Consider the following 104,875-nt stretch of genomic DNA (forward strand, 5'->3'; position numbering starts at 1 on the left):
ATTACGCATCCAGGCAGGCAGAAACTCCGAAAGCTGGCCCCCTATCCGCACAAGGGCATTCGGCATCCTGGCGTCATTGTGTCTTTCTGGACTGGTGTGCAGGACGAGCGACAGAAGGTTGGGAATGCCTATAGCCTGCATACTGACCACGGAAGCTCTGGGAAAATCTCTGTGATATGGAATGTGCATACTGTTTGGAGCATCTGGAGTCCTGAAAATTACAATGTCCAGAACCCCTGGAGGAGCTGGGTCTACTATCAGGCAGGATCTGTGGCGACGGTCCAATACCTAAACCATGAGGACATCCAGGCATTTGCCAAACAATAACTGCCCCTTAAAAGACAGCCTTGCTAAGGTTGCCTTGGAAGTGGAATCACCAGCACACTGCTTAACCCAGAGCACTCAGCAAGCCGAAATGGAGTATACTGACACTTTTCCCAGCCCTTTCAACAGGCAATAAAAGGCATCCACTATAAAATCTATTCAGCCATCAGCAGTTGAGGAGGCTCCACCGCATCAGTCTCTAGCATGCGTAGCTGAGACAGGTGCGTGCAACAAAAGACATCGCCACAGCAGCTTTGATGCCCAAATTAGCTGTTTCAAAAAGTTTCCTGAGGACAACAGCCACATGGCAGTCCTGCATATCTTTCAACACAACTCAACCATCACTGGGAAGAGAGGTACACTTAGTCACTTGTGCCACCAAGTAATCCACCTTGGGCTGCCCCAAAAGCTGCTGACACTCCTGCGCCAGTGGATACAAGCAGAACATAGCTCTAGTACTCTTCAAAGTACCTTCTAGAGAGTCAAACTGCTCAGAGACCATAAAACTCATTTCTGGATGCTAGGTAATGGTCGCAGAGTGCGAGCGCCTTCTACAAAGCCAGGGGAAAGAAGAAGTTGGTGGAGCCGGCTGAGTCAGTAAGTTCAAGTCCTGCAAAGGTTCAGTGGGAAGATAAGGCAGAGCTGCAAACTTAATTAAGCGCAGGACAGTAGGATCATCACACAAGCCCGGACCCCCTGATCCGGGAAGAGCTGCACTGTCAAACAATGGATCAGAGGTCAGAATCAGCACTCGGATCCCCGAAATCATGAGCTGGATCAGGTGGAGGCAAGGACATGCCCGAAGGCACCACACCACCCAAAACGTCCTGGGGGCAAAGGAGACTGCTCAGAAAATGCTTTTTCCTTTTTTTAAAAAAAACTCTTTGACTACAAAACCTCATGATTTTAGAGAAGGTATCCGGCTCCTGGGACATAGGCTCACCCTTAGATGAGTTAAATTTGCGTGTCTTAGGCTGTGGAGGGTTTGCAGCCAGGCTGACCAAAGAACCAGTTGTGCCGAGCCCCAAAAGTGATGGAGGCTGCCCCGCCGGACTGGCTGAACATCTGATTACCTGTAGGAGGAAAGCTTAGCCGGTCACTATAGCCCCCCCAGCTGCACCATGCAACACATGGCACAAGGAAGGAAGCTCTAAAAGTGCTAAATTTGCGCAATCCTGGCATGAATTCATAAGAAGACCCCAAGGACTTCATTCCAGCAGTTTTCCAGGCAAAAATCAAAGTTTTGAAGAAGCAGGGAGAAGAAGAAAAAAAGATTGCTAAAAATCCAAGATGGCTGCCGGCACCAAATTCATGCCAAAAATGTGATTTTTTTTTTCACACTTCCCAAAGTCCAAAAATGGCTCAGAAAATCCCACTTTTTAAACTTTCCCCGACGTCTCTCACAAGCTGTCAGTTCCTTGAACTCATTGTGAGTGACCTGATACACTGGACTCCACGTGCCACAGCTCTTTCTCAGTAGCTGTAGAAGAATTCACTGCCACAATGCTCCCATCTGGTCCTATAGCTTTGTTCACCTTCAATTTTTCAAGTTGTTCATAAACACTTTCTTCTGTGAACGGTGAGGTACCCAACCAATTCTCAGATGCAGCTTTTCTAACCAATTGCAGTCCCTCTCCAGGTTTTTCTTCCAGGAACACCGAACAGAAGTATTTATTTAGCACATTAATTTTTCCCTCATCACTCTCCACATAGTGGTTCATACCTTCTTTCAGTTTCGGAATTTCATTTTTTGTCTTCCTCCTTTCACTAATATACCTGAAAAAAATTTTGTCTTCCTTTTTTATATTACTAGCTATTTGCTCTTCCACCAGATGAATTTCTCTCTTGACTTCTTTCAGTTTCATCCAATATTCCTTTCTGTACTCTTCTTGGTTTTAAAAAATATTTCACGAACACAATTTCTTTTGCCTTTATTTTTTCCACCACTAGTTTGGCAGAAACCAGTTTTTTTTTCAGATTCCCCCCAGATTTTGCTCATAGGCTGTTAACAGCCTTCCTGCGCCATGTGCTCTGAAGGTGCTGCAGCCTGCCTCATCTCTAACGTGTAGCTGAATCTGCCAATCCTTAATCAGCCAATCCTCCTAATGCCGAGTTCTTTGGGATGCTAGTTGGACCAAAGTTGGACTGATCCACAACCCCTGTGGAATTGCACGCATAAACGTGTGTGTGTGTGTGTGGGGGGGGGGGGGAATTGCATCCGGCGCGCTGAAGAGCCCACTGCAGATGCCTAACAGCCTGCACTCAAGCCCTGCAAATCAGTAGGTGAGCTAAGCAACAAGGGATACTGACCCCAAGCTCCACAAAATTTTCTGCAGGCTGGCCACACAGATCCTCAAGGTATTAACCTGCCGACTGCAGAACCAAGCCTGCTTCTTCTCAAGGCAAACAAACAAAAATGGGGCAAGAACCCCTCTAAAAAGTCGAGAGTAGAGTGATAATATGGATGACAAAAACAATATGATATAATCACTCAATTGTAGATGATCACTTGCTTCTGAATTGTATACAACTGTTAGTTAATTTATATGCTCAGAGAAATGGAGGTGATAACGGACACGGTATGAGGAGGCAGTTAAACAAGCCGATATGTTTGAAGTAATTTGTAGGTTTGAGTTTTACTGCGCCCACACGCTTTGAATTCTTGCAAACTCTTTCGGTTCCCTGAGGCAGGAACGAAACGTGTCACGTCGGAACCCGCAAGCTAAAGATAAGTTTGCTGTTTCAGACCAATAACATAATGTTTATTATTTTTGCAACAATGTAGCTCTTAGCACCAATGCAAACATTCATAATAGTGACAAGCTTCACAACTAGTTTTCTGAATTATGCCATGATTGGGCGGTGAGGTGGTAGTGTTGGGGTTTCCCTTCTATCACCTCCATTTCTCTGAGCATATAAATTCACTAACAGTTTTATACAATTTAGAAGCAAGTGATCATCTACGATTGAGTGATTATATCATATTGTTTTTGTCTTCTCAAGGCAGGCAGAGCTTTCTCCCACACTGAGGAGTTCTGATGCACCAAAAGATGAGAAAAACACCAAAATTAATAAATATACAAAGATCAGAAAGACACCTTCCAGCTTACATGCAAAAGGAAAAAAAAAATTGAAGGGGGCAGTAGAACCCTCTGAAGGAGGTGAAAATCTGGAGTGGATCCCTTCTGCATGGCACAGAGAACATAACAATTGCCACTGCTAGGTCAGACCAGTGGTCCATCGCGCCCAACAGTCCGCTCACGTGGCGGCCCCCAGGTCATAGACCAGTGCCCTAACCAAGACTTGGGGAGAATACACTACTGCTATTTATCGACCCAAGATTCCAGGTGTGCTACGAGACGCCGGGTAGGAGAGGAGGCGCCAGCTGATTGCCTATGGACATGTCTCTCGCAGCCAACTGGAGTCAACTGGCAGTGCCTCTCTTCTTCCCTTCCAGCACCCCTCACTGGCGGCTCAGGGCCCTAACTGGAGAGCCTTAACGCATGTTGGGGTGACATCATCACATCGATGTCCGCGCACTTGCATCTAGTGTGTTATGGTTTTGCAATTTGTGAGACACTGCCATACTGTACAGAATGACATACTTATTGCACTAGAAATGGAGTATGAACAATTAGCAAAAAATGTTTAAACTTTGACAAATAAACTTGCAGAATTCCACAGAGAGTAAACAGTTCTCAGATCACTCATCACAGCACATCTAGCCATATATTGTGTAGCAAGTTTATTCATATTTACTGAAACCCCAACTGACTGGAGGTGTCTGGGTTTGAAAACCCTTGATCTGAAAGAAAATCTTAATATTTCCGACTCTAGCTTTTGCTACTTTAGCATAATTACAGTGACTCATCTCAAATCAATCCTCAGGGATACACAACCAATCAGGTTTTTTTCAGGATACCCACAATGAATATGCATAATATAAATTTTAAAGCACTACCTCCATTGGATGCAAATCAATCTCATGTATATTCGTTGTGGATATCCTGAGGAAAAAAAATCAAACTGGGCTGGTGCATAGTTCTTTGCCGGAACTACCACGATTTTCATCCAGATCAGCCGTGCTTTTTTTTTTTTTTTAACTTACCTCCCGGCGCATTACAGTAGTGTAGTTCTACTTCTATTGTGTATAAAACTAAGATAAAACTATGCACCGGGAGAGGATCACGTTTAGCAGCTGGACGCAGATTTATCATAAAGGCGTAAACACTTTCAACCTTAACTCATTCTCCGGTTTAAAGTAGAGCAAAACAAAATGGAGGTCAATTTACACCCACACACACATCCGCCTATTTCATCCAATTGAAAAATGAAAGGCAAGTCTGCTGCTAGGCAGATTAAGCAACTACCTCCCCCAGAAACTGCCGAGACTTCTTGAAATAGTAATTCCAAACACAAACGTCCGTACGCACAGAAGAGGCGGGTATTCTAAGCTGTCATTTAAAAAAAAAAAAAAAAAGGACTAGAACCAATTGGAAAATTCGTTGGTCAGCGGCCCGCCCAGTCACTACTTAGCCAATGAAAAAAATCAGAATCCAGGGACTAACAGAGCCAATGGTAGGACTGGCTGCTGGGCAGATTACGTCGGTGGACGGCGAGCCACAGGGCTGCTGGGTACGGAACTATAACGGCCATCGTGGGTGGTTTAACGGCAGCGGCGCGCGCGAACCTTCCCCGCCCCTCCAGCATTTGTAAGTTTCGCGCGTGCGCGCGCCCGCACGCGTTGAGGGGGAACCGGCGGTGGCTATGAGCGCGCTGGACGCCCGGAAGCTAAAGGTAGCCGACCTGCGGGCCGAGCTCCAGCGTCGGGGCCTAGACTGCCGCGGGCTGAAGGCCGAGTTGACGCAGCGGCTGCAGGAAGCATTGGACGCTGAATTGTTAGCGGGAGATTCTGGCGAGGAGAAGAAGACGGGACTAGGTGGAGAGCCGATGGACGACGAGAATCACAGCACGGCGGGGGATGAGGATGACGGGGAGCCGGCGCTTCGTCTAGAGGGGGAAGGCCAGAAGCTGGAGCAGATCGCAGTAGAAGCTCTGAAAACAGAAAAGGGCACAGAGGACAGGAAATCAGAGCGGGCCGCAGGGGAGTGTGAGCCAAGTGGAGAGAAGGGAGAGGGGAAACCAAAGGACCGGACGCAATCCTCTGCCAAGCTCAAGGCTCGTCTGACACGACCCCTGGGGCAACGTGATCCGGGCGTGAATGGTGGGCAGGAAACGGAGAACCGGCCCAGAGAGGAGGGGCACAGTGAGGAAGAGGAAGATGCAGAGGAGGCGACTTCCATGGAGGAGCAGAGCACCGGGGAGAAAGGTATGAATCCCTAGCACTACACCAGTTCCCTAACTGCACCCCCCCTCCCACAAAAAAAAAAAAAAGTTAAAATTTTACTTATTTTTGTAGTTTATCTACATTGCTAGAACTAAATTAAGGTTCTATTTGTTCATCTTTTTTTCGCTAGGCTATAACTGAATCCATGCACTCCTAATGATAACCACTGCAGGCCATAATAACCCCCCCAAAAAAACCCCCAAACAAACCATCTCAGTAGTTATGAAAATTTTAAGATTATTTTCCTGACATTCTCTTGGGTATGCCTTTGCTTATCATGTGCATATTAACATATTCCTTTGATAGTTCAATGACTGGTGCTCACTTGTGATTTTCTACTTCACATTAGCAAACAATGACAAATCAGAGGAAGTGAGTTCAGATGGACAGCAAAGAGGGGTAAAGAGACCACGTGAAGAGCAAGGCCGGACATATCATGAGTTTAAGGAGGAGGCCTACTACAGTAGGTAAGGAAAACTCAACTAGCATATCATTGAGGGGCAGGAGAAATGTTTCAGTGGTCCTAAGTTTTGCAGCATGCCCAGTGTCCCGCAAACTTTCTGAAGCTGTGGCTGGAGGGTATCTGAAAATGCGCAGATGTTGATGCGATGATGGCACGTGTGACATCTTGACGTATGCACAGAGCTTGTTATTTCTGTGTTGGAGGAGAGGTGAGGCGCATGCACCTCTGACTGCCTACAGGATGTGCCTCTTGTGGTGGGAGGCACGTCCTGTAAGCAGTTAGACGGTGCTGACGGCACACCAGAAATTGCGCCACAGCACACAGTTTGCAATACACTGCCCTAGCCCAAGTAGCTTGCACCAGCATCAGAGCCCAGGTGTTCTTATTGGTCTTATTCTTTTATGTAGATTTTATTTAAAGTAATTTAAAAATGTTTATTCGATTCATAAGTATGTTTGTCATTGGCATGCTCTTCTGTAATTCTATGCTCATTTCTGTTCTAGAAATTCAGGTTAGAGAGCATTATTGACTCTTGGTTTAATTTCTGAGTGTGCATGTACTTAATTTTCTTGTGTTTTTTCAGGTCCAAGTCTCCAGCTTTAGTGGATGAGGAGAAGGATGAGGTGGATGATTCGCTTGTTGTCCTGGACACATGTGGGTGACATCAGGTTTCATGAATGTCAAAATTTGAGGAAGGGAAATGAGATAGGAAATCCCATGATCAGTCTAGAATTTGTTTTGGTTATGTTTTTTTTGTTGGTTTTTTTTTGGGGGGGAGCATGGGAATCTCTTCTCTACAACCAGTGCTTTCCTTTTAGATACTGTTGTTATGGGTTAGGTTATTTTTTTCTTGACATACAGTCATTACTGCATTGCAAGCCAAATTAGTTCACAAATTAAATTACAAAAAAAAGTAAAAAAGAAATACAATATTTGGTAAAATAAATACAGCACATCAGGAAGAGGGGGGAGGGAGAACATGAGGTACTCATAACTTTGTGCATCTTCTATCTTAAACCCAAGAGTACATGGGATTCAAAGTTTGTCTCAAGCTCAGTTTCCTGCAGGCACTCTTACTGTAGTATGTTTTTGTTTTTAGATACTTGTGATCTCCACTTCAGAATGCATAAGGACCGATATGGAGGACAGCCTCTCTTTGCTGAAAAATTTCCAGCACTCTGGTCTGGGGCACGAAGCACACATGGCGTGACAAAGGGCAGAATCTGCTTTGAGGCCAAGGTGGGCATGTTTGAGCATAAATTTACACCAGTATAAAATAATTACTGCTTAAAATTGGTTTTGGTACACGGACTATTGGAGCCATCTACCAGCTGTTCTTTGCATGAATACATACATACTGCTCCAAACCAGAAAGCAGTGTCAGATGGCCAGGGGAGACTCAAACTTCTTGTACAATCCCTCTAGTCTGAACGGTAGGTTATCAATCCCTTCCAGCCATGAACTGTAGGGAACTCAAACCAAAGTCTGGCCCCCTCCTCCTGTGGTCATCTCCTGGGACACTCCCCTTGAAGATCAGATTCATTTCTTACAGCTATTCTGTAGGGCTTAGCTCTTCTGCTCTTGTTTTATTTTCTTAACTTTTATTGTATTAATTTAATATTTGACATGGGTCTTGCCCTGGTGCTGCAGATTCAGCCTGTGGGGACATCCTTTCGGAAGGAGATTGCAGAGCTTTGTGAAAAAGTCTGCACCTGGGGGGTTCCCTGCCACTGCAGTAAGCCCCCTGGACAGCCTGCATGTCAAATCGGGGCTCCGGGATCGGGAGCTGACTCACCCCGGGTTTGTCAGCGAAGGGGTAGAGCACAAGCTGCACAATTCGTGGAGGTGCAGTTGGGACTGGACTGCGTACCTTCCCTGATTCTTCTGGAGGTTCTCGTAGTCACTGACTGGGGTGACCGGGCTGGTAAGGCAGTCAGAAGATTGGATTTATCAGCTTTCCGAGGTAATTATCTCCTTGCATGCTTGTTTAAGCTTGCCTGCCATTCTTTTCTGTGACAGCATAGAGCTTTGTGAGTAGCTTATGCATGCTGGTTTGGTGATTTTGGGGGTCCTAAAAAGGGGTTTTTGGGTGGTTTCCATGCATCCCCTAACCCCCCCACCCTACACCTCTAAAAATGCAAAATCACCGTTTTCCCAGGTTCCCTGTGTTTTTTCCAGGCTGTTTTAGGGTGAAGTCGGCACCCGCGGTGGCCATCTTGGATTTTCTTAAAACTTTTCAAAAGTATATATTTTTTTTTTCACTTAGGAGCTTCATTTTTGCTCCAAATGTCACAGATGGCCTCCTCAGGACCTGATGGTATGGATTGATGTCTCGTTGATGGCAGATGGCTGTTGAATTTGCAGCCGGTTTCCACGGCCTGCAAGGAGGGAGAGGGGTGCATGGTTTTGGTGCCTTTCACCTCTGGTGCGGTCCTCCTTGGTCTTACTGCTACCAGCGCCGTGAAGTTCGTGCCTGGTGACCCTAAAAAGGATGCGGACGGTGCTCCGACGAAATGCAAGCTCAGTTCCAGGGAAATGCATCATAACTCTTAGGGGCGCTTGAAATTAGATGCGCATAGAGAGCCGCAGAAGATATTTTTCCCCCAATTTTTTGGGAGGATTCTTCTCAGGCATATTACCGATACTCCGGATTTGGTCCGGATTCTTTTCAGAGGTCCAGGATTTCCGGGTGGGTCCCCTGCACTGCGCTCAAGCCATAATGAGGTTTTTCCACATGGCATTGGCATTTTCTTCGCGTTTCTTTCCGCTAACGATAGTTTCGGCAGTGTCTCAGGCCAATAAATGCACTTTACTGCCCTCTGATGGAAGTATAGTCCTGAGAGATTTTCAGGACAGGCGGGTAGATTTTCAGGACAGGCGGGTGGATTTTCTCCTTAAGCGCCTCTTTGCTCTGGCAGTGGCCGGAGTCACAGTGACATGTCCTTGGTTAGAGCAGAATGTTCATGCTCCGCCAATATCCTACTTCTGCAGTTATCCAGATTTTGGAATTCTGGATATCCGGAGTAGTCTAGCTCAGTGGTTCCCAACCCTGTCCTGGAGGACCACTAGCTAGTCAGGTTTTTGGGATAGCCGTAATGAATATGCATGAGAGAGATCTGCATATAATGGAGGAGACAGGCATGCAAATCTGCTCCATGCATATTCATTAGGGTTGGGAACCACTGGTCTAGCTGGCGGTTGCCGTATGCGACATCATGATGGTCTTTGCCAAGCTGGGATTTTTTCTGTCTGGCAGAAGAATGTTTTGGATTCTAAAGTGGTCTGAGGATTCTTTCTCCAAGCCTGTCCTGAGCATATTGCCCTTTATGGGGTTTTCTTGTCAGGTTAGGGTCTTGTTGTCCTCATGGCCAGTATGCAGGACCATAAGCCTAGGGTCATTCCGGGCATTAAGCCCCGCCCCGCCTGGGCAACAGGATGTCTTCATTTTCATCCCTTCAGATGCCTTCTCTAGTATGCTGGGCCTAAGCTCTCAGGTTCAAGATTTGGAGCTGCTTCTAGACCTTGTTTCGGAGGTCCCAACCATCAGTAGTACTTAAACAGGCGTCCTCCTGTCCCCGCTAAAAAGCAGTTCTGACGCCAGACCTTCAGTACCTCTCCCTCGGGTCGGCAGGCACCTCTCGGCCTTCCTGACAAGACGGTGATCTCAGCCTGGGGAGGGGGATCCTAGAGGCCTCACTTTGGAATTTTGCCGAACTCCGTTGGATTTTTTTCTGGCTTCGCCCACAGGGCGACCTAAAACAGCGCTACAGGTGCAGGACACTATTCTCAGGTTGTTGGATCTGGCGGCGATAGAGCCTGTCCCAGAGGATGACTTGGGCTTGACTCGTTCAACTTTATTGTTCCAAAGAAAGGCTCCAATGCTTGGAGATCATTCTGAATTGAAAAGCAGTGAATGCTTGCCTGCGAGTTCCATGTTTCCGGATGGAAACGGTACGCTCAAATGTGGCGCCAGGGGAATTCTTGGCTTCCTTGGATCTCACGGAAGTATACCTCCCCATCCCCATTTTCAAGTGCACAGGAGGCTTTTGCACTCCATGTATTGGGACAACATTTCCAGTTTGCAGCTCCTTAGACATCGTATATCTTGACTTCAGCAAGGCTTTTGACAGTGTCCCATACCGCAGACTGCTGAACAAGATGGAATCGATGGGGTTAGGAGTAACACTAACTGCATGGGTTAAAGATTGGCTAAGTGGCAGACTTCAGAAGGTGATGGATAACGGTACCCTCTCCAAAACGTCTGAAATAACCAGCGGAGTGCCGCAGGGCTCAGTCCTGGGTCCACTCCTCTTCAACATATTCATTAGGGATCTGACTCAAGGGCTTCAAGGTAAGGTAACCTTATTCGCTGATGATGCCAAACTATGCAATATCATAAACGGCTACAATCTGCAGAATACTATGGAACAGGACCTCCGTACTTTAGAAAGTTGGTCCTCTGTCTGGCAGCTGGGCTTCAACGCCAAGAAATGTAAGGTCATGCATCTTGGAAATGGAAATCCATGCAGAACTTACACCTTGAATGGAGAAACTTTGACCAAGACTACAGCAGAACAAGACTTGGGAGTGATCATCAGTGCAGACATGAAGGCTTCATCTAAGGCACGGCAGATGATGGGTTGTATCAAGAGAAGTTTCGTCAACAGGAAGCCTGAGGTCATGATGCCATTATACAGAGCCATGGTGAGACCTCATCTAGAATACTGTGTGCAATTTTGGAGGCCACATTACCGTAAAGATGTGCTCAGAATTGAGTCGGTTCAGCGGATGGCCACCAGGATGGTCTCGGGGCTAAAGGGTCTCTCGTACGAAGAGAGACTGAACAAATTGCAGCTCTATACTCTCGAGGAGCGTAGGGAGAGGGGAGACATGATTGAGACATTTAAGTACATCACGGGACGGGTCGAGGTGGAAGATGATATCTTTCTTCTCAAAGGACCCTCGAACACAAGAGGACATCCGCTCAAACTCAGGGGAGGGAAGTTTCGTGGAGACGTCAGGAAGTACTACTTCACGGAACGAGTGATAGAGCATTGGAACAAGCTTCCAGTACAGGTGATCGAGGCCCGCAGTATCCCAGACTTCAAGAATAAATGGGATACCTATGTGGGATCACTGCGAGAGTCATACCAATGAATAGGGTCGCTAGGATATAGACTTAATAGAGCAGGTCAGTAGAGTTAAGGGGGCCAGTAGACTTAAAAGGGGGTCAATGGTATGGGCAGAGTTGATGGGCTGTAGCCCTTATCTGCCGTCATCTTTCTATGTTTCTATGTTTACTGTTCGGTCTGGCTTCTGCGCCCAGAACCTTCATCAAGTTCAAGGTGGTGGTAGCTGTGCACCTTCACTCTCGGGGTGTCCTGTTCCATCTGTACCTGGACGACTGGCTGACCAGAGCCCCCTCACTGACAGAGAGATGCAGGGCAGTGCAACAGGTAGTTCCGCTGCTGGAGTGTAGTGGCTGGGTGATCAACCTGAAGAAGAGCCACCTAGAGCCGACGCAAGATTTTGGAGTACCTGGGAGTCTGGTTTCACGCGGCCAGGATCCAGGTGTTCTTCCTGGACCCCAGGAATATCAAGATCCGGAAATCCATTCAGGACGTGTTAGCGTTTCTGGCTCCTACAGCCTGGCAATAGTGGCAGGTCCTGGGTCTCATGGTAGCATCAATAGATGTGGTTCCAAGGGCAGGATCAAGGCTCGATCACCTTCAGCAGTCCCTGCTATCTCGGTGGAATCCACAACGGGATTCTCTGACCTTACCGCTGCCTTGGACAGCGGTAGCCCACCGCATCATGCAGTGGTGGTTAATTCCGGTGACTCTGGACAGAGGGCTTCCTCTGAGGGTCTTGGATTGGTTGACTCGTTCCACAGATGTGATTTTCTCGGGGGGGGGGGGCAGTCTGCAGGTCTGCCCTGGTACAGGGCCAATGGTCCACCTCGGAGAGCAGGTAGTCGATCAATCGCCTGGAACTGCGGGCGATCTGTTTGGCCCTGTTGTTCTTTCGGAAGCGTCTCCATTGTCGAGCTGTGCGAGTGTTTGCGGACAATGCGACGGTAGTAGCCTCTCAGCTGACAGTGAGGCACTAAGAGTCCACCTCTGAGCCTGGAAGCTCAGATGCTCTTTTACTGAGCGGAAAAGCTCTGGTGACCCTGTCCGCCGATCACATGGCGGACGTTCAAGCAGACTTTCTCAGTCAGCAGATCCTGGATCTGGGAGAATGGTCCTTGTCCAGGTGAGCGTTCGTGTTCAGAGTCCAGCAGTAGGGCCGTCTAACTTTCGACCTGATAGCGTCTGCCAGGAACAGGAAGGCGGACAGGTTCTTCAGCCGCAGACAAGAGGTCAGAAGCAAAGGGTTGGATGCCCTGGTTCAACCTTGGCCACGGGGAGGCCTTCTCTATGTCTTCCCCCGTTGGCCATGATAGGGCGTGTTCTGTGCCGTGTGGCTTCTCGCGTGAGCCAGGTGATTGCGGAGGCCGTGGTACGCTGACCTGGTTTGGCTGAGCATAGACATGGGTCTGTGACTCCCCTGCCATCCGCGTCTTCTCACTCAAGGTCCCATAGTGCTCCAAGTTCCGAACAGCTTTGGTCTTACGGCTTGGCTCTTGAGCGAGTGGCATTGACAGCCAGGGGCTATTCGACCGTGGTCATCGCTACGTTACTACAAAGTAACAAAAGTCCACTGTGGTGGCCTATGTGAAGGCCTGGAGGTGTTTTCAGGCTTGGTGTGAACGGGCTCAAGTGGATCCCTCGGCTCCTTCAGTGGCACAGGTCCTGGACTTCTTGCAAGCTGGCATTAGGAAGGGATTTGTGGTTTCTTCTTTTTGTGTTCAGATTGCGGACCGTTCGTGCTTAGATTCCACTTCGCTCAGGGGTTCACTGGTGTCCCACCCGTATGTTGTCCGCTTCTTGTGGGGGGCGGGTCGGCTGCGCCCTCCACTGAGGCTGTCTTGTCCAACGTGGAATCTGAACTTGGTTCTCCACTCGCTGACTTGCCTGCCCTATGAGCCCCTGGATCAGGTCTCTGCAAGATCTCACCACGAAGCCTGTATGTCTTATAGCGGTCACTTCTGCGCATAGGGTCTCGGAGATTTAGGCACTTTCGTGCAGAGATCCTTTTCTACAAATCCATGGATTCTACAGTCATCTTGAGGATGGTGCCTTTCTTTCTCCCAAAGGTGGTTTCAGCCTTCCATGCGAATCATGAAGTTCGGCTGCCTGCTTTTGTTCCATTGGGCTCCAAGTCCAAGGACAGGATTTTGCAGTCTCCTTCTGAGATACTTGGTAGCCACTAATTACTTCAGTTGCAACCATCTAAAACTTTGTGATTTATCAAGACCAAATTTATGTTGCAACTGTGAAAACTCAAGCAGCCACTAGATATAACATCATCTAGAACAGTGTTCTTCAACCTTTTTACACCCGTGGACCGGCAGAAATAAAAGAATTATTTTGTGGACCGGCAAACTACTAGGACTAAAATTTAAAAACCCCGTTTACGCCCCATCTCCGCGAGCTCGATCCCCGCAAACCATCTGATCCCATCTGCACAAGCCGCAATTATGATTTTATATTGAACGTATTTTATTAAAGTATAAAAAGAAACAATATCCTGAACAATTGTGATTTTATAAATACAAATATACAGAGCACGGACCAACAAAACCCCTGTCTCCCCTCCCCTTCACATATATCCCCTCTACTATCAAGAAAACTGAACAAGCCAAGTTATTATAGAATTCTACATAGAAATATCATGCTAACAGAATACTGCAGTCCCCAGTTATGTCTCTAGCAGGATATATAATTCAAATCTGATATATTCTAATGACAAAATAGAAATAAAATTATTTTTTTCTACCTTTTGTTGTCTCTGGTTTCTGCTTTCATCTTCTTTTCACTCTTTTCCTTCCAGCATCTGCCCGTTCCATCCAATGTCTGCCCTCTCCCCCTTCCATATGTATCTGACTTCTTTCTATGCTCCTCTTCCTTGTCCATCCTCCTCTCTCCTTTTTACATAATTCATTCCAGCTTCACTGCCTTCTTCATTTTTATCTCTCCTACACCAGATCTAGCATCTTTATCCCTCTCTCATTTCTCTGCTGACCCCCTTTCCAGCATCAATGTCTCTCTACTTTCTCATTCCTCTCTCTCCCCTTTCTCTCATCTGATCTCTCCATTCCACCCTGACCCCCTTCCCCTCCTGTAATCTCCCTGCCAGCTGTTTCCTTCCTTTTTTTCTTTCTCCCTACCCTCCTTCCTTTTTTTCCTTCTCCCTTCCCTCCTCCCTCTATCCAACATTAACTCTCTTCCCATCCCTTTCCCTTCTCCCTTCCCTCCTCCCTCTATCCAACAGTAACTCTCTTCCCATCCCTTTCCCTCCTCCCCTCCCAGCAGCATCTCTCCTTCTTCTCCCTTCCCTCCTCCCTCTATCCAACATTAACTCTCTTCCCATACCTTTCCCTCCTCCCCTCCCAGCAGCATCTCTCCTTCTATAACTCCCTTCAAGTCCAGTAACAGATCTCCCTTTTCCAGACCTTCCCAGCCTCCTACAGTGGCTTCCTCCCCTTCCAGCAGCTCTCGGTACTTGCCTGCAGGAAGTTGCCGTTAAATCACTTCCCTGGCAAATTGGAGAGCTGATGGGAGGGGAGACAGCCACTGTGAAGGCTCCCCAGGATCTTGTTCGCACACGCTGACCATCTCCCTCCACCTGCACCTGAATTTGCAGCTCTCTCCGGTCTAATCGCAACTTCCCCGCGGCCCTCTTCAGCAACTCGGCAGGGGTGGCGATCAAGACACGCTGCCGACGTCGGGACCTTCACTCTCTGAGTCCCGCCTATTTTGTTTCAACTTCCTGTTTCCGAACAGGCGAGACTCAGAGAGGGAAAGCCCCGACGTTGGCAGCCTATCTTGATCGCCTGAGGCTGGGAGAAACATTAGTCGGGAGGAACCGTAGTCGGCAGGAAATTTAACTGCCGACTTGATCTCGCCAGCCCTGCGCGGACCGGCAGAAATTTTCTGCGGATCGGCACCGGTCCGCGGACCGGCGGTTGAAGAACTGTGATCTAGAATATGTATGCCTGCCATCACCCAATGCTTCCAGATGATCTTAAATCCGCCAATTTGAATCTTGGAGTTAAGCCATATAGTTTGATTTGTTGATTTATGTAATGGAATAGGTGTAAGATTATTCACAAATCTTAAGGTTTTCCATGTATCTACTAATATTTTGTTTTCTTTATATATTTGAGGCATCTCGATGCTAAGAACATGGTTTAGTCGCAGAGGAAACATGAGTCGCCATTCCAACCATATCCAATCTGGAATATTTTCAATGGGCTCTGGGTGGACCCAATACATACCTTGGCACATAATATAGGCTTGATGATACCTATAGAAATTTGGAAAATTTACCCCACCCTCCGCAATTGGCTTTTCCAAAGACACTAAAGCAATTCTGGCAATTTTACTCAGCCAAATAAATTTTGTTAGAATACTATTTAATTTTTTATAAAAAGACCCCTGAAAAAAACTAGTATCATACCCATTTGGCAACAAACCACAGGCAATATCAATATAAATTGTTACTTTATAAATCAGCGTCTTATCCTCAATCTCTCTTCCCCATTTCCCTTCAGCATCTTCTCTCCACTTCTCCTGCCCATTTCCCTTTAGCGCCTTCTCCCCATTCTCCACTTCTCTTGCCCATTTCCCTTCAGCAGCGTCAGCTCACTCTCTCCACTTCCCTTCAGTGCACGCACATAAAAGCAAGCAAGCAATTTTATATCATTCATTCATAGAAATTAAAGTCTAAATAATGCCAGTCACATAACAAAACATGATTTTACAAAAATAATTCCTTGCACAGTCAAGCCTACAAGGATTACTGGATGTCTTTCAGCAGCTCCCCTCCTTTCCTCCCCCTTACCTTACCATAGCGATTTTCTTTTTTTTTTGTCTTCCAGCTGCCCGAGCCAGTTTTCATCAAGTCGCATGTGGCTGCCGAAACTTCTCTGGTGCAACTTCCTGTTTCCGGTTGCGTCAGAGGAGAAGTTTCGGCAGCCACATGTGACTTGACGAAAGCCGGCTTGGGCAGCTGGAAGACAAAAACAGAAAATCGCCATTGTAAGGGGGAAGGAGGGAGATGTGGAGGGTGATGTCATTCTCTAGCAGAGCCACATTCAAGTGGCTAAAGAGCAGCATGCGGCTCGCAAGCCGTGGTTTGACGACCACTGCCTTAGGGCATTAACAGTTTTGAAATGCTTTATCATGAGCAGAATTGATAATATAGCAGGGAGTTCCCCATACTCCCTCTCTTTCTTCTTTTGTTTCCTGTTTCTCCTGTAGACCTACCTGGCTTGTGTACTGTCTGATCTTCAAGGGGAATGTCCCATGAGATGACCACAGAAGGAGGGGTTAGAGAATGACACGGGGAAAAATTCTGTCACCGTCCCGTCCCCGGACCACCATCCTCTGCACCACCCCGTCCCCGCTGGTCCTTTCACCGCCCCGTCCCTGTCTTTGCCGTCCCCTTCACTGCCCCGTGACCGTCCCTGCTGTCTCTTTCACCGCCCTGTCACCGTTTTCAGTGTCTTCTCCTCTCCATCCCCCCATACCCAGCACTGTTCTCGCGGTCCAGCAGCTCCCAGCCGTGCATTTCCCTCCCTCCTTCCTTGTCCCTTACCTTTTCTTCTTGAAACTGGCAATTTCTATAAAGCTACGAGCTATATTACAGCCGGAGCCTTGAAGTCGCGTCGGGTTGCCTGCTAGAAAAGTCTCCTCCGATGCAACCGGAAACAGGAAGTTGTGACAGAGGAGACTTTTTCTAGCAGGCAATGCGACGCGACTTCAAGGCTCCGGCTGTAATACAGCTCGTAGCCCTATAGAAATCGCCAGTTTCAAGAAGAAAAGGTAAGGGAAAAGGAGGGAGGGAGATGCATGGACGACCGGCGGGATAGAGTGGGCTGCCGGATCGAACCGCGTTCACCGCGTGTTCATTACTTGTTCACCGCCTCGTACTACCATTCACTGCTCCACGGAGCGGTGAATGGCCTTGTCCCCGAACTCATGGAGACCTTTTTTTTGGTCACTGTTTTGGCGGGTTGCCTGCGGCTAGCCGCGTGTAACAACCACCGTGTCAATCTCTAGGAGGGGTCATACTTTGGTTTGAGTTCCCTACTATTTATGGCTGGAAGGGATTGATAACCCTATCGTTCAGACTACAGAGGAGATTTACAAAAAAGAAGATTAGCAGAGGTAAGAAACCTAATCTTTCGTTGTTATTGTGTTGTCTTAGCTCTCAAGCTGGTCTCTTAAGAGTTTTTTTGAAGGGCAGGACCAGCAGTGACAGGGCTCTGTGTGCAAGCTCGTAGGTTCAGATGAGTGCTTTCCTGTCCTGGTGTGACATGACTTCTTTTCTGTAACCTTTTCTGTGATGATTCTGCATGTGAGCTATTTGTCTTAATTTCTCATTTTTATATGCAGGTGACTAAAAATCTCCCAGTAGAGGAAGGCAGTAGTGAGATTCCTCTCTTTCGTGTTGGATGGTCTGTTGATCACTCATTTACACAGCTAGGTAAAATATTTTAAGTCATGTGGTGGTGAAGATAAGAAGGTTGTAGGAAGTTATGCATGATAATTGTGCTGCTGTATTGCAGGGGAAGATAAATTCTCCTATGGTTTTGATGGGCGAGGGTTGAAGGCGACAGACAGCCATTTTGAGGAGTATGGCCAGGCGTTTGGCCTTAACGATGTTATTGGATGCTTTGCTGTAAGTGGTGCAGAAGAAATATCCAAGGGTGGGGAGGAAATTTTGTATGCATGTTATAACTTGGAAGCTGTCCTGGCATTATGGTTTTTCTCATGCACTACTCTTTCTCACAGAATTTGGAAGGTGAAGAGGTGATACTCTCCTTCTCCAAGAACGGGGAGGACCTGGGCGTGGCATTCCAGGTCAGTAAGGCTGATCTTGCTGACAGGGCACTGCTGCCTCATGTGTTGTGCAGGAACTGTGTCTTTGAGTTAAATTTTGGCCAGAAGGAGGCACCCTTCTTCCCATCTCCTGAGGATTTCACCTTCATCCACAGTGTCCCATTGGAGGATCTAGGGAGGACCCCACTTCCACCCAAGACTACAGAAGAATGTGAGGTATGTGGGAAAAGTTTGAGTCCTGCTCACACACAATAACTGGAAGGTGGTCAGCAGTGTACATTCTTGTACAGTTCCTCTGGAGTCTACACAGTAGGGTTGCCATTCTTTTTCAGCCTTAAACTGTAGGGAACTTAAAACCAAATTCTAGCCCCTCCTCTGGTGGTCATCTCCTGTTACCCTTGGAATTTCAGTTTCATTTCCTACAGCCCAGCTGTAGGGGCATATCTTTTCTGCTCGTGCTTTATTTTTCTGAGTTAATTTAATATTTGGCGCGGGTATTGCCCTGGTGCTGCAGATTCTCCCTGCGGGGACATCTACAGTGGGAGATTGTAGACTTTTCTATATATAAAGTTCTTTAGCACTCTCCAGACCGGTAAAGGTTAATTTGTACAAGTGGGTATATATCACAATCATGACCAGCAGGTGGAGACTGAAAACAAAACGATGGAATAGTACATAAGAGATACCTTCCCCTATTCCTTTCAGTCTTCTTTCAGTCTCCAGCAGGTGTTGAGTGAGGTGTACTCTTCTCCTTTGGTAGGGCTGTTGGAATTTGTTTAGGGGTTTTTAGTTCCTGTTTTTGGCTGGATTGAGCTTGGGTGGGCCCTGTTTGGGGGTCCGTCCGACCTCTGGGGTGTCAAACCTGGCAGGTCTCATGCGGGGTCCCCATTTCCTCCACCTCCCCACATTTTTTTAGAGGAGCCTCAGCAGTAAGCCTTGCCCCCTAAATCAAGCAAGGCAAATTGCTTTGAGAGCCTGTGGAATCTGTTCTGGAAAAAAAAAAAATCCTGAGGTAGTGCCGGTCTGAAGTAATTTCCCTTGTGCCTTCTAAGTCTGCGGTTGTGGGTTCTTTTACCTCAGAATCGTTGATTTTCGTCGTATTTTATTGTTTTTCAAAAAAAAAAAAAAAAATTTTTCCTTCCGTTCGACCGGGCAGGCCACTTTGCCGCAGTCCCGCGGCTTCGACCTAGCGGCAGAGCTTTTTCGGCCTATGTTCCGGCCTATCACCGGTTTTAAGAAGTGTCAAGTGCCAGCGCACGATTTCGCTGACGGACCCTCATCGACGCTGTCTGCAGTGTCTCTGGCCTCAACACCTTCCGAAATCGTGCTGGCCTTGCTCCACACTTACAACACGTGTGTTCAAGCGTCACTGTTTCCTGTGGGAGTCGCTGTTCACTATGGAGGCTTCGTCGGAGCTGACCTCATCGAAGAGCGCCAAGCCTTTGACTTCTGCCTCGATTCTTCCATCTTCCACCTCTGCGGCCCCAAGTCTCCTCAAGCCTGCTTCGTTTGTGCCGGCTTCGACTTCGCCGCCTGCTGCGGGGCCTTCCTCTGCCTCCTCAGGTCAGGTAGCTAAGCAGCCCATTCCCCCTGTGGTGCTCAAGGTGCCCAAGGCTTCTAAGTCCAAGCACCCGGGCGGCAGGGATCCCGATGTCCGTGCAGGAGGTCCCATCTCGGATGCGGATCCCTCCTTGTCGGCGTCGTTCCAGACCTTGCTGGAGAAGCAGTTCATCAAGCTCTTTACTACTATGGGGCCAAAGCTTCTTTCCCAAATCCAGCCTGGGTACGCGGTGGCCTCCCGCGAGGTCGAGCCGCTCCAGTGCCTCCTCGTCGTACACTCGCTGCAGGGAGCCGAGTCTCTGCGAGTGTCTGGTCTGGCATCGATGCATGCATCGCAAGGAGCAGAGTCTTTGCCCATGCCTCCCTTGGAACTGATTCCCTTGATGCAAGGAGCAGAGTCTTTGCGGATGCCCCTGTTGAAACCGATTCCCTCGATGCCGGGAGCCGAGTCTCTGCGAGGGCCTCCTCCAGACCCGATGCCAAGCCTCGAGGCTTGGCGAGTGCCTCGAGGTGTGTCTACTCAGCCTCCTCTGCTTCGATCCACCGCCTCCAGTCCCATTCATTCGCTGGAAGCCTCGTGGGTGCCTCGACGGTCGAGGCCGACTTCCAGGCACAAAACATTCACATCACCAACGCATCCCACCTTATGGTCTGACCATTACAAGTACACCTTCACAATTAACTGGGTGCAGAATAACAACAAACCCACGCCACACACAACAAGCTTCAAATCCAGAAAAAAAAAATCGAACCTACCACATTCTGGGACACAGTAAACCCAGAAATAGACCTAAACAATCCCAAAGGATTCATAAACAGCTGGCGCTCCACAAGCGAATCCGCTTTAAACAAACTAGCACCACTAAAAACAAAAAATAAAATATGCAGACCATCAGACAAATGGTTTGACGCCGAACTCCTACACCTAAAAAGACAATGCAGACAATTAGAAAGGACATGGAAAAAACAGAAACAAGACCACACCAAAACAGAATGGAGACATCAAATCAAACAATACCACATCAAACTGAAGGAAAAAAGAACAGACTACTCCAAACTCATTGGCACCGATAAACAGGAAACAAAAAAACTTTTCAACCTTGTCAGAAATCTCACTGATACCAAACCCCACCTCGCCACCCTAGGAAACCAAACTCCAACAGCCTCCCAACTAGCGGACCATTTCAAACACAAAATCATCACAATCAGATCCACATTCAACAACTCTCGAAACATCTTAGAAGAGATACTAACAAAACCCACAAAAGACGAAGCCACCTCAGCAGATAGGATCTGGACCAACTTCCCAACGACACAATAGTCAGACTTAGACCGGCTGTACAAAAAATACAGCAAATCTTCATGTGATTTGAACAATTGTCCTCCTTATCTACTAGCTACAGCGTCCACTAAATTCACAGCTGGTCTCACGCTATGGCTGCAAACCACCCTAAGGGAAGGTCAGTTCCCTCCAGAACTTGGCGAAATCATAATTACTCCCATACTAAAAGACCCCAAAGGCCCAATAGACAGCCCAACAAATTATAGACCAATCGCTTCTATACCTCTATACGTCAAACTCATAGAGGGTCTAGTAGCACAATATCTCGCCAATTACCTAGAAGACCACCACATCCTACACCCTACTCAATCCGGATTCAGAACCAATCACAGTACTGAAACACTTCTGATTTCCTTACTAGACATAGCCCGTCAGCACCTCAGCAAAGGAAATAAGTTACTAATCATCCAACTCGATCTTTCAGCAGCATTCGACTTAGTTGACCATTCCATACTACTCCAGATACTAGATGCCATAGGAATATCAGGTAATGTTCTCAACTGGTTCCAAGGATTCCTCAAAACAAGATCATACAGAGTCAAGTCAAATGATCTTCTATCCGACTCATGGTCAAACCCCTGCGGAGTTCCACAAGGATCCCCTCTATCGCCCATACTTTTCAACCTCTTCATAGCATCCCTAGGCACGGCCCTAGATGCCCTAAACATTACATCCTTCAGCTACGCGGATGATATAACCATCCTCCTCCCCTTCGACATCCAAGACCCCACCTCCAACGGACGCCTGAAAACAACATTGGAAACTGTAGAAAAATGGATGATGAACCTCATTTACCAAAAATATCCAAACTCCTAAATAAGCATCTCCCTTAGGTATCCATTTAACCTTCTCCTAAATAAGCATCTCCCTTAGGTATCCACTTAACTGATTCCTTCAAAGTTAGGTACCTTTCTTCAGTTGCCTATATTGTTTTCCCCACTGAACCTTGTAACTACTTGAACCCTGTCAAGTTATTCTATCGATAAATCCAGATATCTTATACTTGTATTTCTATACCACAACATGTAATTTACTTAAATCGTTGTAATGTAATTCTCTCGGTAATGTCCTGATCTCTTTTAATTGTAATCAGCTTAGAACCACAAGGCACAGGCGGAATAGAAATCACAAATGTAATGTAATGTAATGTTCGGGTCGTCGCTCGAGGCATTCATCGAGCCGTGACTAGCCTCGACGGAAGCAACCTTTCATCGAATATTTACCTCAGGAGTCTTCACCTCCTCCTATGCCGGAGCTTGAAGACACTTTGGGATCTTTTTCTCCCTGCCGATCCCCAGCCTCGTTGGACCCAGAGGCCTCATCGTCCTCGAGTTCTTCTCGAGGCCCGGCACTGGCTGACCAGCTGTCGTTTTCCTCTTTCCTGCGACAGATGGCTGTAGATTTGGGCATTACCCTGGATACGGGGTCCAAATTTTCTAAGGAATATTTGGAGACAATGCATCTCCCTCAACCGCCTGCGGAGTCCCTCCTGCTTCCTTTGCATAAGCTGCTGGATCAGACCTTTATGCGCTGCTTTGAGACTCCTTACTCCATCCCAGCTGTTCCGGGTAAATTGGATGCCAGGTACCGCACGGTTCACCACAAGGGATTCGATGGGGCTCAGCTCTCTCATCAGTCTCTGATGGTGGAATCTTCCCTGAAGCGGTCTCACCCTTCCCAGGTCTATGCCACCGATCCACCTGGCCGGGAGGGCAAGAGCATGGACAGATTTGGCAGGCGCATCTACCAGAACTCGATGATGGCCTCTCGAGTCCTCAATTACAGTTTTCATTTTGCCACCTACTTCGAGTTTTTCCTCTCCATTCTGCAAAAGTTTCTGCCATATTTGGACTCTCAAGCTCGCTTCGAGTACTCAGAGGTTCTGGCTTCGTTATCCCAACTGAGGCTCCAGATGATGCAGTTTTCTTATGACGCTTTTGAGCTCTTGGCGAGGGCTGCTGCTTGTTCGGTGGCCATGCGACGTCTGGCGTGGCTTCGAACCATCAATATGGACCTGAATCTTCAAGACAGGCTGGCTAACGTCCCATGTGCTGGACCCGACCTCTTCGATGAGTCCATCGAGGCGGCGACCAAGAAGCTGTCGGACCATGAGAAGTCTTTCCAGTCCATTCTCCATCCGAAGCCCAAGCCTGCTCCTCCTCATCCATCACGCCTGCCTATGATCTATCGGCGGCATTACCCACCGAAACAGGCACCTACCATCCGTCAGTCTGTTAAGAGACAGCACACGCCGAAGCAGCAGCAAAAACCTTCCACTTCTGCTGTGCCCAAGGCTCCTCAGCCTTTTTGATTCTCTTCTCGGGAGCATAACCAACACCGTTCTGCTATCCCCTGTCTTTCCAATTGGGGGTCGCCTCCATCATTTTTACCATCGATGGATGGCTATAACCACCAACCTCTGGGTCCTTACCATCATCAGGGAAGGCTATTCTCTTCAGTTCCATCGGGTCCCCCCGGACCATCCTCCAAGAGAGTATCCTTCCAACTTGATCCAGATCGCCCTTCTTCTTCAGGAAGCTCAGGCTTTGCTCCGGCTTCGGGCTGTCGAGCCGGTCCCTTTGGACCAACGAAACAAGGGTTTTTACTCCCGGTACTTTCTTGTTCCGAAGAAGACGGGCGATCTGCGTCCTATTTTGGATTTCAGGGTGCTCAACAAGTTTCTGGTCAAAGAGAAGTTTCGCATGTTGACTCTGGCTTCTCTCTATCCCCTCCTCGAGCAGAATTACTGGTTATGCTCTCTGGATCTCAAGGAGGCTTACACTCATATTCCCATCCATCCGGCCTCCCGTCAATACCTCAGATTTCGGGTGGGACATCTTCAGTACAGAGTGCTTCCTTTCGGCCTGGCTTCGTCTCCCAGAGTCTTCACCAAGTGCCTGGTTGTAGTGGCCGCAGCATTCAGGAACCACGGTCTACAGGTGTTTCCCTACCTCGACGACTGGCTCATCAAGGATTCCACGTCTCAGGGAGTCATCCAGGCGACCCAAAGGACGATCTGGTTCTTGCAGAATCTGGGGTTCGAGATTAACTTCCCAAAATATCATCTGCAACCTTCCCAGACTCTTCCTTTCATTGGAGCGGTTCTGGATACCATTCAACTCAGGGCATTCCTTCCTCCACAACGCCTGGATGCCCTTCTTTGTCTTTGTCACTCAGTGTCCTCTTGCCCGTCCATCTCGGCGAGACACATGATGGTTCTTCTGGGCCACATGGCCTCTACAGTACACGTGACTCCTTTTGCCAGACTTCACCTAAGAATTCCTCAGTGGACCCTGGCATCTCAATGGACGCAGGTGTCCGACCCTCTGACGCGCCACATTCAGGTCACTCCTGCTCTGACACAGTCTCTTCGTTAGTGGATGCTCTCTTTCAATCTCTCCAGAGGTTTGCTGTTTCACATGCCTCCCCATCAAAAGGTTCTCATGACCGACTCCTCGACCTATGCTTGGGGGGCTCATCTGGATGGTCTGCACACTCAGGGCTCTTGGACTAGTGCGGACTGCCTGTGTCACATCAATCTACTGGAACTCCGAGCGATTTTCAATGCTCTAAATGCTTTTTCAGCATCTCCTTCACGACATGATGGTTCTCATTTGCACGGACAACCAAGTCGCCATGTATTATGTCAACAAACAGGGAGGCACGGGATCTGCCTCCCTCTGTCAGGAAGCTCTGAAAGTTTGGGATTGGGCAATTCGCCACAACATCTTCCTCAAAGCTGTCTACATTCAGGGGGCGGACAATGCCTTGGCGGACAACTTGAGTCGTCTTCTGCAGCCTCACAAATGGACTCTCCATTCCACACCCCTTCATCACATCTTCTCCATGTGGGGAACACCTCAGATAGACCTCTTTGCGGCCCCCCACAACTTCAAATTGCCTCAGTTCTGCTCCAGGATCTACACTCCTCACTGCCTCGAGGCAGATGCTTTTCTTCTGGACTGGAGGAATCTCTTTCTGTATGCTTTTCCTCCGTTTCCTCTCATTCAAAAGACTCTGGTCAAGCTCAAGTCCGACCGGGCCACCATGATTCTGATTGCTCCTCGGTGGCCCAGACAACCCTGGTACTCCCTTCTACTTCAACTCAGCAGCAGGGAGCCCTTCCTTCTACCAGTGTTTCATCTCTGCTTACGCAGCATCAAGGATCTCTGCTTCATCCCAACCTGCAGTCGCTACACCTGACAGCTTGGTTCCTCTCAACGTAACAACCCTTCAGTTATCCCAAGCTGTTAGGGATGTTCTAGAAGCTTCACGGAAGCCTGCTACCAGACAATGCTATTCCCAGAAATGGACTAGATTTTCTTCATGGTGTTTTTCTCATCATAAGGAGCCTCAACATGCCTCCTTATCCTCTGTTTTGGCCCATCTTTTGCACTTATCTCATTCTGGCCTCAAGTCTACTTCAATCCGAGTCCATTTAAGTGCGATTGCTGCTTTCCATCAGCCTCTTCGAGGGAAACCTCTCTCTGCTCATCCTGTGGTTTCCAGATTCATGAAAGGACTTTTCCATGTCAATCCTCTCAAACCGCCTCCAGTGGTTTGGGACCTCAATGTTGTTCTTTCTCAGCTTATGAAGCCTCCATTTGAACCTCTTAACAAGGCTCCTCTGAAGTATCTCACTTGAAAGGTGGTGTTTCTCATTGGCCTCACTTCTGCTCGTCGAGTCAGTGAGCTTCATGCTTTGGTTGCGGATCCCACTTTTACAGTGTTTCATCATGACAAGGTAGTTCTTCGCACTCATCCCAAATTCCTCCCCAAAGTGGTGTCGGATTTTCATCTGAATCAATCCATTGTTCTTCCAGTGTTTTCCAAAGCCTCATTCTCACCCTGGAGAATCGGCTCTTCATACTCTGGACTGTAAGCATGCTTTGGCTTTCTACCTGGAATGCACCAAGACACAGAACTGCTCCTCAACTTTTCATCTGATTTGATCCGAACAAGTTGGGACGCCCTATCTCTAAGCGCACCATTTCCAACTGGATGGCGGCTTGTATCTCTTTCTGCTATGCCCAGGCTGTCTGCTATGCCCAGGCTGGATTACCCCTTCACAGTAAAGTCACAGCCCATAAGGTCAGAGCAATGGCAGCCTCTGTAGCCTTCCTCAGATCGACACCGATTGAGGAGATTTGTAAGGCTGCTACTTGGTCCTCGGTTCATACCTTCACTTCTCATTATTGTCTGGATACTTTCTCCAGACGGGATGGACAGTTTGGCCAAACAGTATTACAAAATTTATTCTCCTAAGTTGCCAACTCTCCCACCATCCCATTTGGGTTAGCTTGGAGGTCACCCACTAGTGAGAATACCTGCCTGCTTGTCCTGGGATAAAGCAATGTTACTTACCGTAACAGTTGTTATCCAGGGACAGCAGGCAGCTATTCTCAAGTCCCACCCACCTCCCCTGGTTTGGCTTCTCTGCTAGCTATCTGAACTGAGGAGACACGCCTGGTGCATCGGGCGGGAAGGCACTCGCGCATGCGCGGTGTGGGCGACTCAAAACTTCTAAAGTTTCTACAAGCAAGTATGCTTGTGAGACGTCCGCATCGGGCTCCATCGGATGACGTCACCCACTAGTGAGAATAGCTGCCTGCTGTCCCTGGATAACAACTGTTACGGTAAGTAACATTGCTTTCCCTCCTTGGCCATTAGTGGGCAGAGTTCTTCTCGGCATCATTTGCCATCCGGATCTCGTTCTGGTGGCTCCAGATTGTCCTCGACGTCCGTAGTACACAGATCTGGTGAGGCATCTGGTGGCGGTTCCTCTTCCTCTGTCTCTCTTGGACGACCTTCTGACGCAGGGTCCCATTCCCATGTTCGATCTGGGTCCCTTCTGTCTTATGGCTAGGTAAGAAGGGGTAGTCAGATAAAGTGATCTGAACTCTCTTGGAGTCCTGGAGGCTTTCTACCTCTCGGGCTTATGTGAGGATTTGGCGTCTATTTGAGGAGTGGTGTGATGCTCGTGGAGTGGTCTCTTTTCGCGCTTCCCTGCCTTACATCTTAGGGTTGTTGCAGGATGGCTTGGATAGGGGACTGGCTTGGTCTTCTCTCCGGGTTCAGCTTGCGGCCTTGTCAGCGTTTCGTGGGTTGTTGAAAGGTCAGCGTTTGACTGCCATTCCTGATGTGATTTGCTTCTTGCAGGCGGCCAAATTGTTCAAGCCTCCCATATGACCCTCTGTTCCTCTTGGGATCTGAATCTGGTTCTTTCAGTGCTACTGTGCCCTCCTTTTGAACCGTTGGGTGACTGCTCATTGAAGAACCTTACTCTTAAAGCGGTCTTCTTGGTGACCATTATTTCTGCTAGACGTGTTTCTGAGCTGCAGGCTTTCTCTTGTAGGGCTCCTTTCTTGGAGTTGTCTAGGGAGCGGGTTGTCGTGAGGCCTGTTTCTTCCTTTCTGCCAAAGGTAGTTTCTCCTTTTCATGTCAATCAGGCAATGGTCCTCCCGGTGTTGGGTAGTCGGGAGGATCTTCTGAGCAGAAGCAGTTGTGCAAGTTAGATGTCGGATGGGTTCTTCGCTCATGTGTTGAGGACCCAGGAGATCAGGAAATCGGATCATCTCTTTGTCCTAGCGGGCCCTCGTAAGGGGGATGGCGCTTCTAAGGGTGCTATTGCGAGCTGGATCAAGGAGACTATTGCTTCCTCTTATCTTCTGAGGAAGAAGCCTGTTCCAGAATTTCTCAAGGCTCATTCCACTGAGTCTTCGCTAGTGCCTCCAGTGGACATTTGTAAGGCTGCGATTTGGTCTTCCTTGCATTCATTTGTTCAACACTACCAGATAGATGTTCAGGCGGGTCTGGACGCAGTGTTCGGTGAGCGAGTTCTGGTGTCAGCCCTTCAGGAGTCCCACCCGTGATGGAGACTGCTTTGGTATGTCCCGCTTGTAAGATTAACCTCTACTGGTCTGGAGAGTGCTAAAGGAGAAATTAGGTTCTTGCCTGCTAATTTGCTTTCTTTTAGCTTCTCCAGACCGGTAGAGGTCCCCACCCTGTCTATTTTCATGTTGTTGTGGCTGCTGCACAGGCAGTTTTTGTTTTTTGCTGCAGGTTTTGGTATTTTTCTAGGGCCTTGGAGAATTGAAGAACAGCGGCTGTGGCTCGGCTGGCTTAGCTGGCGAGCTGTGGGGACATTTTCTGTCTGGGATCTCTCCTCTGCATTTTCCCACAGCATTTGGGTTTATTAGTTATAACTCCTGTTCGGAGTATTGTTTGTTTCTGTTTCCAGTTCTTAGTTCTGCTTGGCTATTCGGCAGACTGATAGGAATAGGGGAAGGTACGTCTTATGTACTATTCCAGTTTTGTTTTCAGTCTCCACCTGCTGGTCATGATGAGATATATACCCGCTTGTAAGATTAACTTCTATCAGTCTGGAGAAACTAAAAAAAAAAAAAAAAAAAGTAAATTAGTAGGTAAGAACCTAATTTCTCCTTTTGTCAGCTTCCTGAGGTAATGAGCTCCTTGTATGCTTGTTTAAGCTTGCCTGCCATACTTTTCTATGTCTTCACAGAGCCCTGTGAGTACTTGTATGAATGCTGGTTTGGTGATTTTTGCGGGTCTTTAAAAGGGCTTTTTGGGTGGGTTCCCCAACATACCTCTAAAAACACAAAATCGCCGTTTCCCTGGGTTCCCTCTGTTTTTCCGGGTATGTTTTAGGACAAAATCGGTACCTGCGGTGGCCATCTTGGATTTTCTTTAAACTTTTCAAAAGTTTAATTTTTGTACTTGGGTGCTTCGTTTTTTCTCGAAACTTCACAGATGGCCTTCTCAGGACATGATTGTATGGATTCATGCCTCATTTTTCAGCGGATGGCTGTCAGTTCGCAGCCGGTTTCCATGCACACCCTGGCCTGTGAGGTGGGAAAGGGGGGTGCATGGTTTTAGTGCCTTTCACCTCCGGGGGGTTCCTCTTTTGGCTTTCTGCTATCAGCGCCGTGAAATTCGCGCCTGGTGACCCTTAAACGGGTACGGACGGCACTCCAGGGCAAGTCCCTTAAATCATCTTAGTATTCTAGATTAGATGCATGCAGAACGGTTCTGGCCACCAGAAAATGTTTTTTTCCAGGAATTTAATAAGATGTATTAGGTGTTTCTGGTTTTTAAAAAGGCCATGCCTGTTTCCTCCATTCAGAATCCAGCGCAACAAATGGGATTTGCCCAATCCCTGGATTCCAGCACGTCTCTGTACTCTCTCTGGGACCCTGGAGAGCAGGCGGACGCCATCACTTCTGCTTCGGTCTCTATGCCCCTGCTGTCGCATGTATCCTCGACAGCGTTAGCTGATGTGGTTAATCTCGCGAATCTGCGTGATCCTGATGAGTGGAGCCCATGATCTTGGGGATAACCCAACCGTGAATCTAGCCGCATGACAGATATTATTGCTGAGTCCTTAAAGTGTTGAACCTGAATTCAGATCAACCCGACCAGGCGGAATGTTCCCTGATGAGTGACCAATGTCTGATGTACGCCTTATTTCCGGATAATCTGGATTTGGCTAGGATCCTTTCTGAAGTCTAGGAGTCCCCAGAGGGGTCCCCTCAAATGCACTAGGGCCATGGAGAGGTTATACCCCATGGCCTCAGAGTTTTCCAAACATCTGGCTCCACCAAAAGTGGATTTGGCTGTGGCGCAAGTCACTAAGTGCATTTCCTTGCCCTCTGGAGGTGGGGTAGTCCTGAGAGATGTTCAGGACAGGCAAGTGGAATTCATCCTAAAGTGCCTTTTTTGATTCCGCAGCAGCAGGGGTTAGGGCCACAGCAGCCACATTTTGTTGCCCTTGCTTATCACTCCAAGCTCCGCCATGATCCTGAGGATGTAGACCTCCGGAACCTAGATTTTCTGGTCTCCAGGGTGGATTTTTTGGCAGCTGCGCTATGATATGATGAAGTTTCAAGTTTATTAAAAATTTGTTATCCCGCTGTACCGGGCCATGGTGCGCCCTCACCTGGAGTAGTGCATCCAGCACTGGTTGCCGTACATGAAGAAGGACACAGTACTACTTGAAAAGGTCTAGAGAAGAGCGATTAAAATGGTTAAGGGGCTGGAGGAGTTGCCGTACATTGAGAGATTGAAGAAACTGGACCTCTTTTCCCTTGAAAAGAGGAGACTGAGAGGGGACATGATCGAAACATTCAAAATACTGAAGGGAATAGACTTAGTAGATAGACAGATTGTTCATCCTGGCCAAGGTAGGGAGAACGAGAGGGCACTCTCTAAAGTTGAAAGGATTCCATGCAAACGTAAGGAAGTTCTTCTTTACCCAGAGAGTTGTAGAAAATTGGAATGCTCTTCTGGAGTCAGTTATAGGGGAAAACACCCTTCAGGGATTTAAGACAAAGTTGGACAAGTTCCTGCTAAACTGGAACATACGCAGGTGAGGCTGGACTCATTTAGAGCACTGGTGTTTGACCTGGGGGCCGCCGCGGGAGCGGACTGCTGGGCACGATGGACCAATAGTCTGACCCAGCAGCGGCAATTCTTGTGTTCTTATGTTTTCTGTACTCAAAGCGACTTTACATAATAAAAATTGTAGGGGGCAGGGAACAAATAAACATCAGATACAGTACATCATGGGAACATCGAGAGACTAACTTTCAAGACTAACATGACTAATCCAAACTAAGGTTTGCTAAGCTAGGTGTTTACTCCGTGTCAGCCAGAAGAATGCTTTGGATTCGTCAGTGGTCTGGGGATTTTTCTTCCAAGGCCACCCTGAGACAATTGCACTTTAAGGGCCTGCTTTTGTTTGGCCTTGGTCTGATTTTCCTAATGGCCAGTGTACAGGACTGTAAACCATCGGTCTTCCAGGGCTCTAAGCTTTGCTCTGCAAGGGGCTCTGGATGGCCGAATTTTCGTCCTACAGGCATCCCCACCAATACGCAGGGGCCCCGGCTTTGGGCACAAGATTCGGAGTCTCCTCCTGACCTCGCTTTGGGGGCCCGGCCCGCTGTCAAACCTCCAGCAAGCGTCCGCCTGTACCAGCTAAAAAACAGTTCTGATGCCAGGCCTCTGGCACCTCTCCCTCTGGTCGGGGGACGTCTTTCGGCCTTCCTGATGGAGTGGTAGAGGGTGACTTCGGACCAGTGGGTCCTAGAATTGCTCAAAGACAGCTTCAGATTGGAGTTTTGCAGACCTCTGTTGGATTTCTTTCTTGCTTCGCCCACTGGGCATCCAGAAAGCTCTGTGCAGGCGGACCATGGTTCGCAGGCTGCTAGCTTTGGCAGCTATAGAACCCATCCCAGAAGACGATTTAGTCCCAGGGAGATACTCAATATATTTCTTTGTTCCAAAGAAAAGGCTCAGAAGATTGGAGACCAATTCTGAATCTAAAAGCAGTGAATGCTTTCCTGCGAGTTCCACACTTCAGGATGGAGACGGTGCGCTCCGTGCTAGCGGCAGTGGCGCCAGGGTAATTCTTGGCTTCCCTGGATCTCATAGAAGATTTCCTCCATATCCCCAAAATTCAGGTGCACAGGAGGTTTCTGCAATTCCACGTGCTGGGATGGCACTTCCAATGGGCGGCTCTGCCGTTTGGGCTGGCCTTTGTGCCCAGTACATTCACCAGGTTCATGGTGGTAGTAGCTGCACACCTTCGCTTGCAGGGTGTCCTGGTCCACCCGTATCTGGATGATCAGAGTCCTCTCCCTACTGGAGGGGTGCAGAGCTGGTACAACAAATGGTTTGTCTGCTGGAGCTTCTTGGCTGGGTGATCTACCTGAAGGGGAGTCTCCTCAAGACGATGTAAGACGTGGAGTACCTGGGAGTCAGGTTTCGCACGGCCAGGAACCGGGTGTTCCTTTCGGACCCCAGGAAGCTCAAGTTATGGAGTTCCATGCAGGTCCTGGGACTTATGGTGGCGAACATAGATGTGATTCCGTGGGCCAGAGCGTGGCTCCAGCCTCTTCAGCAGTCTCTTTTGACTCAGTGGAATCCCCAGTGGGATTCGCTGTGTATGCCGCTTCCTTGGACGGCAGCAGCCCGCAGCAGCATGCTGTAGTGGTTGAATCCGGTGACTCTGGACAGAGGGTTTCCTCTGAGAGTCTTGGATTAGGTGACTTTGACAACGGATGCAAGTCTGTCTGGCTGGAGCGCTGTTTACGGATCTGTCCTGGCACAAGGCCGGTCGTCTGCTTTGGAGAGAAGATGGTCAATCAATCGTCTGGAGTTGCGAGCGATCTGGCTGGCCCTATTGCGATTTCAGAAGTGTCTCCGTTGGCAAGCTGTTCGAGTGTTCTCGGACAATGCGCTGGCGGTAGTGTTTGTCAACCTCCAGGGAGGCACAAAGTCCCCTACTGAGCCTGGAAGCTCAGATGCTCTTTTCCTGGGTGGAAGAACACCTGGTGGCTATGTCCGCCGCCCACGTGGCGAGCGTCGACAACGTTCAGGCAGACTTTCTAAGTCAGCAGACTGGATCCGTGGGAATGGTCCCTATCCAGGCTAGCGTTCGATTACATAGTCCGGTAGTAGGGCTGTCCTTCCTTCGATCTGATGGCATCATCCAGGAACGGGAAGGCAGACAAATTTTCTGCCGCCGCTGCCAGATCAGCAGCGAAGGGTTGGGTGCCCTGGTGCAGCCTTGGCCCCAGGGAGAGCTCCTCTATGTCTTTTCTCCGTGGCCCATGATAAGGCACGTTGTGCACCGAGTGGCCTCTTTATGTGGGTCAGGTGATCCTGGTGGCCCAGAAGGCCGTGGTACGCAGACCTGATGCGATTGAGCATAGAGAGGGGTCTGCGACTTCCTTGCCATTCACAATTGCTCAAGCAGAGCCCCATTGCACTCCAAGATCTAAACCGCTTTGGTCTTACGGCTTGGTTCTTGAGCTCATGGCCTTGACGGCTGTTCGTCTGCGATCCTCGCTACGCTCCTACAGAGCGTACATTGTGTCAGCTTATGTGAAAGCCTGGAAGTGCTTTCAGGCTTGGTGAGAAAGGGTTCAAGTGGATCCCTCAGCTCCTTCTGTAGCACAGGTCCTGCACTTCCTGCAAGCTGGAATCAGGAAGGGACTTGCGGTGTCTTCGCTCCGTGTTCATATTGTGGGACTCTCTTGCTTGGGGCCCACTATTCTCAGGGATTCACTGGCGTCTCAACCGGACGTTGCCCGCTTCTTGAGAGGGACGGGGAGGCTGCGGCCTCCTATGCGGTTGCCTTGTCCAATGTGAAATTTGAACCTGGTTCTTCACTGGCTGGCGCGTCCACCCTATGAGCTGCTGTATCAGATCTCTCTGAAGGAGCTCACCATCAAGACTGTTTTCCTTGTGGTGGTCACTTCTGTGCGTGGAGTTTTGGAGCCTCAAGCTCTTTCGTGCAGAGATCCTTTCTTCGCATCATGGATTCTGCGGTCATTTTGAGGACAGTATCTTCTTTTCTTCCGAAAGTGGTCTCAGCATTCCATATTAATCAGGAAGTTAAGCTGCCCGCTTTTGTTCCATCGGGCTCCAAGTCCAAGGACCGTGTTTTGCGGTCTCTGGATGTGCGGCGTCTCCTGAGATACCTGGAGGCCATGAATGACTTCCGTCTTTCAGACCATCTGTTTTTGCTGGTGGGTCCTGCCTGGCAGGGCAGGCCTGCTTCTAAGGCTACCATCTCTTAATGGATTCATACTGCAATTGCCGCTGGCTATGTGTCAGCGGGGAAGAAGCCTCCCCTTGAGGGGGATGTAAGGATTGTTAGTCAGGTCCCCCACAAGGTGAGGTTGGTGGGGGTTACGTGAGAGGCGCCCTTACACACACCAGGTCCCAGGTTCAGTTCCATCACAGAAGATTCATCAGGAGTAGAATCCAATAAGAAACACAGCCAGAGGTGATTGCATAAAGAATATATTATAGAAATAGGCTTACAGAAAAGTAGTATTCATAGGCATTACAATTAAGGAGAGAGCAAAGCAGTTTCCCTGCCTTACAGAGTTCAGAGGAAAAGAGAGACATAGAGTCTGAAGTTCCTGGGAGATCGAGAGAGAGAGAAAGGGGAATGGGGTGATGGTCTAAGTTTCAGGTTCCATAGATAAAGAGAAGGATAGACAGAGAAAGAGAGATCCATGTGTGTTGCAGAGAGGAGGCTTTTATAGCTTGGAAGCTTATTCTAAATATAGAATCTATTGAGCTTCAATAGAAGTTAAATCTCCCCCTCCTTAGTAAACTTGTGCTAGACAGACGAATAATGGGCTGAAGTCATATATGTATTTCCAGTATGTCTCTGACAATAGTTTCTGATTAACTTTAGTTATCTGTGCACTTGGACCCATTGTCCTAAACACCCTCTTAATCAGACATTAACACCTTTTAGCTAATCATGATTTAATCAGAGCTACTTGAAACCATCTCCCTGCCCTCAGGGTCTATCTGCATTCACATGCCAGAGTCAGATTGATATAATTTCCCATAGGCCTTTGCTGACATTAGTTATACCAACTGAAAATGCTGATTGCTAGCAATAGCTATGCTGACGGGGGAAGGCTCACTTTACCAGAGGAATGGCTTCCTCTTGGGCAGAATCCACAGCCGTTTCTCCTGAGGAGATTTGCAGGGCCACTCTACATACCGTGTTTCCCCGAAAATAAAGTCCTAGTATGATTTTCAGGGTAGGTCTTAATATAAGCCCTAGTTGCCGGCAGCTGAGCTTCCCGCCATGCCCCTGCTTCTGAACCTCCGCTGATACTGCCATATCTCCCTCCCATTAGAACGCTGCCAACCGCGAGACCGATATACCTTGCAAACGGCGGTGTCGGCAAAAATCTAATCAGGCTGTTTTGCGGCCTTCTCTTCTCCTTTCCGGGTGTTCCTGTGCTGTGTTGCTGATGACATCATCAGTGATGTGGCAGAGGAATGCCCGAGAGGGAGAAAAGAAGGCCGCGAAGCAGCCTGATTAGATTTTTGCCGACGCTGCTGTTTTCAAGGTATATCAGTCTCGTGGTGGGCAGCATTCTAATGGGAGAGAGAGATGGAAGTGTCAGCGGGGGTTCGGCTATGCTAAGGAGGGGTTAGAAATATGCTGCATGGGGGATATGGGAGGAAGGGAAGGATTGAAGCTGTGCAAGGGTTCTGCACAAGGGATGGGAGGGAGGGAAGACATAAGGGGATGGGTGAGAGGGGAGGAAAGATGCTGCACATGGAGAGGAGAGAAAGAGGAAGAATTGGGGTGGAGGAGAGGAAGGAAGAGATAAGTGTATATGAAAAAAAGAAGACCTACCCCCAAAAAAAGACCTAGTGCGTTTTTTGGGCCCAAAATTAATATGACAGTGTCTTATTTTCGGAGAAACACAGTACCTTTACAAAGTTTTACCGACTTGATGTGATGGCAAAGCAAGATGCAGCTTTTGGGGGTTCAGTCCTGGTGGTGGGCTCATTGGGCCCCCCCTGATCTGCTGGGACTGCTTTGATATGTCCCTACTGTGTAGATTCCAGAGGAATTGTACAAGAACGAAAGATTAGGTTTCTTACCTCTGCTAATCTTTTTTGTAAATATCCTCTGGAGTCTACATACCCGCCCAGTTTTGTCTGTCCGATTCGCAGGTTGCCTGACCAGTAACTGGTAAGCCGGATTTCTGTCTTTGACCAGCCTTACTAAGAATTCCATTCTTGTTCTCTTATGTAAAGTTTTTGGGATTCCCGGGTGGTTGTTCCCTTCTGACCCTCAGGCTGTGTCACCTTTATCCAAATTTATACTGTTTGAAATTTGTTTCCTGTTTCAATTTGATGTTTCTGCAAAGTTTGGCCTTGGGCCTCTAATTGTTATTAGCATTGTTTATCATGAGCAGAATTGATATGTTGCGGGGAGTTCCTGCACCCTCTTTCGCTTATCTTTTGTTTCCTGTTTTTTTAAAAACCTGGCTTGTGTACAACCTGAAATTCCAGGGGTGAGTAACAGGGGATGACCATTATAGGAGGGGCTAGAATTTGGTTTTAAGTTCCCTACAGTTTAAGGCTGAAAGAGAGTGACAACCCTATGTGTAGACTCCTGAGGATATTTACAAGAAAGAAGATTAGCAGAGGTAAGAAACCTAATCTTTCGGTGTAATCTCATTGCTCCATTAATGCCTTTCTGGATTCCTTCCACATGTGCTAAGGATCAGATCATTCTTTATTCCTCCTTTTCTTCTTTCATGTAGGTGATATTAATGGTTGGACTTCCGGGTTCTGGAAAGAGTCATTGGGCTCAGAAGCACAACCTGGAGAATCCAGAAAAAAGATACAATGTTCTGGGGACCGATACTATAATGGAGAAAATGCAGGTAAATGTTTCTTCTTTTCCAATCATCTGGAGGTTGTGAGGTGCAGGGACTTTACCAGCTTGGATGTTTGAGCTTATTAAGAATGGCTAAGACCTCTTTGATTTGTGACAATTCTGCACAGAGTTGGCAGTGATTGCTTTTCTTTCTTGCCACCAGACAAAAGGGCTAGAGACAGAGGAGATGGAACCTCAGCGTCGAGATGTATTAACACAGGAAGCCACCCGTTGTCTTATAAGGCTTGTTCCTGTTGCTTCAAGGACAAAGAGGAACTTCATTCTAGATCAGGTACTGTTGTCCATCACTGCTTCTTGTTAACAATTCATATAATGCTCAGCAGAGAGGACCTGGATCACAGATCACCGCCTGTATATATCATACCCCAGACTCTGTTTCCTCACAGTGTACCGTCTATAATTCTGCCCAACGCCGGAAGCTGCATCCTTTCAAGGGATACTCTCGCAAGGCTGTTGTGTTGGTCCCCAATGAGGAAGAATGGAAAAGAAGGCTCGAAATGAGGAAAGAAGCTGAGGGGGAGGATGTGCCAGAGTCGGTTATGCTAGAAATGAAAGGTATGTATGTGGCTAGACCTTCACTGACTCCACTACTGGTGGTGACATTAATTGTTTTCTTAAATCTGGTAATAATTTTCTTTACTATAGGACAGAGATCAACTTAAATCTCATCTCTTCAAACCTTTTTGGCTTGCTAGTTTGCAAGTAAATATTTTGTGGGTTGTTGTTTTTTTTTTTGTTTAACCCAGACTTCAAGTGTGATTATGTTGGCAGTAGGGATGGGAGAGTGCTCCTGCTAGTTTCATGGAAGCCTGAAGCATAGTGTTATCCAGTTCTGTGGCCATCATTGCACTAAACTGCCTCTGCATGTACTTAAGCTGCTTGAATGGGCTGCAAATTGTTGAGGAGGGGTATAGTGCAGCATTTTGACCTAGTTTCTCAGATGTGCTGTGGGTTTGGGCATACATGTGAAAGAGATGCCATCTTCACCATTTGCTTGACTTACCAATGAGATGGCAGAGTTTAAGAACATCTTTATGTTTAAGAGCATATAAATGTCAAAAGTCTAATAAATGTGTCTGTATTGGCCACCTTTCTTCACAGAGAAGGGTCAAAGGGCTGCAGTGTTCTCAGCAAGTACCTAGAGATTTGAAAATTAGGTTTGATTAGCAAGATCTATAGAGTGGCCTTAATGAATTGGCTTACTTTATCTTTACAATATTTTTTTCTAAGGCTGTTTCCCAGGTCAACCTCTATTGCAGGAATTTGCTGACTGCAGCTAAGGACTGTAGTTACCTTGGCAAGAAGATGAATATCCATAAGGCAGCATACAGTTATGAAATGCTGAAGGTAAGAAAGGCCACTGCTCTGCTCCCCAGGGATGGACTTGGTTACTGGGTTTTTGAAGCACTCTGATTATAGGCTCTTTTTTTTTTTTTTCCCTTTTAAGGACTTACGAACTAGCTCTTGGATACTGTCCTTGAAATAATTCAAGATACTGGCCATACAGCTGCAGGTGGTGATTTTGTTTTCCCCCCCCATACTTGAGTTAATAATTGACTATTGGCTCAAGGAAAGGGGGGAGGTACCAGCTAGGAAAAGAAGCCTTCTGTGAAATTGTTGCTACTTCTGAGCACAACCACAAAGATACCAGCAGACTCTATATTGTGATTTTAATTTGCCTCTGTGGTGGTTAAGATGGGACATCTGGGTTAAGTGGTGATCAGAGCCATAATGTTAGTACTGATTTGGAAAAAGTACAAGGGATTTATTTGAACAACAGTATTATGATATTCGGAAAAGTCAGGATGATTGCAACCAGTACTTGATGACATATCCATTCAGTTTTTTGACAGGACAAGGCATTTAAAAATGGAGGGTCATACTGCTATCCTGTAAGAGATCAGGGCAAGAGGTTCTTCTCTGCTGGAACCTTCTAGATGCAGATCATATTGTAATTAAGGATAATCATAAGTTGATCCAGAGCTCATTTTTTTTCAGACAGATTTTTATGGAAGTCTTTCACTATGTATTTTGGGGTCCAGAGAACATTTGTTCACCAGAGCATCTGTGCAAGCAGGATAGTCTCAGAAGAAGACTTCTAGACCAGATAAATGAGTTGATCCCAGTCTCTGCCAGCAGTTGGAAATAGACTTCGGTGACATCAAAGTACTAAAACAGTCATGCATAGTAGTGCTTGTTTTTATCTAACAGAAGTAGCATCATGTAAGCAATTAGAGATTGAGCTTCTTAAGGCAGGCAGAGGTCATGACTGGATAACACCTATGCAGTGTTGGTTTGACAGAAATCATGAAATGCCACCTGTGAATCTGCAGCCAAGTCAAAATTTGTAAGCATCTCTAACAATGACTAATTTTATTTCTTGTGAAAAATTGTCTGGACTGTAGTCATCCATATCTTGAGAGATGTGGGTGATTTTCAGTATCCCCTCCCCCACCCCTTTATATGGATGGTAAAGGGCATGACCAAAGCACACAAGTTTGTGCCTGCAGTTTATATTAGCGAGTAGGAAAGCAGAGTTAACAGAGCTAATTATACTAAGCAAAAAAAAAATCACATATTCTTTAGCGTCCCTCCAGACCACCACAGATGGATGGGTTTACGCTCCTCTGCTAGCAGGTGGAGACTGAGAACAAACTGAACTGCACCAGTAGTACAAGTAGGCTGTGCAATCCCCTTGAGATCAGTGTGTTCTCAGTCTCTAGCAGGTGGAAAGTGGTAAGCCTGTCCTGTTTAGGCCCTTAGTTAGGAGTTAGTTGAAATCTCTGTTGGAGGCAATAGGCAGTGGCCTTTACTGACTGTTTCTTGGCTGGACAGAGGTAGGGGCCTGCGGGGGTCCCTTCACCTTGGGGGTGCTATACTCGGGTGGCCAAGTCCTTGCCCCCATTCACCCACCTTCCCTTCTTTCGCCTCTGCCTCTGGGCATTGACTACAGCTTAGACTGCCTGTGAGGTCTGCTCTTTTAAATTTTTTTTTTAAAAAAAGTGCCAGTCTGAAGGGAAGCTTTTAATTTGTACTTTACTTCCTGCCAGTTCCTTCGTATTTGAGGCCTACCATGAGGTGGTTCGAAATGAGCACTTCTTATCCTTGGGTGACAATCCTTCTCTCTCAGCACAACGGCCAATTATTTCATCCCAATCTTCGCAGTTTCAGTCTCATGTCCTGGAAATTGAGAGTTCCCTCCTAACCAACCTTCCTCTCTCTGAATCAGAGAAGACAGTTCTGCTTGCAGCAAGACGTCTTTCTACAAGAATATCCTATCAAGCTAAATGGAAGTGCTTTTTCCTTATGGATACATGCTCAAGGTCAAGAACCTCTTCACTGCCCATTGGATCAGATCTTCACCTATCTCTTGCACCTGTCTGATTCTGGCCTCAAGACAAACCCTCTAAGACTTCATTCGTCAGCCATCTCAGCGTACCAAACTAGTTTCACGACATCCTCTCATTTTATTAGAAGTCTTACTAATCTTAGACCTCTGCTCAGAGATCCTATTCCATCCTGGGACCTTAACAGTCTTGGAACAATTGAAGGACCCAATTGAACCACTAGGGTCTGCATCTCTCACTTCCCTTTTCTGGAAAACAGCTTTTCTTATAGCACACACATCAGCTAGAAGAGTTAGTGAGCTTCAAGCCTTAGTCACCTATTATCCTTATTTACAATTTTTTCTAGATAAGGAGCAATTACAAACTCACCCTAAATTTCTTCCTAAGGTGGTTTCGGACTTCCACCTTAACCAGACAATCACTTTACCATCGTTTTTTTCACCTCTGCACTCCTCTGAGGCAGAGGAACGCCTGCATTTCTTAGATTGCAGAAGAGCACTTCTTTTTTACCTCAAGGCCACTTCTCATCTCCGCAAATCAAGTCAACTATTCATTTCCTACAGTTACTTGTGGCCAACCAGCGACAAAAAGAGCCATATCCTCATGGATTACATGTTGCATCCATTTTTGTTACACAAGAGCTCATATACAACCCCCTGGTTCAATTGGGGCACATAGACTGCGAGCTACAGCGGCTTCAATAGCCAACTTGAAGTCCATCCCAATCAGGGATATTTGTAAAGCAGCTACTTGGTCTTCTGTATGTACTTTTTCACCAAACACTACTGCTTAGATCAGGGGTGTCCAACCTGAGGCCCAAGGGCTGCATGCGGCCTCGTGAAGTATTTTGTGTGGCCCCGGTCGAGGGCGATGCAGTGTTTTCCTCTGCTGCCCCCGGGTGTTTACCATCTTGCTGGCTCCCTCCTTTGTTTTACTGCAGCATTTGTGCGGCCCCAGAAACATTTTTTTTGGCCAATGCGGCCCAGGGAAGCCAAAAGGTTGGACACCCCTGGCTTAGATCAAAGTTTAGCTCAAAATGTTCGCTTTGGTCATTCAGTGTTACGTAACCTCTTTGCATTATGGATTGTTTCTACCTCCCATATGCTTTTTCAGCTTGGACTCACCAGCAAGTGTGCCTGCATATTAGAGAATGACACGGTGACGGTTTACCCGTGGCCACCGCATTTAAGCCGCGGGTCACCGCCGAAAACGGGGAAGAAAACTAGCAGTCGCTGCGGTGACGGGGACAAGGCCATTCACCGACCGCGGAAACGGTGAACAGGTTTGTCCCCGCGGGCCAATGTACCCCCTTCTAGGAACCGCTATTTACCGTATTTTCACGCATATAACGCGCTCCCACCCGCACTCGCGATCGGAGCAAGAGGGAGCCCAAGCCCTCTTGCCCGGCCGACTCCCCGACGTCCGATACATCCCCCCCCCCCGGCAGGACCACTCGCACCCCCACCCCGAAGGACCACCGACTTCCCGACAATATCGGGCCAGAAGGGAGCCCAAACCCTCCTGGCCACGGCGACCCCCTAACCCCACCCCGCACTACATTACGGGCAGGAGGGATCCCAGGCCCTCCTGCCCTCGACGCAAACCCCCCTCCCCCCCAACGACCGCCCCCCCCAAGAACCTCCGACCGCCCCCCCAGCCGACCCGCGATCCCCCTGGCGACCCCCACGACCCTCCCACCCCCCTTCCCCGTACCTTTGGTAGTTGGCCGGACAGACGGGAACCAAACCCGCCTGTCCGGCAGGCAGCCAACGAAGGAATGAGGCCGGATTGGCCCATCCATCCTAAAGCTCCGCCTACTGGTGGGGCCTAAGGCGCGTGGGCCAATCAGAATAGGCCCTGGAGCCTTAGGTCCCACCTGGGGGCGCGGCCTGAGGCACATGGGCCCAACCCGACCATGTGCCTCAGGCCGCGCCCCCAGGTGGGACCTAAGGCTCCAGGGCCTATTCTGATTGGCCCACGCGCCTTAGGCCCCACCAGTAGGCGGAGCTTTAGGATGGATGGGCCAATCCGGCCTCATTCCTTCGTTGGCTGCCTGCCGGACAGGCGGGTTTGGCTCCCGTCTGTCCGGCCAACTACCAAAGGTACGGGGTGGGGGGGTCGTGGGGGTCGCCAGGGGGATCGCGGGTCGGCTGGGGGGGGCGGTCGTTGGGGGGAGGGGGGTTTGCGTCGAGGGCAGGAGGGCCTGGGATCCCTCCTGCCCGTAATGTAGTGCGGGGTGGGGTTAGGGGGTCGCCGTGGCCAGGAGGGTTTGGGCTCCCTTCTGGCCCAACTACCAAAGGTACGGGGAAGGGGGGTGGGGGGGTCGTGGGGGTCGCCAGGGGGGTCGCGGGTCGGCTGGGGGGGGCGGTCGTTGGGGGGAGGGGGGTTTGCGTCGAGGGCAGGAGGGCCTGGGATCCCTCCTGCCCGTAATGTAGTGCGGGGTGGGGTTAGGGGGTCGCCGTGGCCAGGAGGATTTGGGCTCCCTCCAGGCCCGATATTGTTGGGGAGTCGGCGGTCCTTCGGGGGGAGGGATGTATCGGGGGGGGGGGCATCAGGCTTTCAGGATGGGGACAGACCTTCAAGGGGGGACAGTGCAGGGAAGTCAGGGAATTTATATTAATTAATTTTTTCTCTGCGTGTTTTGTTTTTGTATAGTTATTAACTAATATTTAACTAAGTTTTAAAGTTTTAAAGAATGTTTCCTTTATACGTAAATAAAGAAAAGTGAATGGGATTGCAGTGGCGGTGACGGGGCGGTGAATGGGGTGGCAGTGGCGGTGACGGGGCAGTGAAGAGGATGGTGAGACGGGGACGAGACGGGGACGGGGCGGTGACGGGGATGGTGGGACGGGGCGGTGACGGGGACCAATTTTTTCACCGTGTCATTCTCTACTGCATATCACCTGTTTGTCTCCAGAGAAAGCAAAGTTGCACACACTTGGCTGGCATCTCTCCGTAGTCTCCGTTGGTCTTGGGCTCCTCAGGAGTGGCTGTTCCCTCAGAGCCTAAGAATGAGCTGTTCCCAGTGAAAAATACACACTATCAAAGCGTTCTTACCCGTAGGCAGCTCTGACCCCCAGCTGCCCGCTTCACCCGCCCCCCTCTCAAGGATCCTGCAGGTCACCGTAGAAGCCCAGATCCTCATCGGGGGAAATGTCTGCCAATAAAGCTTTGTCCTCTCAAGAGAAAAGTTACCACTTAGGTGTGTGTATGTGGGGTGGGGGTGGGGGGATGCGGTGATGGAAAGCACAGTTACCATAACAAGTGTTATCCCAGGACAAGCAGGCAGCATATTCTCACTTGTGGGTGACGTCATCTCTGGAGCCCCAGCACGGACAGCTACTAAAGTGTACCAGCACCTTTAGAACTTAAGAAAGTTCTTGTCTGACTGCACTGCGCATGCGCGAATGCCTTCCCGCCTGACGTATGCTTGCAGCTCCTCAGTTCAGTAAGGCAGCTAAGGAGCCAACCAGGGGATATGGGAAGGTTTTGAGAATATCTGCCTGCTGTCCCTGGATAAACACCTGTTATGGTAAGTAACTGTGCTTTATCCCAGAACAGGCAGCATATTCTCACATGTGGGTGACCTCCAAGCTAACTAGAATGGGATGAAGGGAGTGTTGACCTTTTATGAGAATAAATTTTGTAATATTGACTGGCTGAAGTGCCCATCCCGTCTGGAATAAGATGAGAGGTGAAAGTATGAACCGAGGACCAGGTGGCAGCTTTGCAGATTTCATCTATAGGAGTAGAGCGAAGAAAAGCTGCAGAAGCTGCCAACGCTCGGACTTTGTGGGCTGTGACCCAACTCTCCAGATGCAGCCCAGCTTGAGCATAACAGAACGAGATGCAAGCAACCAACTAATTGGAAATCGTTCTTTTTGAAATTGGATGTCCCAATTTATTAGGATCAAATGAGATAAAAAGTTGAGATGTTCTGTGCAGCTTTGTTCTAGTAAATTAATAGACCAATGCTCGCTTACAGTCTAGAGTGTGAAGAGTCGCTTCTCTAGGATGAGAATGTGGCTTCAGGAAAAACACTGGTGAAACGATTGATTGAGATGAAATTCAGTGACTACTTTTGGAAGGAACTTGGGATGAGTACAAAGCACAACCTTGTCATGATGGAACACTGTGAATGATGGATCTGACACAAGTGCTTGAAGCTCACTCGCTCTGCGAGCAGATGTCAGAGAAATGTGAAAGATCTCTTTCCAAGTGAGCTATTTGAGATGAGCTGTAGACATGGGTTCAAATGTTGGCTTCATCAGTCTAGTTAGAACTACATTAAGATTCCAAACCATGGAAGGTGGCTTAAGAGATGGTTTGACATTGAAGAGACCTTTCATGAATCTAGAAACTAAAGGATGAGAAGTGAGAGGTTTTCCATCCACTGGTTGATGAAAACCAGAAATTGCACTGAGATGAACTCTAATAGAAGTAGATTTGAGGCCAGAGTCAGATAGATGCAAAAGATAATCCAAAACTGAAGAAGCAGAGGTGGATTTTGTTGGTGAAGTAGACACCAAGCAGAAAATCAGGTCCACTTTTGTTTATAACATTGTTGAGTAGCCGGTTTTCTGGAAGTTTCCAATATGTATTTGACAGTTTGAGAAAGATATCAATCAGATGAGCGAAGCCCGAGATGTCAAGCTGTCAGATTGAAGGTTGGAATGTAGAAGAGAACCTTGACTCTGCATGAAAAGAGATGGAACTATTGGAAGAGTTATTGGTTCCTTGATATTTAATTGAACCAGAAGGGAGAACCAATGCTGCCTGGGCCACCGAGGAGCTATGAGAATCATAGTGACTGACTCCTGTTTGAGCTTGGAGCTTGACAAGTGTTTTGAGAATTAAAGGAATTGGAGGAAATACATAAAGGAACTTGTGTGTCCAATCTAGAAGAAAAACATCTGGTTCCAGATGATGAGGAGAATACAGTCTGGAGCAAAAGAGGGGAACTTGTAATTGAGGGGAGATGCAAACAGATCTATTTGTGGAGTTCCCCATTGATCAAAGATGAGATGGAGAGTTGCAGAGTTGAGCATCCATTCGTGAGGTTGAAGAATTTTGCTGTTAGTCTACTAAAGAATTCTTTTCTCCTTGAATTTAGATTGCTCTCATGAAAATATTGTGAGCGATTGCCCAACGTCAGATCTTCTGTGCTTCTTCACAGAGGGAGAGAACCCGTTCTTCCCTGTTTGTTTATATAGTACATGGCTATTTGATTGTCCTTGCGTACAAGCAGAACTTGTCCAAAAAGAAGATATTCAAAATCTTTGAGAGCATTGTAAATGGCTCTGAGTTCTAACAGATTTATTTGGTAATGTTCCCTGAGAGACCAGTGACCTTGAGTGCGAAGTCCTTCCATATGTGCTCCCCAAGCGTAGTTTGAGGAATCTGTGGTTAGAACATTTTGATGAGGAAGTATGTGGAACAAAAGACCTCTGGAAAATTTAAAGATTTCATCCACCATTGCAGTGAGCGTTGTACAGACAGTATTACTGAAATGTGTTTTGAAAGTAGATCGTAGGCTTCAGACCACTGTGAAGCTAGAGTCCATTATGGGGTCCAAAGGTGAAGCCTCGTAAGTGGTATTACATGGACAGTAAATGCCATATGTCCTAGAAGTACCATCATATGTCTGGCTGTGATTGATGGTAGTTGAGTAATTTGTTGGAAAATTTGGATTAATTTGTCCAGACAAGGGAGAAAAGCTTAATTGAATGGTGTCGAGCAGAGCCCCTATGAATTGAAGTGTTTGTGATGGCTGAAGTTGTGATTTGAGAAAATTTATTTCGAAACCAATATGTTGAAGAAACGAGTATTGTTTTGTGTGTTGCTATGAGGACATCTTGGGAAGAAGGTTCTTTTATAAACCAATCATCCAGGTAAGGAAAAACTTGAAGACCTTGAGATCTTAAAGTTGCTGCCACTACCACAAGGCATTTGGTAAATACTCTGGGAGATGATGCCAGGCCGAATGGTAAAACCTTGAATTGATCTTATCTAATCTTCCATTTGTGCATCGCTCATACCTTTACAGGCTCAAGGCAACTGTAAAGAGAGGTAAGAGGGGAGAGAGAGGAGGTGGATAGGTAAGACGGAGAGGAAGGGGAGAGAAAAAGAGGGGAAGGAGGAGGGAGGAAGGGAAAGAGAGGGTAAAGGAGATTAAGTATCGAACAGATGGGTTTTCAGTTTTCTTCGAAAGATGATGTGGCAAGGTTCAGTTCTGGTCTTTTTTGTAAGGACATTCCAAGTTTTGACTCCTAGGAAGGTAATCATGGAGTGGAAAACTCGTTTATAGTGAAGATCTTTAGTGGATGGGAAATTTAGTAGCATCCGATTGAAGGTTCTGCGGTAAGTAGACCATGCTATTGAGAAGAGTTGGATGAGTGGGGCCGCAGAGTTTCCATAAAGTATTCGGTGAATGATGCAAGATATTTTGAATGTTATTCATGATGGGATGGGTAGCCAGTATATTTGTTTGATGAAGGTTGTGACTGAGTTGTATTTTCTCAGGTTGAAGATAAGTCTTATGGCAGTGTTTTGGATGAGTTGCAGTTTGTGAATTAGAGCAGTGTTGATTCCCATGTAGATGGAGTTACAGTAGTCCAGTTGTGGTAAGATCATCAGTTGTACGATTAAGACAAAGTGGTATTGGTGAAAGTAAGGTCTGATTAGTCTTAATTGTCTTTGGATGTAGAAGGATTTCTTTCGGAGACTAGATATTTGGGTTTCCTTGGTTAGAGTGGAGTCTAGTATGCAACCTAGGATTTTGGAGGACTCATCTATGGAGAGGATTTCGCCCGATCGAAGGTTGATGCTTGTAGGTGCCGTTTGCTGGGCTGTGTGGAAGTATAGAACTTTGGTTTTAGTTGTATTTAGCTTCAGTTTGTTGGTTGTTGCCCAATTTTGGATTTTTTCTATATTGTGTGAGATTTTGTTGGGTAAGTCTGATTGATTTTTGGTTATGGGAATAAGGAGAAAAACGTCATCTGCGTATGACATGCTTTCGTCTTCGAATTTGATGTTACCTAGAGAGCTCATGAAGAGATTAAATAGGATGGGGGAGAGTGGGGGGCCTTGTGGCACACCACAGAAGGCTTTCCAAGGGTTTTGAGGTCTTTCCGCTCTTACTGACGATATATTCTGTTTTTTAGGAAATCTGAGAACCATTTTAGCACTGTGCCTGTTATGCCAATTTCTGATAGTTTTATTAGTAGCAAATGGTGGTCAACGAGTCGAAGGCTGCTGAAATATCGAATTGGAGGAGTATTGCTTGGTGTCCTGTGCTGAGCAGTTTGTTTTTTGTGATTAAGGTGAGGAGAAGAAACTCTTTGCTATGTTGTTGACGAAATCCGAATTAGGATGGGTGGAGAGTGTTGCTCCATGTAAATTGTGAGTTGTTTACTTATGTGGGTCTCAATGATTTTTGTGAAAATGGGTATGCCTGTGATAGGTCTATAATTTGAAGCCAAAGAGAGATCTGCTTTTGGTATCAGGGTGAGGGCGATCTTTCCCATTATCTTTGGCAAGTGGCCTTGGTTTAGGGAGTTATTGAGTAAGTTGGTGATCCAGGTGGTGATTTGTCCAGGAGTGGCAGTGAGAAGGTAAGAGGGACAGTTGTCTAGGAAGCTGCAGTGCACGGATAGTTTGGATAGTAGTTTTTTTTTTGTGTCAGGGATGGACAGATTGGAGAATGAGGTCCAGATTTGGTCTGCTTTGGTGGGTTCAGGGGTGTGTTGAGATGTACTGAGCATATGTGTCTCGGTTGGGATTAATTTGGCTACTTCTGATTGTACAATTTTGATTTTATTAAGAAAGAAGTCTGCTATATCCCGAGCGCTGATTTTGTTGGGTTGCCCTTTGGGTTCTCGAGCCGGTGGGGTTGTGACATTGCGCCATTTCGGTGAATAGGAATACGAGTGTAAGCTTCTTTGAGATCCAGAGAGCATAGCCAATCGTTGTGATCTAAAAGAGGGTATAAAGTTGCTAGGGATATGTTTTTCCTTGACAAGAAATTTGTTCAGACCTCTGAGATCCAAGATAGGTTGACTTCCTCTTGTCGTTGAGGTGAAGAAGAATAATGTTTTGATGAAGCAGAGTGGTGTCTGGATGAACTGTGCTTCGATGCATGGCTGGATTATGAACGGTGTAAAGATCTATGATGTTGTCTTGAAGCATTGTGACTGGATCGATGATGATGCATTGATGAAGTGATGGTACCAGCATCTCGTTTAGTATGATAATCAGGCTGGGTTGATACCTGCAGAGTCGGTGTCGGGGCAATAATGCCAAAAGCTTTCCTATACTTCACATGGAGAAGAGCATCGAGCTTCTCTCTTAAAGGAGGCACAGGTAACTGTGTCTTACTTGCCGGTACCATTGGTGCCACGACTCGCTCCAGAGAGGATGAGGATGATGACACACCTCTTGTTTTGGAGACAAATCGTAAAAGGGGATTTTTCTTGGTCAGCATGACTGGACTCAATTTCTTTGTGACCTGCAAACCCAGTTTGGAAAGATGGCTTTTTGGTTGGCTTACCAGCTGAAGCAGCGACCTGTGATATCGGTGTCAACAGTGATGCCTCTGAAGGTGTCGGTTCCTTAAATATCGATGCTTTCAGTGGCGATGTCGTTTTGTCTTCCATGTTGACACCAAATAATTTTTCTTGATGAAGAAGGTGACATTTGATTGTGCGCTTCTGAAGAGTTGAGCAGCGTGCACACGTTTCAATGTGATGGTGTAGACCTAGGCACTGCAAGCATCAGCTGTGAAGGTCAGTTAAAGAAATGACTCATTGGCACCTGGCGTACTTCTTAAACCCCGTCAGCGGATGGGACATGGAGGGGAACAGCGTTTCAGCCAAATAGAATTCAATGGCTGAGGTAGGGCAAGAAGTCCCGTTGTTTAATCGTCAGCTGACAAAAAAACGGGGAAAAAAAATTATTTTTTAAAATATTTTTTAAAAACAAGAAAAAAAATGGACAAAAAACCAGAAGAGTATTGCATAATATATTTGGACTTCCAGAAGGCGTTCGACAAAGTTCCACATGAAAGACTTCTCAGGAAACTACAAAGCCATGGTATAGAGGGAGATATACACAGGTGGATAGGCAAATGGCTGGAAAACAGAAAGCAGAGAGTGGGCATAAATGGGAAGTTCTCAGACTGGGAGAAAGTGACTAGTGGTGTGCCCCAGGGCTCGGTTCTTGGGCCGATCCTATTTAATATTTACATCAATGACCTGGAAGAAGGAGTATCCAGTGAGATCATTAAATTTGCAGACGACACAAAGCTATGCCGGGCAATCAGATCGCAGGAGGATAGCGAGGAACTCCAGAGCGACTTGTATCAGTTAGAGAAATGGGCAGAGCAATGGCAGATGAAGTTCAACGTGGAGAAATGCAAAGTAATGCATTTAGGTAGTAAGAATAAGGAACACGAGTATAGAATGTCAGGCGCAACTCTGGGTAAGAGCAAACAAGAAAAGGACTTGGGTGTACTGATAGATAGGACCCTGAAGCCGTCAGCACAATGCGCGGCAGCGGCAAAGAAAGCAAACAGAATGTTGGGCATGATAAAGAAAGGAATCACGAGTAGATCGGAGAAAGTCATAATGCCGCTTTATAGAGCAATGGTCAGACCACACTTGGAATACTGTGTCCAACATTGGTCTCCCAACCTAAAGAAGGATATAAAACTGCTTGAGAGGGTGCAGAGACGAGCAACGAAGCTAATAAGAGGTATGGAGAACTTGGAATATGAGGAACGACTCAAGAAACTGGGACTGTTCTCCCTTGAGAAGAGGAGGCTGCGAGGGGACATGATCGAGACGTTCAAAATGCTGAAAGGCATCGATAAAATAGAGCAGGAAAATAAATTATTTACATTGTCCAACGCGACACGGACAAGAGGACATGGTTTGAAGCTAAGGGGGGACAAGTCCAGGACAAATGCCAGGAAGTTCTGCTTTACACAGCGAGTGGTAGATGCCTGGAATGCTCTCCCAAAGGAGGTTATTAAGGAATCCACTGTGCTAGGATTCAAAGGCAAATTAGATGCACATCTCCTTACGAGAGGCATAGAGGGATATGGGTGACTAAAACTACATCAGGTGTATACCTGACTGGGCCTCCGCGTGTGCGGATCGCCGGACTCAATGGACCATGGGTCTGATCCGGAGATGGCAGTTCTTATGTTCTTATTAGCGAGAAGGCAAGGGCAAATAAACAGTTGAAAAAAACGACATTCTTGCTTTGTGGGGAAAAATGAACTGAGCCACGAGTGTATGTCGGGTGGGAAGGCACTCGTGTATGCGCGGTGCTGTCAGATGAGAACTTTTTTAAGTTCTAAAGGTGTTGGTGCACTTTGGTAGCTGTCCGTACCCAGGGGTCTGTGGATGACGTCACTCACTCACATGTGAGAAGATGCTACCTGCTTGTCCTAGGAAAACACCTGTTACGATAAGTAACTGCTTTCTATCATCGCTCCCCCCTGTCTGGGAGTGGAGGCCTTCGATCTGTTAGTTTGGCCATGGGGTCGGCCAATGATGAATCTCATGGTCACGCGTTTCAGTGCCAAAGTGGAGTGGTTTTTAAGTTGGGGCAGACATTTTCTGGTTGAGGGACTGGATTCTGTGGTGCAGTGTTAGCCGACGAAAGACCTTCTATATGTCTTTCCTTTGTGGCTTCTGGTAGGAAGAGTTCTTTGCATTGCATGGCATGCAGGCCGAGTTATTCTGGTGGCTCCGGATTGGCCGAGGTGTCCATGATACGGGGACTTGGTTTGTCTCCTGGTCACAGAGCCCCTTCCTCTGACCCTGTTGGACCATCTTCTTACTCAGGGTCTCATTCCCATGTTTGATCTGGGTCTCTTAGTAACATAGTAGATGACGGCAGATAAAGACCCGAGTGGTCCATCCAGTCTGCCCAACCTGATTCAATTTAAATTTTTTTTTTTTTTCTTCTTAGCTATTTCTGGGCGAGAATCCAAAGCTTTACCCGGTACTGTGCTTGGGTTCCAACTGCCGAAATCTCTGTTAAGACTTACTCCAGCCCATCTACACCCTCCCAGCCATTGAAGCCCTCCCCTGCCCATCCTCCTCCAAACGGCCATACACAGACACAGACCGTACAAGTCTGCCCAGTAACTGGCCTAGTTCAATCTTTAATATTATTTTCTGATTCTAAATCTTCTGTGTTCATCCCACGCTTCTTTGAACTCAGTCACAGTTTTACTCTCCACCACCTCTCTCGGGAGCGCATTCCAGGCATCCACCACCCTCTCCGTAAAGTAGAATTTCCTAACATTGCCCCTGAATCTACCACCCCTCAACCTCAAATTATGTCCTCTGGTTTTACCATTTTCCTTTCTCTGGAAAAGATTTTGTTCTACGTTAATACCCTTTAAGTATTTGAACGTCTGAATCATATCTCCCCTGTCTCTCCTTTCCTCTAGGGTATACATATTCAGGGCTTCCAGTCTCTCCTCATACGTCTTACAGCTTGGCTCTTGAAAGGGAATGTCTAAACAGAAAAGGATAGTCGGGTAAGGTGATCTCTACTCTGTTAGGTTCGCAAAGGTTTTCGACTTCTGTGCCTATGTACGCATATGGCACTTCGCGCATCCTGGATTTTTTTGCAGGATGGCCTTGAGGGGCCTTGTCTGGTCCTCCTTGCGGGTTCAGGTTTCATCCTTGGCATCCTTTAGAGGTTTAGTGCAAGGACGGTGGTTGTCTTCTCTTCCTGATATCATCACTCCCTTAAGAGCAGTTGAAATTGCTTCAGCTGCCGATACGCCCCTCAGTTATTGATGTTTTTATTTATTTAATTCATTTTCTATCCCGTCCTCCACAAAGAGCTCAGAATGGGTTACAGGTTACCATACATAATATACAGTTTATAAGTTGCAATGTGCCATAGTTACAGTCTGGCCTGGGATCTCAATTTTGTCCTGTTGGTGTTGGTTCATTCTCCGTTTGAGCCCTTGAATTCATGCATGATGAAAGACCTTACTTTGAAGGCAGTGTTTCTTGTAGCCATTACATAGGTGAGACGTGTTGGAGTTGCAAGCCTTTTCTTGTTGAGCTCCTTTCTTGGAATTTTCTAGGTAGTATGTGGTTCTGTGGCCTGTTCTTTCCTTCCTTCTAAAAGTCTTTTCCTCTTTTCATGTGAATCAGATGGCTTCCCTCCCAGCCTTGGGTAGTCGAGAGGGATCTTTGGAGCAGAAGCAGTTGCACAAGTTGGATGTTCGCAGAGTTCGTGTATACATGAAGAGGACTCGAGTTTAGGCAGACGGATTTCCTTTTTGTATTGCTAGCGGGCAGGCCTAATGGTGAAGGTGCTTCTAAGGTTTCTATTGTATGCTGGATTAAGGAAGCTATTGTTGTGGCATATCTTCTTTAGAAGAAGTAGGTCCCTGACTTTCATAAAGCTAATTCCACTCATGGTCAGGTGGCCTCCTGGGCAGAGTTCTTTTGTGCTTCCAGTGGATATTTGTAAGGCTGCATTTGGTCTTCTCTGCATTCCTTTGTGCATCACTACTGGATTGATGTTCAGGCGTGTCGGGATGCTGCCTTTCAGGATTCCCACCAGTGATGGGCACTGCTTTCTTATGTCCCATCTGTCTGTGCTGGTCTGGAAGAATGCTTTCCAAATTCTTTATTCATTTTTCCATCATACATCAAGAACACAATATTACATCATTTAAACCTTATAAACATCACTTGTATTTCTTCTAACATCATCTTAAAAACATAAATTTATACCCTCCCCACCCACCCTTTCCACAAATATTTTATTCAAAAATATCATATAAATATTATATTCTTAATTATTGATCATACCTTTAATATAACTTTATACCCTCCCCCCTATGTATAAGAGTACTTTCAGTGGAAGGTCTGGAGGAATGCTAAAGAAAGAGAAATTAGGTCTTACCTGCTAATTTTCTTTCTTTTAGTCCATCCAGGCCAGCATAGAATCCATCCTGTGTTTAATTTGAAAAGAAACTCTGCAATGAGAGGGCATAGGATGAAGTTAAGAGGTGATAGGCTCCAGAGTAATCTAAGGAAATTCTTTTTTACAGAAAGGGTGGTAGATGCATGATACAGTCTCCCAGAAGAGGTGGTGGAGATAGAGACTGTGTCTGAATTCAAAAGGGCAAGGTGTAGGCACGTGGGATCTCTCGGAGAGAGAAAGAGATAATGGTTACTGTGGATGGGCAAACTAGAGGGGCCATTTGGCCTTTAGCTGCCATCATGTTTCTATGTTTTTCTCAGTGATGGGTTTTTGTATATTCTTAGAAGAGCAGCAGCATCTGGTTCGACTGGTTTAGCTGGTGAACTATAGTTTTCAGTTGGTTACCTGTTCTATTCTTGACAGTTGAAAAAAAACAAAACAAGTCTCTAGTTTTGGTTTGGTAGTGTTCTTGCTTGACTATTCGTAGATTGATCTCAAGGGGATTGCAGAGCCTATTTGTTCTCAGTCTCTACCTAATGGCAGAGGAGTGTAAACCCATCCATCTGTGCCAGTCTGGAGGGACTAAAAGAGAAAATTAGCAGGTAGGATCTAATTTCTCCTTGATACTGCACATTCTGGTGCAAGCATACGAGCTTAGTGGGATGTTGTACGCCAGAGGGGGTGAATCAACTGGCTTTTCTTTAGATCTTCCTTGTGTTGCGTTCTCAAAATGAGACTACTTAGTGTCCTGAAATCAGGAGGAGCGTTTAGTTCTTTGTTAGTAATAAGATAGTTAGAGATGAAGCAGTAATTCAGCAGTAGGGCTTAATATTGAAAATCAGTGTTTGTCAATCTTTTTGTGGCTGTATCCCCATGATCACAGCCAAATAAAATTGTGTGAATGATGCACCTTTGGAAAGCCAACTTAAATTGTGGCCCCAAATGTGACTGTTGTTACCTCAGTTGGGGTGACCCACACTTTGGGAAGCTGTGCTGAAAATACTCATAATGTGGATGTGATTAGAATCACCCCCTTAGTCCTATCTCATAATGCATAGTTCTTTAAACATTATTTTTGTGTTAAATGGATATTCAGCAATTTATACCTGATGGGATCAAAGGTCCATTGAGCACTGTATCTTGTTTTCTAACAGATGCCAATCCAGGTCACAAGTATCTTTTGGGATCCCAAGGAGAATAGATCCATGGGGCTTAAATCCAGGGATTAAGTCTGCCTGAAGCATGTTGCTTAAAACTGATGGTGTGGTGTTTGAAAGATCATTAAGGCAAAAAGTTATTCTAATGAGCTGATCAATATTTTTTGGTCTAATAAGGACTCCACTAGTTTGGTGTAGTATTTGTTGTAGAAGATATGGAGATTGTAAGACATGCTTCATGTAAAATATGTTAAAAAGGAGCAGCTAGATGGGAGTTGAGACATACCCACCGATTCATTTTCCCCTCATATCTGCAAGATTTTTTTCTTATGCGTATGTGTTTAAATCAGACTACTTTCTGCATAGAGTTTAAATTTGGTCTTAATGCAATTGGGACTACATTTCAACTATTTTATGTGTTTTGTTTTTACCGACAATGAACTTGGGACTGAAACTAAGAATTCATGGTTTTGATTTTCTCAAGAAAAGTTGGAGCTAAGAGGCTAAAATAATGTCTTTAGCTCAGACTCTCATATCTCACAGAGCAAATGGCAACAAAAAGAAACATTAATTCTGTTTTTTCTGGATTTTAAGAGCTCTTAAGCAAACCCCACAGGTCAATGTCAGATTTACCCTGTAGTTTATTCACAGCACCCTGGTACTACTGATACTCTAACCCAGTGTGTCGCAAACCTTTTTAGCTCGGCACACTAAATGGAGAAACATTTTTCACGGCACATTATAATTGAAATTATAAAATTGCAAAACCAACAGAAAATTAAAATTGAGAGTTATTTATTTTCTTCTAACAACAGTGAAACTAAAGTAGGTAGAATAGAATTGCTAATCAATGCGATGGATGTGCTTGTTTTTTGAGTGCAAATTAACTGAAAACATGGCTCGATAGTCGACAGCACATTTCATCATCCACCATCTGCAGTTCTCTTTTTTCAATTTAATTTCTGTCAGAGCTGAAAATCCAAGTTCACAAAGATGAGAAGATCCAAACAGTAACAAAGCCTTGATTGCTTTGTTGCTCAACTTAGGATAACTAGGGCATAAAAATAAAACTAAAATTACATGCCTTTAGTTTTCAAGGATCAGTCACATCAAAGAATGATGCTTGTCTCGGCAGTTGTATTCTTACATATACAGATGCTCATAACATTGATAGACTCTTGTGTATGCGATGTACATGTCATCTATTCTAGTGTATATTTATGAAGGGAGTTTTGAAAAATAAATCTGAAGGATTACCTTCAAAAGCTAATCTAACTATGCTCTAGTTAGTCCAGTAAAAAAGGTTATCACTTGGATTCTTTTTGTTTTATCTCTTTATTTCTACATATTATCTTTGAGTGGACTAACATGGCTGCCACACCATTTCTCTAAAGTAAAGTAAAATTCTGGAATCTCATGGCATACCCAGAATCTCGCTGTGGCACACAGTCTAAGAGACACTGTTCTAGCCACCTTTCCCCCCATGCTCATCCCTTCTCCCTGATTCCCTCCTGGAATTGTTCCTTCTCAGCATATTTAATTCACTGCTTTCAGCTCCCTTACCTCTTGCTGATTCACCCTTTTCAAAGTGATGAAATCCACCTTTTAAGGAAATTATTATTTTTTTCTCTAAAGGGTAAATAATTAGGTGAAGTGGCAGTGGTGGTTATGGCTGCCATACTAAATGAATTCAGAAGTAAATTAAGCAGGGTTTTAGAGGAAGAATATATTAGTGGATATGTTAGGTGCTTGCTAGCATTGTTCTTTCAATTGACAAATATTTTGGATTGGGAAGAGATTTATTTCTGCCAAGTTAGTTACAAAAGCAGGTCAATTTATATTCGCTTGTTTTACCAGGAAGAGAGCTGTTGGGCTGTCGGTTTGAATCAGTGGAGCTCAGGTCTTCCAGCCTATGCTTACTCTTTCTCTCTAGCTATCATTTAAAGAGAAGATCTTAAAGATTTGGGTATTTTGATATCCAGTGCACTTGTTCAGACTTCTAGTTCAGTTAAGTAGATGTCTACAAATTCAAGCCACATGGTTTCCTGTCTTTTCAGATATAATAGTTGTCTAGATGGTGAGTGGGACTCAATAATTCTTGTGTTAAATATAACAGACCTGCCCTGAATCATTTAGTGACCTTTCTCAGCATTTTCAGGATTCTTAACTGCATTATTTTAAATAGCAGTATTGTAAAGCTGACAATCTCACCCTAAATAGGGCAGAAGACATTTGATAGTCCTAAGGCAACAAAAACAGTTAACAGTAGGACTCATGAGATGAGATTCAGCTTGATCTCGGCCCTAGAAGAGAACACATTACCCTGCGACCCAAAGTGGTGGAGAGAGTTAAGCCAATATTTGTACAAATGGAGTTGGTTTTTCATCTGTCATCCTTTCCCTTTTTCTGTAGTATTTTATCTGTTTCCTTCTTTTGTGGCTTGTCAGTGAACTTCAGCCTGCCTCAGAAGTGTGAATACCTGGATGAGGTTCTGTATCCAGAGCTAAGCAAAGAAGATGCTGAAAAGCTAGTAGCGGCTTCTAAAGAAGAGGCTCGCAGACTGCGTGCTAACCCAGAAAAACGGATGAATCGGCGCAATAATCGGAACAAGCGCTTCCGGCAGGGCCGAAGCCGTGGCCAAGGATACAGTGGTAAGATTTGATACAACAGAGGCTAGAGTAGCCCTTCAGTCTCAGGATCTGCTTGATGTAAGGGGACTTTATTACACAGTGTCCAACTCCACTATGAGCACTAGAGGACAAGATTATAGGTACACGTACTGGTTTCTGGGAAGATCTGTGGCTTAGATAAGAATTCTCTCTGCAGTAGCTGAATTAGATGGAGATAGGATTAATGGGGTAAGTACCTTGGATATTTGAAAATAAAGATACTTTCTAGTGCAAAGGGCATATGAATCTTGAACCAGTGGGTTATTCTCCTTTAATCGCAGTTGTATAGAAGGCATCTAAAATTTTTAGATCCACCTCCTGCATTCCTGGGTTGTGCTGTAGCATGTCAGTTTTTCCTTTTACACACAAGTTGAAAGGGGTCTTTCTGATCTGATCTGATCTGCTCTGATTTATTATTTTTGGGGTTTTATCTGGATTTTGAGGCTTATCAGTGGTTCAGAGGTCCCCAGTGTTACTGGGGCAACTCTGCCTGGGAGAAGACAGACTCTCTGGGTCAGAAGTCTGTAGTTGGGTTTTTTATTTATTTATTTTATTATTTTTTTTTGCGCCAAAACACTGCTGTGGTGGCCATCCTGGATTTTCCTATTTGATTTTAAAACCCTCTTTCTTTAGCACTCTCCAGACCAGTAGAGGTCAATCTTTACGAATGGGTATATATCCAAGCATGACCAGCAGGTGGAGACTGAAAACAAAACTGTGAGATAGTATATAAGATATCCCCTTCTCTATTCTCATCAGTCTACTTCAGTTTCCATCAAGTGTTGAGTGATCTGTACCCATCTCCCTTGATAGGGCTGTTGGAATTTGTTTAGGGGGTTTCTAGTCCCTGTTTTTGGCCAGACAGAGTTTGGGCGGGCCCTGTTTGGGGGTCTGTCCGATCTCGTGGGTGTCAAACCCAGCGTGTCTCGAGTGGGGTCCCTTCCCCCACTTCCTCCACCTCCCCACATTTTTTTAGAGGAGCCTCAGCAGTAAGCCTTGCCTCCTAAATCAAGCAAAGCATATTGCTTTGAGAGCCTGTGGAGTCTGTTCTAAAAAAAAAAAAAAATCATGAGGTAGTGCTGGTCTGCAGGGTTGCTTCCCTGTCAGTTTACTGTATTTTACTGTATTTTTGCACTAACCGGCACTTTTATTCTTGCTAGGTCACGTATGGAATAATTGTGCCCTTCTCCGGGGGAGTGTGACACAATTTTGTCCAGCCGCGAGGCACTGGCGGCTGTCCTGAACTTGGGCGGTTTGGGCCGGTGAGGTGTGGCGCTCCGTCAGCAGCGGCTGCAGGCGCCCAGAGCTCCCCGTTGATGGTGCCTCTTGAGTCGACTGGGAGCAGTGGGGAAGCCCGATCTTCCCCAACCGCCCACGGAGAGATTCCCCGAACCACCGATGGTCGGGTTGCAAAGGATTCCCTCTCAGCTGATTTTTTGACAGCTGATGCCGACTTGCCTGTTTTAGCGGCTGGGACTGTTCAGGCTTCTCAGCCGCTATAGGCCATGGAGGGAGCATTTTTGGCGGGAACTTCGCCATTTTCTCTGTCTGGCCCCTACATTTTGTCTGCAACCTCAGGTGACCTTCCCCCTATATTGCAAACATAGGGGCAGGTTTCAGCAGGGTCCCCTGCTGGGGCAGGGAGTCCCTGGGGACCTCCGGGGTTTTTTTCCCCCTGATTTAATTTCTTTCTTTGTGCAGACAGTTGGGGATCCCACGTGTGCCCGGGGGGTTCGGGGGTGGTTTTCCTTCCGCACCCCCTTAGGTTTTGCCTCCCTCTTTTTGTTTGGCGTCCCCTCTTCCTCCTCCCTCATCCATGTGCCCGCGGGAGGGCTTGGATTGCGGATTGGTGGTCGGAGGAGCGTTTTGGCATGATTGAGGACCTGGCCGCTTTGGTGGGCTTCCAGGATCCTCTAGAGGGGATGGCCGCTGGCAGCGGGGCGTCGGGTTTCCCATCTTCCAGCGCAGAGGCATCCGTGGTGCGCTTTTTATTTAGAGGGATGCACTTTTAGACCTGATTTAGCAGGTCTCCTCGGTACTGCTTTTTTTTTTTTTTTTTAATTCTTTATTCATTTTAAAACTTTCATCAAGTGTACAGAAATTTATAATAAATAAAATAAATCTAAGCACTTGTGCATCTTATCATTATATCTTATAATTATAAATATAACCCTCCCCCTCCCACCCTCGAATCCCTCTATTTATTATATTTTCATATAATGGAAACCCACCCCCCCACCCAACCCTAAATCTTACATAACTAATAGAAAAATATTAGAAAAATGGCATCAATCATGACAAAGGACGTTAATGGCTCCCAAATTTTAATAAAATTTTTATAATTTCCATTCTGTACCACTATTGATCTTTCCATTCTATATATGTGACATACTGAATTCCACCAAAACTTAAAATTGAGCCTACTATGATCTTTCCAGTTATTAGTAATATGTTGGATGGCAACTCCAGTCAAAATCAATAAGTTTGTTATTACATATTGATATCTGACTCTCTTTTCTCATAGACATACCAAAAAGCTTTTTTGACAATGCGCCACCGGAGACCCCGTGTATGGGGGCCCCTCTGCTTCAAGGGGTCTGTCCTGTTTTCCCACTCTTTTCCTGTGGATCAGGATTTTTCAGGATATCGTGTTGGCGCAGTGAATTTCGTCGGGGCACCGTTTCGGTTTGCGTGCACCCTGGCTCGTTGGGATCCCATCCCGGAGGGAGATCGGGCTACCTTATTTTCGCCAGTGGTGGTCGCTGTGGTCTTGGTGATTGGTAAGCGGCAGTTTCTGCCCTTAGGGTCTCTGAGGAGCGTACTTTAGAGATACTTAAGCAGAATCTTGATGTCTCTGCCTTGGGGGTCCAGGTTGCTATTTGTGTGGGGCTGGTGGCTCACGCCGTGTTTCGGTGGTCTAAGCGTGTCCTGGATCGTAAGTCTGATATCTGGTCCTTTGTGGATCAGAAGGTGGCGAAGATTGAGATGGCTGCCTCGTTCCTCTCGGATGCTCTTTCTGACTTGGTGTGGCCTGCGGCTAAGTCTGGGGCTTTTGGTGGCCGCGTGCCGTACCTTGTGGCTTCGTGCTTGGTCATCGGTTGCCACGTCCAAAATTTAATTTCCAAAACTTTCCCTTTCGGGGGTCGTTTTTGTTGGAGAGGACTTAGATAAGTTGGTTCAGGGCAACTCTGACGGACTCTGAGATGCCTCCTGAGATGCCCCATCTGCCTGAGGACCGTGCCCACCCGGCGTCTCGGGGTGGCACTGCCCGGGGGTGTCTGTGGATATTTTGCAAGTTTCGCCGTGGGCGTCGGACTGCTTCTTTTCAGGCTTCCGGTTTTTCCCCGTGGTCAGTTGGCTCAGCGCATGCAGTCCTTTTAGGGGACCCGTTGGCTGGCTGGGAGTTCCCCCGCCGGTTTCCCCGCTGCCTGTCCTGCCCGATGGCTGGCGCCCCTTTGGGTGCCTGGCTGCGCTACTTGTTTCCCAAGTGGGCCAATCAGTGGGTCCTGGGGGGTGCTGCGGGACGGTTATGCTCTGGAGTTTGCCGTTCTCGGCCAGATCATATCTTGCCTCTCTGTGTCAGGCGGCAAGGGAGACGCTAGCCTTTCGCCATACCCTTCAGTACTTGTTAGATCTCAAAGCAGTTGTTACATTGTCCCCTCAGGAGTACGGCACCAGCTGGTACGCCATTTCCTTTGTGGTGCCTAAGAAGGAGGGGAACTTTCGGCCCCTCCTCGATTTAAACAGGGATCATCAGGGCTCTCAGAATTCCCTCTTTTCGCATGGACAAACTGCAGTCAGTCCTTCTGGCGGTTCAGCCGGGGGAGTTCCTGACTTCTCTCGCTGTGACAGAGGCCTACTTGCGTGTTTCCATTCAGTCCTCTCACCAGCGCTTCCTTCGCTTTGCGATCTTGGGTCAGCACTTTCAGTTCTATGCGCTTCCCTTTGGCCTGGCCACATCTCCCCGGACGTTCACCACAGTGATGGTGGTTGTCGCAGCGGCCTTGCGGTCGGAGGGCATTCTGGTGCACCTCTAACTGAATGACTGGTTGGTTCGGGCGCAGTCGTTGCAGGAGACCACCCGGTTACGGCTCGGATGGTGGAGTTTCTCCGGTCACTGGACAGGGTGGTCAAACTTTCCAAGAGTCGATTGGTCCCAGCTCAGCGGCTGGAGTAACTTGGAGTTCTGTTCGACACCTCCTTGGGGAAGGTCTTCCTTCCAGGGGCCTGGGTAAGCAACTTGCAATCTCAGATTCACCTCTTTATGGCATCCCGGTGTCCTTGAGCGCAGGATTTCCTCCAAGTCTTGGGGTCGATGGCGGCATCCCTGGATGTGGTGAGGTGGGCGCAGGCCCACATGCGTCCTCTTTTGTATGCTCTGCTCCAGAGGTGGTCGCCCCAGAGGCACAGTTTGCATGTCCCTGTTCCTCTACGAGGCTTGGCGCGCTGCAGTCTTCATTGGTGGCTTCAGACTTCTCATCTGGTTCAGGGGGTGAGTCTGGATCTACCGCAGTGGCCGGTGCTTCTCATGGATGCTAGTCTCGGTTGGGGGGGCTCATTGCCTAGGCCGCTCGGCTCCAGGCACCTGGTCCACGGAGGAGGCGTCCTGGTTGTTCCATGTGTTGCAGCCCAGTGCCGTCCATCTGGCACTGTTAGCCTTCTGCTCCCTTTTTAATGGGCGAGTCAGACTGAGTTCTGTCGGACAGGCCACAGCGGTGGCTTCGGTCAATCGTCAGGGAGGCACCGCGAGCGTCAGGACGCTGTGTTCGGTGAGCGTGTTCTGGTGTTGGCCCTTCGGGGGTCCCGCCTGTGATGGGAACTGCTTTGGTACGTCCCATTCATAAAGATTAACCTCTACTGGTCTGGAGAGTGCTAAAGAGGTAGAAATTAGGTTCTTACCTGCTAATGTACTTGTTGTTGGGGCTGTTGCACGGGCAGTTTTGTTTTTTTTACTGCGGTTTCTAGTATTTTTCTAGGGCCGGGGAGAATTGAAGAACAGCGGCTGTGGCTTAGCTGGTGAGCTGTGGGGACATTTTCCAACAGCATTTTGGGTACGTTAGTTGGTACTCCTGTTCAGAGTATTGTTTATTTCTGTTTTCAGTGCTTGATTCTGCTTGGCTATTTGGCAGACTGATGAGAATAGAGAAGGGGATATCTTATGTACTATCTCACAGTTTTGTTTTCAGTCTCCGCCTGCTGGTCATGATTGGATATATACCCATTCGTAAAGATTAACCTCTACTGGTCTGGAGAAGCTAAAAGAAAGTAAATTAGCAGGTAAGAACCTAATTTCTCCATTTGCCTCAAAATACCTTGATTTGGATTCACATCAATACATATGGACTCCTTAGGCTGTTTTACTCTTGGTCATTTCCAGATTTGCACTGGATGGCCAGCTGAGGAATGTTAGACTTTAGATACTATAGCAACTTTAAAGACTTATTATCCCAGGACAAGCAGACAGCATATTCTCAACAGGTGGGTGCGTCATCCACGGAGCCCTGCAGCGGACAGCCTCGCAAGCAGACTTGCTTGAAGATCTTTTAAGAGCTTACGAGTGCTGCACCGTGCATGCACGAGTGCCTTCCCTCCCGAGTTAAAGCACGCGTCTCCTCAGCAGGTCCTCAGTTCAAATAGCTAGCTAAGAAGCCAACAGGGGAGGTGGGTTGGTTGTGAGAATATCTCCCTGCTGTCCCTGAATAACAACTGTTAAAGTTATTGTGCTTTATCCCAGGACAAGCAGGCAGCATATTCTCAACAGGTGGGTGACCTCCAAGCTAACCAGAATGGGATGGTGGGAGTGTAGACAATTTAGTAAAACAAATGTAAAACTGACTGGCCAAAATGGCCGTCCCTTCTGGAGAAAGTATCCAGACAATAATGAAAGGTGAAAGTATGAACCGAGGACCAAGTGGCAGCCTTGCAGATTTCCTCAATAAGAGTTGATCGGAGGAAAGCTACAGACGCTGCCATTGCTCGAACTCTGTGGCCCGTGACTCAACCCTGCAAAGGGAGACCAGCCTGAACATAGCAGAAAGAGATGCAAGCAGCCATCCAGTTGGATATGGTTCGCTTTGAGAAAGGATGCCCCAACTTATTTGGATCGAAGGAGATGAAAAGTTGAGGAACCGTTCTGTGAGGTTGAGTGCGTTGCAAGTACAAAGCCAAAGCACGTTTACAGTCCAGAGTACGAAGCGCTATTTCTCCAGGATGAGAATGAGGCTTTGGAGGATAAGATGTACAAGGTCTGCATCTATGAGACAAACATGTTTTTGTTTTTTTTTTGTTGCATAGAGCATTTTGGACCCCAGTTAGGTTACAGAAGTTGAATAATTCAAAGTCAAATAGATGCTGGCATTGTAATCTTAACATAGGGACTTTAGATAATCTTTTATTTTATTGTCCCTATATTTTAGCCTTTTGGAATTCTTTTTTTTTTTTTTTATAATTCTTTATTCATTTTAAAACTTTCATCAAGTGTACAAAAATTGCAACACAATAACATAGATTTAACCACTTGTACATCTTATCATTATAACTTATAGCTGTAAATATAACTCTCCCTCTCCCATCCTGAAATCCTTTTAGTAATTTTTATTTTTCATATAATAGAAATCCTCCCCCACCCCACCCTTATCTTATATTAAATATAGAAATATTAGGAAAATGGCATCAATCATGACAAAAGGACGTTAATGGTTCCCAAATTTTAATGAAGTTTTTATAATTTCCATTTTGCACCGCTATTGATCTTTCCATTCTGTATATGTGGAATTCTATCTGGGATCAAGTAAACTGTTTACTGGAAAATCATGTAGCACTATCCTATGATACGATTTTATTTGGAACAGCTATGAGAAAAAAAGAGTCAGATATCATCAGTTAACAATAAACTTTTATTAATCATGACCGGAGTCGCTATTCAACATATCACCAATAATTGGAAGGATTGCAGTAGGCTTAATTTCAACTTTTGGTGGAACTCATTATGTCATATGTTCAAAATGGAAAGATCATTAGCTGTACAGAATGGTAGTTATAAGACATTTATTAAAATATGGGGGCCAATGACATCTTTTTGTGATGATTAGACACCATTTACTCTATTTTATTGGAATATACACCATAAATAATAAAGAGGGGGATGGGGGTTATTTTATTTTATTGTGTATAATATAATAAAGGAGAAAGGGGTGGGGTATGGGGTTATATATATACCTTTTGTTGTTATTCTTATCAGATATACAAGTGATGTTTTCATGTATATGTATGGTTTAATTTGTACACTTGTTGAGAGATTAAAAATGAATAAAGAGGAGAAAAAAAAAGAATGAGGTTTTGGAAAAAATACTGGAAGAACAATAGATTGATTAATATGAAATTCTGAAACCACTTTAGGTAAGAATTGTGGATGAGTACGGAGGACCACCTTGTCATGATGGAAAACTGTGAAGGGTGGATCTGCAACTAAAGCTTGTAACTCACTGACTCTTCGAGCAGATGTGAGGGCAATGAGAAACACCACTTTCCAAGTGAGATACTTCAGATGAGCCTTATCCAATTGGTTCAAAGGGAGGCTTCATCAATTGAGCTAGGACGACATTGAGATCCCAGACCACTTGGAGGCGGTTTGAGCGGTGGTTTAATATTGAAGTCCTTTCATGAAGTGGGAAACCACCGGATGTGCAGACAGGGGTTTCCCGTCAAGGGGCTGATGGAAAGCAGCAATGGCACTGAGATGGACTCTAATAGATGTAGACTTGAGGCCAGATTGAGATAAGTGCAGTAGATAATCTAAGACTGGAGACAGGGATGTAGATATTGGTTGCAAATGACAAGTGGTACACCAAGCAGAAAATCTAGTCCATTTCTGGTAGTAACACTGCCTAGTGGATGGCTTCCTGGAAGCCTCTAAAATGTCCTTTACAGATTGAGAAAACTGTAGAGAGGCAGTCAGGTAGAGAGGAACCATGCTGTTAAGTGAAGAGACTTCAGATTGGGATGAAGCAGAGACCCTTGACTCTGTAAGCAGAGAGGGAAATACTGGTAGAAGTAGAGGCTCCCTGATGCTGAGTTAAAGTAGAAGGGAGAACCAAGGTTGTCTGGGCCACTGAGGAGCTATCAGAATCATGGTGGCCTGTTCCCTCTTGAGTTTGACAAGAGTCCTGAGAATCAGAGGAAACGGAGGGAAGGTGTAGAGAAACTGATTCATCCAATCCAGGAAAAAAGCGTCGGCCTAGAGGTGTAGAGGAGAGTATATCCTGGAGCAAAATCGAGGCAACTTATGGTTTTGGTGGGACGCAAATAGGTCTATTTGAGGAGTCCCTATTGAGCAAAAACTTGATGCAGAGTGGAGGAATTGAGTGCCAATTCTTGAGGTTGGAGAAGACGACTCGATTTGTCTGCCAAACAGTTCTGCTGACTCTGAATGTAGACAGCTCTGAGGAAGATGTTGTGAGGCACTGCTGAAGCCCAAAGCTTCAGAGCTTCCTGACACAGGGAGAGAGAGCCTGTGCCCCTCTGTTTGTTGACATAATAAATGGCGACTTGGTTGTCTGTTCGAATGAGGACTACCTTGTCGTGAAGAAGATGTTGAAATGCTTTGAGAGCATTGAAAATCACTCTTGAGATCCAACAGATTGATATGATGGAGATGATTCGTGTGGGACCAATGGCCTTGAGTACAGAGACCGTTGAGATGAGCCCCCCAAGCATAAGTTGAAGAATCTGTTGTGAGGATCTTCTGATGAGGGGGCGTGTGGAAAAGCAAACCTCTGGAAAGATTGGAAGAGAGCAACCACCAGTGGAGAGACTGTCTCAAAGAAGGAGTCACTGTAATGTGTTGAGAGAATGGATCATAAGCTTGCCATTGAAATGCCAGGGTCCACTGTTTAGGGTCATGAGCAAGGTGTCTGCTTATGGTGTCTCCAGCTATAGAATGCTCTGGATTAGATAATGGTGGGAGATTCAGCTTCCAAAGCCATGTTGAACAGGCTACCTTTCAGAGGCCAAGTGCTTCTTGACAAGGGACTGGACGAACTGATGGCCAGCGTAACAGATTGTCACCCTAAGTCTTTGCCCTACAGTAGACAGTGTGCACTAGGGAGGGTGGTCAGGTCATGGTACTTTTCGTGGTTCGAGAGGATTTTGTCAGTTCTCAGAAGGGTCATCTGCTCAGAGATTGTTTCAGGGTGCTCAGCAGAGGTTTGGAGGGTCAAGGCGCGCTCCACCCTCTGATTCACACCCTGTAGCAGCTTCCAAGAAGTCTCAATGATGCGGATAGGATGGAGGTTGTATGCTTATTGGGAGGTTTGGATGAGGATTTATGTGGACTACTGGATATCATTCGAGAGGAATACAAGCTCAAATTCTTTTGTCCTCTACTGGATTTATGTGGACTACTGGATATCATTCGAGAGGAATACAAGCTCAAATTCTTTTGTCCTCTACTGGACTTATTTGTGGACTCTAGCTGGATGGCCAGAGGAGGCAAGCAATGGTGAAATGGCTCTTGCATATTCAGGCTGTAGAACCAATTCCAGCTGAGGAATCGGGCTGGAGCAGATACTCTATATATGAGGGGCCGCTGAAAAGTTTTCAGTAGAGAATGACACGGTGGCTTTTTTTTTTCCAATTCTTTATTCATTTTTAAAAAACTTACAATAAGTGTAACATCATTTATATCATTTCAAACTCCAATACAACACTTAATATTCTATTAAATTCCTTATCAGAATTTATCCCCATCCCCCCTAATCAATTATATTCTTTAAATTCAATAAAAACTATCATAAACTTCATTATCCCAGGACAAGCAGGCAGCATATTCTTAACGCATGGGTGACGTCACCGACGGAGCCCCGGTACGGACCTTTTTAACTAGAAAGTTCTAGTTGGCCGCACCGCGCATGCGCGAGTGCCTTCCCGCCCGACGGAGAAGTGCGTGGTCCCCAGTTTCTTCGTTTCCGCGGAGCAAAGAAGACGCGTGTATCTCAACGACCGTTGAATCCAACTTTTTTGCCTTACCGCTTGCGATTTTCTCCTATTTTTTTCTCTTTTGCCCTTCGGGTTTTTTCTTATTTCATTTCTCAAAAAAAAAATAAAAAAAATTTTTTTTTGCTTTTTTTTACTTTGTTTTCGATTCAGCCCCGGCGGGGCCTGTTGTCACCATACAGGCCTCCGGGTTTGATTTTGCGGAGGCCGTGTTTCCATTCATGCCCCCGCAGCCGGGTTTTAAGAAGTGCCAGCGGTGTGCACGCCCGATCTCACTCACTGACCCACACAATTGGTGCCTACAGTGTTTGGGTCCTGAGCATCGGGCGGACTCCTGCACCCGCTGTGCCACTCTTAAAAAACGTACTCTCAAGAATCGACAAATCCAGCAGAACATCCTCTTCGGCACTGCATCTGCTATGGAGCCGATTCCGTCGACTACGGTACCGCCAAAATCGGCACCCACCACTTCGACGACGCCCGATCCTTCATCGGCGTCGCTGGCGCCAGGTAAGCCGGCTAAGAAGCCTTCCACCTCCCTTGAGCGCCCTCCGGCCACAGTGGCGACACCGGCCCTACCGGCTTCACGCCGACCCCGGAAACGCTCCACCCTGATCTCGGTGAGTGCCTCGTCATCGGCCTCCTCATCGCCGGGGCGTGGAGCGGCACCTAAGTAACCGAAGCAGAAAAAAGCGGTTCCGGTGCAACCCCTGGATGACCGCATCGCGACCATCCTCCAAGACAAATTACAGGAACAGCTGCAGCAACAACTCCAGCACCTGTTACCGACCCTCCTGGCACCGCTCCTTTCGGTACCAGACCGGCCCGAGCCTCGTGCCGTCCAACCGGTATCCACCCCATCGGTGCCCCTTAACTCTTCCATGCCGATTCTCTCGGCTGAACACCTTCCTGCCCACCCCGTGGGTCATACCCACGCTGATGCCGATCCTCCTCGGTACCAGGCGGGGCACCGGTCCTCCCCGGACTGAGACCGGCACCGTTCTTCCCGGGACCGAGACCAGCACCGATCTTCCTCTCCCGGTAATGTCTCGGTGCGCTCTGGCAAGTCTCTGTCTAAGACCCACCATACTGAGCCTTCCACCCCGATATCTCGACATGCGCACACTGATGTCAGGGACCCGGACCTATGGGAAGACTCCCCTCCCGGTACCGAGGAGGGCGCATCATCATCGGACGAGGAGCCCTCAGCGCCCGATACCACTTCTAAGCCTGAGCAATCCTCCTTCTCAAGGTTCCTCAGGGAGATGTCAGCGGCTCTCTCTATCCCCCTAGAGTCTGACTCCAAAAAATCCCAGGCCTTTCTGGAGGCCTTGGATTTTGAACAGCCTCCCAAGGAGTTTCTCAAGTTACCCGTCCATGACATACTGCGGGAAACTTTTTATAAGAACTGGGAGAAACCACTCACCGTCCCCGGGGCCCCCCGTAAGCTGGATAGCCTTTACAGGGTCATCCCGATCCCGGGTTTTGACAAACCTCAGCTGCCCCATGAGTCTCTCCTGGTTGAGTCTACCTTGAAGAAAACTCAGGGCTCCAGTGTTTATGCCTCCACCCCTCCTGGCAGAGAAGGCAAGACGATGGACAAGTTTGGCAAGCGCCTTTATCAAAACTCAATGCTGGCCAACAGGGCGAACAATTACACATTTCATTTCTCATTTTACATGAAACATCTGGTACAACAACTGTCCACCCTTCAAAAATATATTCCGGAACACAAAGTCCCGCTCTTCCAGCAGCAAATTTCCAGCCTTCTTCAACTGCGGAAATTTATGGTGCGCTCTATTTATGATTCCTTTGAGCTCACCTCCCGTGCATCTGCCTTGGCCGTTGCCATGCGCCGCCTGGCTTGGTTGAGGGTATCTGATCTGGACATCAACCACCAAGACCGCCTAGCCAACGCTCCCTGTCTTTTTGTGCTAAGTTCTAGCCATCTGGATAAGCTGACTTCTAAGGCTTCCATTTCAAGATGGATTCATATGGCTATTTCTTCAGCATATATTGGGTGTGGTAAACAACCACCAATTTCTTTGAACTATAACAAAAGTGGCTTCATGGGCAGAGTCCTGGAAATTTTCACCAGAGGAGATTTGTAGAGTGGCTACGTGGTCCACCCTCCATACTTTTACAAAACTTTTCAGGGTGGATGTGGCGGCATAACTGGACGCCTCTTTTGGTCCTCTGTGCTACCAGCAGGCTCATCTGTACTGCCCTAGACTTGGGAGACTACTTTGGTACATTCCATTGGTTCAAGATTCATATGCCTTTTGCACTCGAGGGAAAGATTAGGTTCTGAAGCATCCCTCCAGATCGGCACAGAACAGATGGGTTTATATTCCTCTGCCAGCAGGTGGAGATTGAGACACATTGACTTTTGGCAGTAGTGCAAGTGGGCTGTGCAATCCCATCTACAATCAGTCTGTTCTCAGTCTCCAGCAGGTGGAGGTGGTAAGCCTATGCAGTATTTCCTTTTAATAGTTAGGGCCTATTGGATCTGATTAGTGGCCTTTTTATTGTCCCTTTTTTGCTATTCAGACAGAGCTTAGGGGACCCTTGCAGGAGTCCATCTGACCTCGGGGGTGCCACACATAGTCGAGTCCCGCCTCCCCATTTCCCCCACCTCCCCTTATTTAATTTCATTAGAGGAGCCTCAGCTGTATGCCTGGCCACCCTTCAGGCACAGACTGCAGCTTTGAGAGCCTGTGGGGTCTGCTCTCTTATCCTTTACAGCTGTTTTCTGGGGGAACATAATACGAAAAAAAAGCCTGAGGCAGCTGGTCTAATGGAAGCTTTCATTTGACTTTAATTGTTTTCCTGTTTTCTGACCATCAGTTTTGTGCATTGGTCTCCTGCACATACTATGAATACTTTTTAAAAAGTAGAAGTGCATTTTATGTGCGCGCTGAATAGTGGATGCGGCTGCGAAGTGCTCCTCTGCTTCGAGGGGGAATCCGCGTTGGCTTCAGGTGCCAGAATGCAGGGTTCTCATTTACATGCACATCGATCATCTGTGGGCAGTAGAGAAGCCCGTGCTTCCCCCACAGTCCACACGGGTTTCCTCAGGCACCAACAGGGAAATAAGGTTGCCCTTACCACTGATGGCGCTGAAGTGGCTGCTGCCTGCGGTTCTAATTTGGTGGCTGGGTCTAGTCCTTCCTTGTTTCTACTTCTGGCTTCAAGAGAGATTTTTTCAGTGGGCTTTTTTCCGGTTTTGGCGGGAAGCTCCGTCATTTTGCCTGTGGCCTCAGGTGACCTTCCTTCTGTTTTAGAGCAACAGGAGCAGGTCCCAGCTGTTTCTTCTGCACCTGCAGTGACTTCTGTTATTCCGCCGTGGGGTTTTGCCCTGACTTTGTTTTAGCCATGTACAAGGCTTATTTGCAGGCGGCTGGGGGTTCTGCTTCTTGGGGGTCTACTAGGAGGTCTCTAACTTCAACATCTGCCCCGTTCAGGCTCCTGCGGCGTCTGCACCTATCCAGTGCTTCCAGCCATTGTCTAAGCAGCTACAGGTGTCTTGGGATAAGGATTGTTTCTGGCTGACCTGGTTTTGCTGGATGAGGACTTGGATCTGGGGTGGACTCCCAACATCCTCTAGGGGGGACGGATGATAAGGGGGTTGGAGAAGCTGGTTGGTGAGGATGTGGCAGTTTTCAGTCGTGCACATTTTTCACCAGAAAGAGCTGTAGGAGCTTATTCTCCAGGTGTCTTCAGTTTTGCATTTTGAGGAAGAAGCAAAGTATCCCCCTTGAGTTGTGGACCCTCTTCTTCAGGGGGATCTAGTTAGCATCCCGCGCCTTTCCTATGCATCAGTGGAAGACTCCGGATGTGCCTTTTCGTTTGGTGTAGGCTTGGGCCATGGCCAGGCTTTATCCCATTCCTGATGGGGATAGGGATGCCTTCAAGTCTCCTGTGGTTGATGCGGTGGTTTCTGCTATTGCATGTAGACATACTGTACAATTTGAGGGTGGTTTGGCACTGAGAGATCCTCAGGACCGTAAGTTGGACTCTCTTCTTAAGCAGAGTTTCGATATGGCTGCCTTAGTTGTCCAGGCGGCAATTTGTGGTGGTCTGGTGACCCGGGCTTTTTTCTGGTGGTCTGAGTGTGTCCTTGACCGGGAGTCTGCTAACTGGTCCTTAGTGGATCAGGAAGTGGCTAAGGTTGAGCTTGGCGCTTCTTATCTCTAATGCCATGTATGATCTGTTGCGGGCATCAGCCAAGTCCAGGCCCTCGGAGTAGCTACTTGCCGTACCCTGTGGCTTCGGAGTTGTTTGGCAGATGTGGCTTCTAAGGCTAAGCTCAGTAAATCTCCTTTACAGGACTCCTTCCTCTTTGGGGAGGAGTTGGATAAGTTTATTTAGGCCTTGAGTGATTCTAAGGTGCCTCGACCTCCAGAGGACCAACCTCGCTAGGCGTTTACTTGATGTTTACTTGATTTTTGTAGTGGTTCTGCTCTTTTCCATTGCAGAGGCCGCTTCTTTCAGCGCATGCAGTCCTTTCAGGGAGCCCGCTTGGGGGGGACGGGACTCCGCCAGTGATTCCTCCTCTCCCTGACTGGCCCAATGACTCACTTCAGGTCCTTCCTCCAGTTCCAGTAGGAGCCCAGTTGTGGGAATCTTACTGGGAGTGGGCCAAGATCACAATGGATCAGTGGTTCCTAGAGATGATTTTGGACGGCTCTCAAGTTGCTCTCAAGTTGTACTGGCTTTTGCCAGATCGTTTCGTCTCTTCTTGTCAGGCAACTTGGAAGATGTGGGCATTTTGTCAGACGCTGCAAAGGTTGCCGGACCTCAGAGTGGCAGTTCCTGTTCCTCCTTAGGAGGTTTGTTCTGGTAGGTATTCAATTTACTTTGTGGTGCCCAAGAAGGAGGGGTCTTTTTGGCCCATTTTGAATCTGAAGGGTGTCAACAGGGCACTCCTGGTTCCATCTTTTTGTATGGAAACCCTGAAATCCGTAATTCTCGCTATTCAACGTGGGGGAGTTTCTGACTTTTCTCGACCTGATGGAGGCCTACTTGGCATGTTCCAATTCAGGCCTCCCATCAGCTTTTCCTTCGCTTTGCGATTTTAGGGCAGCACTATCAATTTTGTGCACTTTGGTCTGGCCATGGCTCCATGGACTTTCACCAAAATTATGGTAGCGGCGGTGGTGGCCTTGTGCAAGGGGGGCATTCTGCTTCATCCCTCTCTTGGCGACTGGTTGATTCGAGCAGTCTTTTCAGGAGAGAACCTGGGTCATGACTCAGGTTGTGGAGTTTCTACAGTCACTAGGCTGGGTGGTTAATCTGTCCAAAAGCTGGTTGGCTCCGTCTCAACACCTGGAATATCTCAGAGTTTCTTTTGACACCAGCTTGGGGAGAGTTTTTCGTCCCAAGGCCCAGGTGTTGAAATTGCAGTTGCAGATTCACTCCCTGATGGATTGTTGTCGTTCTCGGGCGCAGGATTTTCTGCAAGTCTTGGGGTCGATGACAGCCTCCTTGGAAATTGTCAGGTGGACTCGGGCTCACATGCGTCCTCTTCAGTTTGCTCTTCTTCAGCGGTGGCCGCTGCAGACTCATAATCTGGACTCCCCCATCCCTCTTCAGGGGAAAGTTCGTCGCAACCTGAGCTGGTGGCTACAGTCTTCCAATCTGGTTCAGGGTGTGAGTCTAGATCAGCCCCAGTGGACAGTGCTTTTTAAGGACGCTAGTCTCCTCGGTTGGGGAGCTCAGTGTGTCGGTTGCTTGGCTCAGGGTAGCTGGTTGCCAGTGGATGCATCCTGGTCAATCAATATTCTGGGGACCAGAGCCATTCGGTTGGTGTTAGTGGCCTTCCAGTTGTTGCTGGAGGGCAAATCTATTTGAGTTCTCTCAAGCAATGCCACGGCGGTGGCTTACATCAATTGTCAAGGGGGAACCAAGAGTCATCTGGTAGCACAGGAGGCAACTCTTCTCATGGAATTGGCAGAGGCTCATCTTCTGGACATCTCAGCATCCTACATAGCGGGAGTGGACAATGTCCAGGCAGACTTCCTCAGTCGTCATGTGTGGTTTCTCGGGCTGGAAGCATTCAAGTTGATTGTTCAATCATGGGGCCAACTAGTCATGGACTTCATGGCCACAAATGTGAACGCCAAAGCACCGAGGTTCTTCAGTTGGTGCAGGGATGTCCAGGCTGAGGGGCTGGATGCTCTGCTGCAGGCTTGGCCAACAGACAGCCTGCTGTATGTCTTTCCTCCGTGGCCACTGATTGGCAGAGTTCTTCAGATTGCCTGGCACACAGGCCGCTTGATCCTGGTGGCCCCGGACTGATCCAGGCGTCTGTGGTACGCAGATCTGGTTCATCTTCTAGTGGCAGATCCTCTTCTACCCCTCTCGCCCGACCTTCGGACTCAGGGTCCCATTCCCATGTTCGATCCAAGTCCTTTTTGTCTTACAGTTTGGCTATTGAGAGGGAATGCCTAAGTAGGAAAGGATATTCTGATAAGGTGATCTCCACCCTCTTGGGTTCTCAGAGACTTTCCACCTCTCGGGCTTATGTGCGCATTTGGCATCTTTTTGAGGAGTGGTGTTCCGCTTGTGCTGTGGTTCTCCTTCATGTGTCCTTGCTTCACATCTTGGAGTTTTTGCAAAATGGCTTGGAGTAGGGTCTCACCTAGTTCTCCCTTAGGGTTCAGATTGCGGCCTTAACTTCTTTTCATGGTCTGTTGCAGAATCGGCATTTAGCCTCTTCTTCGGATGTGATTCAATTCTTGAGAGTGGCGAAATTGCTCTGGCCTCCAGTTCATCCTTCAGTTCCTTCCTGGCATCTCGATCTGGTTCTTTCTGTGCTCATTCGTCCTCCTTTTGAGCTGCTCGGCTCTTGCATGTTTAAAGACCTTACTCTTAAGGTGATGTTCCTGGTAGCCATTATATCCACGAAACATGTTTCCGAACTGCAGGCCTTTTCATGTAGGCCTTCCTTCCTGGAGTTCTCTAGGGAGTGGGTCGGTTCCCTCCTTTCTGCAGAAAGTTGCTTCTCCTTTCCTTCTGGTTTTGAGTAGTTGGGAGGGGGTCTTTGGAGCAGAAGCAGTTGCGCAAATTGGATGTCCGTAGGGTTCTTCATGCTTATGTTCAGCAGATTGAGGAGTTACAGCATTTAGATGGTCTTTTTCTTCTGTTAGCGGGTCTTTGCAAGGGGAGAACGGTTCTTCTAAGGCTATAATAGCCTTCTTGAGCCAGCGTGCAATCACTTCAGCATACCTTCAGAAGAAACCTGTTCCAGATTTTCTCAAAGTTCATTCCACTTAGGGTCAGGCATCCTCTTGGGCTGAGAGTTCTTTTGTGCCTCCAGTGGATATCTTGAAAGCTGCGGTTTGGTGTTCTTTCCATTCCTTTGTTCAGCAGTACCATGTGGATGTTCAGGCACATCGGGATGCTGTGTTCGGTGAGTGTGTTCTTGTGATGGCCCTTTGTGGGTCCCACTCTTAATGGGTACTGCTTTGGTATGTCCCATCCGTTCTGTGCCGGTCTGGAGGGACACTAAAGAAGGAGAAATTAAGTTCTTACCTGCAAATTTTCTTTCTTTTAGTCACTCCAGACTGGCACAGACCCCACTCTGTGGTTTTAGTTAGTGTTTGTCGAGAAAGTGCATTTTTTTCTGCGGTACTGTTTGTCTTGGTTGTTGGGGAATATACGTTTGGTTTGTCTGGTTTAGCTGGTGAACTGTGGGGATGTTTTTGAAGGTTCTTGTTCTAATCACTATCCAACAATCTTTCCAGGTCCGATCCAGACACTTAATTGGTCTTCTCCATATGAGAGTGAAGTTGGTATGTTTTCTTGTTCAGCCTAGTTATTCCGCTTGGCTATTCGTCAGACAGATTGTAGATGGGACTGCACAGCCCATTTGTACTACTGCCAAAAAAGTCAATTTGTTTTAGTCTCCACCTGCTGGCAGAGGATCGTAAACTCATCTGTTCTGTGCCGGTCTGGTGGGACTAAAAAGAAAATTAGCAAGTAAGAACCTCATTTCTCCTCCTTACCTTGATAATTTTCTTTTTAGTAGAAAGGCATATGAGTCTTGAAGGCCTACCTTGTCAGATTTTCATTTAGCCTGTTTTGGGCAAGTTTGTATTTCCAGATATTTGTTTCTCTGTCAAACAAAGAGGTCCAAAGAGGCACATGAGAGGCTTGTAAGTATTGCATAAGTGTTGGTGCTAGTTGCACTCAGACAGGAGGCTTGTTAGTTTCTACCTTGTTTTTAACTATGTTTCTATTGAAATTGATTTGTTTATTGTAGTTGTTATAGAGCAGAACAGATGTGCTCTGTTGGGGAAGTTCCCCAACCCCTCTTGCTTTTTTTGTTCCGCTTACAGTGATTTTCAACTGCTTTGGTGTAAATTGTGGAGCTATAGCACAGCCCAGGGATGCAGAAGGCAGAGCCGAAAAATGTAGGTGAAGCCTTCTATATAACTTGCAATTAACCCATTGATTCAAGACATATGCCTTTCTACAAGAAGATTATGGAAGTAAGAACTTAATCTTCCCATATAGCCAAAGTAGAGGGTATTTCCAGTTAAATGGAAGCCCAAACTAAAGGAAGAAACTGTTGAGCCTGTAAAATGTTAGTATAAGAAAGTATCTCAAACATTATAAGCTGGGGCACACTAAACTGGCGGCCTCGGCTCGAGGGCACATGGATTCGTGATGTCATGTTGATGTCCGCACATGTGTAGAGGCTCTCCAAATGGAGCCCTGAGCCGCCAGTGGGGGATGCTGAAAAAGGAGAGGCATGGAGAGAAGGGGAGACACCAGAGAGGAGGAGAGGTACTAGTGGCGGCTGACTGCCTACAGGATGTGCCTCTCGCCGAGAGAGACACATCCTGTAGACAGTCAGCCAGCGCTGGCACCTCTCCTTCCCGTCGTCTTGTGGCATACCTGAAATCTCATGTGGCACACAGTTTGCGATACACTGGCATAAGATAAGGTGTGTGTGAACCAGCATGTTGTGTTTTCAGCTGGTTGTTGTCCACAGGTCCTGTGCAGCGCTGGGGTTATGATAATCGGTCTTTCAGTCATCCACCACAGCAACAGTACTGGTCTCAATCTGGAAATCGAGGGGTGAGTGTGGTTACAGGTAGAGGAACTCCTAAATCTATTGAAAGATTCAGTGGTGTGGGAAACTAAGAGTTTCTCTCATTCACTGAAAGCACCTTTTCTTTTCAGGGATACCGTAACTTCAATGAGAGATACAGAGATGATTATGATCAGTACTATGGAAGAAACTATGACTATAACAGTTACATGGATTACTACAGGCAATATGAAGAGGTGTGTATATACCTGTCTTTCATCTTTCTGTCCTCTTGACTTTTTTCTGTGATAAATGCTGTTGTCTCTGTTATCCAACTGTCTTCTGTGGCTTATGTGCTAAAAATCCTCCCCATGTACCCTGAGTGTTTTCTGTCATGAATGTGTTAATTTCTTCTCCTTCCCTCTCTCTGAAACTCATGGTAATGTGTATTGATTGGTCCTAATCCTTTTCCCTTATATGAGATATGCATTTTTTAATTTTGACTTATTTTTCTTTTCAGTGGCAGAACTACTACCCAGAAGGAGATCCATACTATGGAAACTATTATGGTTACCAGGGCTACCAATGAAGTGAGCACAGTATAGACCTCAGCCAGTCAATGAGTGTGGAAGGTGCCACTCACTTCTGTAGAAGCAAACAACTGGGGAGGGGGGAGGGAAGGGATTAAAAACTGAACTTGTACATTTTTTTAAAGTTTGTTGAAAAGTGTCTTCTATAAACATTTCTCAGATAGCTAAGTGTAATGGAAATGTAAGTGCCCTGGGCTATGGCAGCAAGTCAGAAAGGGAAATAGAGTGGTACAACTGCTCAGCCATGTCTGCCTAGTTCAAGTAAAATTCCTAATTTCTTTTAGCTGAAATATCTTTTATTGAGGCATCAATCATAAAAGCTTCCAAACAAAAATCTCAGAAACTTCCATGAAACTACAAAAGGAAGTAAAAGTAGCATAATAAACGACAATTCCATCATTTTATATTTAAAAAAATGCCCATCCCCACTCTTTTAAGCAAGCTGTTTGTTTAAAGGGTATCCCAGAAGTTGCAGTATCTTCACTGGCGTTCAGTGCCAACTCATGTCCTGGATTTGAGGACTGATACTTGACAACTTTAAGGAATAAGTTGGGGTTTTCATGTTTTGTCAGACTTGTCGACCCCAAGATGTTTCCACAAAGCAGTTGTATTGTGCTCTGGTGATCGAGGCATTGACATTTCTCAGGGCATCTTGATCATACATTGTAAATAGATCTCTCCCACCACACACTTTTGTTTCTACTCATGTTTGAGCAGTTATGACAGCAAGTGTGAAAATTTGTCCTGTGCTTTGGAATGTGACTTAAAATTGTATATAGAAAATTATGACAAAGTTAAGGAAATGGCAGTGAACTGGAATTGGTGTAGGATAGGAGTAAACTTAATGGAGCTGAAAGCTTTTGAAATGTGACAGACTGGGAGTACCCTGAGGTGGTGAGAGAGCTCTAAATCAGCAGCACTAGAGGAGTGGGTTAGATTGGGATCACTGGCCTTAACTGCAAGAACTGAGGATGCTGTGACTAACCATTGGTGTTTGCCCTTATATACTAGTCCTTGGCTTTAGAATTTTTTTAGTCTTAGACACATGAAAATAGTTTCTTACTTCATTTGATTCCACTCTGTAAGCCCAGCATGTCGGTTTATTGTAGATTGTGTGCATCAGGAGCTGGATAAGTTCTTGCAAGTAGTAATGTGGGTTAAGTTCTCCACATAGTGGGGAACTGAAAAGGGAATTGTATCTGCAACACCAAATAGTGCAGTGACCAAGGGCTAAGGTTGGGTGCTCCCTGTTTTTATCCTTTAAATGCTGTATATTATGAATTTGAGCATCCCTAGGGTGGGAAGGGGTACTTCTTATAATCAACCAAGGACAGCAGAGAGGCAGCCTGTCTCTGCAGGAAGAGTGTGTGGCAGAAGAGCTGGAACAGCAAAAAGCACTCACTGAGCAGAAGGATGTGAGGGCTTCTTGTGCTGGGAGCAGTTTTCAGAGCTTGTAGCCTTTCTAAAAGAATTGTTTCCTGGGATTGGAAGACTGAAAACTGCCACATCCTTGTCAGTCAGACTGAGGTCTTAGCAATTAAGTATGTCTTTTTTTGGCACATATTTTTTGTAAAAAAAAAAAAATTGGTAAACAAGGAATAGTGTTCAGATTTATTTGTGATTCCATGTTGTATGTTTTTTAACTGGTATGTGATGAAAAGATTGAGAAAATGAAGGTTGTAAATGTTTTTACCATTTTGTAAAACATTTTGAAATGACCAGTAAAAGGGTTTACCATAAAGTGTGCTTCTGTGTCCCTTCAACTCTCAGTGGATGATGCTAACTTCCCTGAGGAGCTGCTCATAATTATGCACAAATTGTGTGAAGGTGAACTTGCTAACTGGAGTACGCAAAGCTACTTTCCAGAAGAGGAATCTGTATTTTTAAAAATGGGATCAAATGTTTCGGAAATTTTTATTTCCAGTGCAATAGGTGAGACATTGTAGACAACAGAGTTATTTCCTCATACTCGCATGGACTGCAGAAGGAATCCACTCCAGATTTTTCACTCTGCCCACAGATTAGCTTAGCGCCCTCTTGCAGTCTTTCCTTCTGCACGCATGGCTGCAGCTGTGTGTTTTCTGCTCTCATTTTTATTATTTTACTTAGATATATTTTTTATTTTCGTGTCTACAGCAATTTGGAGGGCTCTGCCTGCTTGTAACTTCACAGACTTCAGTCTGTAGCTGACAGGCTGATCCCTTCTGAGTACCTGTTGCCCATTCTGCATAGTTATCCTTGGAGCTCAAGGCCGTCCCTGAAGTTGTCTTACCATCCGCTAAGCGAGGGTCAAGCGCAGACTGTTAGGTGCGCTTAGAGGGTTCAGCAGTGTACCGGCTGTATTTTCGCACCTCCGCCCATCCTGGTGCGCTTCCAGTGGTCCGCAGGGTTATAAGCGTTGTCAGACAGTGGAGTCTGACCGGCAGGCCAAAGATCACCTTGGAGAAGGCTTTCCTAGCAGTGTGGCAGTGAATTCTAGCCAGCTACTGACTCAGAGCTGCAAGCAGGTGCAGCCCAGTGTCTCTAGTAACAGTGAGTACAGCAGAGATGACAGGCTGTCACAGCGATTTTGAAAAGTTAATTTTGAGGGGTTTTCTGTGTTTTCAAATGGTCTCCTGTGTTCTGTAGCGCCTGTTAGACCGGTATAGTCCTTATGAATGGGTATTATACCTCACTATGACCAGCAGGTGGAGACTGAGGCAAAAACTTGTAGTATATTAGCTGAGGCTCCCTCTAGCAATCCAGTCTATCTCAGTCTCCAGCAGCAGATGGTAAGACTAATTCGTCTCCCCTCTTAGTATTGGAATTTGTTTTGGACTCCTGGGTTCCCCTTTTGTGCAAGATGGAGCTTGGACGGGTCCTGTTTGGGGATCTGTCCAACCTCGGGGGAATGTCTGGGTCCCTCCCCCCACCTTCCTCCACCTCCCCAAATTTTTGCAGAGGTGCCTCAGCTGGCAGCCTTGCCCCCGTTGTTGGTCAGGCTTCCAGCTTTGAGAGCCATAGAGTCTGTTCTGATTAACTAAAATTGCGCTGCATAAAAAATCCTGAGGCTGTGCTGGTAAGAAAATGTTCTTTTCCCTTCCATTTGCTGTCTTTTGCTGTTATTTCTCATGTAACCGGCACTTTTTCCAGTTAGGGTGGTTTTGCAGCACAATGAGCACTCGGCAGGGGATAAAGTGCTCCAGCCGCCAGTGCAAGTGCTGCACAGGCTGGAGCGGTGGGGGGATCCTCGGCTTCGGGAGCCATTGAACAGGGAACACCGCCGCCAGTGCTTCGCAAGTTAGCCACGATTTCGGGGGAAGCCTGGGCTTCCTCTGCCGCCCACGCGGGAGTTTTTCCAGCCGCCGATAGTCAGGGTACAAAGGATTCCCTTACCGCTGGAGCGGCTGGGGATTCCCTTGCCGCAATGGAGAGCTCGTCAGCCTTGGCAGGATACGCCCAAGCTTTTCAGGTGATATAGGCCTTGAGCTCTCTTTTGGTAGTTTCTGGCCAGTTTTTTGGAGGGAAACACCTCCATCTTTTTCATGTTTTCAGGGGACCTTGCCCCTGTATTGGAGAAGCAGGGGCAGGTTTGTGCTGGGACCCCTGCTGTGGCAGGGAGTCCCTTGGGGCCACTGGGGTTCCCCCCCTGATTTTATTTTAGCACTTGGCAAGGCTGGTGGCTGGAAGTCCTGTTTCCAATCCGGGGGTTTCGGGGGGGGGGGGGGTTGTGCCCTCGATGACTGTTCTGGTTTGGCCCCAGACCGCTAGTTTTCGCCCCCTCTCCTCTCTCCAAGTGGCCGAGAATATCTTGCGTCGTGGTTTTTTGTCCAGAGGAGTCGGATGTGCTTTATGAGAACCTGGACCTTTGGGAAAATTTCCAGGGTCCGCTTCCACCAGCGGTGGGTTCAAGCAGCCGCCTGATGGCGAAGATGTGTCCATGGTGCGCATTTTTCAGTGGGATGAGATTCATGAGCTCATTCTTCAGGTCTCTTATGTTTTAAACTTTGAGAACACCATGTTGGAGCCCCCACGTACGGTGGACCCCCTTGCTCTGCTTCCAGCTATTTTCCTATGCATCAGGATATTCAGAATCTTTTGCTCGCACAGTGGCAGGTGCCGGAAGCGCACACGGTGGTCTCGGCAATCTCTAAGCAGCATACTGTGCCTGTTGAGGGTGGTGCAGCCTTGAAGGACCCTGAGGAGCGTAAGTTGGAGTCCCTCCTTAAACAGAATTTTGATGTGACAGCTCTTGCGGTCCAGGCAGCGATGTGTGGTGGTTGGTAGCTCAGACATGTTTTCGCTGGGCCGAGCATGTACTTGATAGTAAATCTGAGGATTGGGAATTGATAAAGCACAAAGTTGCCAAAATTAAATTGGGTGCTTATCTCTTGCAAGCTTCTGCCAAGTCGTCGACTTTTGTAGTGGCAGCACCCCGTACCTTGTGGCTTCGCGCTTGGTTGGTGGATACGGCGTCCAAAGCTAAGTTAACAAAGTTTCCCTTTAAGGGGTCTTTCTTGTTTGGTGAAGACTTGGGCAAGTTGGTTCAGACTTTAACTGATTCTAAAGTGTCTCGTTTGCCTAGTGTTGGGGGAGTGGTGTTGAAGGCTATACAGGACCGCCGTGTGGATGTGATCTTCAGAAAAATTTTCAAGACAGCAAATTTAGGCATTAAAGCAGCAGTGGCACGCACCTGTCTCGGCTGTGTATGCTGGAGACTGATGCGGTGGAGCCTCAGCTTCTGATGGCTGTGACAGATTACATGGCAGCTGCCTTATATGATCTTTTGAAAGTACTGGCAAAGGTGACAGCGTGTTCTATTTCGGCACACCGAATGCTTTGGGTTCAGCAGTGTTCCAGGCAACTTTGGCATGGCTGCCTTTCAGGGAGCAATTGTTATTTGGTAAGGGACTGGATGGCCTCATAGATTCAGTAGTGGACCATTTCCCGAAGACACTACCTGGGCATTCTAATTTTTGTGGCTCCTGCAGAAATTTTCATGACTACAGGCAATATGTTTCTTCCTCGTCGCAGAAATCTTCACAAATTTCCCGGGGTCAGTATGCGGGCTACAGGCGTTCCCAACCATCCGCCGCTTATCAAGCATGACCTGCCTAAAAGACACAATGACACCAGGGAGCCACATGCCCCTCTGCAGAGAGAGGATTAGCTCTCTGAGTTTCTGCTTGTCTGGATGCACATTACAGCAAGCCAGTGGATCTTGGAAATTATTCGGTCAGGCTACAAGCTGGAATTTGCCCAACCTCTGTCAGATTGGTTCGTGGATTCTCCATCTGGGCACCCGGACAAGGCATGCAAATTCCAGATTACTTGCTGGATATTTGAGCTATAGAGCCGGTGCCACATGACCTTGCGGGTTCAGGCAGATACTCTGTATACTTTATCGTACGAATGAAAGGATCAGAAGATTGTAAACCGATTCTGGATCATGTGAATGCGGCACTCAAGATTCCTCAATTTTGAATGGAGACTGTTCTGTCAGTCATTGCACCAGTGGCTCTGGGGGGAATTTCTTGCCGAGGAATACATGCACATTTCTATTTTTCTGACCCACCGCAAGTTTCTGTGGTTTCATGTTCTGGGCAGGGCTGTGGAGTCGGTAAATAAATGTTCCGACTCCTCAGTTTTTTGTACTTCAGACTCTGACTCCAGGCTCGAAATTTCCTCCGAGTCCTCGACTCAGACTCCACAGCACTGGTTAATTTTCAGATCGTTAAAATGGAATGTCAAGTTGAGAGAAATGAGCATTTTCGACACCACCTTCTTTTTGCTTTTAATCAAGGTTCTAAGGCCGCAGAAGCTGCTCGCAACATTTGTGCTGTGTATATAGTGGGTGCTATAGCTGAAAGAATCGCTCGTGATTGGTATGCCAAGTTCAAAAATGGAGTCGGTAGATAAATGTTCCGACTCCTCAGTTTTTTGTACTTCTGACTCCGACTCCAGGTACCCGAAATTTCCTCCGACTCAGACTCCACAGCCCTGGTTCTGGGTCAGCATTACCAGTTTTCTGCCCTGCCCTTTGGGCTAGCAACAGCGCTGCAGACCTTCACCAAGGGTTAATGGCGGCTCATCTGAGGAAGATAGGGTTGCAGGTCACCCTTATCTAGGTAACTGGCTGATCAGATCCCCCTCCTTGACAGAGGGGCAACGCACGATGGGGCAGGTACTCCAGGTGCTGGAAAAACTGGGCTGGATTGTCAATTACAGCAATGGTTCCCAAGCCTGTCCTGGAGGGCCACCAGCCAGTCAGGTTTTCAGGATAGCCCTAATTGAATATGCATTCAACAGATTTGCATGTAATGAAGATGATAGGAGTGCAGATCTGCCCCACGCATATTCATTAGGGCTATCCCGAAAACCCGACTCGCTAGTGGTCCTCCAGGACAGGGTTGGGGACCACTGAACTATAGGAAGAGTCGTGATGCCCATGCAGTCGCTGAAATACCTGGGAGTTCTTTTCGATATGGCAGCAGGACATGTTTACCTTCCTAAGGCTCGCAGGCAGAAGCTGTGTGCTCAGATTATGGCTCTTTTGAACAAGTTGGCTCCTGCAACGTGGGATGACCTACAGGTTCTGGGATCCATGGTGGCCATGTTAAATGTCGTCCCTTGGGCGAGAGCACACATGCATCCTCTTCAGCATGCCTTGCTTTCCTGCTGGGCACCCCCCCGGGATGCCTTACAGATGTGTCTGCCCTGTACTTTGGAGGCCTGAGCAAGCCTGAACTGGTGACTTCGTCTTCAATCGCTCTGCAAGTGTGTTCCATTACACATTGCCTCCTGGACGACAGATGTCAGCCTTCGGGGCTGAGGAGTGAACTGCAATCATCGTACTCTTCAGAGCTGTTGGACTTCATCTCAGAAAAGGTGGTCAATCAACCATCTGGAGCTCAGGGCCATTCGTCTCACCCTGAGAGCATATGTAGGTGACCCTAGAGAGACAGGCAGTCTGGGTCTTCTCCGACAATGCTACGGCGGTGGCCTATGTCAATCGCCAGGGAGAAACCAAGAGCTCTCCCTTGGCTCATGAAGCCCACCTGCTTTACTTTTGGGCAGAATGTCATTGTCTTGCGGTAATGTTCAAGCGGATTTTGTCAGCCGATGGACTCTGGATCCGGGCTAGTGGGCCCTTTCACCGGAGGCGTTCTGGAAATTGTGCGGTGCTGGGGCCCGCCCAGCTTCGACCTCATGACCACAACAAGGAACAAGGCACAGCGCTTCTTCAGTCACAGATCCGAGCCTGGAAGCAAGGGGCTCAATGCTCCAGTCTAGTGCAACCGTGGCCTCCAGGAGTTCTCTGCCTTTTTTTCCTTGGCCAATGATCGGCCAAGTCTTTCGGAAGATTGCAGGTCATCCTAGGCATGTTGTTCTGGTGGCGCCTGATTGGCCTTAAAGAAAAAGAGGCAGTTGAAACCTCTTTTTCTGGTAGCTGTATCCAGCAGTGGTGGTTTACATCACTAATTTAAAATAGTCATTTAAAGCTTCAAAGGATTCTCATTATTCACAATTGGGTCTCCTGAAGAAGACAAATGAAACGGGGCCACGTTGGGACCCCAAACCTTTTATAAAGCTAAGTAACATTATTACAATTCACCTATCTCAAGTGATGTTTGCTTTTATAAAACATACAAAGAATGCCATCATGTTTTGAAGTGGTTTTAAAGGACTGTGACATATTCTTTATTTATTTTTCCTGGCTTGGAGCGTGATCACTATTGAAAAAGCTGCAATGACTGGAAGGTAAACTCTGTACCAATACTAGGGGGGTATAAACCTTCCCTGAAGAGTTTCATGTCTCTGAGCAACTTCTAAAAAAGTTTGATCAATCTCCATAGACAGGTTTTAAGTGAGGTCAGTTTACTTTTTGATTCTTTTCTATGCAGCACATGCCACTGTGAGTAGCTGAGTGCATACTATTTTGGAGATTTAGGGGGTCCTAAAAAGGGTTTTTTATGTGGTTTCCCTGCATGACCTAGCCCCCCCACCTACAAAAGTGCAAAATCGCCGTTTTCACAGGTTCCCTGTGTTTCTCTCAGGTCGTTTTAGGGCAAAATCAGTACTTGCGGTGGCCATCTTGGATTTTCTTTAAACTTTTCAAAAGTATATTTTTTGTGCTTAGGATCTTCATTTTCACTCCAAACTGCTCAGATGGCCTTCTCAGGACAGAATGGCATGGATTCATGCCTCTTTTGCGGCGGATGGCTGTCGTATTTGCAGCCGTGTTTCACGTGCATTGCGGCCCGCAAGGGGGCGAGGTATGTGCGGATTCCACTTTTCCCTCCTCTAGAGAGTTCCCTCTCGCTTCTAATGCTGCCGGCGACACGAAAGGCACGTCCAGTGACCCGGTAAAGAGTAAGACTGACACTTCAACGAAATGCAAGTGCAGTTCCAGGGACAAGTCCCATAAGTCATCTAAGCAGATGCACACAGAGTGGCTCTTGCCGCAGGGGAATTCTTTCCTTCGGAATTTAATATGATGTATCAGGTGCTTTTGATAAAAAAGGCTATGCCTGTTTCTTTCACTCAGAATCCAGCGCAGCAGATGGAATCTTCCCAGCCACTGGATTCCAGCATGTCTCTGTGCTCCCTCTCAGGAACCCCAGAGAGCAGGCAGGCGGTTCCCGCCATGGCCTGTTTCCATTCCTTTTCTGTCGCAGGTTTCCTTGGCAGGGTCCGCTAATGTAGCGGATTTTCGTGATACAGATGCGAGTGGGTCCCGCAATCTTGGGGACGATCCGGCCATGCACAGGCTGTTTGAGACTAACCGCCTGATGGATATTGCCGAGTCCTTACGAGAGTTGAACCTGAATTCAGATCAACCCAAACAGGCGGAATATTCCCTGATGAGTGGCCAACATCCGTTGTCCGCCTCATTTCCGGATAATCCAGATTTGGCTAGGATCCTTTCTGAAGTCTAGGAGTCCCCTGAGGGGTCCCTTTAAATGCGCTAGGGCCAATGCGAGGTTATATCTCATGGCCTCAGTTCTCCAAATGTCAGACTCCGCCAAAAGTGGATTCGGCTGTGGCACAAGTCACTAAGTGCACTTTCTTGCCCTCTGATAGAGGGGTAGTCCTGAAAGATGTTCAGGACAGGCGAGTAGATTTCATCCTCAAGCTTCTCTTTGATTCCGCGGCGGCAGGGGTTAGGGCTACAGCGGCTTCTTTGCCCTCTGATGGAGGAGTTGTCTTGAAAGATGTTCAGGACAGGCGAGTGGGTTTCATCAAGTGTCTTCGATTCTGTGGCAGTAGTGAGAGCTACAGCGGCCACCTCCTCGTTGCCCACGCATGTCACACCAAGCTACGCCAAGTTCCCGAGGAGGTTAAGTTCTTATGGTTGTCCTTCAGGACCTAGACTTCCTAGTTTCTGGGGTGAATTATTTGACGATGCCCTCTGACATGATGAAGGTTTTTGCTAAGCCTGGAGCTTATTCCGTATCGGCCCGATGAATGCTGTGGATTCGCCAGTGGTCGGATGATTCTTCTTCCAAGGCTATGCTGGGCAGGTTGCCTTTCAAAGGTTTGCTCTTTGGCCAGGGGCTAGATGACCTCATGGCCAGTGTTCAGGACCGTAAGCCTAAAGTGCTACCCAGTTCTAATCCTCACCCAGCAAGCGGTTTAGGACAGCCAAATTTTCATCCCTACCGGCGCCCTCATTAGTACGCCGAGCCCCCAGCAACTGGACAACGGTTTGCACCCCATCTAAGCCTCGCTTTGATGGTTTGGCATGACAGTCTTCCACCAAATGTCCTACCCCCTCTAAGAAGCAGTTCTGATGCCAGTCTTTCGGACCATCTGTTCTGGCTGTTCCCGCCCGGCGGGGTTGGCCTGCTTATAAGGCTACCATCTCTAGATGGATCCGTGTGGCCATTTATGCTGCTTATGTGTCAGCAGGGAAGAAGCTTCCCCTTGGGCCTAATCTACAGCGGTCTCCTGAGGAGATTGCAGGCACCCACTTGGGCCTCTCTGTATACGTTTACAAAGTTCTACCGACTTGATGTGGCAAAGCAAGATGCAGCTTTTGGGGTTTCAGTCCTGGCGACAGGCTCATCGGGACCCCTGATGTGCTGGGACTGCTTTGATACGTCCCTATGGTCCCTATAGATTCCAGAGGAATTGTACAAGAATGAAAGATTAGGTTACTTGCCTATGCTAATCTCCTTTCTTGTAAATATCCTCTGGAATCTACACACCTGCCCGTTTATTTCCGTCAGATTCGCAGATTGCCTGACCAGTTACTGGTTAGCTGGATTTCTGTCTTTGACCAGCCTCGCTGAGAATACCATACTTGTTCCTTAACTTAGGGTTTGAGGGGTTCCTGGGTGGTTGCCCCTTTCTTAACCCTCAGGCTGTCTCTCCTTTTTTCAAATTTATGCTGTTTTAAATTTGTTTAATGTTCAAATTTGTTATTATGCAATGTTTGGCCTTAGGGCTCTATTCATTTGAAATTGTTCATGTGCAGAATGGATATGTAGCTGGGAGTCCCCACACCCCCTCTCTCTTTTCTTTTGTTTCCTGTTTTGTGATCTAGATCTTCCTGGCTTGGGTACTGACTGGAATTCCAGGGGAATGTAACAGGAGATGACCACAAGAGGAGGGGCTAAAAAATGGTTTTAAGTTCCTTACAGTTTCAAGGCTGGAAAAGATAACCCTATGGTGTAGATTCCAGAGGATATTTACAAGAAAGATTAGCAGAGGTAAGTAACCTAATCTTTCGTTATAGATTCATCCAGAAAATTGTCTACACAAGTGTTACCAACAGAAGTGGAAATGGTTTTCAATGAGGTGTGCTCTTCATCAAGATGTTTTATCCTCATCCTTATCCTCAGTGTTGGATTACTTTCTACACTTATCCAATTCAGGTCTTAAAACCACTTCCGTCAGAGTTCACCTTAGTGCTATCAGTGCTTTCCATGTGCCAGTCAACAATAAAGTTCTGACTGCTCATCCTCTTGTTTCCAGGTTTATGAAAGGACTTTTCAGTATCAAACCACCTCTCAAACTGTCTCCAGTAGTTTGGTATCTTAATGTTGTCCTCACCAGACTGATGAAGCCTCCATTTTGAGCCAGTGTCTTCTCTTCCTAAATATCTTATTTGGAAAGTGATATTTTTAATCTCTATCGCTTCAAGCATTGGTGTTGGACCCACCTTTACAGTTTTCCACCACTCACGTACCCATTCAATATTCTTGCCAAAAGTGCTTCCATTTTTCTTTCCAAAGCCTCATTCTCACACTGGAGAATTGGCCCTTCATACTTTAGACTAAATGAGCCTTGGCTTATTACTTACAAAGGACTAAGCCACATAGAACATCTCCTTAACTGTTCAATTCCTTTGATCCTAACAGGTTGGGCTGGCCTGTAACCAAGCAAACTATTTCCATATGGTTGGCGGCCTATATTGTCTTCTGTTACACTGAGGCTGGGCTACTGCTCAGTCATGTAACAGCACATAAGGTCTGAGCTATGGCAGGTTCAGTTGCTTTCTTATGTTCTACTCCCATAGATAAAATCTACAAAGCAGCAACTTGGTCCTCAGTTCACACATTCACATCTCACTACTCTCTGGAATCTTTTTCAGATAGGATGGTCACTTCAGCCAAGCAATATTACAAAATTTATTCTCTTAACGGCCAACTCTCCCTCCATCGCTTTGCAGTAAGCTAAGGAGTCCCACATCTAAGAATATCTGCCTGCTGTCCCGGATAACACCCTTTACAGTAACTGTGTTGTCTCTTCACCATCACCAGCAAAGGTCCTGGCATATCTTTCTCCTTTCCTTCTTCCCCTACCAACGGCCCAGCAATTGCATTTGTGGCCAGCAGGACTCAAGATATACACTTCTCCCTCCGTATTCGCTGTGATAGGGGATTAACAGACCCGCGAATACAGAAAAACCAGAATAACTATCATATGTTATTCACTGTTTTCTATTAAAAACCATCGTGAATATGGTGAAACCGCGAATAACATGGTGGGAGACCTGGCCTGTTCCTGAAAGAGAGGCAAAACACGGTGAAGAAAGTGCTGGGAATCAGCTATTTTCTCTGTAAACGCTTGGAATCAGAGATTTCTCTATGCAAGCTGATGTAATTAGGGGGAGGAGTCAGCAAGCTAAAAAACGTGAATAATCGAAACCGTGAATACGGAGGGAGAAGTGTACTGCATCTTCCTTCTGCTGCATCCCACCTGCTGGAAAAGGGAAGTTGCATTAGAGAAGGAGGGATGTGGAGCAGAGTGGGCGGGCTCGATCCAAGATAGCCGCATGTAAGGTTGTCTGAGCTACACTCTCCCTGAAGCTCCTTCGAATTTACTTAGTTCGCTACATTTTTTACCTGTTTTGAGCAATGCCGAAGAGGAGAGGACGAAGCACTACTGGAGCCTCGCAGCGCTCCAGAATGGCCGTCTTCGGCAATATCGAAGAGCTGGTGAGGAGAATGCGGGGCACGCCGATATCATCGGGGAGTCCCCTGCAGGAGACGCACGGTGGAGGCGCATCTGTGCTGTTCTCCATGGGGTTGGAGACATTGCTGAGCCCCTATGTGAGAGCACCTCCCCCACGCCCTCAGTCCACCAGTTCCCCGCGAGCGGAGGTACTTCCGGAGGTCAGAGTTCACCTCCTCCCGGAGGCTAAGGAGAACGAGAGGATTGTGTTGCTGGATTTCTTGCTGGAGCAGAGGAATCTGAGCATGGAGACTGAGGAGGAAGCGTTGGGTGATGAACGAGCCCGACAGACTGTTGGACGAGACATGTTGCCAGAGGGTGAGGTATTCAAATTAAATTTACATTATTTTCTAATTGAGAAGCCCCGGGAGGTAACATTGGATTCTCTGTGGGATCTTGTAGCCAATTTGGCAAGATCTATAAATCCGCAATTACAACAACTGGAAAGGAAACTTAATGACCATGAAACTGAGATTAAAAATTTAAAGACTGGAATTGAGGTCTCTAAGACTTAAGTACAGAATGTCCATCAGGAATTAAAAGTCTCCAAACAAATTACTGAGACATTAATTAAAGACAATACTAACTTAAGAAGGAAGATGGAGGCAATGGAAAATTTTTCTCGTAATAATAATCTTAGATTGATTAATTTCCCCAGTGTTTCTATGATAGCCCCTAGGGAAATGTTGAAACGCTATATTGGAGCTTTCTGAAGACTCATTACCACCATTTACACAGGTCTACTATCTTCCAAACAAAATCCAGGATCAACAACAGCAATGGAAATTGGAACATGATTTAATGAATATATCTAATATTTTGGAAATATCTGATAAAGAATTAGTAACCCCAGCAACTTTACTTTTGACAGTAGCTCTCGCACCAGATAAAAACTGGTTGTTGAGACTTTTCTTTAAAAATAAACAAAAATAATTTTTAGGTTGTAAAATTCAGATGTTCTCAGATTTGGCTAGGGATATGCAAAGAAGGAGACGTGAATTCTTGCTAAGGAAACCTGGTGTTATAGCCCTGGGGGTGACCTTTTACATGCGACATCCATGTAAATGTGTAAAATTATCGTTCACATAAATTTGTTTTCTTCGAGCCATCTCAACTGACAACCTTTCTCTCAACTTCATGTCTGGAGAAAGATGGAATATGAGTGCTCAGCTTAAAGGGTACATTAACCTCATTTCAACTAGTTACTACTTTTGTAAATGTAATTTTCTTTAATCGCCTATTATTCACCTTGGATCCCTTTTGAGAACTTGAGTTGAAATTTATGCTTATTTGATATCTTTTTATATTGTTTACTTTTATATTAATTTCTTGCTGAATTTCCTTTCTGTACAAGTTTATGCTTGATTATATTGAAAAATTCAATAAATATATAATTACAGAGAAGGAGTGATGTGGTTAAAAAGAAGCTAAAAGGATCACTGGCAAAGGTTAGGACTGTAAAATAGGCATAGACATTATTTTAAAATATCATTGTGGAAGCCTAGACCAGATGCATTCCATGTATTAACAAAGGTGGAAACAAGAGCCAGCATGACTAAAAGGTAAAGTGAAAGAGGCTGTTAGAGCAAAAAAAAACATCCTTTAAAGAATGGAGCAAGGATCCAAATGAAGAAAATAGGAAGAGACATAAGCGCTGGCATGTTAGATGCAAAGCATTGATAAAGCTAAAAAATAATATGAAGAGAAACTTGCTAAAGAGGCAAAAACTCATAGTAACAATTTTTTTAGGTACATCAGAAGCAGAAAGCCTGTGAGGGAATCCTTAGGACTTAAGGATGATCAAGGAGCAAAAGGGGCACTCGGGGAGGATAAGGCCATAGTGGAGAGACTGAATTCTTTTTTTCAGTCTGTACAGAAGATGTAAGAGCTCTACCTGAACCAAAAATGATTTTCAAGGGTGATGATGTATTCTAGAATGTTGCCCGAGTAAGACCTGGGCTTCATTGTCTCTCTCTCATATTTTTAAATATTTTGTTTTATTTTGTTGGTTTCTACTTTATTTTGTTTCTTTCATCTACCTTATTCATAGTTTTTCAGGGTTCTGTACTTTTTTCTTTTAATTTTCACTCTGGCAAGTCAGAAAGCATCTTGGATAGGAGGAGTTTGAAAGTTATAGAATCACAGCATAACTGTCTACTAACCTAAAGGCCTGGAATGGTTAATTTTCAGCAGAGTCCCTTCCTGCGTGTGGTGACTGGAGATCACTGCAGGGAGATCGTTACTGGAGGCGGGACCAGTGGAGGCATGGTTGATGGCTGTTGGTTGTTGCCTAGGATGGGGCGGCGTCTGCTCTCATTGGGGAGGAGCTGGTGGTGTCTCCTGATGCGTGGAGTGGGGCCGTGCCATGGACTCCTCCCGGTTGTCTGCCAATGGAGGCAGAATGCTCTATTCTTCGGGAGCTGCCCACGAGCATCCGCTACCCACCGAGAGCACTGGCCTGGCGTTAGATTGTTCTATCTCTGTGCATTTTCTGCCTGGAAGCAATGAGTCGAGGCTGCAGCAGCTGGAAAGCCCCAGCTGATATCTGTCCCGTCTGGACTTTTGCTGTTGGGATAATTTAAAATTTGCTGAGGCAACAGAGCTGCTTCAGAAAATTGGACTTCTGTCATTTGATTTTTTTTCCCAGTTTATGAATTATTTTAGATTTTATTCCATTGTTTTTACCCCTATTGTTTTTATTTTATTAATTTAATTTCCCTGAATTTTATTGTTTAACTGTTCCTCCCTTCTATTCCTTTTTACATATTACTTTAATTCATTTAGATATCATTTACATAGATGGTGTTCCTATCTGTAAAGTTAGGAATTTCTATGAAATATTCTACATGCTGCTCTACTCCTTCCTGCCTTCCATAGTCCTCCCTACCCTCTAACCCCTTTCTCTGTAATGTCACCTAGAGCTTGTATAGGTATGTGTGACACACAAATGGAAGAAATAAAATAAATGATACAGAGGAACTGAAAGAAATCTTGGTGAACCCGAAAGACGTACTAAGCCAAATTGACAAGTTAAAGAATGATAAATCACATGGACCAGGCTACTACTGAAAGAACTCAAACATGAAATTGCTGATCTGCAGATAATGATCTGTAACCTGTCGCTAAAATTGTCTGTAGTACCTGAAGATTGGAGGGTGGCCAATGTTATGCTTATTTTTAAAAAGGGTTCCAGGGGAGCACCAGGAAATTGCAGACCTGTAAGCCTGACTTCAGTGCTGGGCAAAATAGTGGAAACAATTCTAAAAAATAAAATTGTGGAACACATAGACAAACATGATTTAATGAAACAGAATCAGCATGGGTTCAGTTGAGGGAAATCTTGCCTCACCAATTTGCTTAACTTCTTTGAAGGTGTGAATAAATATTTATAAAGGTGAGCTGGATGATGTAGTATATCTAGATTTTCAGAAAGCTTTTGGCAAAATTCCTCTTGAGAGGCTCCTAAGAAAATTAGAGTCATGGGATAGGAGACATGTTCAGTTGTGGATTAGGAATTGATTAAGTGACCATTTTTCTCAATGGAGGAGTGTAAATAGTGGAGTGCTACAAGAATCTGTTCTGTGACTGGTGCTATGAAAGCCCCCCTTTACAAAACCATGCAAGAGTTTTTTAGCACCAGCCGGCACACTGAAAGCTCTGCGCTTCTCCGATGATCATAGAGTTCCTTTGAGCTTTGGAACAGCACAAAGCATTGTTGGCTTGTGCTAAAAAACCTCTTGCATAGTATTTTTTTTTTTTTTTAAAGGGGGGGGGGTGTTAACTTATTTATAAATGATCTGGTAACTGGAATGATAAGTGAGGTGATTGAATTTATAGATGACACTAGTCTGTTCAAAGTTGTTAAAATGCATGCAGATTGTGAAAAATTACAGGCAGATCTTAGAAAATTGGAAAACAGGGCTCCAAATGGCAGCTAACTTTAATGTAGACGAATGCAAAGTGATGCACATTAGGAAGAATAACTCAAATCATAGTTACCAGATGCTAGGGTCTACCTTGTGGATATATGCCCATGAAAAAGATCTGTGTGTCATTGTAGACAAAACATTGATACCTTACACTCAGTCTGCGGCAGTAGCCAAAACAGCACACAAGATGCTAGGAATTATTAGAAAAGGGATGATAGGACTAAGAATGTTATAATGCTCCATGGTGTGATCTCACCTTGAGTATTGTATTCAGTTCTGATCTCCTTATCTCAAGAAAGATATAGCGGCATTAGAAAAGGTACAAAGAAGAGGGACCAAGATGATAAAGGGGATGGAACGCCTCATGAGGAAATACTAAAGGGGTTAGGACTTGTCAGCTTGGAAAAGAGACAGCTGAAGGGAAATATGATTGAAGTGTACAAAATCCGGAGTAGTGTAGAATGGGTACAAGTGGATCAATTTTTTTACTCTATCAAAAATGACAAAGACTAGGGGACAATCAAAGTTACAGGGATATACTTTTAAAACCAATAGGAGGAAATATTTTTTCACTCAGAGGTATAGTTAAGCTCGAATGCATTGCCAGAGGATGTGGTAAGAGCAGTTAACATAGTTGGTTTTAAAAAAGGTTTGGACAAGTTTCTGGAGGAAAAGTCTATAGTCTGCTCTTGAGACAGACATGGGGGGTAGCCACTGCTTGCCCTGAATCGGTAGAATGGAATGTTGCTACTATTTGGGTTTTTGCCAGATACTAGTGACCATAAAGACAAGATACTCTGCTAGAAGGACCATTGGTCTCACACAGTAAGGCTATTTTTATGTGGCAGAAGTAAGGCTCTATACTGCTAATCACAAAAGTCTAGGGTGGGGTTGGATGGTGTGAGAAATGTCGAGCAACAGGAGAGGAAGAGGAGTAAGAGACATGCTACACCACATGGGCAAGGAGCAGGGAGCCAAAATACAAGTGAAGAGGACATCTACCTGTGTAAGCTACAGAAGGAACTTAGATGCCTGTGTCAGATGCCATTGGTATGACTGGGAATTCCAAGAAGCAGGCATGGCGACAGGGCTGGGAGCCTATGAGGGAGGCAACACATCAAAAGGCAAAGGGGATGCAATTTTCTGTTTGAGACAGGACATGGGACTGGAAGTTTGTAAGAGGGAAAAGCAAGCCCAGGGAGAGGGAGGAAGGGTAATAGTCCCTGCAGAATGCAGCAACAGGAAGTCTACAGGAGAGACAGGGCAGAAATACTGATAGGCACCTTCAGATGGTAAGCAACACAGGCTCTGTAATCTGCTAATGAAGTTTATTGCCTTCCAGGAACTACAACATACTTCTTTGTCACCTTCTCTAACTTAGGGTTTACCAGATGGCTGGATTTCCCCGGTCATGTCCTCTTTTTAAGGACTGTGTCAGGAGTCCAGGCAGCTTTTTATTTTACAGCTTTTGTCTGGGGAAATAAGCCATCTAGTAAACCTATAGCAGCTCGCGTACCTATCTGGAGTCCTCCCCCCTGCACCTATCGAGTCGTTCTCTCCCACCATCCTGCACCTATCGGGAGTGCTCCCTCCCCCATCACGGGATATGATGCTTGCTCACCCAGCACTACTGTAAATTTTGGCCATTGGCAGCATGAGTGAAGCAAACACGCTGCTTTTGATGACTCAGAAGCTTTCTCTCTGCTTCCTGTTCCTGCATAAGGGAAAGTAGTAGAGAGAAAGCTGGGTCACTGAAGGTAGTATGTTTGCTTCACTCACACTGAGTATGGGCAAAGAGTTACAACAGCTCTGGATAAGTAAGCATTGGACCCCACGGGGAGGGTAGCATGAGAAGTGTAAAAGATGCTGGACTGGGGAGATGGGGAGAAAGGAAAAATGCCAGACCTCCAGGGGAGGGGCAGATAGAAATGGCAGACCATGGGAAAGGGGAAGGAGAGAGATATCGGATCACTGAATGGGGAAGGAGGGGGAAGAAGAGAAAGATGCTAGGGAAAGGAAGGTGGAGGGAGAGATTCCAGACTAGGGAGGGAAAGATAACATCACAAAGGGGAGTAGAGGAAGGAAGGGAGAGATGCCAAAGGGAAGGAGAAGGCAAAGATCTCAGACCTTAGGAGGAAAGGGGGAAGACGGATGTCAGACCACAGGAGAGGGAAAAGATACTCAGGGATGGAGGGGAAGGGGAGTGAGAGGGAGGACATGTGCACAGGGAGAACTGGGGAAGGGAAGAAAAATGGAAGAACAAAAGATTAGGTTCTTTTGCTAATCTTTCTTGTAAATCCGTACTTCTGGGACCAGTGGGTTATTTCTCTCTACTCGTCAAGACTTTGTAGGAAGCTTCAAAATTTCAGACTTAAACCCCTCCCCCTCATTGTGCTAGTGCAGGGGTCAGGGACCTATGGCTCACGAGCCAGATGTGGCTCTTTTGATGGCTGCTTCTGGCTCACTGCCAACGTGACACTGACTTCCGGGGGCGGAGCCAAGGAGAGCGGCTGCACACTACAATCTCTGCTGCAGCGGAAAAAATCTCCAAGACGTGCACTGCAGCAGAGGACACCTGAGCAGACCTACCCAGACCATTGGGGACATTCTGCCGGTCACCCGGAAGTGGGAGCCGCTGACAGAGCTGGATCAGATCTGAGCCAGGATGGGGAAGCGGCGACCATCTTCCGATGTTCTGCACAGTGTGGCACCTCCCCCAGCTGCAGATTCTAGTCTGGATTGCAGCAAGCTATATCAGTGAAGGGGACAAGTTGTGAGTGTGCCTAATTCATTTGTTATTGCTCCAGAACCCCCCTAATCTCCCCAGTGTCCCTGTGACTATATGAATGCGTGGGAAAGATCTTTGGCTGGAGCTTGATGCATGCTGGGAAAGAAGAACATGTCTTCTTTCTGCTAAATGCAGGCCATGCCCTCTGCATCACATCCGGCATCCTTGGGACCCACCCTACCTTGTCCCGCAGCATCCGCGGTCGAACGGGCCTGAAGCTGCATCGTCCTTCACAGGCAGCTTCAAATCGAGGCCCCAGCTTCCCATCCCACCAGCTACACCCACAATTGGCTACCCTGCCTTCATTACCTCTGCCCTGCCCTGCCCCACAGACCACTACCTAGGGTGGTATCCTCCTCACCTCAGTCAGCTAGCCAATTGCAGAAACCCTTTTATTGAAGAAGATGGCTAAAAGAAAAAAAGATGAGTATCGTACTTTTCAGAAGGAATGGACAGAGGAATTTGCCTTTGTGGAGAGAACAGGTTCTGTAGTGTGTAATATGCAATGATAAAATTGCATCGATGAAACGGTCAAATATAAAGCGGCACTTCGACACACGCCATACTACATTTGCATCAAAATATCCTGCGGGGGAAAGAGCATGTCAAGAGCTACTGTGCAGAGTGCAAGCTAGTCAGCAGCAACTCCGTGTTTGGACCCAACAAGGTGACTGGAATTCGGCTAGCTTTGCTGGTGCTTTAGCAATTGTGAGAAACGGAAAGCCATTCACAGATGGGGAGTATGCCAGAACATTCATGCATGATGTTGCCAGTGAACTTTTTGACGACTTTTCGGATAAAGTCAAGATAATCAAACAAATAAAAGACATGCCTCTGTCGGCAAGAACTGTTCACGATCGTACCATCATGATGGCAAATCAAATTGAGGCAACACAAGTGAAGGACAAATGCAGCACCATTTTCTCTCGCTTTGGATGAGTCAACAGACGTAAGCCATTTATCCCAGTTCAGCGTGATTGCAAGGTATGCTGTCGGTGACACACTACGTGAGGAGTCTTGCTGTTTTCACTATGAAAGGGACAACAAGAGGGGAGGATTTATTCATGTATTTCACTGAGCTCGCTAAAGAACAAAATCTACCAATGGATAAACTTATTTCGGTGTGTACTGATGGTGCTCCGTGCATGGTGGGGAAAAATAGGATTCGTAGCACTTCGTGAACATGAAGAGACCCATCCTAAGTTTTCACTGCATCCTACATCAGGAGGCACTTTGTGCTCAGATGTGTGGCGAGCAGCTTGGTGAGGTGATGTCGCTGGCCATTCAGGTGGTCAACTTTATTGTTGCCCGAGCTTTAAATGATCGCCAATTTAAAACACTGCTGGATGAAGTTGGGAATAATTATCTTGGTCTGCTTCTGCACAGCAATGTGCATTGGTTGTCAAGAGGGAAGGTGCTCAGCCGTTTCGCGGCTTGTCTGAGCGAAATCCAGACTTTTCTTGAAATGAAAAATGTCGAGCATCCTGAGTTAGCTAACACTGAATGGCTCCTGAAGTTCTACTATCTCGTGGAAATGATTGAACATCTAAGAACATAAGCAATGCCTCCACTGGGTCAGACCCGAGGTCCATCGCGCCCAGCAGTCCGCTCACGCGGCGGCCCAACAGGTCCAGGACCTGTACAGTAGCTCTCTCTCTATACCCCTCTATCCCTTTTTCCAGCAGGAAATTGTCCAATCCTTTCTTGAACTCCAGTACCGTACTCTGTCCTATTACGTCCTCTGGAAGCGCATTCCAGGTGTCCACCACACGCTGGGTAAAGAAAAACTTCCTAGCATTCGTTTTGAATCTGTCTCCTTCCAACTTTTCCGAATGCCCTCTTGTTCTTTTATGTTTTGAAAGTTTGAAAAATCTGTCCCTCTCTACTCTCTCTATGCCCTTCATGATCTTGTAGATCTCTATCATGTCTCCTCTGAGTCTCCGCTTTTCCAGGGAGAAGAGCCCCAATCTCTCAGTGTATGAAAGGTTTTCCATGCCCTTAATCATTCGTGTCGCTCTCCTCTGGACCCTCTCGAGTATTGCCATATCTTTCTTAAGGTACGGCGACCAATACTGAACACAGTACTCCAGGTGCGGGCGCACCATTGCCCGATACAACAGCAGAATGACTTCTCTCGTTCTGGTCGTAATAATAATACCCTTCTTAATAATACCCAACATTCTGTTTGCCTTCTTCACGGCTGCTGCACATTGTGCTGTTGACTTCATTGTTGGGTCCACCAGTACACCCAAATCTCTTTCAAGGTTACTTCCCTCTAATACTAATCCCCCCATTTGGTAGCTGAACATCGGGTTCTTTCTCCCTATATGCATGACCTTGCATTTCCCTACATTGAAGTCCATCTGCCATTTATTCGCCCACTCCTCCAGTTTGTTTAGGTCCCTTTGTAGGTCCTCACACTCTTCCGCATTTCTAACCCTTCTACAGAGTTTAGTGTCATCCGCAAATTTGATAACTTCACACTTCGTCCCCGTTTCCAGGTCATTTATAAATACATTGAACAGCAGCGGTCCGTGTACAGACCCCTGCGGAACTCCGCTCATGACTTTCCTCCAGCCTGAGTAGTGACCCTTCACTCCAACCCTCTGTCTTCTGCCTGCCAACCAGTGTTTGACCCATCTGTGCACGTCCCCTTCCACCCCGTGGTTCCACAGCTTCCTAAGTAGCCGCTCATGGGGTACCTTGTCAAAGGCCTTTTTGAAGTCGAGGTAAATGATGTCTACGGGTTCCCCTTTGTCCAACTGACTGTTAACCCCCTCAAAGAAGTGCAGTAAGTTTGTTTGGCACGATCTTCCCTTGCAGAAGCCATGTTGGCTCGCTTTCATCAGCCTATTTTTTTTTATGTGCTCACAGATGCTGTCCTTTATCAGTGCTTCTACCATCTTGACCTTTATCAGTGCTTCTACCATCTTGACCAGTTCATTGTGAAAAAGCAAGGTGTTGGAAATAGTCTTATCCCTTCAACAAGCAGTGTTTGCATTTGAAAACAAGCTAGAACTCTTCATCGCTGACATTGAAACAGGTCGTTTACTACACTTTGAAAAACGGAGAGTTTAAAGATGCATGTACAGCAAGTGACCCTGCTCAACAATCTTGATCTTCAGCAGCTAGTGGGCTTCACATCTAATCTGCAGTCATTCAAAGCGCACTTTGGAAAATTTTGCGAGTGCGTTCGTTTTTAAATTCACCCATCCACACGAGTGTGCAGTGGATAGCGCCGAACTGAGTTACATCTCCGGTGTCTCCGTCAGAGATTTTGAGCTCCAAGCTACTGACCTGAAGGCCTCAGACAAGTAGGTGAATAAGTTCAAGTCATTGAATGAAGATTTGGAAAGACAGCAAGCAGAGTTGGTGAGCAAACACAAGTGGGGAGAAATGAAAAAACTTCAACCCGCAGACCAGCTGATTGTCAAAACTTGGAACGTGCTTCCCGTCACATACCACACACTGCAGCGTGTGAGTATTGCTGTACTGACAATGTTTGGCTCTACGTATGCATGTGAACAGTCTTTCTCACATCGAAAGAACATTAAGACCAACCTATGATCACGTTTAACGGATGGAAATCTCAACGCCTGCATGAAATTTAACCTCACCACGTATCAACCAGACTACAAAGCCATCAGCAAAACCAAGCAGCACCAGAACTACTTTATTCATCATTGGTTAGCAACAGCATAACAACGTTATTAAATAGAATTCAGAGACTTATTGTACTTTAAAAGTGTTGGTCTTACATAAAACACATTTACTTGTATTTAGTTTTAAACATATGGCTCTCACGGAATTAATTTTAAAATATGTCGTGTTTATGGCTCAGCCAAAAAGGTTCCTGACCCCTGTGCTAGTGCCTCAGTTTTTCAACCAGCCAGAAACTGTAGAGGACAAAAACAAGAGAGGGGAACGGAGAGAACTCCCCGACAAGTAAATCAATTTTGCTCATATCAATAAATGCAAAACAGAAGCAATGAAAGAACAGGTTAGGAAACATTAGAAACCTGAATGACAAAACAGTGCTCTAGGGAGACAGCATCAGACACTATCAGAAGGGGGTGTCTGGAACAGGGACCTTCCTAAACTAAGTGCTAAACTCATTCTGATGGCACTCTTATAAAGGCTGGTCAGAAACTAGAAAGCCAGCTTACCAGTACTTGTAAAGGCAGATGATCAGCGAATCGGCAAAGAATAGGGTGGGTTCCCGGAATAAAGTGTGGATTTACAAAAAAGATTAGCAAAGGTAAAAACCTAATCTTTCGTTCTTATACAATCCCGCTTTATTCCGGGACCAGTGGGATGTAAAGGGAGCAGTCTCAAATTCAGGGTGAGACTGATGAGCCCACTGCCAGAACAGAGGCACCAAAACCAGCATTCTGCTTGGCCACCACATCGATCCTTTAGAACTTGATGAATATATGTAAGGAGGACCAGGTAGCGGCACTGCAAGTCTCGTCCAGAGAAACAGCCGATGACTGCCCAACACTGGTTGAGTGAGCCCGCAACACAAGGGGCAGCTTTCCAGCTGCCACTTAAGCTGCGGAAATGGCCATGCAAATCCACCTGGAAATGGTAGCCTTAGAAGCCAGCCTACCTTTGCGGGCAGGACCCCCCAGAACAACAGGTGGTTAGAGAAGCAAAGCTCATTGGTGACCTCCAGACACCCACAATAAAATTCTGTGCACGTTCAAGGACCGTAACACCCGGTCCTGCTCCCTTGAACCAGAGGAAGCAAAAGCAGGAAACCAGACTTCCTGATTCACATGGAAAGTGGAAACCACTTTCGGAAGAAAAGAAGGAACAGTACACAGCAGAATCCATAATACGCAGAAAGGGAACCCTGCAGGAAAGAGCCTGAAACTCCTAAACCCTACTGGCTAATAGCCACCAGGAAGACCATCTTGATACATAAGAGACACCTGCTCCAGAGGCTCATACAGCGGATGATCCAGAGAGCGAAGAACCAGATTAAGATTCCAGGTCAGACAGAGAAAGGTTCAAGGGAGGCCTAAGTCAGAGTACCCTGCGGAAAATGAACCACATCCAGATGAACTGCCAATGAGCCCAAGGAAGAAGGGCCCATACACGGAAGACTGGCAATCTACTCGGAGCGGAGATACCGCTAGGCCCTTTAGGCCATCCTGCAGAAACTCCCGGACCCAATGAATGGATGGGAGAGAGATCTACCTGTCTGAAAGCAGACCAGGACTGAAAACACCTCCAAGCCTTTGCATAGGCTGCCACTGTGGACTTCCGTTTGCTGTGAAGCAATATGGCAATCACCACTGAAGAGTAGCTCCTCCTAGTCAAGGCCATGCCCTCAAGAGCCATGTCATAACACCAAAGCAGTCCGGATTTTGCATCGCAATAGGATCCTGTGTGAGAAGATGCAAATGACAAGGCAACTGGATCCCCCAATCCTGCTAGAGCTGAATCAGGTCGGCATACCAAGGCTGCCTTGGCCAGTCTGGTGCAACCAGAATCACCGGACCTTCGTGCACCACGATCCGCCTCAACAGATGCCCTATCATGGGCCACAGAGGAAATACATAGAGGAGACCTTCCCATGGCCATGACTGAACCACAGCATTCAGTCCTTCGCTGCTGCTCTTGCAACAACTGAAGAATTGATCGGCTTTCTTGTTGGCCGCAGTCGCCATGAGGTTGAACGTGGGTCACCCCCACTGATCTATGCATTCGAACGCTCTGCGACCTCTTCAGGGTCCAGCATCTGATGACTGAGAAAGTCTGTCTGATCCTTGTTCACTCCTGCCATGTGTGCTGCTGACAGCGACATAGGAGGTTCCTCTACCCACCAGAGGAGAAGCTGCATCTCCACGCTCAGAGAGGGACTCCTCATGCCACCACTACTGTGGCTCAGTAACGGAGACTAAGAGAAGAGCCAGCCGAATCACCCAAAGCTCCAGGCGACTGATTGACCACTTGCACTCTGAGGGCACCCACTGGCCCTGAACACAGATGGTCATACACACTGCTCCCCAGCTTTTTAAACTCACATCCGTAGACAGAATAATCCACTCTGAGATCTGGAGGGGGAAGGCCCCTGGAAAGCGAGAGGGGTCACAACCTCCATGCAAGACTGTTCCGTGCCACAGTCATCCTGGGCAGGGGTGCAAGTAATGGATTCTGCTAGGGATTCCAGCATGAAATCAGCATCCTGCAGCAGATGCAGATGGGCACTAGCCCAAGGGACATCGATCGTTGCCACTATGGTCCCCAAAACTGGAGGTACTACCATGCCGTCAGAACTGGATTGGCCAGAACGTCTCTGACAACCCGTCAAAGCAGGTATTCCAAATCCTGCGTCAGCTCAAGGTAACTCTTCCTGAAGTTAGAAACATGATGGCAGATAAAGGCCAAATGGCTATTCTAGTCTCCCCATCTGCAGTAGCCATTATCTCTAAGAGATCCCATGTGCCTATCCCACACCTTGAATTCAGTCTGTTGCCACTTTTTCTGGGAGACTTCGCATCTACCAACTTTTCTCTAAAAAAGTATCTGCTATAATAAAACCCTTAGCGCGCATGCGCACTTCAATCTCCGTGATCTGTGGGGACATGCCGCCTGCTGCATAGTGATAGGAGTCAACGCTGCCTTTCCAGCAGCAGCTGAATCAAACACTCTTAAGGACAAAATCCACATGTCCTGAACATCCTTCAGGATTACTCCACCATCACGGGAGAGATGTGCGCTTGGTGATCTGCGGGGAAGCAAAGTGCTTGTTAAAGGTATCTGCCCTGGGATAAAGCCGTGCTATGGCACGAGCACATTTCAAGGGACCCTCAGGAGTCTCTCCCAGATGTCCATAAGAATCTGTATGAGGTCAGGATTATCAGACGAGGCAGATTGTGGCCTATGGTCATTCATGAGGGAATATTCTGTAGTGGCTGGTTGCTCTGCCTGCAGTTTCAAATCTTGAAGAGATTCTGAGATCAAATCAACAAGGTACACATGTTTGAAAAATGGGCACACAGTGGGATCCTTCCTCAAATCTGGGGCTCTGCACTGATCTAGATCCTGGAGATCCACCAAGTTCGCCACATCTGCGACTGCCGCAGTGCCCCCCGGTGAAAGCAGAAGTATGGAAAGGGTGTCCAGTGCAGCTGCAGGCACAGCTGGCTTACTTGTTGGTACCCATGAAGAGAAAAGACTCTATTCCAGAGGAGCAGGTGTCCCTGTGACCAGCACAGTTGCCGGTGGAAGAGAAACAGGAAGAGACTTTTTAACTAAGTATGCCTGATAAAGCATATTCACAAATTCTGGGAAGAATTCCACAATGGGAGCTGTCCTTTGCACATCAGTTTTGGACTGTTTGGAGGATCTGCAAGGTTTCTTGCCAGAGACGTGCTTGCATTTAACCGAAACATCGCCAGTGCATTCCCCAGGGTCCCCCAACATCACTTTCACGGGAGTCAGGGCAGAAGGTGCTAGAAGACCCTCCTTGGAATTTGAAGGCACTGAATCCGGGCAAGCCTCACACCCCTCACAGGCTGAAGTGCATGTGAAACACGGCTGTGCAGCCAACAGTCAACTATCGCAAATGAGGATTGAATCCATCCTACCCTGCCTTGGGGAGGCCATCTATGTAGTTTTCCAGCAAAAACAAAGCTTAGAAGTATAAAAAATATAAATTCAAATTGGGAAACATCCAAAATGGCCACCGCAGGTGTCGATTTTGATTAAAAATAGTCTGGGAAAATCACAGGAACCCTTAAACTGGTATTGGGGATTTTAGAGGTGAGGAGGGGGAGGACATGCAGAAAAACCACCCAAAACCCACTTTTTAAGAACCCCCCAAGTTGCTGAATGGAAAAAACTGCAGACAGCTGAAAATAGCTCACAGGGAGATCCTTTGCCTCAGAACTGGATATCTGGATTTTAAATTTTCTGATTGCCCCACCTGCCTTACGCCTGGTGGAGGAATGCAGTCGCTCCGATTCCAGTCACGCCTCCATGGATCCACTCAGCCTGTGCTCTACACACTAGCGGACAAATGTGGGGTGAGCACGATACCAAGGGAATGGTCCCTGAGCCCCAATCTGATGTGCAGGCTGTCCAGGGGGCTTACTGACAAGTAGGCAACCCCCTAGAAGCAGACTTTTCCAAAGATCTCTGATCTCCTGTAGTCAAGGATGTCCCCGCTGGGAATCTCCATAGCACGAGGTGAAAACCATGAACGCAAAATACTGAAAATATGCAAAATTAAACACGAGCAGAAAAGATATGCTCCTATAGCCTGACTTGTAGGAAGAAAGACTGAGGAGCTGACAGTGATAAGTCTCTGAAATTTTGAGACTTCCTGCAAAGTGCTCCATTGCCCCATGTATATTAGATTGTGAGCCAAATGGGAGAGTGATGCAGTGGTTAAAGCTACTGCCTCAGCACCCTGAGGTTGTGGGTTCAAACCCACGCTGCTCCTAAGTACATTAGATTGTGAGCCCACCAGGACAGAGAGGGAAAAATACTTGAGTACCTGAATAAATTCATGTAAACCATTCTGAGCTCCCCTGGGAGAACGGTATAGAAAATTGAATAAATAAAAAATAGAGGCAAATAACCCACTGGTCCTGGAATAAAGTGGGATTGTACAAGAAGAGAGATGGAATAAATGCTGTTTATGGATAGATAGGAATAGGGGAGAAGATGGCAAACAAGGTGAAAAAGGGCAGAGAGCGAGGAGATAGTGCGCATGGATAGATGGAAGGGAAGACATGAAAAATTATAGATAAGCACAGACAGAAGGAAGTGCAACCAGAGACTGGGAAAAGAGTAGAAAAATAAAATCACCAAACAAAGGTAGGAAGTGATTTTATATTCAATTTTCATCTGCTGTCTATATTTTGCACTGTTGAAGAAATGCATTTCTTTCTATTTCTCTGGTGCACTGCATGCAGAGTGGCATCTTAGGTTTTCATTTGTGTATATTGTGACAGACTCTTTAAACCCTGAGCTTGAACCCCAGGTATATGAACCTACAAGTAGCCTAAGAAGGAAGGGTTTAGAACATCTGAGAGAAAGGCAGAACCAAATTAAAAGTCCTAGATACAAAGCTGTCACAGTCAGGTTTTCAGGATTTCCCCAATGAATCTGCATGAGATCTATTTGCATGCACTGCTTTCAATGCATATTCATTGGGGAAATCCAGAAAACCCGACTGGATTCCGGCCCTCGAGGAGGGACTTTGACACCCCTGCTTTAAAGTCTGCAAGAGCTAAGTTCCAGTTTAAGAGTACAGTTCCCTTTAAATCTTATCCTGTCCCAGCTAAAGAGGAGGTGGGGCCCTGGAGTACAGAACTTTAGAAAACAGCTTTCTTCAAGGGGAGATAGCACCTGGCCATGAAGAAAGGAAGCAGTCCAGAAAGGGAAATATTGAGCTGCTGTGAAAACTGCGGTGAGAAAAAAAATGAGCAGGTAGAATTGACTGATATTGAAATGCAGGAAGTGGATTCAAAAAGGTTGGGAACCACAAGAGGAAGTAATGGACTGGCAACCTGCTTCTGAAGTACTGGAGGTTTCAGAGGAACGCATGGACTGAACAGTGTCCTGAGATCATGGAGGAACTGTGAGTAACTGCCACAAGTGTTTTGGATGTTTTATTTTCTTCTGATAAAAGCTATTGCTTGGGTGAAACTGATTACAACTGAAGCTGATGTTTTTCTTTCCTGCTTTATTATATGAA

At 46.7% G+C, this 104,875-nt stretch overlaps 1 protein-coding gene across 1 annotated transcript; it reads left to right on the plus strand.

Moving 5' to 3' along the window:
• The first annotated feature begins 4,893 nt into the window (after window positions 1-4,893).
• Window positions 4,894-77,743, plus strand: HNRNPUL2 (heterogeneous nuclear ribonucleoprotein U like 2). The gene is made up of 14 exons (XM_033954593.1): window positions 4,894-5,653; window positions 6,021-6,138; window positions 6,718-6,788; window positions 7,234-7,373; window positions 17,639-17,729; window positions 17,812-17,924; window positions 18,038-18,301; window positions 36,104-36,226; window positions 36,383-36,511; window positions 36,627-36,795; window positions 56,158-56,361; window positions 75,374-75,459; window positions 75,565-75,669; window positions 75,933-77,743. Exons 1-14 carry the CDS (start codon window positions 5,092-5,094, stop codon window positions 75,999-76,001), a joined length of 2,244 nt encoding a protein of 747 aa, XP_033810484.1. The 5' UTR covers window positions 4,894-5,091; the 3' UTR covers window positions 76,002-77,743.
• Window positions 77,744-104,875: the final 27,132 nt, after the last annotated feature.

This window comes from Geotrypetes seraphini, chromosome 8, assembly GCF_902459505.1.
Source record: "Geotrypetes seraphini chromosome 8, aGeoSer1.1, whole genome shotgun sequence".
NCBI lineage: Eukaryota > Metazoa > Chordata > Amphibia > Gymnophiona > Dermophiidae > Geotrypetes > Geotrypetes seraphini.

Excerpts from the sequence above, each read along its gene's own strand:
- HNRNPUL2 (XM_033954593.1), top strand. The coding sequence starts at position 5,092 with ATGAGCGCGCTGGACGCCCGGAAGCTAAAGGTAGCCGACCTGCGGGCC. Across the intron at positions 18,302-36,103 it reads AGACTACAGAAGAATGTGAG|GTGATATTAATGGTTGGACT; the intron begins GTATGTGGGAAA and ends TCTTTCATGTAG. Across the intron at positions 75,460-75,564 it reads CTCAATCTGGAAATCGAGGG|GGATACCGTAACTTCAATGA; the intron begins GTGAGTGTGGTT and ends TTTTCTTTTCAG.